A 142,540-nucleotide genomic window follows, 5' to 3' on the forward strand; every position below is an offset into this window, starting at 1 on the left:
CCGGCAGGGGGAGGAGGCGGAGGAGGAGGGGACAGACGGGGAGGGGAGCGGGGAGGAGGGGCTGGTGCCGCTGCCGGATGCAGTGAGGAGGCGCCGCGGCCCCCCTGCGCTGCTGGCCGCTCACCTGAGCGGGCAGGAGGGCGGAGGAGGAGGAGGAGCCGCCGCCGGCGCCCGAGCTGCGCGGAGCCCGGCGGTGAGGCGGGCGGAGGGTCGGCGGGGCGGGCGAGGCGATGGCGCCGGGCGCGTAGCGGGCAGGAGGCCCCGCGTCCCGCCGTGTGCGCCCGGCTGCCGGCGGGGGCGGCCGGCGGGCTCCGCCGCGGCCTAGGAGCGGCCTCTCCCCTCAGAGCGCCGGGCGCGGCGCCGCGGCGGCCCACACCATGTCCACCCGCACGCCGCTGCCCACCGTCAACGAGCGGGACACCGAGAACGTGAGTGCCGCGCCGGGACGCCCTCCCTCTCTCCCTCTCCACTTCCCTCCCGCCCTCCTCCTCTCCCCGGCACCCGCGGCGGCCCGGCCCGCCGTGCTGCCCCGGCCGGGTGCCCCAGGGGCGGGCGGGCCTTGGCCGGGCCGGCACCGCCGCCTGCCCGCGCCCCGGGCTCCTCCGTGCGGCGCTGCCGGGGCGGGTCCGGCCCGCCGCGCTCCACGTCGCCCCAGCGCCCCGCGGCCCTGGGCCTCCCGCAGGGAGCGCTCCCGCAGCCCCTTCCAGCGCGGCCGGGCCGGGCTGGGCCGGGCTGCCCTTATATGTCCTCGGCTGTCGGCGCACACGGGCCCCCGCCGGGCAGAGGCCTGTAGCCCCCGCGGGCGGCAGCCCCGCCTTAGGGCGTCCCCCGCACCGGGCACCTCCGCGCCTGGGCTGGGATATCCACTTGTGGGCTGTCAGACCGCCCGGCGCTCGGCCCCGTCTCGCTTTCTGGGGTTCAGCGGTACTTGCTCTTTGTTCAGTTTGCACCTCCAAGACGGTCCCTGGTGTTGCTGTATTCCTTCCTCTGTTTTGCTTTGTGTCGCCTCTCAGAGAGGCTGTGGTCGGGTCCTTGGTTCCTCCCGAGTTCGTTATATCTTCCTTTGTGCTCTGTTTAAACATCTTTGCGCTCTCCTCTGCTCCGCCCGGGCTCGGCGGAGCGGGAGCACGGTGGTGTTCTCTGCTGTGGTGGTCTTCCGTAGAAAACAACCAGTCTTGGCTACGATAGACGGTGTGCCTGAGGAATGCTGGACCCTGTCTGGTCCTGTCCATCAGTGGTGATTATTTAAATTGGTGGTAGTGTGGGAGGTGTGACGTTTTCCTCTTGGGTGAGGGGACCAATGTTAAAAGTGGTATGTTTACAATGTAGGTATTGTTAGTTGCCTTTGGGAAGGTGGCAGAAGGAGGGCAAAAGGAGCCATACCCACCTTCTACTTGGGTGGAAAGTGATTGGTAAGAAATGAAGAAAGATGACCTAATGGGCTGAAAGTGGTTGAAGAAGATGCTTGTTTGTATTGAATCAATCTACAGAGATTCTGGTCAACAGTAGGAGCTTATAAGGTTTGGTACTGTACAGGCCCAAGCAATAGTCTCTTCTGAATAGGTTACTGACTGATATAAAATGAAAAGTGAATATGAGAAGAGGATTTGGAAGACAGAGGTAACAGAAATGAGGTAATATAGCTAAAGAAGTGAAACTCTAGCTTGGTGAATTTTTATAACGAGCTTTTAATATCAGCTGCTCAGTGGAAATTTAATTGACACAGCGATATCAGCGTTATTACTGGTTAAAGCAAATAGATGTATTTGGTCTGTCCTTACTCTTCATGGACTGATGAGTTCTGTGTTATTGTCACAACGAAAGTAAGTTCTTGAGATGAAAACTTCGATTTAATTAAATGATAAAGCCCAGGTTTGTGTGATATGTGTTACTCATGAGTCTCCATTTCAAATGTATATGGGAATGTGGCTGAGAGACAGATGACAGGAAGGGACATATATAGGTATATATCCAGTAATATAGTGCATAAGACTTGCAAAATTTACACAAGGCAGATGGAAATATTCCCAAATGTCATCATCTTTTATAGAATGAAAACTTCAATTAAAATGTTAGTAGTTCATTTAAAAGATATGCTACTTTGAAGGGCTCAATTTTGACACTTAGGGAATAGTAAGTGTTATTTTTTATTGTTGTAATTTCAGGGAGTGCACTGGGTATCTAAAAACCCCATGTTTGTACAGGATATCAGAATACTGAAAATTGCACATTTGTTTCTGAAAACCTTGGTGTAAGTCTGCAACCTAATACTAATGAATATAATCCTCCAGCCAGATAAACAGCAAAGAGCTGTGCAGTAGTAAGTTCCTAAATCTGCACAAAGTAATTCTAGTGCTGTCATTAGTGTGGCGTCTGCTGGGTTTTGGAGCAGAGACCTCGAGGTCTGCCCATCAGGCAGCCTCAGGAAGCCGTCTCTGCTGCCCATGGTGTCCCTGACTTTTGCTAAAGTGGCAAAGGTAGGATGGAGGAGGTGGTCTGTTGCTGACTTCCTGATCAGCAGCATTCCTTGATTTAAAATGGATTCTGTGAGGGTGAGGTGAGACTCTTAATTTACTTTTAATGTGCTTCCTTCTGCTAATAAACACTAATGGACTGGGGAACTGTTTATGCTGATGGGTCTTGACTTACAGAGTGGAGCTAGTAAGCTCTGGGTAACTGAGGCAGTGAGAAGTTGCAAGAAAAGGGAGAAATAATTGGAAAGAGTGAGGAGTTAAGGAGCAGCTTTTGGCCTGGTAAAAAAATACATCTTTATAGTGCTTATTTCTAATCCTCGAGTATGTATATTAGCAAAGCTCTCCCAAGTTCTGCAGCTACTGGTGATCTTCAGGAGAGGCTCTTTTCTTCCCTCTCATGCGTGTGGCCATCTTGGCAGTGTGGCTCCATTGTGTGACTCCCAAGAGACAGACTGTAGCTCTGTATCCCAGAGAGAGCTGATTGATGGTTCTGACTACAAACCTACGTGCCCATCCAGCTGTGCTTTGCACATGGTGTGAGGTTGTTGCATGAAATCACAGGGAACTACCCTACCACCACCACTCTCTGTCTCTTGGCAGCTGCTTTCAGTACTTTAAAATAGAAAATAAATAAAACTTTAATGTGTCTTTCTCTCAGTGTGCAGGCATCTGTTACATCCTTTAAAAAATAGTATAATAATTGGGTATAGCACCTATCATAAGAATATACATTCCTTGAAGAATTACAGGAGTTCCTGATGGGATGGGTGACAAACTTACATATTTCCATAATTCTTTGTGCCTTTTATCCCACTGCATCCTTTGAAAATAGTCTAGAAGGGATAAGGTCATGCAGCATATTCCTTGATAAAGTCTTATCAGAAAGCTGGAGTGAGAAGTACAGGAACCATCAGCAACGGGCACACAACAGGTGGAGGGAGCCAGCGGTGGTGGGGCAGTGTGAGTGTGACTGATAGGTCTGCCTTGTGCAGATTCACAGCCTTTGTCTTCTCTTTGCCTTTTTGCTGTTCCTGACATCTCCCAGTGCTATGTTTAGCTTCTCCAGCAAATGTCCATAAATACTTTTCACTGGAAATGTTACTTCTCTTTCATGAAAGCTGTGTTTAAGGAAAATAAATAGATTATGATTGTCAAACACTTATTCTTAGTGAACAGTTTATTGGGAAACTTGGGGAAATTAATGGGTGGAGGCTGTACTGTATTTTCATGCCTATTACTGGATTTGTTTTTTCAAATGAGGGGTAGGAGTGGTATTCAAAATAATAATTTCCCCGTGTTTTGATTTTGTACATGTAACTATTTACAGCTTCCTCTTGATACATTTTACGTAGGCTGTGACGGGTAATGTGTCAGTGCATTGAAACACTTGCAGTTGGGGTTAGTTTGGGTGAACTGAACTTCCCTTCTCTGCTGTCACTGGAGAAGGAGAAGGACAGGAATCAAAAGCTTTGAGCTAGAATATCTTTTGTTTTCTTTGAGTTGGTATTAATTGAGGAGAGAGGAGCTCCTATATTTTTTCCCTTCATGGTGTGTTGTATTGTGTTTTTAAATTGGGGAATGGTTTTCCTGAATTAAGGCAAAAGAAAAGACATGCATCAGTAATATATTCTCCTAAATGTTTTTGGGGAGCTCTGTATAAGAAAATACTCATGGAGATTCAACAGTTGGCTCTGTAATACTTGCTGTATAGTACTTTTAGTAAAATTAATAAAAATGAGAATGCTGTAGTTTGCTTTTTTCTGACTTAAGACCCTGGTTAGTTTGGCATAAGAATACATTTTTTTTTCTCTATGGTAAGTGTAATTTAATCTTTCAAAGGTATTACTGTTACCTGTGAGGGTATTACTGTTTATCTGTGTTGTGGTCTCACCCATCCAGCTAAGTTTTAAGGTATTATTTTGTTTTGTACTTTTCAGAGGCATCAAAGTTGTTTAATTCTGCTGGGGCAATCTGGCATGTTTACAATGAAAGAAGGAACAAACAAGGCGGGAGTGCTGGATGATAACTCTGGCCAGGGTCAAGGAGGAATGTGGGAATTGTGGTTTGTCTTACCTAGCCAGTGCTACACGAGAATGATTGAGATGTCACATCAGGGGGAGTTTTAAAGAAGGATAAAGCAGTGACCTATGTGATTTGCTGCATTATCATATAAATAATTATGATTTTGACACATGCACACCTATTTGTGGGCTAGTGAGGGAAGGGTGATGTCTCAGATGCCAGCTAAAGTGGGTGTGGTTAAGGATGCCTTTCTGATAGGGGAGACTACTGGACAGCTGCATTTTAAAGAGGAAAAAATTGAACACGGCAAGAGATAAGAGGATAGAGTGAAATAGTCAAGTTGGGACGACAATGATTATACCATGTTTAATTTCTTTTTTTTTTTTCCTTCTCGATTTGCTTTTGCACAATAAGAACACATGGTTTTGATTTGGACAGAGGGGGCGTGGGAGAAAGTATCTGACAAGAATTCTTTCCTTCAGTGCCTTAAGCAGAAGAATGGCCTAGTTTCCAAGCCTTATGGGTTCAAGAGTACAGCTGTATCTCTCTTATCCACAGGAGATGGACTTGAGCAAAGTGAGGAATGCCTGTGTTTTTTCCTTGCAAGATTGTTTTTCTTGATCATAAATACACCATTAGGTTGTATGTTTGTTTGAACAGGGTATGTTCTAATCTTATTTTGAGGGTTTGTGTTTCCTCTATGCAGACTTTGGTTTTGATGTTTTGCTTCACATCTGGAGCAAGCTCCCGTGTTGTGAGGGGAAAACACACATTTAGCTAGAGCATTGTGCACAAAGAGAGCAAGGCTCAATTTGTTATAAAGTATGTTATCCATTTTGAAGTGAACCTTCTGTGTGGATCAGAGAGAGCAATTGGACAGGTGGTATAGATGTTTAGTTTCATTTTCCTTATGTAAAGAGAAATATTTTGGTACAAAGAAGTGAAAATGTAGCTTCATGCTTCGGTATTCTTTCTAGGCATTGTGAAAGTGTACAGAGTTAAAGTTCAGAAAGAGTTAATGCAGTTTGCTTGTAGTACTTGTTTCATTTCATACTTCATGGGGCTTTTGAGGTTCATAGGTAAACATAAAGTTAGATTGTTTGTGGTCTGAAAACTGTACTTCCATGGTCAGTGGAGTTAAACACTGAACTAGAACAAGGAGGTTATGTTCTAGGGAGACTTGTTGTCAGCGAGGTCTTTACTGGCATATTTTTCTTGATCATATGGACTTATTATTTATATTAATACAATCTCTTTTAAAGAAATTGACTCTACACTTAAAGTCTTTTAATCATCAGCAAAGGCATGATTTTTTCCCCGTAGCACCCAATTATATTTACGAATTAATGTTTCCACTATACGTGTGTTAAGTTTCTACCATCACAGTTGCTGGTGCTTAGCAGAGGAAGCTCCTGCTAACTTCTAATTGACCTCAATAGTTTAAACACAGAAAAAGGATTAATTTAATTTTTCTTTTAAGCACAGATACAGTGATTTCTGTGAAATTATGTTTTTGATCAGTGACTTGTATTCACACTTGCAGATCTTTTTTCTTGTTCTCAGAATTTATTATAGACCTGGCCTTTATATCTTACTGATGCTTGAGAGAACTTTAAACAATTTTCCAGTACAGCAGATTCACTGAGAAACTCTCCTGTTAAGAGGAGAGATGATTTTACTATTAATGTGGAGCTATGGTGCAACTAAATCCCTATGGTGCAACTAAAGCCCTAACACAGGTTTCTACATGTTGGCCTACTCACAAGTTTTAGAGTTTGAGCAAACTTTTCATATGTTGCAATATTGGAGAGAAAGCATTTTACCACTTCTGTTTAGTTCTTATTTTTTAGTAGCTTCAGCCTTTCCTTTATTTTAAAATACACATTTGCACACTGTACTGCCCTCCAGGTTAAACATACTACTTGTAAGCTGCTGCAGACAGTGACAAGTTTCAAACTTAGCTTATTTATGTTGTGGTCGTGACACCATCTATTTTGTTGTTGTTGTTATTAAAGGAATGCTTGCTTTTTGTGGTTTGGTTTGTTGTTGTGATTTTTTTTAATCTTTCTGGAATTTCAGAATAGCCAAAAAGAATTCTTTTTAAGGTTTGACAGTTTTTTCTGGGTCTTGATTATTGAATGTTTACTCTGCTCTAGATAGCGGTGAATTAAGAAGAAATGTTCTCCACAGTTGACTATTTGTGAAAAGAGCCATGAAAACAGGAAAGTTTCACCAAAACTTTCTCATTGTTCAGTGTAATGAATATAATGCAACTCAATCTGAGTTTTAATAAGAAGCTCTTTCTCCACGTCAGCTACCAAGCCTGTTTAATTGTTAGCATTTCTCTACTTCTTTCACATTCTAAATTAGCTCTTTTTGTGTGTGTGTTCTCTGTGCTCACTGCTAAACTGAGCTTTAAATTGGGCCAGCTGTATTTCATGTAAGAATGAATCATCTTTGTTTTTCTGTGAACAACTTAGTAAAATAGCAAAGTCAAAGGATTGATGAGATCTCTTGAGGTCAGTTTAAGACTTCATAGCTGTATGTTATGATGCAGCTTAGATAGTTTTCTTGAGCATCCTAGTGAATCTAAGGTTAAAAATTCCAAGAGGATAAGATGGCCCTTGTTTTTAAGATACATTTCCCTGTAACTGTTTCAACTTTTGTTTCCGAAGTAGTCACCAAACATACTATAGCTGTGGTGGTAAAATAGTTGAAGGCAAAAGCATTAGAAAGTAGCTCTCTGTTCTTATCATAATCCTGCTTTTTTTTGACCTGAGATGGCAATTGGAAAAAAAAAAAAAAAAAGGTTGGTTGATGGGGTTTTTTTTTTGGTTGGTTTGTTATTTTGGTGGTGGTTTGTTGTTCGGTTGTTTTGTTTTTTAAGGTAAGCATTTTTATCAGGGTTTTCTTTTTGTGTGCTTTCAAAGAAAACAGCAACCTATGCTGAAAGCCATATGTTCACAGTTGTAATAAGGTGCCTGCACAGTTAAATTCAGCTGGGCTACAATTAACCTTTAAGGCAGTGAACCAGACACGCTCATGGAGCAGTGCCACAGCTCAGTCTGTAACGATTGATCAATAGAGTGTATTTATGTGAAACCCAAAAGCACAGGTTTAGTGGGCATCTCTGTAGAATGAAACATCATTATGTTATTCTAAAATTCTCCATCTTATCAGGACAACTGAGGGACAGACACTTGACATGGCTTAAATCACTGGAAAGCGGCTCTCTTTTGCTGGAATGAATGTGTTGTCTGGGAGTTTTCAAGTTTTCCTGTTCTGCTGTTTGTTGTATATGGATTCAGGAAGGAGTAATTTTCCTTCTTTTATCTTGCTGTTCCTATGCTTGTGGGACACCTTAGGTGTAGATTGTGGTTGTCAAAATGAGAAGTGGCCTGCACTCCATTTGTTTGGTTAGCATGAGTGTGCCTTACAGTCAAGATGTCCTGCAGAGCTGTTCAAGATCTAAGTGCTCAGTACCAACAACTCCTGTCCCTTTCTGTGCAAATTATTTCAAGTTAGAAATGTTTTATAAAAATGTAAGATTCTTATAGAAACATACATTCAAAATGCAGCAATACAACATGTATTGGACAAAAAACGTTGTTTTTCTTCTCATTTGTTTTCTTCAAAAGCCTGACAATATAGCAGAAAGAGGACTCTTGGTTATAGTTAGCTTTAGCCAGAGTCATTGTTTTAATTTCCAAGATGTATACCGAATCTAAAAAAGCATTGAATGCCACACATTGATATGTGTGTTCGTAGGTGTAATGATTTCCAAGGTGAGGATTGTTACACATAGTGGAGTTATACTGAGGTCAGAATGAAACATGTTCACGACTTCAGATCAGCCTCTGCCTTGTTCACTGTGACCTTAGTGATGTGTTGGTAATAAGAAGAATAATAATCCAGGTTTGTGTTTAAACATCTGTAGAATTCACAAAAGTAGCAGAATGTTAATCAGATCAGAGAATGATGTCCAAACTTAATATATATTTTAATTGATTCTTGATGAGGAGCTTTGTCCAGCTGTGTTGCAAAACTGTATTTTAAACATATACAGCTGTGGGATGGGTAGCTTGAATAACAAGACAGAACCACCTCTGATGAAAGCACTTGTGTAGTACATTGATGTTCATGTAGCTAAACATAGAGAGTTACTGGATAGCCCATGGCAGTCTTTTGCAAGAGCAGATAATGATAATAATACTACTGGTGACAAAGTCTAATTGTTTCTACATTATAAAGTAATAGTAGTACATGATAACTTTTAAAATCTCAAGCAGAGACAGAATTAGGCAAGGTTGTTAGAGAGAAGTGATATGTTTCATTAGGCAGATGTGGTTGAAGAAAATAGATTAGATTTGGATAGATTAGGCTCTAACAGGGCTTGCTGTAAAGGCTTTGCCCAAGGCGAGCCTTGTGGTAAAACCTGTAGAGCCTCTGCTGTGCTCCTGTAGGAGAGCCCACACCTTACTCATGGTGCTGTAAAACACACACCTTCTTGTAAGCAGAGGCTCAGCCTTAGTCACTGTGGTACAGTGCTATTTTCAGCTCTCCTGGAAGCTTCCCTCCTGGCTTCCTCCTTTCCCCACTGTTAGTTCTTATCTTCCTCATCTCAACCCAATGCTCAAGAAGCAAGTAATAGAAAAGCAAAGTAAAACATCTTTTACTTGTCTACAAGGGGAAAAGGCCATTTATTTGTAATCTTAATGTTAAGGGTTATCACATAGATAATTTATCTTATTTAGTCCCTCAAATACTTGACCAATTTTGTTTTAAACCTGGTGCTAGTCTATAACCTGCCATCACAGCAGCTTTATCCATACACATTTCCCCAGTATCCATCTTTCTGAGTTTCTAATTGCCTATGTGGATTCGTTTGTGAGGGAGCTGGGACTGTTTAGGCTGTGCCAGGGGAGGTTTAGGTTAGACATTAGATAGAAATTCCTTACAGAGAGTGTGATCGGACATTGGAATGGGCTGCCCAGGGAGGTGATGGAGTCACCATCCCTGGAGGTATTTAAGAAGAGACTGGATGTGGCACTTAGTGCCATGGTCTAGTTGAGAGAGTGGTGTTGGGTCATGGGTTGGACTTGATCATCTCAGAGGTCTTTTCCAACCTGGTTGATTCTGTGATTCAGTGATTTGCTGGCCATTTAAAACCTGCAATTTGTTATATATCACGTTCTTGCTCCTCCCGCCTTGTTTTGTCCCCCATTTTGCTTAGTAATGTGTTTTTGTGCTTGAGCCTGGTGTACTCATTGCCAGCTTCCTTGTGCTTCTCGCTCGTTCTGGGACCTTTTCCAGTTTTGCTCATTTAATGACATAAGCAAACCCAATACAAAGCTTTGCAAAAGCTACGTAGTTGTAGCTCCTGTTTATCCTCCAAGTAATACCCTCCTGTATGAATCCTAAGGAGCATTTTAATATGGGAATAATCTGAATTGTAAAGCTAAAGGGAGTGAAGAAATGCTTTGCTGTGGGTTGGTTGGGAGGACTTTTCTGTTTTGGGGGCTCTTTTTGAAGTATTAGCTAAAAGGATTGTTACAACTTGAAATACTCATCAGTTAAACCATATTTTCCTCTCTCCACATTTCCTTCCTTCCACCCTACTAGAGTTACTGTGCTTTCTTCTCTCAGATAACATCAGAGAGTAATCAAAGCTTTATAATGATTACTTAGGAATTTTATAATATTTTTAGAGATTTTCTTGATACGTGCAGATACTCGAGGATTTTAATGGGTGAGAATTGCAGAGTTGAAGTGGAGTGTAGGATGTACTGCAGAACATGTAGCAGTAGTGTAAATTACTTGTGCTAAACAGTAAATATCTGAAATTCCTTTTGAGAGTGCATGCTTGGCTTCGGTTGTATGCAAGCATCTTTCTATTTCATAGATGTTTCTGTCGTTACTTAAAATAAGCAGAGACGTAGCTCAGAAATTCAGAGAATCTTGTGTTAAGAAGAGTCTTTACTTCTGCCTTAAAAATTACCTTAGCTTGTGAAATGCTACATTGAGCTCTTGCAGAGGATATGGTTGTTTTCCACAAATGGATTACATGTGTAATGTATTTACTCATATCTCTATTCCAGATAATACTATTGATTCAAGGTAATATAATTCTTTAAAGCATTTGGGGTTTTATGTACTAATTTTCTTCCCAGCAGTAATCAGATTTTGTCCCCCGGCCATTATTACAGTAAGGACAACCTACAAGTAGTTAAAAAAAAAAGAAATTAAAAAAAAAAAAAAACAACACAGGAATATATATCTTTACTTGCTGGAGGACTAAAAGAGTATTTTCTCCTTAAGATCAGACTCCAGTAGGAATAGCAATTTTAATCATTCAATACAAAGAAATGTGTACAGAAACTATTAATACTACTGTGCTGAGCAGTCTTTAGTAGGCATACCTATGTATAATATCTTTTCAAATTTGTATTTTTTTAATTTGATACTAAATGAACAAGACCGGCTGCTTTTAGAGTTCTTTCTTCCAGTTATGGGCATAAGATGCACATGAACAAAGAAAATTTATAAAAGCACTTCACAATGAAACTCTTGCTCCATCTACTGCATAGTCCAGAGAAATCTTATCCTCAGAAAGTTGGTATGAGCAATGAGGGTTGAGCTAAAATAGGTGCTGAAATTAGTCAATGGAAGACATAATTACTATTAGAGAATATATGACTACAGCAGTGTTCGTAGTCAGGCTAAGGGAAATCTAATCCCTCAACCTGTGCAAAGTAGACTGATAAAATTAAAACTGCATTTAAAGGTCCTTTTTAAGAAAGCTATTTTTGCTTACCCAATGATTGCAGAAGTATAGTGCTCATATAAAAATGAGAAACATAAGAATGTTTTCTAAATACTACAAGATAACATATTGATTATTGTTACTGATGCTGTTGTTACCATTACTAGTTTTGTTTTACCTTTTGTAAAACCTTGTATTTTGTTATTGTGTGCAGGCTTTTTCACTATTACTCATTAAATCCATTTCCTAGTGATGTGTAATATTAAGTTTCATTAGAATTGTTTTCAAAGTGAGTGATGTCAAGCCTTCTGGAGTAGCATAGAAGAGACAAACTGGACTCCTTTATCCATGTGTTTGTTGTCTTTACTGTCACATAATAATTACTAACCTGAAGAAGCCAAATTAAATATAACACTTGACTATTAACTAGAATTGTTATGATAAAGTGAAATGTTAATGGTACATGAGCCATTTTCCTAATATTATCTTGATTTAATTGAAGATATTTCTAAGACCAGCTCAGCTAGTGACAAACAGAGTAAAATAAAAAAGCAAGCTGGGAGACTGTCAGGTATGTTGGCAGGTAGCATTTATGTATATTTGAGTAAAGTATACCTCCACATAATTTTTGAGAAAGGGTAGGAAGCTATGCCTGATTCCAGGTCAGCTGTTGGGTCATAGGAAGGCAGTAGGAAATGAACAGCTGGTTTGTTAACTGCTTGGTGAAATGAGAAAGATATTTAACACGGCAGCTCTCATCCCCTGAGATTGGAAGCATTCTAGTTAGTCTGGTAAATTAAGGAAAAAAATTACCATGGAGTCTGTGATAATTTAGGAGTTGCAACATTGCACAAAGGATATGTGATCATCCTTCCTACAGTGCAGTGGCTTTCCTCATCTTTTAAAAGGCAAGGAGCATTTTAGGACCCTTGGTGGGTTGATGGTGGAAGAGAGAACAAAACATTGCTGACAGCTCATCCTAAGACTTGGAGTAATTCAGTGATGTCCGTTTGAAATCTGTGGAAGGATAACTTTCCTTTGAGATTTTGAGGGTGGATTCCCAGTTTCTGGTAGGGAGATTGGTAGTTCCTGTCACTTGCTGACATTGCCCTCAGGTTCCCATGACTTCTCTGCTTTCTCTTCCTTGAGACTGAATCAAATTAATCCAGCTACTCGAGCTGGAGATTTCCAGGCATGTTGTTTTAATGTTACCCAAGATGTTTTGATGTTCAGTTCATGACAGAACCAAGAGTTGTCCCTGGTAGTGGAGGGCTGGAGGTCACCATTGCTGCTACTGGTTATTTGTTGTGTCTCACCATCTAGATAAAGAAGTCTGGAAGTGTCCAATTTTGACAGTTTGCAGGCTGGGATATGTGTAAAGCCCATAGCTGAGGATCTGGGATTCCTCACCCACAGTATCAAGGACTCAAGAGAGAGTCATATGTCTTTTCTCTTACTGTTGGATTGGCTGCTAATTTTAATGACTGTATTCATTTTGAATATATACTAGATTTGTTCAAACCTCTAATCGTAGATTATTTGGCTTGTCTTAAGTTTTAACCATATATATGTGCATACATGTACATTAGTTCTTCCACATTTTCTTACCTTTTTCATTTTAATGGGCTGGGTAAATCCAGCATCTGTTGGTTTTAATTTTTTTATGCATTCTGGGATTTATATTTTTTCACTTCCTGTGACTTACATAACGTGGACTATTTTATTTATTCTTTTTCTTGTGCTTGGCTTTTATATCTCAGTTACACTCACACACGATTTCTGTTTATGATTTGAATTCAGGACGTTGACATGTATCTGGTGCCTATATGTGATATTGTCAGTATTTGTTATCTACTGTATTACTGTATCAGCCAGTTTAAAACATCTGAAGAAATGTGGGGGTTTTTTTTCTAGCTATGTTACATACTTTGCAAAATCTTTTAGGAATATTGCTACTTTTTTTTTAAAATTAGCTTTCTAGTTGCATGCATCTCTTAAGTGCAAAATTACAGTAGTTTCTGATTAATAAATAATTGAAGCCCAAAGGTTAAAATAGGTGGTTGCACAAGTTTAGAAACAAGGGGCTCCACGGAAATTGTAGTCTGAGCTCTGTGTAAAGCGCACTCTTTGATCATAAGACAGGAGCTGGTCCAAGGGCCAGACAGTGTTTGGACAGCTTAAAGTTAAGCATGAATCTGTTGGGAATATATTTACTAAGCTGAAATGTGGGGTAGCATTATCCACATAAAGGTAAATAGTTACTGCAGCCCAACCGAGGACATTTTATTTGATCTGTTAATTAACACTTACATGAAAAACAAGGTAGAGAGCACTCAGCAGAAGGCTGTCTTCATTTTTCTCTGTTTGTTTTCTTTGAGTTCACCAAGTTCCACTATACTGGTTGGCTTGGATACATCACCATAATCTTGCTCTGTATGTAAAGCATAGTTGGTCTTCTGAAAGTGTAAACTTAGTGGTGTCCTTATAACTATGTGCAGCTCCTACCCTCGGGTCAGGCTCTGCTAGACTGCTCTCAGTAGACAAAACCATTGTAACTGATTGCTGCTTGAGTGCAGGCTTGTTGGTAGGAATGTCCTATGCCATCTGAGGTGCTTCCTCCTCTTAGGAAGGTGTCTGCTTTTCCTGTGACAAAATGTGTTACTCCTCAAAGTCAACCTTTGTATCAATACTTATGAAAAAAAAATGTCTGCAGAATGCTGGGCCTGATGATATCCTGGCTTGAATATGAAAACCGTCTCTCCTTGGCAGGTGAGGCCCAGTAGGGACTCTGCACTTCACTCTGCTGAGGCAAGACTTGTTAATGACGTCAGAAGTCCTTGTTGCAGAGAGCTGGACCAGCACATAGTACTAAACCTTGAAGGTGGAGAAACTGAGCTCATATGCTCTGGTGCAAGAAGCCATGAAAGTTCTCTCCAGCTCAGGAAGGTTCCCTGCTGAGGGCTGCAGGTCCTGTGGAAGGGCATGAGATAGGCCTTGTTAATCTGCTATAAGTTCATGCTCCCCCCCCCCAATTGGGCAACAAGTTAATTTTGAGGATTACTTTGTTACATTTATTTTGTATGTACTGTATTGTATGAAGGGAGATATCACGATGAGTCTCTGTAACCTTTAGATTCCTAAAAGGGATATGTCAAGAAAATATTGGAAAACCCTTCTGAACATTGGGTAACTGCATTTGAAACACAGCTTGACATCATCCTCAAACACTGCAGAGTCCTGCACTGCTCTAGACAGTTTCTTTTCTAGGACATGTGTGCATCAATTAGTATGTATTGCTATCAAGTTGAATATTTTAATTGGTCATCTCATCACTTTTTAGAAGCTGGCTTTACTTCAGGAATTTAATAAGACCTTGAGGTAAAATAGTCTTCAAAATGAGATGGTGATCTGTCTTGATGAATTCATCATTGGATCCATTGGATGAATGCAGTAATGGGGATGTAAAGCCTTTAGAAATGCTGTCCAACTTTGTGTTGTGTAGCAGAAACGTTAGGGGTGCTTTGCCCATGCATGTCATCCCTAAAGGGGAGCTTCTTAGGCTCACATGGTGCACTCCTCTGTCTCGCACACACAGTGCAGGTAAACAACACAAATAAGCAAGTCTGTTTATTTGTTTGTGGGATTGGTTTTGATGGGTTTAGGAGTTTGTGTTTTGGGGGATTTTTGTTGTTGTGCTGGGGTTTTTTTCCCAGTCCTTCTGTGTTTTTTACGTTGTTGTGGAATGGGAATAAGTATCTCCTAGCTAAAGTTTCGCTACTGGTGTCAATTTGCCTCTGGATTATCAAGAAAAGTGGTGTGATCAATTTTCTTTTCCATGTTGTTCCTGTCCTGATAGTGTTCTTCTGTGAGAGCTTAATACAGAGCTGATGTGGTGCTGAATTCCTGGTGCTGGATGTTTCCCTTTCTCCATGGCCCTGTGCTTGGGGAACTATCTGGGGGTCCGTGTGCTCAGGGATCTGGAAGTTACCCCGGCAGAAGAATTGCCAGGGTTTGTCTGGCTTGGATGCCTGTGCTGGCTACCTATCCTGCTGCCCCATTGGTAGTGGGGTTGTAAGCAGGTGTAGACATGGGCAGTGTTGGGGTGGCTGCAGAAGCCGTCATGCCACATGGGGACTTATCCAGAGTTGTTTTAGGTATGCAGTGGATAAGGAAAACATTCTCGTTTCATAAACTTTGAGAGAAGGAATGAGTTGAGATTCAGAGCCTGGTCCCAGTTAACTGCATGTATGCTTTCATTCTGGCCCACAAGAGTGGTTGGTTGACCTTGTGTCAGACACACTTAAAACTCTAATCTGGTTGCTCTTTTGTGAGTAAACCTTGCATCGTACTTCTGTTTTCCTTGTCCGGAGGAAAGCCTCAGGTTTCCAGATTGTAGTCTCTAGACTCTAGAGACAGCCCTTTCCCCTCAGTTTTGAAGTTTGATATTAAAGCATTTTTCACTTCTTGTGCCCCTGAAAATGTCTGAGAAGCTCCATGTGCTTGACGTGATCCTGAACCATAAGTTGTTTCATGTCTCTTCTGTCTTTTATGAGGCCGGTTGAAAAATTACCTGGCTGCATCATTTGTAAGTGCAATAAAAACTCCTGCCAGTTTCCTTTGCCAGAAGTTTCGCTTTCTGGGTGTGTTCCTGTTCTTGTTTAGTTGGTTCAATTAATGATGAACATTAGCATGGAGTTTTCTTTCTGTTTCACTGAGGGTTTTGGAGCAAACTGTGGATGCTGTACATTCAGAATCTGTAGTGCCCTGTAGTTGCCTGTATCTCTGGGTGCTGGCAGGATGTTCTGGCTGAGCTGGGAATGCTCACTGGGAGCTCTGTGCTGGCAGGTTTGAAGATCCCATGTAATAAGTCAAAAAAGATTGATGAAGTTAAACTGATCACTTCCTGAGAAAAGAGCAATGGCTGGAAAGAAATGTGGAAAGAACTCTGTCTCTGAAGGACTGTGTTTAAATATGTCCAGGAGTCTTTCTCTTTCCTTCTCCCTTCCATAAGTGCTTTTCTTCAAAAAGATAGGTTTGTGTTAGGTTTCATGGGTGTGGGACCTTAGCCATTTTATTTTGACAAGGTAGGAAATGTTTTACTCTTTTGCTTGGTAGGGCTGACTGTAGCTTTTAGTATTGTACCAAATGACAAATAAAAATTAGTAAACAAGAGGATCTTAGGAAGAACTTTGGGGGTTTTTTCCCTCCCCTTGGCTCCACCTGTGGTTTAGTGCAGCAGCTTTTAGCTGACTTGTCACAGTTTTCACTGGGGCTACGGGGAGGGTTCAGTTTTGTCATAACAATTAATGGAGATGATATGGGCTGACTGTCCTGAATTAGCCCTGGAAAATCTTGTTTGTGTGTTTGGGATGAGTCAGGAAGGAAAGTGCCAGGTTGAAATAACTGTGCCAATTCTGAGTGAAATGGAACAAAGGCAGGAAGGTCCTGTTCTGCTGCACCTGCACGCCTGGCCGGGCTGAGGGCTTCGGGCCCAGGGGGAGGAGGAAACGTGTTAGTTGAGTTCAGGTTACAAGACCTGATTTAATGCTACGAAGGTATTTGTTTTTCTGAAATGTTTTCACTGACATCTCAGGGATGGAACTAGCACTTTTTTTTTATCCTTTGAATAAAAAGGATCTGTGATTCCATGTGATAATGAACTCCACCCTTCCACATGATGTTAGTGCTGTGTTTAAAAAAAAAAAAAAGGAGCGAGAGTAATATAACATGCACAGGATTAATACAGGTTGGTGCACCGTATGAAAATTAGAAGTATTCTGAAGATCCTTGTGTATGAAGTTCTGAAACTCTTACTAGCTCTGTCTGGTGCTGCACTGGCTGTTTTCTATCCTAGATTGCTTCGAGTATGGAGCTGTAAACATTGCAGCCTGTGTAGCTTGTGAGTAGAAAAACAATTCTGTCTTGAAGTGTGCAAGCTTGTTTTTGATATGTCTCACATATGTTGATCTATGTTGAGCACTTAAAAGACAAACAAACAACAAAAAATCTCAAACAAAACAAAAAAATCCACCAAAACTTTTAAGGGCTTTAGATTCCATAGTAACAAACACAGAATAAGATTTTACTCAGTGCTCAGCATGAGTTTACTTCTCGCCACTGTATATTATATGTCTGCTTTTAGAAAGGGAACTTTATTGTCTATTGGCATTAAGGGATTGTATTTCATCTTGCAATAGAAATGTTTTGCTATTAGCTTGGAAATTGTTTTCATGAAATACAGAATATTACAGCTGGGAACAAAAGGAAAAAGATGCAAAAAAAAAGAATAAGGAGAAAGTTATTTTGTTCAGTATCTCTCTTAATACCGTATATTGGACTTTTAATACTATATATTGCCTATAGATTGGATTTTTTTAGAAAGTTTTATAAAATGATTTTCAGAGTTGCAGCATCAGTTAATGAAATGTTTGCCTGTGCTTGACTGAGGCCAACTTTATTCAAAGTCCTTGTATCTTATTGCTGATAGCTTCAAGCTCTTTCAAAAGTTCATGCCTGGAATTTCTACGTATTATGTAAATCTGATCTAAACAGAAGGATGCACATGCATGTATTTGATTATTTTCTTCATGCATTTCTGGAAAGCATGCATGAGCAAGCATGGGGTATGCATACATGGTAAGTTTTGTCAGTTTTGTCTGCTTCATTTCTGTCTCTGCCATATATTGACCTTGGTATCTGATTTAAAATCTGTGTATATTTTTTTCTCACTCTGTGTGTTTGTTGCTCGAGTTCTTCTGAGCTTAGTCCTGCATGTTATCTGCTGTTTCAATGGAGAAGGTTGGTTGCTTTTCGTTTTGGAGGTTTTTTAATAGCAAAGTTTCTATCGTGCATTCCCAATCTAGTGTGCATTTAATTATTGATAAGAAAATATGAAAAAAATTGTGTGCATACATTCGGTCTTTTTAATTGCCCCTTCCAAAGCACTCCTTCATGTGTCTGAGAGATGGGAAAAATTAATGCTTTAATAATTGTGGTATGAAGTGATGTGTACATGTGGCAAGGGTAGGCTGTAGTTTTGTGCAGATGTGAGGTGTACCTGGAAGAGGAGTCAATCTCCTTTTTCTGATGCAATCTGAGGTGCTATAATCTCGTGCATTGCACCGTGCATCATACCTGTGTGCCTGGACCTCTGGATGCTCTTCGTGTGTATGCAGAACAATCCAGTGTGAACAGCTCTGTTGGTTTCTATGCTTAGGCTTACCCAGAGCTTTCAAAATATTTGACTCTTCCAGCTTAGTTTGATTGTTATTTCAGTAAAAGAAGAGGACTTGCTTTAGGTGGCTTGCTGGAAGCTCCTACGTCCTAAAGGAATAGTTACAGACAGCAAGCAGTTAAAACATGAAAAGAGCTGGACATCCAGGATGTTAATTCACACCTCTATCCCCTTCCCCTGTATTGTCTATCCAAGCTCTTACAGATCACAGCAATATAGAAGATGGTCTTCTCAACCCCTCAGACTCCCTCTGTCTGGGCTAGCTATTTTGAAAAATATTCACATATTTGCAAAATATGACATCTGTTACAAATGCTCATGTGTGTGGCACATGCTTGAAACTGTTACGAGTTATGAATATAAAAATTGGCTGCGATGTACTTAAGTCCAGAACAGGATATAATATTGAGAGAGGAAGTGTGATGATGTGCCTTTTCTAGCACTGCATGTGCATACTTTGCTTCCATGGGCTGACTCTACCAAGGAATTTGCCTTGTGATAGTTCGAGATGGGGAAAATTCAGCACTAAAAGGTTTGTTTAATCGAGTGAGGTGTGTTTGTCAGCAGATCGATGTGTGGAAATTACCCTCTTACTCTGAAGGACTATGGAGACCTTCAGTGTTGTTTGAGCAAGAAAGGCTGTGTGGATTGGTGGTCAGAATGGTTTTGGGGAATTCTCAAGACTAAGCTGTAGGAGTGGTTAATACAGGTTATGCTGTAAATTTAATTACAGTGTATAATCCATGAGAATACTACTCCAGTGGCTAGTAAGTGGATATGTTAAGTAGTGGAGCCCACACTTTGTACCTACTTGGTGGGGTTAGTTCTTCTGCACTTTCTCAAAGATAATGTGTCTGGCCATCGGGTCATCTTGCTTTGGCAGAGTTACCTTGGGTAAACAAAGAAAACGATAGCTTTAAGTCTTGGGGAAGCACTGGCTCAGGTTAACTCTCTTGTGATCTTAGTGCCATTGACTTTCTGTAGTAACTCTGGAACGTGTCAGAAACAAACCTAACTGGGAGTAATAAGTGTTAATCGCGCTCTCTTCAGTGACAATTTAAACTTGGATGCTAGAAGCACTTTTTTGAGATTTCTGAAAACACAGTGGATTTTGTTTTGCGTGAGTTTTTATGTTCTTATTTTTAAGTACTTGATTAGTGTGCAAAATACCTAAATGGCTGCTCTAATAGTTCCACCTCTAAACTTTTGTTACTGCTGCACCTTGTTTTTGTTTAAAACTGCATTTTATTTTAAGAAACGTCTAATTTTGTTTTTATTTCTAGACACATTATTTTACACTGACATAAACTGAATATATTGAGAGTCATATTCGTGATGTACTAGTAAGGCAGTGTTTCCCACTACATTATACATATATTGAGATATATGATCAGGGTATGTAGAGAAATAACATAATTCCGAGTTAAAATCCTGTGTGGGAAATTCAGGTTGTTAGCTAGAATTGTTTTTAGATGGCAGTAAACCTCAAGAGAGTTGGGTTTTGTTATCCCCTTGTTTTCAGCACCCTGAAAAATTTCTCAGAATTTAGAGATTGTTCTACTGAAATGGCATTTTAAATAGCCACATAGTAGCTGATGCATAATGAATGACTGTATTGTAATGGACCAGAAGGATCTTAAAACTATGTAGCCTGTCTTTCTAAACAGTGTGGATGTTGCATGCTTCTGTGAAATTCAGCTTCAGTATTCTTTGGAAATAGTCCCTGAGATACTGTTAGTTGACCTTGAATTTTTTTTTTTCTTTTTCAACTTCTTAAGCTTTTGTTGTAATTTTTTTGAATGCTAATTTCTAGAAGTTGATGAGATTCTACTTTAAATCCCTCTGTACTTTCCAACAGTAGCAAGCTGTTTATGTGCAAAAGAGAGGCCTATTACAAGACTTAAGAGTAATTTGAATTACATTCAGTGTTGTTCAAATTCAGAAATTGTATATATTTATTTACATGTGGCTCACAAACTATGAAACTTGACCTTCTTTATGCATGATTTCTATCATCATTGGGAATAGCTGGGGAGAATGGTTGACTCTGAAGATAATCTGTTTAAGAGGGAATAATTAGGAACCATGCAGGCTGGCTTAGTTTTTCTGTCAAAAAAAGACCAAAATCCAGAATCATCATGACCATGAACCTTGTTGCTTTTTTTCCCTCTCTTCAGATTTGATACTATGCTGTATTGCCATTATGATTAAATGATGCTTTCCCTGTTAAATCTGCATTAAAATCATCTGTCCTGTGAGGCCATCTTATTCTTTGTCCATGGCGCTGGTTTAGCTTGCCTATGCAACTGTTTATCTAAGACATCTCTCCAACTATCCACTGGGAGGAGGCTAATCCAGTGAAGCACAGGAGACTGGCAATTGATATTAGGGTTGCTAATGCTTCTGGTAGGCATTGGATTTCCTGTAGTGAAGATGTAATTCTGTGTGTGAACAGGCTCAAAAACTTTTAAAACTTGCTTGTGTGGCACAGTGCTGTAGCTCCAGATGGGGTTCTAGGTACAGCTAAAGTATTCATTATTAGCACCATACTGACACTGATGTATTTATACAGGGTGTATTTTTAGGGAAGACTTTTATTTGGACTGTGGCTTATCACATCTGAGACTAGTGTCCGATTTTGAAGGAATTTTTCCAAGCCTTCTTGCCTGAGGCTGTCCTTCTGATCTTCTCTTTCCAAGTCCACAGAAAATATTTTAATTATGTGCTTCTAAAGGGTAAATACTATTACTAGCATGTTATTTCATGGCTGAATAAATTTGTCTGATATACAGAATCTAAACATGCCTGGCTTGCTTGGTTCCCCAGTAATTTGGAGAACAGTTTAGCAGTGGGAGTACAGTAGTGTTTTGCAGAGAGACTCAGGTAATGAAAAGACAAACAAAATTATATTTAGGGCCATTCTCCTGGCCATAGTGAATAATTAATAATGCTGGAGATGATGTAAGCAGAGTTGTGCTACATTTGGGAAGAACATTCTGGTTGTGGTAAACTCCTTGTTTTTTCCGGTTGTGTTGCAGCTGTTTGCTAGTTTTCCCAATTCCACCAGTGCTTTTGTCCTGAAATAATCTCATTTGGTTCAGTGGGACTATCTGTAAGCCTGAGTGTTTACAGGATGGGTTTGACTTCAGTCTATAATAAATGCACACTGAAGCTGGAAGTACTGATTTAAATTCTATTTTGTATATGAAAATAATTAATTCCGTAAGGAATGATGGGTGAGATCAGCAGAGAACAATGTTAGGTTGAGTATTGGGAGAAACAGTGAAATCTCTGGCTGCCCTCAGTCTGCTTAAGGTCAAGGATCTAGAAACAGGCTCAGTTAGTGCTCTGTACACAGATATCCACTTTTTGATTGAGGCAGTCAGTAATGGGAAAATATTAAGGTGTCTCTTGAGCTTTGTTGTTGCTTTATGCTTAGCTGGGAGTAAGCATGCCTTTCTGTTATAAAATCTAAAAACTGGTCTGGGAAGACACTGTTTCTGCCTCCAGTATTTGCCAACCTTAAAAATCTGTAACTTGAAAGATTAGAAGCTAAATTATACCTGTTAAGCGTTTGTACCCATCTGCCACTGTTAGAAAGTATTTGAAATACTGAAACACTTACCACCCCTTTGATATTTTTCATTACTTGGATTTCTCCTTGGAACATTTCCAAGCCCCATCTGTATCTTGCCCCTTATATACTTGGAAGTTAGAGTACAGAAGTACTGCAGATTTCAGTGACTAACATCTAATGTGGGATGATGTGTTGGCATGCATTAAAAATAACTTCCTTTTAGTTCTTCAGACTTTTGAGACTTAAAATATTTTATGAGACATCACAGACTTTTAAAGAATAGGTATTTTTAAATAAAAATGTAGATTGTTACTCGAATGAGAACTTCTGTTACTTACAGAAAGATGCCAACATGTTTGGGGAGCAAAGCTTACTTGAAAAAAAAATTTTTTGGTAATGTTATTTGAGTGAAGAAAGTTAAGAAAAAAAAAGGAAGTAAAACCTTGTTTCCAAATATATCAAAGTACAAGTATATTTTGTACTGTGTATTTTTAAAAGACTAAATTTGATTATGATTAGACAGGCAACATAGTGCTATACTGTGTATTTGAGCATATTTTAAAAAGGTCTGTAACGGTTTGTTGATTACTGCCTAGATGTCTCTAGTTTTAGTTTGGAGCTGGTAAAATCTTTCTGCGTGCTTTTTTTCACAAGACACAGATCAAACTCTGCCCAAAGACAGCATGTTCCCCTTAGGCTGCTGTCCAAAATTATCAGTTATATTGTAAAAGTAAATAAATTACTCCCCTCTGCACCTTTTTATGCTTTTAGTCTATTCTGTTGCAGCTGCCTAAAACCCAAGTAGCTAAATTCCCAACTATGTTGTCTACCTTCCAGCATACCTCTGTGGATGGATACACTGAACCCCATGTCCAGCCTATCAAGTCAAGTAGCAGACAAAACATCCCCCGATGTAGAAACTCCATTACATCGACAAATGAAGAGCATCCTCACATTGGAAATTATCGCTTACTGAAAACAATAGGAAAAGGAAATTTTGCCAAAGTGAAACTGGCAAGGCATGTGCTTACTGGAAGAGAGGTAAGCCTTTAAAAAATAAAAGAAAAAAGTCTGACAGTCTGTTTTATGTTCCCTTTGACTATCTTTATAATTAGTATTTCTTCTAGAGGCTGTTTCAGGATATAGAAGAAGTTAACTGAGATGCTTTCTCCTAACCACCCACCTCCTTTTTTAAAATGTAACTTCCTGGGGAAAGGATCAAAAAGTTTGTTGGGCATCAGGGAGTATATTTTGGGTCTGGGAGGAGGTCTGTTCATTCCCAAACATTTCCAAAACTGAAGAGAAATATATTGGTGGGTAGATTACATTGATACTGATAATCTGTTGATAGATCCTGTGTTAGGAGAGCCTGGTTTTGCAGTGGACAAGATAACTTTGTTCTGTCCAAATACTGACAGAAGTATAAAACAAATTCCTTGCTTGCAAAATTCTGACATCCTAATAGGTTAGACAGTTTTGCTTGATGAAATGTATAGAAGTAGATGCATATGCATGTCTTAGAGGTGAATCTATGCATTTGCTCACAGAGGTGCAATATATTTTCGTTCAAACCTTTTTCTGAGTTTAGTAATTCATGTTTGTTTTTTTTTTAACCAAGGTTGCTGTGAAAATAATAGATAAAACCCAGCTAAATCCTACTAGTCTGCAAAAGGTAAGAATAGACCATAACATCTGAAATTCTGTAAACAGATGAACTGTGATCCTTTCATTTACTTGACAAAAACATTTGATCCCTTTGTCCTGTTAAACAACATCTTTCTGTACGTATGACCTTGGGAGAGGGTGATATCCTATTTTCTTTGCTATAATGTGCACATACCATTTGTCTGGGGGCAGTTACTCGATGTGGTTCCTGTATAAGCATTGCTGTTTTGCTCTTCCTTCCTCCTGCAACTTTGCTCTTTGCCAAGAGTAAAATTTTGTTTTAATTAGGTACATGAATACTTTGTCTACATACTAAATCAAGATGTAATGCTGTAAAGGATGGTATTTTTCTCGGATTTTTCTATAATGGAGTAATTGTTTTTTGTGGACTTAGAGTACTGGTGTTTATTGCTTTAATGGGTTTCTCTACCTTCGTCTCTATATTCTTTCAATTTTAATAAAATGTTTGCTAAACTCAAGGGACATGTGGCAATTACTGTTTGTGTATAGAATTGACAAAATGACTGAATATAATCAGAACGGTCTTGTGTGTTTATGCCTGTAGAAAGAAATTCAGAAGTCCTTTATAATCATGGTGATAATTGTTTTATCAAAACCCTGGGGGTTTTTGTTTGGTTTGGGGTTTTTTTTTACTATTTAACTCTGCATGTGTTTTGTGGCTGAAGGACAGAAATGTTGTATTGTCCTACTGGAGGATGCCCATTAAAAATATTTGGGATTTTGTTGTTTACAAATACTGGACTGCTGCTGTTGGTAGCTGTGGAAATGAGAGAAAGAGGCCAGAGCTTATTGCTGTTCTTTTATCTCTGGCTGCCATTACTTTTTTTTTTTAATTGTGTAACTTTGGTTACAGGGATTTATAAACAGCTTTGCTTTAATTTCTTTTTTCTTTTATTTCTTTTATACTCGATTCATTTGCTTTAATTTCTCTTTTGTAGTACTTTTGAGTGTGAGTTCTTCCGGATTTGGTTTTTTTAATTCAACCTGCTGTGCAGTCCATGCAAAAGCTTTGCTGTTGTTAAGTCCTATGTCTTATATTAAGCAAATCTCTTTGCTAATATTTGAGCTAGTGAAGAGGGACCCACAGAGGCAGTATGTGACAGAGGATATTGTGGAAATCCTGTGCTGCTCATGTAGCTTGTTTCCTACCTGTTCACTTTTGGAGAGGTAGGTGAGTTTGTCTCATTGTTCAGCAATAGGAGGGTAAAAAAATGTTAAAACTTTATGGAAAATTAAGCAAGAAAAACTTAGTTCTGGGACAGTTGTTTTTATGATAAATAAGTTACGTTTCACAAAATATATTCAATAATAATTCAACAAATTGTTCCAAGTATAAATAAAACTTTCAAGACCTACAAAAGATGCTGTCAAACTGCACAAATAGTACACAAAATACTCATACAGTAGAGCATTGCTGCTATTATTTGTCTTTCAAGTGCAAAGCTGGTAACAACATAAACAGTACCAGGTACAGTTAGAAGCAAGTGATAGCAGGCTAAGGAGAGAAGTTTTAAGTTTAATGATTTAAACACAATTTCATTCTTAATAGCTTCTAGAAATATTTATCCCATACATCTTCTGCCTACACTGGAAAGTGAGATCATTTGTTGATATGTAGTTTTCCTTTGTAGAATATTCATTATAACTTTTAGACAAAATAATCTTTGGTTTGAAACCCTGTATGTCTTCAGCTGTGACTGTGAGTAACCGAATACTGATTCCCTGAAAGCTTTTAAATGAGCTTAAGAACAGTTTTTGCACAGTCATTGAAGCAACTGTAAATAAAAAGCAAATAAGGGTGAGAGGGTGGTTCATTAGCATTCTCAGAACTTCTGCTAGTGTTTTGATGGGTCATTTGTGAACTGTGAATAAAACAACAGAAATTCTTGTTCTGTTCTATGAAATCAGTCATCCTTATTTTTCTTTCTGCACTGAACTATTGCGTAATGTTTGTGATTCTTTATGTACCATTTAGTAACACTGTAATGTGAATTTTTATAATTTTGTCATCAGGGTTATACTGTACATAGGGCTGTTAGTAGTCTATTTTTTTTGTCTAAAGGTAATGCTGGGAATGGGAAGTGGTGATAGTAGTGTTGTGTTAATAGGAACAGTCACTTCTCTAATAAAAGTTTACAGAGGAGCACTGGAGTATGTTACTGCCACAAAATACCACTCCTAAGTTTGAACCCATCTAAATTCACATGGTTGAGAGGAAAGTCTCTAGAACTTCAAAACTTATAAATTATATGCAGTTCAGCAAAACTTCTGGGCCTTCAGTCACTGCTGATTGTTATTAATCAAACAAGACAGATTTGTAGTGATCTTAGGCACAGGGTCATTGACAAAACCATCCCCTTTCCATTCACTGGATACTAAGTGCAAGTAGGTTTTGCCACAGTACTTGCTACTGACCTAATTAAGTGAAATGAGTCATCACAGCTTGGCATGCACCATTCTGTTTTGTAAACAGAAATATCTGAGCACATACTTCAGTTGCTGAAAGTGTCATGCAAGCTGGGTCTGTAGTTAGTCACGGGTATGAAAGCAAATAGCATTTAGGTTTTTTTGTAGGTGTTCTCTCCAATGGCATTCATGCCATGTAGTATGGAGAGGGTACTTCAGACATAGTTGTTTTAACTGGGGTGGTCTCCTGACATTTGGAGGTTTAAGTAAGCTGACCTTGGGAATTTTTAATTTTACTTTCTTGTGCATGCAATGCGATAGTCTTAAATTACGTTCTTTATCTCACTTCAGGACCTCTACCTCTTTAATTAGGAAATCAATGTTGGATTTGTTTTGGTTTTAGTTTGTTCAGTATATAGTTCCCACCTTACTCAGTGGCCACTTGTTTAGAAGACAGAGCTGGCTTTTTTTGTTGACTTTGTTACTATCTTGATAGTAACATATTGTACTGACTTAGCTTTTCCACTGTCATTATTGTAATTTGTTCCCAAATATAAGTATTTGGGTTTTGTCATAACTCAAATTTATATCAAAATAGCTGTTCTATTTTCTGCATGTCTGCTGCATTGGAAGTGTTGTCTTGTACTGGCTTTATCAGGGATGTTTCTGAAATACCATTCTGCTGCTCTTCTGCAAACTACTAGTGGAGCAGAAGGTGCTTTTTTCCCCCCCCTTAATAGGTTTAATTAGGAAATTATATTTCAGATTTTTCCCCTTTTAAGGATCAGCGAGCTTTTTATTCTTGAAACATATTTGAAGCCATGAACTTAGGTTCTTTCTGTTGTTAAGAAAAACAGAAGTAAAGAAGTAGTAGAAGATTTGAAACAATTTCAGTATGTTACCTTTTGAAAGCAATTTTTTTTTTTTTTGCAACATCCCTTCTCAAATGGTTTACAAACTAGAGAAGTGTTCAAGTACATCTTTCAAAGCAAGAAAAACCCTTGGTTAACTGAAGATCTTCAGTTTGATTGTAGTGACTTAAAATAGTAAATCTTAAACATAGCTGTCAATCTGGCAGCAAGTAGAAGTGTTATCAATGGTGTGACATAAGATCTTTGTACTTTCTGCAATCTGTGCCCTGAAAAATTAAGCTGGGAATGCAGGATTCGAATTTTTAAGTCTTGTGCCTTTTCCGTAAGTGCAAGTTTTAGGAATTCAGTATGGTGCTGACTGTTCTTTTCTGTAAGTGAAGCTATTAAGGCTACAGCCTCTTTACAACAAGGAGATGCTTGTTCAAGAGGGTTTTTTTTGGTTGTAGCACTTTTTAAGAATGAAGAGTAGTCCTATAAATGTGTGGTAGAGCTGGGGGAGAGAAGTCAGGGAGCACTTATACCTTCTGAGAGAGCAGTACACTGCTGCTCAAGAAAAACAGATATGCATGAATTCTGAAAATGCTATTTTTTATCAGTAAAATAGATTATAATCCTGCAGGTTGCCATGTCGTGAAAGGGGAAGCAATATCACTGTTATGTCCAGATTTTTATGAATTTAACAGACTTGACTTTGTAGGAAATAACTATAGTCTTTTTGTTTAAATACCTCTACATGCAAAGAAAGACATGTATCCTGGGTGTTCTTGAGGAGTGTAGCAGCTATTTTTTAAAGGTATCTATATTTGCAAATATATAATTAGTGATATAACAAGTGTTAATGACCAGGGGAGATATATTGCAGAGTTGCAATGTAAAATAATGTACTCTAATACTTGAATGTTGTTAACTCTTTTATTGAAGTGTTGTCCATCATTCAGAGATTTTCTGGATTGTTTCTCTCTTGTGAGAGAAAGTTGGGGTGCACATTGGCATTTCCTTAATTTTTAAGAGTATGCATTTATACTGGACCAAATGAAATCCTGAATGTGCACCAGGACTTCAGAGGACAGTTCATTTGTCCAAATTCCATCCTGTTCCCTTTCTGCTGTTTTGAACTATATTGAAATAAGGTTCCCTGTTCTGTCTGCACACTCTGCTGAGAGACACTTAGATATCTGGTTGGACCCTATGGGCCAGGAACTACACAAGGTGTAATGTGGCTGTGTTTGTGGTGTCCACACAGTGCTGCTCCATTGTTTCAGTTCTTCCAGCCTTTCAAACATTTCTTTCTTCACGGGTTGGAAGGTATGTGTCACATCAAGCAGCTTTGAAGCTGTTTGACTTCATAACGTAGGAGCATTACAGACTGTGTAAGTTACATCTGCCTAATTTGCAAGATGTCCTTTACCTGAGTTACTTCAGAAAAAGGTCTTGAAAATGTCGAGTTACAGGTAAACACTGCTGGCAACTTGTCAGAAGCTGGTAATGACTGCAGAGCACAAACTGAGAGGAATGTGGATCTCCCTGTGAAGAAGCCAACCTTGTTTACTGTAGTTTCAGTAGTGGGTGGCCTTTTGGGAAAGGAGTTTTATAGGAGTACAACCACTTAGGGTTTTTTAATCTTTTCTCAGAGCAAACCATTTAGTCAGCAGGTACCTGCAGGTAGATTCCAAGTTTTAAGCTATTCTTTCAATTCTTACTCTGCTGATTTCTCTCTTTCCCTGCTCTCATGAGTTTATAGGGAGACTGACACCACAGGATATGCAATATAAGATGTTGTAAAAAAATTATTCATTTTTGTAAATAAACTGCCCATACTTCCAGTCTTGGTGATGTAATCTATTCAGAACTGGACCAAAATGTTTCTTTCATATAACAAAATATCTGCATCAGACTGGAGGTCAGTAATGTTGTGTCTTGAAGAAAATAGACTTTGGTGTCTGTTTTCTAACAGGCTTTTCCTTTATGAAAATAAAAAATACACGTGGAACAAAATTTCATGATTTCATGTCACTGTAAAATCAATTTGAATCTTAAACTATGTGCTTTACTTGAAATGTAGAATTGTGAGATTTGAAATTACTTTTTATAGAAGTCTCATATTTGAATCCTGCTTATGAAGGTATGTGCTCATTGCTGTAACTTTTATACCAACATTAAGAGAGTTAAGTTATGAAATAGCTTTCTAATCTTTTGGCAGGAATTGCAGCTTTTCACATACCTGCTTAGAAGCTCTTCTGAAGGTGTACCATTTATTGGTTTAGATTTGTTAGCTTCTGACCAGCTGATACTGATTTAGCAGAGAAATTTATTCTTGTGCAACAAATTCAAATACTTGGAAAAACAAAAAAATGCACAAAGAATGTCCTGGTGTGATGTTCTTTTTCTTGGCAATAACTGACTTTATGAGTAAACAAGAATATTTGCTGAAGTTAATTCTGGTGCACAGTATTACATACCCATGTGTTAGATATTGTACACAAGCAAACTGCATCATACTGTTTACGTTTTCTCAGAGAAATGCTTTTAGTCTTTGGTTCCTTCTGAAATTGTTTTAATGGCAGTTATAGGGCAAATGCACAGTAATTAGTGTGAAATTCTTAAATAATTTAAGTACAGAACTGTATTATTATTTCTTAAGCTGTAGCAATAGTACTTTATCAAAAGCTGAATTTCAAGAAGATCTATAGTCTTAACTTGTAGAATAAATGCAGAATTTTAGGAACGTTATGATGAAGTTGCACAAATGGAGTGAAAAACCATTAATGTTGTCTAAGCAAAAGAATTTTAATTTCTCTAACTTGTAACCATAGCCATCATAAAATAGACACTAAAGTGCTACTCTTGAGGAGGTGTTTGGTCTCTGGCTTGCATAATTTTACCCTTTTGTGAGGGTTGGATCTGAACAAATGGGACTAATTTTGGAAATGGAGAGAGACACCAGACAGAGAAAACAGCAACAACGCACTTCTGCGTGGAGCCAAGTTTCTCTGTAAGGAGGGCTGTAGTGCTGAGATGTTTCCAAAATGTCTAAGCATTGTGCTGAAGCCACTGAGAATTTCTTCCTTCATTTCAGCATCCTACTTTAGCCCAGTAAGGGACTAAAGACTGTACAGCACTGAGTGGACTTGATGATGGGGATGTGTCGTTCACTTGAAGTAAACCAGTGCAAGCTTATCAGTATTATCAGCCTCAAGTGTACAGCACCAAACTATGTGGTCATTTTGGATTTCTTTCATTTGCCTTCTGTCCTTTGAGCACCTAGGTTAGTCTTGCTGCAGCTCTAATTAATAACCCATAAATTTAAGAATAGAAACTTAAAGAGCGATGATCTCTTGTTTCTGGTTTAAAAAAAAAATCCACTATTGTCTTAAGTATATAAGGCTTAGGGCTATAAGTTTGTCCAGTTATCTCTAGTTATGTGACTTGCAGGAATCATAATCCTTCAGACCTTGCTGGGGGGAGAGGAGGCATCACTGCTTGTGACCCAGTGTAGAATTTGGTAGTTGTGAGATGTTAACTTGCCCGCTTCAGCTCTGTGGAGCACCAGGACTGGAGGACATCAGGATTCCTGGTATCCAATTCCATCTGAACACCTGTTGGACTTGTCTGTAGTCCTGCACCTTGTATTTGCACCTGCAGTTCTGTCTGTATTCAGGGTAGTTGGCTGAGCTTGCCAGTCACCAAAGAAATAAGAGCAAAGAGACACTGAAAACTTGTGTTGAATAATCTGTCCATTTTGGTCAATGTGAAACTCCAGAAAGGGTTATAAAACTTAGTGTGTCTGTATAAAGCTTAAAAATTATTCTGGTTTTCATATGTAGTGGTTCTTTTTATATAATGCTTAAGATGTATATTGTTTTCTGGAGTTCACTGCATTATATTTTTCTGTATTTTACGCTAATGCTACTTTCTTTGGCCATTTCTGTCTCCTTTTTGATACTAAATTTACCTATCTTGTGTAACTTTCTCCAAATAAACATCCTCTAAGAAAATTGTCTTGCTTCCTTGACAGTTGTTTCGAGAAGTACGAATAATGAAGATACTGAATCATCCCAATATTGGTAGGAGCCCTACATTTCTGCAAACTTTTTTTTGTTGTAATGTTTACATTTTACTCTACTTGACTTTATTGGAATGTACTGCTATTAACTTTTTTTTTGAGATAATAGGACAGTAGGCATCCAGTAAATGCTTCATTGTCTCACCTTTCTTTGTTGACTCTGCTTGCAACAAGAATTTTGCTCTGAGGAGGTAAACTGCTCAGTCTAGGAAAACCTTACATAGAGTAGGAGATGTGGAGCGCTCCGGTCTGTCAAGAACCCTAACTCCCCTCTTCCACTGAAATTACTCTTGAGACCCAAAAGCATGAGTTTCTTAGGTGAGAGTAGCAAAACTCCATTAGTTCAGTCTAGGAAAGACTCCTGCTGACTGATATTTCCAGAAAATTAGAATTACCAAGTATGTAATTTTCCCTTTCTGCTTTAGTTCTTTCACCTACCCCACAGCTTCAGGGCCCTACTTTGTGATGACAATTCTTCTGGCTGAGGAGGGCTGGACAGTCTTGTTCCAGAGACAGTTAATGGTCCTGAATCGGCCAGAGGGCTTGTTGCATACAAGGTATGGACGAGGTGTACAAGTTATTACATGCTAGGCACTCCCTTCTCATCCCTTGAATTGTTTGTTGCTTTTTCAGCATTCATAGCTTCTGCTGTTTTTTGTTTTCTTGGGGTGGTGGTGGGGCTGTGTTTGTTTTAAATGAGTGGTTACTATTGCAATCTGAGGGAAGTCAGACTTAACATTTCTGGTATCCATTTGGTTCTTAGTTGGTCAGAATCTCAGATTTCTGACTGTGAGCAGTTTACTAGCAAAACAGGGGAGGTTTGTATGATCTTAAAGACATCTGTGTCAAATTAAACACTAATTTCAGCATGAACTCATTTGTACAGTGTGCATAAACTTCTGAGAAAATTATGAATTAATATGCTTTATTATCAACTGTGGTTTAGAAATTAATTTTGCTTTTTTCCCCCCTCAAAAGAATGCTAACCTAAAGGATATAAAGTTTCTGTATGATATAACGTTATCACTGGCCTTAAATTATACTCATTCCATGAGTATAATTGTTTGTTTGTGCTATGCTTTTACTCCCAGCTGCAATCTCTTTCTCATTCGTTTTTCTTGCAGTAAAATTATTTGAAGTTATTGAGACTGAAAAGACGTTGTATTTGGTAATGGAATATGCCAGTGGGGGTAAGTGGATTCTTGAATCTGTGTTAAACTGAAATGCCAGTTACATGCCTAGAAACGATTTAAGGATTTAGCGGTTAATGGGTTATTGCAATCTGGCCTTCACAACAGTCCTAGCAGATCTCCCAGGGCAGACTTTCTTCCTTGCATCACATTCCATAAAGTAACCTCTTAGGTTTGTGCTTAAGGGTAGTTCCCATTCTGAGGTTTCTGCTGTAGTATCAGGAGATAATCTGGTGCTGATTCTGGCAAAAACTCAACTCGGTATTTATCTGCTATATTTAGGCAAGCACTGGTGCCTTATTTTATCTTGAAATTGTGTGCCAAAGCAATTGGAGAGGCAGATCTGGGAAGGGAATAAGGAACATGGGAAAGGGGACCCACAGGATCATGTGAGAAGGGACAGTGAGTGCTTGCTTGAGAAGCTGCCTGGCACCTGAATGGGAGATGTTTGAATGTGGGAAGAGAATCCAGCACAGGGCTGGATTCACACAGCTAGGAAAAGCTGCTGTCAGACACTGCAAAGATGAGGTTCTGAAAAGCATTTGAGCAGCTTTATTAGAAAGAGTACAAGATGGAAAAAACAAAAGTAGTACAGATAATGTTAAGTGAAACCACTAGATATATGTGAAACAAATCTGGTACATAAGAAGTTGCCTGATTCCCACTGTGTCTTATATACAATATGAATATTTTTCATTATTTTGTTTGTTTCACAGTGGTTATTAAGTCAATTTATTTTAAAAATTGAAGAAACCTTAGTATAAAGTGTTCCATTTTTACACTTCTTGATTATTACGTGTCTGCAAAATTAAATCCAGTGCAAACAGTAAAAAAGAATTTTTATTGGCTGCTTCTATTTCCTTTCCATTCAAGAAAGGAGGGAGCATGGGGTGTGTGTTGTTTTCAAGCATGATTTGATTGTGCATGGCAATAAAAAAAAAATAGTACTGATGTTTTGTCCTTGTCATGATCAGGAGAAGTGTTTGACTACCTAGTTGCACATGGAAGAATGAAAGAGAAAGAGGCTCGTTCAAAATTCAGGCAGGTATGAAATTAACGTTCACTCTTCCTTTTGTTTCTATTTATGGTGTTTTCAGATAGACATGAAATATTTCTAATATTTAGAAAAATATTAATTGTTTTGATAATGTTTATTAAAGCTGCAGTGGAAAAAAATCCCTGAAGAGAAAAATATCTGCTTCCTACATGCTGTCTAAAAATAGTAAGATTGTTTTACATTCCTGTAGTCGATGTTCCTAAGAGTCACTTTTTTTTTTTTTGTGACTCACTTGAGGTTTAAATCCTTTTCTGAATATTTTAGAATTTAACAGATGTTCTATCTACAGATGTTGATATGATGACATGTACTGCTGTGTCATGTCACACCGTTTTGTATGAAGGCTATTCTGTAATAGGATTTTATATTCTTCTTACAAACTTTCTCATTTTAATCCTTTTATTACCTTGGTTGTAGTGAGTATTTTGGAAAAACTTTAATTAGATAAATATAACATGTTTGGTATTCTTCAGAATTAAGCTCTATAATTAACATGTAAAGAAACTGCTCCGAACTTGCTGTTTCAGACTTGTTTTTTGTTATATATGTGAAAGACACATATGAAAATGTTGAATGAATTGTTCTGTTGACGGTGAATTGCAGAGCTAGGCAATTGATATTTTAGAAGATAAAATCTGAGATGATACATATGACTATTGGATTGGAGGGTGGATTGATTTCCTTTTAATAGTTATTGCTATTGGGTGATTTGCATTTAAAATATATTTCTCCTATTACCTCGAAGAGTATGTATTAAACTTATTTTTAGAATATTTTAGAAAAATGAGCTACTTTTAGTGACCTTTTAGTATTTAAGCTTAATGAAAGAAACCTAGATGAATATTTTCTAAAATAAAAGCCTTATTTACTCATTTCTTACATTCTAATGAATCATATCAGGAACCAAAATTACTAAATAATATGCAAAAACTTATACTGAGGTTGAAATAAAATAATTCACTGTTCATCTTGGTGTTTCAGATTGTATCTGCTGTACAGTACTGTCATCAAAAATGCATAGTTCATCGTGATCTTAAGGTAGGTTGTTACTTATTTTACTTTTTACTGCCTGACAGTAAAGTCTTAATTTCATTCTATATATTTGTCCTTGCCACTGTCTGTGAATGCCTCAAACATGTGAATGAAAGAACTCACTTTTTTATTCTTAGTTTTCTGAAGCACAAAAATAACATAGCTTGCCTGTTGGAACAGGGAAGAGACAAGAATAGAACATATGTTACTTTCATTCCAATTTTGGCTTTAAGGAAAGGACATGCTCTCCAGAGAATTATACCTGCTGTCATGCTGATATCTACACTGTGAAGCTGCAGAAGTTCAATTGATACCAGTCAGCACTACTTAATTAAAATATTTTCAGTTAAAATATATCTCAAGGATATGTAAAAGGGTTTTTTCTTAGTGATTTTTAAGAAATATGTTAGATTTTTAATCCATTTGAACTTCTGGTTTATACTGTAGTGTCTAATTTGGGCAGAAAAATAAATTGAGGGTAAAGAGAAATTAGTTGAATTTGCTTTTCTTTATACCTTCTGGTAATCTATTTATGTAAACCACCAGACCATATAAAGAGTTCAGCAATTGCTGAACAACAATAGGTACAACCTAGCCCTTCAGCATGAAGTTGTCTTAGTGCCAAGTTTAGATATCATGAGACTTGGACACAAGTTCCACTTAAAAGCTGTCCTGTGCTCTTGCTTTGATGTCTTTGTACATTTACAAAGAAAACATTGGTGTAGGTTCTTTTCTACTAATGTATCTCAATACTTGTGAAAAGCTGAGGCTGAATAATTTTTTTTTTCCACCAGTGTCCTTTGTCTTAATTTTCTTATAATACACTACAGTGTTCTCTGAATTTCAATCTTAAAAATCTGTTCCCTCATATCTATCGATCTGCCAGCTCCTGCATGTGCTCATGGTCCTGGATAATACATCCTTTTCTGCTGAGTCGTCCCTGCCCCAGGATTGTTGTCATCTGATGGTGGAGGTGCCAGGCCAGCACTCTGAAGTCAGAATGCAAGGAAGGAAAGGGCTGGGATCTCACTGAAATCTTGATTTAAAAAAATTCCTCCACGTCTTGTGTGGTGGTTTGGAGCCTGTGAATGTTTTGTCAAACTCCCCTGAGCTTACTGCAGCCACTGTTGTTAGAGCTTTCCAGAAGGCTGCACCTAGGTACCTATTGGCTTGCCAGGACAAGCCACTTCTCCTGGTTCTCTCACTCCTACACTTGGCTGGAAATAGAATGCCAGCCATCTCCTCATGCTTATCTAGCACTGGCTTATTCAGCCCAGCTATACTACTGAGTCGTGCTGCATTAACCCCTGCAGTTACTCAGTATCTTGCTCTTTCTCCCAGAGCCTGTTACAGCCTCCACCACTCCATTTCTTAGTTCCATAGCACACACACAGCTCACTGCATTCCTCACAGGCCCGTCCAAAACTACTTTGCAGCGTTCACGCAGGAATTACCTGTCACAAGTAGTCTGCTGCTGATCTTTCTATTTGCAAGGCAGGCAGGCTCTAAAACAACTCTTTTATTTGATATTCTCTCTTCATCATCTCTTGGCTGGAGTTATGGTAGACTCATTTGTAAAGTTCAGTTAGGTGTAATTGAGAGCCAGCCAACCTAGCCAACAAAAAATACATTTCCCAAAGGAAAAAGGGCTAAATGTATGTATGGCTTTGAGGAGGTGTTCTTGCTTCGTCTCTTCTTTCCAAGTATTATGTCATCTGTCTCCTTTAAAACTATTCTCGTGGAGCTGCAGAGAAGGAAAAAGCAACTTTAAAGTTGTGTCTGCATTCTCATCTGCTTCTGTTAACTCTCCATGGTATCAGCTCATTGAGCAATTGACGTTGCAGCACCACAAGGCAGAGGTCTACCACCACTTTGGATATTTTTGATGAGACTTTTTGACTTTAATAACAGGTTAAACTCTATCAAATTTAAGTTACTTCAGACTAAACTGGGAAGTTGTTTAAGAAAATGTGCAAGTTTGTCCAGGCTATTCTGGCAGAAGAGGAGGAAGTGCAAGGCCCATGGGAACTTAAACTGTCTCCTTTTAACTTTCTCTGATTATAAACAGCTATAACCAATTTCAGCTTTGCTCATCCCTTGATGCACAAAACTTACCTTACCTTTTCTGTTTGTATTTTTTTGCCCTGAACATGTAACCAACAAGAGCATAGTCTTTCTATTTGGCTTATTAAAAATGTTTTTTGGTGCTTTTGTTCGAAGTGAGGAACCCAAAAGCATGGGGTACTCGGGTAGCAGAGTACTGTTGAACCAGGAGGACTATTGTAATCGCAGAGCAGCTGCACTGACAGTACTGTTTTCACCACAAGGAAAATGAAGTCTTTGTGCAGTAGTGTAAAAGGCTGTTAAATCTGGAAAATAGCTCTGTGAGTCTGTCTGCAGGCACATCAGCTGGAACCAGCTGGGATCACAGGTCCCATGAATTTCTCATGAATTGGGAAAATAAAATATTTTCCAGGATAGAGTTTTTACAAACAGGCTGTATTTTAGTCCTGATAAAGGCTGAGTTCTGTTGCGCAGCTATTAGCTTGATTTACTGATGGTTAATTGTCTCCTGTTCATTGAGTGTAAGTGAAATTATTAAAAATAAACCCAAACAAACAAGCAAACCCAAACAAAATCATATTTACTCTTTTAATCAAAGCAACTAACAATTAGTTAGCTGCTTCTCTGATGGTGAGCTAAGGCATTTTTATATTTTTCTGAGCTCCATTCTGGCACAGCATCTGAGACATGTCTGTTTGCTATAAAACTGATGTTTGGCAATTAGGTGAACCCTTTGCACTGACTGTTGTCTGTCCTGCTGTTGAAAGAGGATTGCTGCACAGCTCAGTGCTGCTCCTGTGTTGCTGATTATGCAGATCAGGAGCTGAGATGAGCTTCCTTGCATTTTGAGAAATGCAGGTTTTTTCCACGGTACTTATTAGTATTTCTGTAACTTCACCCTTTTAATCTTCTGACCTACCTGTGATAGTAAATATAAGATACTGTTTACTGACTTTCCAGGTACTTGTATACTTGCATCTATGTTTATGTGATGCATTGGTGCATGGGCATTAGTATTCTTAGATGTATGGAATACATACTTTGTGTATGAAAAAAATTAGGTACTTGAGTGTTAACACCTTGGTGTTATTGTTGCAGCAAATGCTAATAATAAAAGGGAGAGAATTTTCTGGTACAGAATGCTGAGATACAGCATGTAGCTTGAAGTGTTTCATCTTGTAAGCAGAAGGTCTTCTAAAGTCTTAAATCCATTCTAACATTTACTCCACAAAATGGTAGATGATGTCTGGGATTAGATTTACTCTCCTTGGCATCAGAAGTTGGCATGAACCTGTCAAAAGCTGCAGCTGCTATTCTGAGATGTCTAGATACTTGAGTCTAAAGCTGAACTAAGATATTTCTTCCAGAAAATAAAATCTTTGTAGTTGATTCACTAGCTGACTTTTAAATCTATTTAGCTGCTTTTAACAGTTTTATTTTCCTGAGTAAACATAGTCAGTTTTCAGTCCTTGTAATGTATTTGGGGATATTAGTTTCTTTTGTTCTGCAAGAAAGATGCAGATGGTCAATCATTTTAGAAAAAGAAACATTTTTTTATTGCTTGATGATACATTATACTATATATATATATGTACACTTATTTTGATACAAACCTTGTCTTTTTTCCCTTTTATTTTTCTCTTAGGCAGAAAACCTTCTCCTTGATGCAGATATGAACATTAAAATTGCAGACTTTGGCTTTAGTAATGAATTTACAGTTGGTAATAAACTGGACACGTTTTGTGGAAGCCCGCCTTACGCTGCTCCTGAACTTTTCCAAGGAAAGAAATATGATGGTCCTGAAGTGGATGTGTGGAGCCTTGGGGTGATTTTGTATACACTAGTAAGCGGATCATTGCCATTTGATGGACAGAACCTAAAGGTACAGTTACAGTCTGAAAGCTTGGCTTTTTACTGTCTTTAAATCTCCTGTGTCATGAGGAGCTCACCTTTTAAAACTCTATTTTAAAGGAACTGAGGGAGCGAGTACTGAGGGGGAAGTACCGCATTCCGTTCTATATGTCCACAGACTGTGAAAATCTACTTAAGAAGCTACTAGTACTGAATCCAATAAAACGAGGCAGCTTGGAAGTAAGTCATTTCATCTTGGAAAAAAGGTTTTTAGATTAAGAAAGCGTAACGTACAGTAATTTCTGAAGACTTGTTATTTTTCACAATAGATACTTCCTTTCTGTTTGAAGGGCCCCAAAGTTTTGTTAAAAAGAATTAGTGAGGAAATGTCCCAGAAACAGTATAGCTTGAAAATAGAAAGTGTTAATGAATGAAAGTCTAACCTTTTAAATTGCAGCTGACTATCACTGAAGAGCATTTCCAAGTGCAAGCTGCTCCCTGTTGTTTCAGTCAGCTAATAGAGATAGTTCAAAATTTGTGGAAAGCAGGACAAGATTGTAAATATTTTCTTTTTGGAGTTTTTCAGAAAAAAAAACCACCAACAACAACAACACACACAAAACCCCACAAAAACAAAATACAAAACAAAACAAAAAAAACCAACAAACAAACAAAACCCCAAGAACAAAAATACAAAAACAGCAGCAGGCAGGACCATAATTTTTTTAACTTACTGTTTTCAGCATGACTGAAAATATTTGTACAAGAACAATAAATGTGATGGAAAACTGGGATTTTTGCTAGTTTTAGTGCCATAATATGTGTAAACACTTAGGACTCTTTGAATGATAAACTAATAATTGCTAATTACTTCTGTTCAATCCTTTCTTTTCCCCCTCCTGGTAGTTTTGTTTCTGAATAGCTGAAAAATTAACATATATAATAATACCTGCTGTGTCCCTTAGCTAAAATCTATTTTGAGGATTTCTACTGAGTTATAATTTTTTTTTTTTTTAGTCAGTAAATTGGGTTTTCTTTTCATGGGATGTGGAGTATATTTGTGCATAACTTGTAAAGTGTCTAAAAGGTTCAGTGTTTTTTAAGGAGCTGTTTTGTTCAAGATTGCTGTATTGGCATGTAATTACTGAATAACTCCAGAGCTGGTATTTAACAAATATTTGGTGTAGAGTTCACTCTAAAAGCTGCTCTGTTCTATTTTGTGATTTCTTTAACAACAAGAGATTTTTTAAAAATAGCATCTACTTACCATAGAGATGAAAGTAGAGCAGAAGATAAACAGAATGCTTTTAAAATAGTATTTGCATGAGTTAATCACCAGTGACTTTTGTTTCATCTTTCTACACATACTTGTGCAGCAGTGGTTGGTGTCCCAGAGAATAATCCCATTTAAGCAGCTTTTTATTTGTAGTGGCATGAGTTATGCTCCCTGGCATGGATGCTACCTGTGCAAGGAAGCTTGCATTCACTGAGTTCTGTCTGCATGTTCCTCATCTCAAACTGATGCTGGTTTATGACTTGTTATAAATAGTTTTAACTTGAATAAAATCTGTGATGAAGAGAATAGTGAATGATGGGTTCTACTGCACTGATATTCATTAATTATGTGCAATTATTACTGTCTAGTGGACATAATGACAAGAGTGTAGTCACTCGAAGATGCTGAAAAATCGCTGTTTTCTTGTCTCATGTTTAAGTTTTAGGAAAATAGATTTTTCCTTTACTGAGTTTTCTTCTGGATTTTCAGCAGTTTCTCTTCAGATCTAATTTCACTCTCATTCTAGATATTGTAGTGTTATCCAGTTCTTCTAAAATTCCTTCCAGTCCCTGGAGAGAGGTGTTGAATAGCAGCCTCGCTGAAATGGCAAGGTTGTCAGATTGTGTGGAAGAGAGCAAGTGAATGTTGTGTGACAGAGGGTCTTGAGCCGGTACCAAGACCCTGATGATAACAGGCAATGATCAGTATGCTAATCTGAGAGAGAGAGAGACATCACAACCTTTTTTAAAAGGAATATTTCTGAAATCACATTTGTTGAATTAAAAAACTATGGTGTGTGGTTTGGAAAGAAATTACTGTTTCTTCTCTCTGAGCACTCCTAAAAATACATGTTTAGAATGAAAGTATATATTTATTACAAGTTTCTAAAAGTGGAAAGACAATGTCATCTTAGGTGGGGAAGATTTATTTGTGCATTGTCTTTTGATTATTTACTCAGTCCCAGCCATAGACCCTCTCAGTTCCCATGCATGTTTTTTGCAGACCCTCCCATGAGGATGTTTATCAGTGACATTAGCATCAAAGCTGAGATTCACACAGGGGCAGCACTGTATGGGTTAGGCTTAGCACTTGCCCTTCAGTAAGGACCACGTAAATTTTTATTAAAATGCTTCATCTAGACTTTTTTGTGGTTGCGGCAGAGAGAGAACATTTTAGAAGCAAGAGAATGTTGTTATAAACCAGTAAATCTTCCCAGGAAGAGATGGGAAAAATGCATTGTCATAAAATATGTGGATCTCTCTGTCAGGATTTCAACAGAATCCTCTTTCCCTCTCCTTCAGTCTTCAATTCTTTTGCGTAGTATTGCTTCGAAATTCCCACAGAGCAGATTTATGCTTATGAAGTGTAATAAAGCAAATAATTTTGACACAGACAGGTCTTGAGCCAGACTAGATTTTTATTAGATAGTTTTCTGAAAATTGAGGGAAAGTTTCTTCATCATACCTAGTTGGTTGAAATTTAGTTTGGGTTGGTGTTTAAGAGGTACAGTTTGGGTCAGATTTTTAAATACCCTGAGCAAGGCTGCTGCTCTTCAGTCAGCTGACTGGAAGCCCAGCTGAACTTGCACAAATGTAATATTGATCCTGGAATTGGATTGTTTGTGTCGCTTCAAAATGCTTGATTGTAAGAGCCTGTTTAAGAGTTGTACAATAACTCAGTGTGCCTCTGAGACTGTGTATTTGAAAGACAGAAGCTAGTTTAGATATTTAACAGATGGAAATCGAGAACAGATTACATTGAACTACAGATCCACCTACTGAAGAGACATGAAAAACTTTAAGTGGGCATTGTTGGGTTTGCCTGTTAATTCAAGAAGCATCAAGATTGGGAGTAGGATTTGAGCAGTGATTCCTGTCATCCACTTTATTGTGCTTAAACTTCAGATTTACTTAACTTCAGATTTATTTAATGGTATCTTTAAAAAAGATGCCTTAAAAAAGGACTGCAGATACTGCACAGTACTCTTTGGGGAGTTGCTTATGTTACTGCAAGACTGCAAATATGTAACCAAAGTCTACTGTCAAGTAGACTCATGCTCTGTGTGTCAGAAATACAATATAGCAATATGTGTTCACAATCCCTTCCCCTTTATCCCCCTCAAAAGCCAAAAAATCAATTCCATGGTAGAACAAATCTATAAGTCTTATTGTCAGCAAAATATAAACTGGCCCAAGTACAAAGTTCTGTATTGTTCTCGTAAGGATACAGCTATTGGGGTCTGTAATTTGGCAGCAGCACTACATACAAAGAATTTGGTTATATCAATGGAAAATTGAGTCTGTGGCTCTTTGTGAGAAATAACTTAATTCGGTGTTTGCAAGGCATATTTGGAGCCTGTGGGAAACTTAATTTGCTGGCATTTGTTTCATTCTTCTGTTTGTGTAGTGAGCAGTATTAGCATCTGTCCCTAAAGAGACGTGTGCCTGTTGCAGTAGGAGGGAAAATGGTGTTAGGTGTTTTAAAGATGAATATGCCCTTACAGAGAAATTGTGATGCTTAGGGATTCCAGATGATCAATCTTAAAGGCATATAAAAGATCTGGAATGCAGCAGAAGGAAATTTTCCAAAGAATGCAGAAGAAATTTTTGGAGTAAATAACTACCTGGCATAGAGAGAGTTAAGAGGCATTTCTCCCTCCAGCCAAACTGTGAACATATTTAGGTCAAGTGCAGTGAGAAGGTCCATAGGAAAAAATGACCAGTTGGCATCATGATCTTGAAACTAATGACTGTAGGAAGCATCAGCATGCTCCTGAAATATTCCTTAGTTTCTAAACACTTTCCTTTGCTATTATTTGAAGGAGTTATTTATCGTGGTAGAATTGGTATTGTAGTAGCATCTAGGGATCTTAACCAAGATTAGGGCATGAGTGTCAGACACTCTGCAAGATGAGATTAGGAGACAGTGGAAGTGAAGGGGACAAAATGAAAGATTTTTGTGTTGAAACTGCAGGGGTTTTTCTCTCAGTAGTTCTGCTGGTATTTCAGGCAGGGGATTTGTATTATAAAAGGTAAATTGTCGGGAAAATGAGCTAATGGAAACAAAAAGATGTGAAAAATGAAAATAAAGGTGTGAGGGGGAAAAAGGTGTAAGGGAAAGAGCAGCATTAAGATTATTATGAATTTAAAATTGTTTTTCAGCAGACCAGCTAGCACATGGGGTCTGGTAAATGGAATGTTGACCTAAAGCTTATTTCTCTTCTTAGCAAATTATGAAGGATCGGTGGATGAATGTTGGCCATGAAGAAGAAGAGCTAAAGCCATATACTGAACCTGAACCAGATTTTAATGACACCAAGAGAATAGGTGAGAGTTTTACAAAGGTGTTGCATCTGATGTACACAGACAATTTTTGTCTTGTAAGCCGAACTAAACCCTTACTGAATTTGACCTACAGTCTCATCATGCAAGTCAAATGCATTCTTTTTATTTAAATGAGGAATTCCATTACAATGCCCTCCTTATAACTACTGTTGTGACTTCACTGAGCTGACATGAATCTACAAACACAGTAGACAAATAAGACTACAATGGACTGAAGGGAACAGATTTTGTTATGAGGGCAACAATTTTTGCCTGCATGGTTAGACTAAGTTACTGTGTTGGCCCTGTATCTATTCATAGTTTCTATTTGCCAGTGCTTTATTTGTTTGTTGAATAACATTGAGTGTTGTATAAATTAGTTAAGAGTTGTATAATATAGCTGAGAGTTTTCAAGATGAAAATAACACTGAGAGAGAGGAGTTGCAGCATTTTTTATTTTTGCACAGCAAAAAAACTTCAGTGGGTTGCATTGAATCTTAGTTACCTGTAAATTATAAGATTTTTTTCTATTTTCACAGTTCTTAATTTGTCAGTAAACCCAAGCACTTATTCTGCTGATGCATCTGATTCATTTTACTTTTAGACATTATGGTCACAATGGGCTTTTCAAGAGAAGAGATTCATGAATCTTTAGTAAACCAAAAGTATGACGAAGTCATGGCTACTTACCTGCTTCTAGGTAGAAAACCACCTGAAGTAAGTGCTATCTAATTTACATTTTCTGTTTTAACCTTTATATATCGCTGGGTTGAATATTCTACTTGTTGATATTTGTATGCATTATTTTGTAATGTTTTTAAAAAATTGTAATTAGTCACTTATTAATGTCTTTCCCTTTTCATATCTCCTTGGATATCTTGTTAGATATCCCATATGAAGAAATAAGTTAAATTAAGTATCTTCATGTTTGCTTATAAATACATTGGATTGCTTTTTTAAAAAGCTGGCTGTTAGTCTGGCATAATTTCTAAATGCTGAGTCTTCTTCCTGTCATGTGTGTTTTGAGTTAAAATCTAAAATAGTAAATTTGACTGCAGCAATTATTTTTCTAACTACTCAGATATGACATCCTTTATTTTTCAGAAATGCTCGTCCTTTCTCGCTCATGTTTTGTTTATAGTATATTTTATTATTTAATAAATAATTGCATTGTAGTCATTAATAAATTGGCGGTAGAAAATCTTTCTACTATTTTGGAACTAGACGAATCTGTAAATCTTTTGGAATCACATGGATTTTTCAAGGAATCAGACTGAGAACAAGACTTTCTTTTTGAAGGAATTTTTCCTGCTGCGTCACTGGCCTTCCTTCAGTTCCAAGATAGTGTAGATCTGACACATGCATCCTTGAGTGCATTTTCTCACATCTCTGAACCTGAATTCCCTTGTGATGGCAGAGCATGGAGGGAATCTGTCTAAAATCATTTTGACTCAAATTGCTTGGAAGAGGATATTTGTCTTTTTCCACTGCTCTTACTTACAACTTCTGCTTCTTAGATATCAACAAACCGGTGGCTGAGTTACATACCAGTTACATAAAGATGTTTAGAAGGCCATAAAGAATCCTTTAATCAGTACTTGCATTTTTAGCCCTTCTGACTCAGTCTAATGCATTTTGAAATTGTTCTGAAGCTATGAATGCTTTTGGGCTTTAAAATAAAATAAAAAAAACCAGGGGGAACCATTCTGTGGCTTAGGTTTTAAAATAGCACACTTTTTCTTTCTGTCAAGATTCTTCTAATTTTATTTTGAGCATTCATTAACTTAGCTTTAGCTGTGTGTTTTTAAAGAACATTAAACATAGATGAAGTGATAAAATCCGTCTTGAAGAATATTCTACTCTGGATACAATTTTAAACTATAAAGAAAAAAAGCCTTCTATTGGGACTTTTTGCCTTATTATGCCATAAAAATACCAGCACTGTTGAATTTTGTTTATGCCTTGAAAAACTGTTTTTCTTGTAGTTTGAAGTAGGCGATTCCTTGTCCAGCAGCAACTTGGGTCAGAGATCTCGCCCCAGCAGCGACCTCAACAACAGCTCCGTGCAGTCTCCTGCTCACCTGAAGGTCCAGCGCAGTATATCGACCAACCAGAAACAGCGGCGGTTCAGCGATCATGGTGGGGATGACATTTCAACAAGTAAAGTAACATACACAGTCTGAGCCTGGATGTGCAGTGTTTTGTGAACCTGGCAGGTCCACCACTCTGTGCAATTTGTTGTGTATCTCATCGTGCTCTGCTGTGATGCTTCTATCTGTATGAACGCTTCTGGGTCAATAGAACGTGCAGATTTAATTCTTTGGACTTGATACTTGGTTGACTCACTAAATAAGACATTGTGGGTGCGTTCTGTTTAGGAACTAATGGCAAATATTGACCTGGATAATCCCAAGAGCAGCAAACCATTATTTTTATCAGTACATTTGGAGGTGTGGGCAAATTATTTGGTTCCAAGAGAAAACAATTTTACCAAGTATTCAGGAAACATTTTCAGCTGAATGTGCTTACATCACAAAGGAGTACATATTTAAAACACTAAATGGAAGATGATTTTTTCCTCAGAGAGCTATCAAATTGCTATAAATACTTCTAAAATGTTTGGCCCTCTTCTCTGCCTAATTCACATTGTTGTTTCCCCCCCCCCCTTTTTTTTGTCCAAAAAAGCAACCAATATTATAAAAATTGTTAGCTGATGTGCTTTTATTTTAAGGGAATATAGAAGTCAACTGACAAAGAAGTTTTTCCAAAGCATTTTAAAGAATGATGGGGGGGGAAACTATAAAACATGCTTTTGAATAAAACAGTCCTATGGTTTTCAGGGGAAAATAATCTTTCATAGTATTTAGAGGAAAAGGTATATGGCAAAAATTACTAAAGAAATACTTTGAAAAACATCCTCTAATTCCTTTTGTCATAATATCATACAAATTGTATGGGTTTAAAATGAGAACTAAAATACTCTTCTAGGTTTTACATACTGATATGAAATGGGAACTAATTCTGAACTGCAAATTGGTGGTGAAGAGAGAGTGGGTTAAAAGAAAACAGGCTGTCAAAGCTGAGTTTAGTAAGTTGGTGTATGTGCTGAGTTTGCCGTCATAGTTGTTCAGATGCTTTTTTTGGACTCAGGGAACTATATTTAGACTATTTTGGCCAAGAAAAATGCAGTGACTATTTTTAGGTATTTATTAATACTGTTTTTATTTGGCAGTTGGTCCCTCAATTCCTCCTGCTGTGTCATACACAAAAAGGTCTCAGGCAAATAGCGTGGAAAGCGAACAGAAAGAAGAGTGGGACAAGGATGTCTCACGCAAACTTGGCAGCACTACAGTGGGATCCAAAGGAGAGATGGCTGCAAGTCCACTTGTGGGTCCAGACAGAAAGAAATCAAGTGCAGTTACCAGTGTGAGTGTGTGTGCTTTTGGCTCGTTATATTTATTTTTCCCTATTTTAACAAAATCTACAGCACAGGGTTGCTATAGACATAATGGTTACTGACTAAGCCACTAAGTCTATTTCTGGTAACTTTTACTGGCAGACAGAAATAGGCTACGGTGGATCTTTTAAAATAAACCTTTCCCTTCCCCTCACCAACTTTACTTTTTGTAACACTAACATAACAGTAAGCATGAGAACGTTTGCACTTGAGCAAACTGAAGTTCTGTCAAGACAAATAGTGGATATTTAGGGAAAGAACATAAGAACAGAGCCAATATGGAGTGCTCTTTTTCTAGTTTCAAATGCTTGTGTATCTACAAGAAAGTCAAGGGACTTTCTGAATCAGAGATTTCATCTATTAATCCTATATAATATCCCTCATGAACCTTCTCCATAAATTTGGCAGTTTCTTTTTCTGCTTCATTTTGGACTTCAGGAATGGGGTGAGGTGAGGGGGAGCAACCCACTTGTTCCCTGGTGCGTGTGCCTGTTGACGTTATGATTTACAACCTGGTTCTTGTATTCAGAAATTGAACAAGCAAATTAATATTTTAAAAAAAAAATTTAAATTTTAAATATGATCATTGTCCCCCAATCCCTCCCCATGAGTCTTTGAAATTATGGCTGTGTATATTGCATGCAGGAACTTTTGAGTCTTCTAAGATTAGATTTCATATCTGAGCTTTCCCAAAACTATATTGCCCCAAAGCTGATTACAGTCATGTATGGTACAAGCTGATATGTCAAAAGCATTTCTCTGCTTTGTGAGAACTAATTAAATGGAGTATCTTTGCTATGAAGAATGAGAAATTGATTTACTTGCTAATGGCAACTTCAGTATTTGTACATTTTTAGCCCTGTTACTATTCCGGGACTTTGAAAGGCTTTGTGATGGGCACGATTAAGGAATATTAGTGTCTGATATTGCAACAGTAGTTCAAGGTTGAGCAGCTTACACAGAAAGTGAAACTGGTTTTTTTAAAAGTCAAACATTTAAAGTCAACAAAGCTAACTTGATGTGGGTAATTTTAAAATATTTTTGTGTAACTTTGGGGATAACATGATGTTAGGGAAGGCAGAATTTCTTGAAAACATTTATCATCTTCAATCATATTAGTCTAATTTATGAGAATTTAACTTCAGAAACAATTGCTGCAGTTGTTAATCTTCCGTACAAATTGACCTTGAAACAGTTTATTCAGTAATCTCTCTGGGGCATATTAATGCTGAAAAACTGTAGGTGAGAGGGACCTAAGCACAGTAAATCTTGCAGAGTTCATGATGTTCTACAGTACCCAAGTCTAGTGTATTTGAAATCTTTTGCCAGCATGTGTCAGTATGTAATCTTAGCATGTTGGAACCTCTCCTACTCTAAATTCGATATCTACTGCATTAAAAACTGAGAATTGTACATCATGTACTAAAAGTAAGCCTTCAGCTGATAACCTGTGTGTGATAGGGGTGGAGGAGAACATTTCTAGGTGTTTTGTGAAGTGTATGCAAAGTGAAATTAATAGAAAGAAATTTCTGTCAGTATTTGCTGATACAAAACCTATTTGCTATGTTCTGTGCATCATAATTTCTGGATTGACTGACACAGGTCGATAGTATTTTCATTTTCCTTTTGAAAGCTGTTTTGACAGGGGCAACAAACTGAAAGGCTGGAGCCCTTTTTGGCAAATTAATCTGTGCAGGGAAGCCTTTCAGCCACCCATAGGTGTGTTCTCTGGGATTCCAGTGTAGTTGATCTGAGGGACAAATAATTCTGTAACACAGGAATGGCATAATAATACTAAGTTTAGCAAGTGTCAGCAAAATTAAATTCCTGTGTTTTCTCTTAGGATAGTTGCAATGGTGAATGAGCTGTTGGATAAAATAGCTGATGGTATAAATGATTTGTGTCAACAGATTAATCTAGTACGTTTGAAGACTTCAAGAATACAAATAAACAGTTGAAATGCTGTTTTGATTTGCTTCTGATGTTTACATTTTTGTACAACATAATTACAGTAGAAGAAAGTATTTAATTTTAGTCTTATTTTTCTTCTAGAATAATGTGTTTTCTGGTAGTGGAATGACAAGGAGGAACACTTACGTTTGTGAACGTTCTTCAGATCGCTATTCTGCAATACAGAATGGGAAGGACAACAGGTATTGTTCAACTTTTCTTGCTTATTAATTTGGGTACAAGAACTGAGGCACAGAAGAAGCAGGTTATGCAATTAATCAATACCATTATGAAGCATGGTATGAAATACATAAAGTTTAAATGTATGTTTTCATCTTGTCTTCCACTGCTGTTTCTGTGTTTGTGGTGAACTTTTTAACTACATGTGTCAATCAGCCTTTGCTTCTTTGAGTGGAACCTCATTTATTACCAAGGGTTGCCTTCCAACACAGAATAAAATAACGGTGCTAACAACTAATTGCAAAGTGGGCAGATGTACTGTGGAGAACTTCACATGGATCGCTCTGACAGTGTAGCTTGATCCTTTTTCATTTCCCCCTGTAATAGCTCAAAAAACTGACATTGTTAAAACTTGTTAGTCATTTTCAATACAATTTTTTGGTCTAAATAATATATTTGTAGTGATGGGAACCAAATTGTGTCTTTATATGAGACGATAATTATGCTCAGTTTAGTATGTTTTGTTAAATAGTGTTGTATTTAACAATGCCACAGTTACTGGGGTTTTTAAATATGCCCTTTGTTCATCCTTGGTGTTAGTTAAGCCTTGTACCTGACTGAGAGGCAAAATATTGGCTTTAATGGAGAGTAATAAAATCTGGATTTTATTTTTTTTTTTTTAGATTCAAATAACAGCTCTTATTCTGATGTTTTTTAAGCTATTCAAATAAAATGGTTCATGTAAAATGAACAAAAAAATCCATAGCATGAGATAACATAATCTGGTAAACTAGTTTGGTTTTCTATCACAGAGCTTTAATTTTTTTAATGATGCATGTAATTTTGGAAATAAGAGAAGTATAGGGTTATTCATCTATCATAAAATGATGAGCTGTGGAACCTATAAAATACAGCTATTTAAAAAAGTTTTTAAAGTCCTTTAAGGAGGTGCATTAAAAAGCAGAAAACTAATTTTCAGTATTAGTTTCAAATTATTGGATGGGTGCTTTCAAAGTGTCTCCTCAAATTTTTGTGTAACGTTCAAAATATTTGAAACTAAGGTAGTAAGAATCCTTTTTTGAAAAGAAAGAAAATAACATTTTTTTTCAGATACAGTGTTAAAATATATGCTACAATATTTTTTTTCTGATCTCGCAAAGATAGGTAGTTTTTTCTTTCAAGAGATTTAGTACAAAAAACACTTTAAAAAGTAGGGATTTTATTTCAAAGTTTTTCATTTTACAGTTTAATTTTTTCTATATATAGAAAATATATATTTCTATATAAAGATTCCTAATCCCTGTTCCTTTTGTGAGTGCAATGAATATCATACTCAGTTCTTTGGGCATATTCTGAGAAATGAAGAATTTTTTTCTGAGTTTTATATGCCTTTCCCACAAGACATTGTGTTGTATTTGGATTTGGTGCAGATGAATGTCTTGTGTCATCGAACTATTAATCTGAAATCTTTACCTCTTTGCTACTGGTATTATTTAGCTTTGGGACTGTAGTTGCTAATATATTATTAATGCAATTTCACTTAGGCTTGTAGAAGCAAAGCTGTAGTTTGCCTTAAGTCATTTGACTTTTCTTTTAAAAATTAATAACACAATAGTTTTGCCACTACTTTCATCTTTCTTGCCACTTTAGGAAGGAGAAATAAAAGTACCAGTAGAAGAAACTGTACTTTGAAAGGGTTGACTCAGCCTAGCAGGGACTGGGATAGTCCAGAGGAGAAATACAAATTTGTCCTTTAAAAACACAGTCACTTCCAAGTGATAGTGCGACAGCAGTTCCAAATGTTTCAAGTTTTAGATGTTTGTTTTAACTGCAAATAGGACTGTCCACAAAAGGAGAGTCTATTTAATCAATCTCTTTAAGCCTTTTGCAAATTTATTTTTCAGTATTTTTTTCCTATATGTATGTATTCTTTGTGGTCTTTCTTCGTTACTTTTTGTGTGTAAGCTTTAACCTTGGGAGGAATGAAAAGGCCCTAACTTAGCATGTGTGAATTGATTTATGGTGAATTGATTTATGGATGAACATAATTTTCTCACAATTCTGTATTCTTTACTTTAGCTGACTAAGACAACCTGCTCACTCAGTCCTTCTGGCTACTTAAACAGCACTTGATGTGTTCTAAAAGAAGAAATCATTTAAAGGGTTTTACACTAACCTTTCTTTTCCCTTTCCCTTTGTCCTCCTCTCCTGCCTTGCTGCCACGACAAAAGCCTGACGGAAATGTCTGCGAGTAGCACATCTTCTGGAGGCTCTGCAGTAGCCTCCGTATCCACGCGCCCTCGACATCAAAAGTCTATGTCTGCCTCTGGTCATCCTATAAAAGTTACACTGCCAACCATCAAAGATGGTACTGAAGCTTACCGACCAAGGTAAGAAATGGGTGGTTATTTCTTTAGTGCTGTGCACTTCAAAAAGGCTGTTGTTCAGTTCACGATAGGCCTCAGTATGTTTGTAGTCTACTCGAAAGTGTCACATTGCGTTCTGTTTTGAAGCAGTAGCTTACTCCAGTACTGTGGGCATTACAGATGATTTAAGCCTGGTTTTGTTCATGACAAGCATGTTTGCATACAGTTAAAGAAGTTCCTTGACTGCCTCCCTCTGGAAACTTTTGGAAAACTCAAGTTAAAAATTTGACTGCTTTAGACAGGACCGTACCACGCAGGCCACCATAAATTCAGATGAAGTACTGAAATGTTAACCTCTCTGATTTGTAGTTTGCTAAACTCATTTGTGTCTAAAAGCACCATAGTATAGTTGTTCTTACCATTAACTGCCTGAATAGCTTTACACATTTATTTCTGTCAGACAATTACTTAAGAAATATCCATTAAGTTTTTTGGGAGTGCTTGTGTTAAAGATTTTGATGAACACATTTTTTCAGAAGAGGGCTGGGAACACTTCGAGATTTTGCTACAGATTTTTCTCCCTTTTTCCTTTGTCCTGTTCTCTGTGTATACTTTTTTAACTGCTCCTAATACTTGAGATAATTTGATTTTACAATGAAAATATCTCTTGATCGTTTCTAAGTATGAATCATAAAAGCGAATCAGTAGCAGATTCAGTTTTTAAAATAAAAAGAATCAAGAGTGGGGTTTCTTTCCTGTCTTCGAAGAACGGTCGTCATGTAGGAGGGTTTTTAGCACAGTCTTTCTCTTTATTCATGCTTCTGTTTTCCCAGCAGTGCAACTCAAAGAGTGCCTGCTGCTTCCCCGTCTGCTCATAGTATTAGCACTACCACTCCAGACCGAACCCGCTTTCCTCGGGGGAGTTCAAGTCGAAGCACTTTCCACGGGGAGCAGCTGAGGGAGCGGCGTAATGCCACTTACAATGGACCACCCGCCTCACCATCCCATGAAACCGGTGCTTTTGCACATGCTAGAAGAGGGACTTCGACTGGTATAATAAGCAAGATAACTTCCAAGTTTGTCCGCAGGTTAGTACCTCGATTTTTAAGAGAAAAAAATTTTAAAAAGCTCAGCCTGTAACCAGGGCTGTAATTGCGAAGTCTTTGAGAATTTACAGTTTAAGTCTGAAGTAAATATAAATTCAGTTAGAATGCTGCTTGTTTTGTGTGTTCCTTCCAGAGGTCTGCCTTGTTTTACTTCTCTGTATATATCGTAGCTGTTATGTTTGACCAGCTATCTGACTTCTTTATCTTAAAGGAGCACGAGAATGCTGCTCAAAAGGAGTTTTTGCTCCTGCTTTACAGCTAAAATAGAAAGATGATACAGTTAAAATCAAATTAATTTAAATACTGAAAACGGGGACTTCAAAATGAGTCATTATTTAATTTTAACTATTTTACTTTTTAACTGGATGCAGTTTGTTGCAAGGGCTGTATTTACAATGATTTTATTACTGTGCTTAGAAGGAATATGTATTACCAAATTATTTTGGGGAATTCTGAAATCTGTGAAGAAATGAGAAGCTTAGAAGCGGGCAGAAGTCTGGATGTCTGGAAGTAATAATATTTCAGTATCATACACCCTCTTCTATTATGTCACCAGCTTCTTGCAATTTAAGTTCAGGATTCTGAAAGAAGAAAACCCACACATCCTGGATCTGCATTCATTCCTGCAGTGATGCTAACAGTAATAATACTGTGAGAAGAGGTGCTGGGAAAGATTTTCAAATATACTGTTTAATATCAAGTAACTGCTGACTTAGCAGTCAAAAACCTTTCCCAAAAGGGGGCTTAATTTTCAGTTTGCCTCTTTCTAACAGTGATTTACCTGTAATTCTTAAGCCTGTTCATGGATGCATCCATACTGCATTATTGTCAGTTTTACAACAAACTTATATACTGGAAATTTGTCTTTTCCCTTACAGAATCATGCTGTTATACACTGAATTCTATCATTTGTGTGTAGGGGAAAAAAAAGATAAATTCAAGGCTACGTTAAGCTTGTAGTTGCAAATTTGTAAGGAAAATATCATTAATTGTGTAGGGTGGTACTACAAGAGGAAAGAAGAGAGAAAGTTAGAAATGCAGTGATGTTCCTCATAAAATTAATTTCACCTGATGCATCAGTGTGTGCCTAAGTAATAGCTCCTTTGATGACCTAAAAAAAAGGATATGAATTAATTTCTTTTTTCAGAAACCTGAAGATACAGGACTAAGATCCTCCATTATTGGTATCTCCAGCACTTACATAGGTGCAAGGAGAGAATTGTCCTCTGGTTTTAAAGAGGGGAAAAAAAAGTTACAGCAAATTAGTCAACTGTGGTGTCAGTGTAGGTCTCTAAATGGGAGGAAGGTATCTTCTGTTGAGTAACTAACCAATTTAAAGAGTTCAGGCTGGTTTTTTTGTGTAATAGCTCATTGTTATTTGCAAGGAATAGTTTCTTGCTGCCTTTTTTTTTTTTAAGAGATCAAAGAATTAATGTTTTCATTATGTTAAACCACAATATAAGAAGAGTATTGTAAAATGTGTTTAGAATTAACATATCTTAAATTGATCTATCCATAGTATAGAAGACTTGTATACAATTTCCTATTATGTTTTACAGTGTTAAAAGTATATTTTCCTATGGCGAAGGCCTTGTAGGGAATGTGTTTGTTTTGTTGCTGGTGATGGTGGGGTGTTTTGGTGTTGTTTTGTTGTGGTTTTTATTTTGTTAACATTTGTGTTGTTTGAGACTTAGTGGCTGGGATTACATGGGTGGAGGTTCAGGGGTTTATTTTTTGCTGTTCTTTGAGTTGGATCGCATAACTGCGTGCCTTTTAACTTCTATACTGTTCAGGAAATAATGCTTTAAAGCATACTTTGACTAGAAGGTGTCATGAAAGACTTTTTTTACTAACTTTTGGCAAAGGTAAATGCCTTTCCTGGTAAGTATATAAAATCATGCATAATGAAGAATGCTTAGTGAATAGGGTATTGAAGTAATTTGAATCAACGGTTTATGTCAAGCAATACTTCCCTGATGTTAATTAATAAAATATTGGTGTTTTGAAGGTATTAAATTAATTAGATAATTGAAATTGGGTGCTAAAATGTTTGTACAGCAGCACTAGGAACATACCTAGGTGGCTTATACAATGTGTGGATATATTTCAAGTTACCTCATACTAAAAAGACATAATATAAACCAGTTCCTTGTAAAGCACAACTTTAATTCAACAAGATAGAGATATGTTTAACCTCAAGCTTGCCAGCAATCTGACTAAAGTCAATGTAACAGCTGATTTGCTGAAGCAGATCTTGAAGTAACCTTTGTGAACTGGGCTCCAAACATTTGGTCTCACAAACTCTTAGGCACATCTTACTGTTATTTACTTGAGTGTGCTTAAGCATAGGCATGTCCTGAAGTGCTTTCAGGACTGACATGTAAAGGCCTGGCCCACAAGGGTGCAGAGTGGAGCCCCCCTGGACCACCTTGACTGACTGCTCCTCTGTGCTTGCTGGAATTACATGTGGCCATTGCTCTGTCTGCAGTAGGTTGAGAACAACGTGTTAATTTTGCCATCAGTTTGGGAAAAAAAAAAACAAACAAACAACAAACAAACAAAACCAAACAATTACATGTCAGAGTTGGAAGAAGTTAAGGTTTCATAAAGGGAAACTAAAATTACAGCTGTGAAAAAATACTATTAAACAATATTAGGCTTGACATTATTATACTGATCTTTTTTTTTTTCTTCAGTAGCTATTTAACATTGTTCTGGGTGTAGGTTTTCTTAACTTTTATTTTTCACCTTTATCATTGAATCTCAACCTTAACTTTGTTTTGAGGGATCCAAGTGAAGGCGAAGCCAGTGGCAGAACTGACACCTCAAGGTGAGGAGTCACTATTAATACTTCGCTCCTAGGTCTTTCGCATCAAGGTTTAAGTGATTTCTTAAAGACTTTTAATCAGGATGTAAAATAGAATAGTGCTTAAGTAATCTGTATTTCAAAAATGTTTTTTATTTGGGGGGAGGGGGTTTTGGTGAGATCCTCTATATCCCTCTTTATATCCCTTTATATCTGCTTTCTTGCGAAGTATTTAATATAAAATTTTATGTAAGCATATTTCTTTGAATAATAAAGCCCCTTGTAGGAGTTAACCAGTCATTTAGGCACTTCAAATCATGTTTTGGCTTATAAATATTTAATGGTGTTTACTTTTGGTTTCAGTGGAAAATGTAATATATTTTCTGTGTGTCTGTGTGTATATATGTATTTATTAAATTTTTACTGTAGTTACATACTGTGCTCATTACTAAAGCTGCTGTTTGCCAGAAGTAAACACCTTACAGTCCCTGAGGAATGAATGTCCCTTGCACTGAGAAATAAAACAAGTGACATTCAGACAAAAGGGGTGGTGACTGCCAAATATTGACTTTGTATGGCAACCACTGTACACAAATCTATAGGTGCTTTGTTAGTAATAAAACATTCCTTCATGTGCTCATTTTCCAGTATATCTGCTCTTTTGCCATGTTTCAGCATTTGGTTCTGCATTTTTGGTGTGCTTAAGCACAGTGCATAACTCTTTATTTTTCTGCTCTCTAATGAACAGGCATTGTAGTTTGCATTCTAAACTGGTCACTTACACGAAGTATCAACTTAGTTTTCAAAAAAGAAAGCCTCTATTTAAAACAAACAAACAAAAAAAAAACCCTAGCACATTTTTAACAGGATATACACTGTATAATACACAATGCATTTATCTAAGTTAGCCCTTTTCAATTCAAAGTCTATTAGCTGTCATTCTTGGATGTGGAAAGGGAAAAGAGATTAATCAAGTGTTCAAATGAAACAAAGTGTGAAGTTGCTTTCAGCTTTTGCTTTCATTCTCTAGCTTTCTCTGCTTTTTGTCATCCTACAGTGTCTGTTTTGGGCTAAAAAAGTCATTTGAGATCTTATCTCTGCCATGCTCTATCCCTTAATATCAATGTGGTTCTTTGGGGATCACACTGAAAGTTAAATTAAAAATGCTTGTTTTGACTCCTCTCTGAAAAATGACGGTTTGTAGACTTACCAAAATGAGAGCAGCACCTTTCCCCAGTGACAGATGGGGAGGCATCAGCATCATGGGTACCTGGGACAAGAACAGATGTAGCTAACTGTGGAGTGACTTTAAAATAATGAGTGCTGTTCCTCAAAATGCTTTCTACAGTGGAATAAGTAATCTACTTGGTAAGGAAGCATCAGACTAACAATGTTAATTGGAAATTATTCCATTGCAATTTTGTCCGAGTCATTGTATCAAATAAAATACTTTGTGTCTACATGTTGCTGTTTCTTCTGTGAAAAAGCTGCTGGCCCTATACTCAAATGGTGACCTCAAGCTCTTTACAACCAAATTACAGCACAAAATTCTGCTTCATCAGTTAAAATAAAACATGTTATTATAAGGTCTTTTGACACAGAGAGAGGTCAAAAATACATAATAAACGCAAAAGGGGGGAAAGGTGGAAAAGATGGGGAGGGAATTAACTGAAGACTTGTGAATCACAGGGTGGGTTTTCTTCCTCTGCTGCTTTTACAGTATGATTTATGCTTCAGGATTGTGTCCCTCAACTTCAGTTTTGTTGGTGTATGGCATGCTCCAGATCATGAAATCAGCAGAACTCCAGTCATGCTTTTACATAGATTCCACTTTCTTTGGAGCAGTATGGAGTAACGTGTGTCCGCTGCAGTTACCATTGCACATGTTGTCATCAGAACGTTGTAGAGCAGAGGTTTCCAAACTTGCTTTGCTTGTGTGCCACTACTGTGGCACAGTGCTGTGCTGAGGCACACGTGGGCAGGAGATGGGGCACGCCTGTTCCAGCAGTATCTATCTAACTCCTGGAATTCGCTTGCGTATGACTAGTGGCGGGTCAGTCGCAGTTTAGAAACCCCTGTTCAACAACTGTATTTCTCTTCTATCTCTTGGTTCTAGTGCTTTTGGTTTTGACTTTTCTGTATGTGACTTGTTCCAGGAGTGTTTCTGGGGAGCCAAAAGACAGAGAGAAGGAGGATAGTAAAGATTCAAAGCCACGCTCCTTGCGGTTCACGTGGAGTATGAAGACCACTAGTTCTATGGACCCGAACGATATGATGAGAGAGATTCGGAAAGTGTTAGATGCTAATAACTGTGATTATGAACAAAAGGAGAGGTTTTTGCTCTTCTGCGTTCACGGCGATGCGCGACAAGACAGCCTTGTTCAGTGGGAGATGGAGGTCTGCAAACTGCCACGATTGTCGCTCAATGGAGTTCGTTTCAAGAGAATATCTGGGACTTCTATCGCATTTAAGAACATTGCATCCAAGATAGCGAACGAGCTTAAGCTGTAAAGAGAACCTAAATTCTTTGGGATCAGGGAAGATTCATACGTGATCTACACTTTGAATGTACTGGTTACGCCTAATGTGATTGGCCTGTGAAACTCCCCATGTAGAAATTGCCCTTATTGCAATAAGGTTATACATAGTTATTCAGAATTGTAAAGTTAAATCCAGTATGACCTATATGAAATAACTGTAGCTAAAGAAGTTATGTTCACATGTACAGGTAAGTATATAGAGCATTCTGTTCATTTTATGTTCATAGAGTTGTATAATAAAAAGATGACTGCTTAAATTCAGATCTTGTATAGTTGTCTAGATTTCTGCACAGAAATGTATGTTTGATGCTTTGAGTTGGAAAAGTTCTTCCCTATAATTTACATTTTTGGTGTTTTTATAAGTCTTACCTCTACCATGCGTTTTTTAAAAAACTTGTGTCCTGAGTCAAATGCACAATTTCACAACTGTAGCATGACCATTTTTAATTATTTAAAGATTGTTCATGAATTGAACCAAAAGTCGAGGAATTGGCTTTTGTTCTACACGAGACTGTTCCTGCTTATCTTTGGCTCTTATCCTCGTTATTGGACAGTGTTTAGTTGAAAAAAGAGACAAACTTGTTTACAGTGTTGGCACTTACAGTTTAGAAACTTTGTTTTGCCTTGGGCCAGCTCAGAGCTGTGGGGGAACAGAAACCAGGCGTAAGTGGTGTTCTGTCTGCAAATTCCAGTCCTTACTCCCATGGCCCATTAACAAATGTAGCACCAAAACGGAGAACCGGAATTATTTCATTTGAATATCATGGTGTAAAATATCACTTGTTTGCTGCCTTCAGAATACTACAAATTCCATTTTATGGAAATATATTAACATTGGGACTGTTTAATAGCACAAGATAATCTGAAGTGTTGACCAATTGTATAAGTTAATAATACCACCTCAGGAATTAGCTTGGCTTTTGGAACATGTGCCCCCCCAAAGAGTACATGCAATTCCACGTAATATTTTACAGCTAAACATACATTGTTTATAATGATAAATTGTTGATTTATGCTTTTGTGGTTGTACAGTTTGTTCCCATGTAACCTGTTTGTGTTTAATATTTTACCAGATTTCTTGTATTTATTCCACATCATTATGCCTGTAATGTGCAGCTTTGCAATTAGGCACTTGCCTACAGAAAAGAAAAAAAAAAAAACAGCCCCACATTTTTTTCCTTCATAATTAATGATTATAAACTGTGTAAAACCACTAGTACTGGTACATTTTAATATTTGTTCTTTTGTACTGAATTAACCATAGAGGTTGGTTGTGCAATGTTATTTAATGTCGTAATTACTGTAATATCAACATATGGGCCCCATCTGCACACTCTTGTGAAGAATAGAAAGTTCATTAAGAAATTGTCACTTTAAAAAATAAAAAGTAAAAAAAAAGCTGTGGTAAACTCTGTAACCCTAAGTTAGAAGGCTGTAAGTGTAGTAAATGTGCCATTCTCTAATGGCTTCTTGACCGAGATGGACTTTACATACTGTACTGTGATGTAGCTTTCCTATGTAACAGTTATGTTCGGAAATGGACGTGTATTGTTGCCTTAGAAAAAGGGTGGTGTTTGGAAAGAAAGAATTGTAGCCCCTTTTCTTTTTTTTTTTTTTTTTATCTGATGTTCATGGAAACAAAATCTGATGCAAGTCATCTTGATTCACTGGTGCACTCTATTAAAACTTACTTGAACAGTTCTCATACTAAAATACTTGTTGTTTGCCCTTTATAAAAGTGCAGTAATTACCACGGGTAGCAAAATAGTTTAAAGGTGTGCAGGCTTCATCTTCAACATCGTGTGAATTCAGGATTAGCATTGCAGCGGTTCAGTGATCCTGTGCTGTCCAGAAACTGTCAGTGGTTTAGAACTTCTTAGAAATAGATGTCCAAGAGATTTTCAGAAATTCACCAAAAATCAGCCTTGCGAGGGGGTTGTGTGTCTGCTCGATTTACCCATAAATGTCCGTAAATGTTCAGTTATCCTTGAAAATACACAAATGGAACATAACCACAGTGCTAATGCAAGGTTGTGTATGAACTTAGTCATGAAACAAAACCCTTTGCCTTTTCAGAAGGTTCAGTGGAAAAAATATAGGTCATGCTGTGAGACAGTAGATTAAGTACTTAGGATAGCTTCCCGCTTTACAGGCGCTGTTTTTCCATGGCTAACTTTGCCCTAGATTGTCACTGCTTTTCAATGCTCCATATAACCAGAGATGTATTAATGTTCCAGTAAACACGGATTGTGTTTCCAGAGGAGAGAGCTTAAAAATTTTAGTTTAACTCTCCCATGGAACAAAGTGCCAATTTAATGTTTATATATAGGGGCAGTTTGCAAATGGCATTATTTCCAGTGACTGCCAGCAGTGGGAAATGCCCTGATTCTCAAACCCTGCTGTCCTCCTCCCTTTTGCCTTGCTGCAGTATGAGCCGTGAACCACCGAATGCTCTCCATTGCAAATATACCAGGTGCTTCAGCAAGGGCATAATCTGAGGGTGAAAGGCGTAGCTGCACCCAAATGCAGCATCTGGCTTTCCAAATCTCCTACCCCTGGCAGGAATAACATGGGAAGATTCAAGAAAGAGAGTTTTTTCAGAACTTCTTGTTTTTATTGGCAAGTAGAGTGTACTTAGTATGAAAATCATTGAGATGGTGCATACTGAATCCTCAATGCCTGGTTTTTGGGTCTTTGAACAGCTGCCATGTTATGGACCTGTTACATGTAAGTTACTCCTTTGATAAGAGTGGGATAAGCTGCATTTTGGATCCAAGTGTTCTTGGCTTCCATGTGGGAGGGGATCAGTGTGGTGTTTTATCAGCACAGCTTCAACTTGAGAAATTTGGAAGAGTTTTAAATGCTATGTCATGTTTCACAGGTCCAGGCAGGGATAGGGATGCCTCAGATCTTCAGAAGGCTTATATATTCAACTGTGATTTCATGGCAGCATTTCTGGGGGGTATTTGGGATGGGTGTAGGGTGAGCAGTTGGACTACTGCATAGTTTGGGTTGGGGTGGTTTTTTGAATTATTTCTTCAAGGTATACAGACACTTCCAAACTTAGTGCATCCCTTTCCACACAATCCAATTTAAAACATTAAAATGTATATAGGTCAGTGAAAGGAGTATAAATGTTCACTCCTGCTCCACTGAGTGAACAACACTGCTGGAGAAGCAAGTGGTGTCATTAATGCCATATAGTTAAGATGATGCTAAAATTCCATGAGTTAAGAGGTGAGATTTTGATGCCAAGTATACACCCAAGGGTACCTTGGACCTATTCATCTCAGAACAGGCTGAGTCCCCTGCTGCCACATAAATGGAGACAGTAAATCTCAGCTGAGAAGTGTATTCTCTGAGGTTTTGGTAGTTGAATTTGGAAAATGACGCACACTTGTGAATTACAAACCCAGTCTGGGGAAAGGCCTGTCCCTCCTGAGAAGACAGATAATCTTTTGCTATTTCTGCTTCTCATTTAGGGGCAAGTATACATTCACTAAGGGATCTATAAATAGAAAACCTATACATAAACACTTTCCAAAGCCCCAGAAAAATATTTAATGCATTTTTTTTTTCTTTAAGATTTTTCAAGGTAGCTTCCGGTTAACAAGATGAAAGATCCCCATTTTGCAGCTGCTAAACAGATTATTGATATTTTATTTCTTGATGCTACTTAATCAGCATCAAGCAATTACTTCAACTCTCAAACTGACTAAGAAAGTAGCTCATGAAAATCTGCAGCAGTGCAAAATTTACCTCCTATACCTCGCTGCTTCAGGCTCTGCACCGTGCATGGAGCTATGGTGCTACTATGTTTCAGTGTCTCTTCAGCGTTCAGGACACACCTGCAGCTCCAGGATGAAAGCTCAGCATCTGGCCCCAGGAGGTAGCTCAGAGACGGGCCTTGCAGGCGCTGCCACAGCCAGAGCCCAGGGGAAGGAGGAGCTCTGAGTGCCACGTGCGGTCTGTGGCAGGTGTTTGTTTGGGATGTACTCAGAGCACAAAACGTTGTCCCGAGTTTAGGTCTCCACCTCAACCTTCTGGAGACTTAAAAACATGATGATGGTAACAGGAGCGGTGACGCCATTGATATGAAACAGGGAAAGGGACAGAGCGCTTCTGTAGCGACAGACCTGAGACTTAGCTCATGCCTCCCACCCTTCAGTGGGACTGGCCCACTTGACCATCACAGCTTTCTGGCTGGAGCTGAGAAGGTGGTGAACCACCAACCTTGGGGCAGATGACAAAGCTAGGTGCAGGAGTTACTTACTGAGTGTTATGGGAGCATCTCGGGGAGACAGAGATTCAAGGCTTTGTTCCTTGGTAAGAAAAGTCCATAGTAAAGGATTAGTTTGTCCCTGTGTTGCATCTGCTTGTCCAAAGCGTTAGTATAAGTATCAAATATTGATAAATATACCAATTGTTTGGATAAATTACACTGCTCCTCCCTGTACAATTTTGCTTTTCTTGATCTACCCCAGCTTAGGAACACCGCTCAGGCAGCGCAGTTGTTGAACTGCAGCACGCCCAGCTGCAGAGGCACGCTGCTATCGGCCTCCGGCAGCACCTGGGAAGAAGCCGCTGAGAAACTCTGCCTTTCAACAAAGGCTTAGGCACTTTCCTCTTGGCCAGGGGGAGCCCAACGCAGCCCTGGACGCAGGAGAGGCTGTTCACCCGAGGCTTTGGTAGGAACACTGATAGCAGAGGGATGATTAGGGAGCTTGGCTTTTTACTCTGACGGGAAAAGAGCGTGACCTCCGAAAGCGGTGCTGCCGTCGGCCAGTGCGGTGCGTGCGGTGCCAGAGAAGGAGCTTCCAAGGGCTTCTTCCAGCCGTCGCGGCGCGGAGACCGAAGCAGCCCGGGGGCGATGCAGGGACTACACCCCGCGGCAGCGACCCCCCCGTCCCCTCTGAGCTGACGGGGTCGAATCCCGGGCTCCCCGCGGCAGGTCCCCACTTCTCCGGCAAGCTGAAACACAAGTTCCCCGCACCAGAGCGGCGGCGGGGCCGTGGTCCGGACCGGGGGCACCGCCAGCCCTCGCCCCCCGCCCCGGGCCGGTGTCCGCACGGCCGAGGGGGGCCGGGGCGCCTCTTTCCGCAGCCGTCCCGCCCCGGGGAGGGGGCAGCGGCCGCCTCCGGCCACACCTGTGGCGCAGCGGCGGAGGAAGTGCCCGGAGGTTGGCGCAGACGGGTCGGCGCCCGGCGGCACCATGACTGTGGGTGCGCGGCTGGGCGCCAAGGTGAGGGGCAGGTTCTCCCGCCGCGGGCCCGGCGACGACCAGGTCTGCATCCTGCCCGGAGAGGAGGAGGCGGCGGCGGCGGCGGCTCCTGGGGGCAGCGCGGGGGTCCCGCGGGCGGCGGCGCTGGAGGAGGAGGAGGAGGGCACCGGGTCCAGGAAGGTTCGCTTCGCCGTCCTGCCCGGCTCCTACGAGCCGCTGCGCCCGCCGCGGGCCCCCGCCAAGCGGCCCTACGGGAAGAGGCTGAAGAAGTACGGGAAGGTGAGGGCACAGCGCGCCCGGGGCGGCCGGAGCGGGGACCCTCGGCACAGGGACCTCTGGCACAGGGAACCCCAGCACAGGGACCCTCAGCACAGGGATCCCCGGCACAGGGATCCCCGGCACAGGGATCCTCGGCACAGGGATCCTCGGCCCGGGGACCCGCGGAGGGGGCGGGCGGCGGGGTCTCGGCACCGACTGTTTCGAGGGGCTCTGGGAAGTGCCCCTTGTCCCTCGGGCATTTCAGTGCCAGCGCCCAGCTCCGAGGCGGGGTCAGCCTTCGGGCTTGCTCTGGACCTTCCCGGGAATGAGCCGGTGCTGCTGGGGAGGGCCGGACACCGACCCTCACCCGGATCAAAGAGTACAAAATCTGCCTCTTCGGAGTGAAAATGACACTAAGCTGATCCATGTGACGAGTACTTTGCCTTGCTTGGTTCTGCGTTTCCCTCGGCTTCATTGTTTTAACACTATTCCTTAAAACTTCCAGTTAATTGGCCTGCATTTTTTTCCACTTCTACTGAAGTGACCGAAAGAAATGGTAAACATCCCTCCAGTACATTCCTTGGCCGAGTTTGCCTTCTAGGTGCCCCCTGAAAATCACTGCTGTGAGTTACAGAAAAAAGTGCAACATGTTCTTCATCTGTAACAGCTATTTTGGATCAAAACTGTTCTTTTGCTCTGTGTGGGAAGTCACCAGTCCTACAGTCTGGTGGTTTGATTTTCTTCCCACCAGAAGATGAGTGTCTTTGGTTACAGAAGTGCTATGTGGAAGAATTCGATTATTTATCTCTTGTTTATGTCACTTAAGTACATCTCAGGTATGTCTTGGATATTTGTAGCAAAAAATAGTTTCTGTATTAGCAAGAAAAGCCTCTCCATTGTCAGGAATTTTTTCCTACTGCAGAGATTGCAGATGTCAGTGTGAGCCATGACTTTCTACTGCATTCTTTTAAAAGTGGTGATTTTGGTAAAGCTATGCTTGCTATGTCTGACATGCAGAAAATACCAGTCAGCTCGGCAAAGTTACTTACTTTTGAAAATGGGTTTTGAAATTGATGTCAGCATAGTCAGGAACTCCCTCTCAAATCCTGCTGTTTCATAAAGGGTTGAATAGAATATTTAATTCTTTCATGATGCATTTGATACTTTGAGTTTCCAGCACTGTGACTTCCAGGTCACATGCAATGGGAAGCTGTCTCAAGCCAGCAAGCTCAATCTATACGGTGCAGTTTAGTGAGTGTGGTTACATCGCAGCAGGTCATAACTTTGCTTCTGGTCCTATTGCTGCATGTGCTGTTGGTATAGGAGCACTTATAACGATGTTCAGAGCACAGGCCAGTTCTTGGACACTGCGTATTCCCTTTCGTGTTGGTCAGACGACATTCCCACAGGGAAGGTTTGCCAGTTTGGCCCCGGCATAAAGAACATCTCCTGAAAGTGCAGGTAAGGTCCAGGTAGGTAAAGCTGCACACAAGGCAGGAAGGAGGAAAGAAGTGTGACACAGTCAGACCAGGGCAGATGTGGGAAGGGAAGGCCACGCGTCTCCTCCTCTGGCCTCAGGCTCTGCCCCCAGGATCGGTCTGCCTTTTTATTTTGGAATCTTAACTCCCTTCAAGTAAGTTTCCATAGGAATAAAACAAGCAAAATTCAGCTATATAGTAGTATCACAACAGCTGAAGGTCTTCATGTGACAGTACCACTGTAATCCAGATTTAAGAAAACCAAGAAATATAATATTGACTGGATTTCACTGATTTTAGAGTATTTACTCTGTTTAGTGTTTTCCATGTTACAAGAGATGCTTTTGATCTAGTTCCACACAACCATGAAGAGTTACTAACAATTAATTATGATATTCCCCCCCAACTGACCACACTATTTATTCCCCAGCCATAAGAGCAAAAAGCATCAGAAGTTAAATCAAAATTAGATTAACGTTTTCAATTAAATAGTCTGTAGCAAGTTATCTCTTATGCAGTACACAGATGAGTTCTTAAGCATGTACAGACATGAAAGTGGATTGACACGTTCTTATTTTGGCCAAAAAATCTTATTTTGACAAAAAGCAATAAAAGTTCCACAAATGTATTCTCAGCGATTACTGTCTTCTTGTTCAGCTCCAGTTTTAACACTTTATGTGCTTTTAGAGTTACTAACACAGCCAGAACCTGTGTGTGTGGGAAACATGCACCTCTACAAACTAGGGTGAATTTGAACTAATTTTATTCTTGAATAGGAGCCCACGTGAAAGCCTGGCTTCCTGTGGAGGCTGCATCCGTTCAGTTTAACTATACCCTGTGGGTGTGTATTTCTCTATAAAAATAGATGGTAAAATGTTTTTCCACGTTCAAGCCCTCATTAGCTGTGGGAGAAGTTCATCTTCTGGGACGGCGGCACTGGTCGTCGGAACGATTTTATGCGAAGGTGTTTTCTACGGCCTCTCATTTTTTTTATCCCCTTTCCCCATCTCTCTTCGCAGAACGTGGGCAAAGCTCTGCAGAAGGGATGTCGCTACTTGGTGGTCGGCTTGCAAGGATTAGCGGCGGCCTATTCCGCTCCCTTTGGGGTGGCAACACAGGTGGCAAACTTCGTCCACTAGAGCAGCTCCGCGCACCCCACAGAGGGGGATGTGAGGCCATTGCTGCTTTCTCCGGATTAAATTTGAGACCTGCATCAGAGAAACCTCTTGGACCAACAGTCCCAGCTCCACACCCCTGCGCCAGCCCCTTTCCCAAGACTGAGTGCTCTTCTCTGCAAAAACTTCCAGCGCTTTATAAAATCAGATCGGGTCAAGGAAATGCAAGAATGAGGGAAAATCTTTGATGATTGAGCAGAAGTTTGTTCTCAGGCATGAGTTTGTTTTCTAGAGCTTCGTGCTATGTGTGGAAGGAAGCCAAGGAAGGATGGAAAAGCAAGTAGATGAAGGAGAGAGAAATGAAAGAAAATAAAGGATGAGAGAGCAGCTGGGGAGGTGGAGATGAGTTTGGGTAGGGAGAGGAATTGTCGAAGCAGTGGAAGAAACAGATAACAAAGGATCAGGAAAAGATAGTATTTGGTTTTCTGAGGTATTTTTGTGGTTTGGTGGGGGGTTTTTTCCCTAAGAAGGTTAAGATTATGAGTGTACTTAAAAATATACTTGGATGTAAATGGACTGTGGCCTGAGACACAGATAGCTTTGTTGCATCATTTCAAATGCTTTGTTGCATTCATTTCAAACGCTGGACATAATGAGCCTTTAAATCTTAAGAATGATGTAAAAACCCAGAAAGAGAATGAAGTGTGTATGTCTTCTTATTTTGGGGCATTAAAGGTTCACTGTGATCAACATTTTAAGCTTTTCCTCTGCTACTATGAAATCTGCAGATTTTTTTTTACTGAGAACAGAGGTTTTTATCTGACATACCTGTTTCTGGAAGCTGGGGCATAAAAAAAAATAGTTTTGTTGTGTTCACCAGGGAAAAAGTGGATTGCCAGCTGCATCTGAAAAAAAAATACATACAACGTTTGGTGTAAGGATGTACAACTGTTGTGTATAAGAATGGGACCAAATAACCTGCCAGCTCCATCTTCATTTCTTTATCTGGGTTGTAGCCAGAGGATGTCAACATCAAATGGCTCAGCTCTGTAATGCAGGTGGAGCAGCTTCCATGTTGCACATCCAGGGATGTAAATCTTGTATTGATTCCACCACAGGAACAAGGTGGTTTATGGGCCTTCAAAATTCTGTGGATTTTGTTAGTTTGTTTCAGTCTTTTGTGGTAGCAGTAAAAGACTTCCCTGGTAGCACTTTCTGTGTATTATAGATCTTTCTAGTTTTGATAGTGTTTGTAATCAAGGAGTTGACTTCACTGGAAACTGCTTGCTTTACCTTCTCTGAACGAAGGGGTTTGTATGTCTTAGCAAACCACACTGTATTTGTTTTAAATGTAGCAAATGAATCAAAGGTGGGGGGTTTTTTTATCCTCTTTTCTGACTGGTCTGTAAATAAAAGTAATGAAATCCATGTCGTGTTTTTACCTACACACACAAGTAAGTGCACAGAGGAGGAGTCTCTCAGCAGTGGCCCAGCCACTGAGGGGAAGCTGCAGTGTAAACTTCCCCAGTTGTTTTGCCCGTGGCCTCAGTGCCCTTCCAGAAGGACAGGGCTGTAGCCCAGACTGCATAGACATGCTCAGGAAAGGCAAGGTGTGGAGATGGGGCTGCTGAGGATCTCAGGTTACATGAGCTGGGGTAGGAATAGCCACAATGGGATTTCACTCGTAGATGTTATGCCTCTAGTTGTTTGTCTTGAACTTCTTGGTGGGGACAGACACATTCCTCTGATTTGCCCCACCAGCAGGCCAGAGGGTTGTCAATACCAGCTGTCTCTTCTGCAGTAAGAACAGGGCCATCCTACCACCCACGTGCCACACCAGCCTGAAGAGTGTGGGATTAACTTCAGATTTTGTTACACTACTCTATCTTTTATAGTGCTTTTACAGCATGAATCATTAGACCTTTTTGTTTAAATTACTGAAGCCATGCAGGAGGGATTTGTGTCTCCATTTTTCTGTGTGAAGTGAGTGTCCATCTATTTCTCTGACTAGAAAGGCTGGTCACACATTGCAACATAAAGGGTCCAGCCCACTCAGTGCAGGGACTTTCCACTAAGGTAAACATGAACTTTAGCTCCTGAACTGCCAGCACACTGACTTTTGCCTGCTGACGTATGGTCTCTGCTCACCTGGTGCAACTTTAAGAGAATAACCTGCTTGCTATCCATACAGGACCCAAATGACATGTACGTGGTGTTCCTGTGTGAGCCTGAGAAAAGCAAAGCCTGATGCATGTTGGTGGGTCAGCTTCAGCTGAGTGGTGTTTCTAAAACAGACCAAAAACAAAGAAAGAGGAGGGAGAAAGAAAAAGTAAGCAAGTAACCTGTGCTGTTGCTATAAAACAGCTGGTGATTCATTCTCCTTCCTCAAAATGAAATGATGGTTCTCGCTGAGGCTACCAATTAGTGCTGCTTATCAGTTCTCTTTGAGCAGTGATTCACTCCTCAGCTGGTGGAGTGAATTTGTGAGGCTAAGCCTTGGCCTGGGGGTTTGCTACTCTCCTCAATAGCCCAGTTCACACAGCAGCACCCAGAAAATCTGAATCTGAAGCGTGAGGTTCATTTTTCAGAGAGGTAGATGGCAGAGTTCCTGTCAGTCACGGCAGCATCCCTGCTGGGCCAGATCTGGCTTAGCTCTGATGCAAACAGGTGGGACAGCACAGATCCTGCAGCACTGTTGCTAAATGTTGTCTCAGTGATAAAGGAAATATTCCCTGACTAACTCAGCATTGAGTGGCAGCTCAGCCCACTCAACCAACAAGAAATGGCAACCTCCATCTGAAATAGAGCTGTTGTGCTGGAAGTCTGCGAGTGACTCGGAGGAGGTTGGGCTCCCCAGGCAGCCCTGGGAGTGTGCCAAGCTGGGAGGGTAGTCCAGGATTGACTTGGCTTCTGCACAGGCATTTTGTGCTCTTAGCAAGGCTGTCTTCGGAGGAGCCACCCCAGCAGGCAGAGCTTTCAACCCAGAGGTTCACACAGGCTCTTTTATTAAAATAGGCTTGTCTGCAGCTTATCTCCTGGTGCCTTTGAGGAACAAAACAGACACTTGACTTGCTCGGAAAGGTGAGATGTGGTGGATGCTACGGTACAGTGCATACAGGGGGAAGATTTGATTTGACATTTGAGCTAGATGAAATGTGTTCCTCCCTCAGGCACTTGTGTGGAGTTGCTTCACTTGGCAGGTTTTTGTCACCAGTGGTGTGCTGCTGTACTGTCTGGTTCCCTTCAGATTTCTACGCACCTTTCACTATGCTTTATAACAAATGGCAGGATAAATAAGGTTGGGAAGGTAAATACATGCAAGAGTGGCAAGAAATAGATAATCAAGCTAGGAATGAACTCCATAACCTGACAACCTGGCAAGTCACTTTTCATCTAAATCCCTGACTATTCCTAATGACTGCTCAATGAGTCACAGAGCAGAATAAAGCATATTTTGGCTGTTTTTGCCAGAGTATTTGATTACTACTCTGGCTTACTGTAGGCTCTGAGGAAATGGCAAAGGACTCATAGCTATTGTCCTTTGTCCTGCAACATTAGCAGCAAGGAAACACTCTAGTACAGCTTGCTTTTGAAGTGCAGTGACTGAGGAGAGCTGTACCACACCATGGCACACCAGGTTCACTTCAGGGATGAACGACCTTTCTGACCTCTGGCTGTAAGACTGGGACAGGGGCAGGTTTTGTGCTGGGGTGCTGTAAAACCAGTTGTCTCTTTTTCTGTATCCTGAGTCCCTTGTTAATTCGACACTAGCCTCTTCTGAGACAAAACTGGTCCTAAAATGTGTATGAAGTTGCTGCAGTTAACTGTACAGTGTGCTTTGGAAATCCTTATTTCTTCAAGGAGCAGTAGAGAGTCTGAAGAGCTTGGAGAAGAATGGAGATAATTATATTAAAAAGAAGCAAAGGAATAAAATCCTTGCCTTCCTTCTTCTTGTAGGAAAGAGCATGAGGCTGCTAGGCTTTTTCTGGGATGAAGTCTAGCCTGAGCTCAGAGAGGGTGATGCACCTTCCTGAATCCTGCATTGCATATGAGGACAGGGGCAGGGCTTTTGACTTGTTTAGCTGGAGGAGGGAAGACTTATGAAAGCCTAGGCAGCAGCTTTTCAAGACCTAAGAAAGGGTTGCCAACAAGATAGATCCAGGCTCTTTACTGCGGTCTGCAGCCAGACAGCAAGAGGCCATGGTCATAAATTCAAACTGGGGAGTTTCCAGCCAGGGACAAGAGGACAGTAATATGATCAATAAGGATTGAAAGAAGAGGTTTCTTCAGGAGGCTGGGAAGTGTCTGTCCATGGAGGGTCTCAAGGCATGATGTTCAAAGTGGAAGACAACCCAGTGTGAATGCAGTGTTGACTCTGCTGTGAGCAGAGGCTGGAGGAGAAACCTCCCGGGATCCTTCCAGTCTGGATGAGGCTGTGACTGGAATCCTGCCAAGGTGAGTAGAAAGCTTATAAATTTACCTACCGTATAGAAATGTAAAAGACTGATACCCTCACCCTTGCTAGGAGCACCGACGCTAAGAATAAAGGTTTGCTTCTGGTTACAAGGAGCGACTGGCGAAGGTGGCAGCGCAGGTTGCCCGAGGAGCTGTTTGGCTCCCACCGAAGTTTCCACTTCACTGCGCTACGCCGGCTGTAAGGCAATTGTCCTTTACTGCCATCTCCTGGGAGAGAAACAGATTTCCAGCCTTGTCTGCCTGTCTCGTTGTTCTGCCTCATCTCCTGCAGGGATTTCCTGCCTTCCCCTAGGCTGGCCTCCGGGTTTGTCCAGATCCATCCTCAGGATGTTGGGTCCCAGAAGTGTAACGTGCGTCTCTGTATACCAGTGTTTCCCAGCCAGTGGAATCCTGAGCCTCCTGTGTGCGAGTGCTTCAAATGTGTAGCCAAAGGAACATTGGTTTTGTGTGGGTTTTTTTGTTTGGTTGGTTGGTTTTTTTCCTGTAACACCTCAAAATGCATTACACTTTGCCCTGAAGTTCTTGCTGTGCCTTAAAAAAAAAAATCATTAAGGATGCTTCACTGGAGGTGAGGGGATGAGCCATGGCCACTTCTTGTTTCTGAATCTCATCTTCTGCTGGAAAGATGACAGCTGCCTATGACGGGATGTGTGATTTTGAACGGAGGGCAGCAGACTGGAGTGCCACACTCCCCCCAGGAGTTGCCTTGGATTCCAGCTCCAGCAGGCCATGTATACTTGCCTCCTCATGCTTTCTGTTTCTGCTCATTCTTCTGTTTCTGCTCCCATAAAAAAAATCCTTGCTCCTTCCTTTCCCCAGACACTAAACTAGCATCAGATTGTTTTTTCAGCTGTGCCTGAGTTAGGGAGGAGACTTTCCTGTCCTTGGTGAATCCCATCCGTCCCTGTGATGGCTGCTAAACCCCAGCTGCAGAAGTATGTTAGTCCTTGTGCTGCAGAACAAATGCCCTGCTCCCCAGTAAAGCCTCTCCTCTGGTCCTTGCCTGCTCTCCCAGATGACATGCAGCTCTACCCTGACTATTCGGACCCCGAAAGCTGCCTGATAGATACTTTATTCCTGGACAATAGCATTTACAGAACATGGGGAGAAATTCAAATGTCATTAGCCTGTGCTAGTTAATACTGGGCCAAACATTTGCCTGGAACAACCTCTTCAGTATTGTCCTGGTGCATTCGGGCAGACTGAAGTTTAGCTTTTGACTGGAAGAAAAAGATGAATGTTCAATTCATCTTCCTATTGGCTGGACAGTAACCAAAGTAGCCTATCAACCTGTATGGGTTTTAGGTATATATGATTCTCTGTATAGGAAAAACCTCACCATAAAAAAAAGATCCTTTTATCTCACTGCTCTGTCTCCATTAAATGGCATTTATCATTAATGATTCTATTTATAACTCTATCATCGCTAATCACTCGCCTGAGGTTTTTTCCATACATGAATTTCACTGAGCTCATTTCTAGTGCATGACTCACTGAACTCTGATTTCCTTCAAGACTTTAAGAGGAAACAGCAATGCTTTTATCCCCCTCTCGTCTTTGTGAAGGAATCTTTTGAATTTATTGGGTTTTATAACTTTAGAAAAAGGATATAATTTGTCTGTGTGTGGGTGTAATCTGACTTTTATCATATCTTGCTGAAATCATCCTATGATTGCATACTTGGCATGTCATCCCCTCAACCCTGCCTTTTGCTGAATTATCAGAGAGTCACTGAAAAAATAACTGCCATATCCATGGCACAGGCATTTAATTCTTTCACCGAGACAAGTCCAGCCTACATTTAGCTCCATCCTAACACTCTGACACCTAATTGAGGCCAGCATTTTGGTTTTCTTATCACTGTGGATTTTTCCATAATGTCCATCCAAACCTATCCTTCAGTGCAGCACATTATGCCTTTCCAAAGTACAGCGCTGTGCACATATTGAAAACCTAGAAGATCCCCAGTCACTTGTCTTTTTTTTTAATGGAAACAAGTAAAATTCTTCACCTCTTTCCTCCTCATTCATCTTAGACATCTGATTGAGCCGCTGCTACAAGGGAGTCTAGGTTTGCCTGTGGAAGAATTATCTCAAATCACCCTTCAGGCAGATATGTCATTACTTTTTCTGTAAAATTTATTCCACCTGAAAATTTATTCTGTGCTTCTGAGTTAACACAATGCCTTTTCAAGATAGGTCATCATTGCTCATTTTCATGACTGAGAGAGCCTGGCCCCAGTTTGCTGCAAGACTGACACTGTGAATCCTTCATCTCATCAGACACCTTTCAAGGGAACCTAAGGCAAGAACTTGGTGCAGGGAATTTCAGCACAACTGTCCTGAAGTTTGATGAAGTTAGAGGGAATTGAAAACACAGTCATTTCCTTTTAAGTGCAGGAATACTGTGCCTGCTCTGGGTATGACAAATACAATTCCATCACACTAGATGCTGTATTTGGATTGCAACAAAACCAGTACCTACACTTTGTCAGAGTGGCTCAATTCACATTGCTTAACAGCAGAAGGAGCTGGTGGCTCCTAGGTAAGCACAGGAATGCCTGGGATGGAGGATTAAACAAACCTGCTGGTCAAGCTATTTACTGGGGGCTGTTGGAGAGGTGCCTGGTGCATGAGTGAAGAGGGCTTTTCTCAACGCCTGCAGTCTGAGACCTGAAATGTTTAGCCACAACCATGCTCTCTGGAGCTATTTCTGATTTTACATTCCCTGTATCACAGCAAGAAACAAGAGATTATACAGACACTGCTGCCTTCTGTTATTTCTTTAAGCTCCTCACCATATTCTCCAAGAATTAGGGCTGAATGCAACAGCAGCTACTTGGGGTTGGTCTGAACAAAATCTCCTCAGACTCCAGGTCAGTCAATCTAGGAAATGAAAGTTTAAGGTCCTTCATGGATTTAGAAATATTTTTTTCTTTTAAGTAATATCCATTTGTTGGCAAAGGTGAGTTATTTCTGAATTTAGTTAAGTCCTTCAAACTAAAAGAATCTGGTTTTGTACACCACTGTGCTGCCTCACTGCAGTCTTCAATATCCTCACAAGGGGAAGTGGAGGGGTAGGTACAGAGCTCTTCTTCACTCTCATGACCAGTGACAGGACTTGAGGAAACAGTATGAAGCTGTGTCAGGGGAGCTTTAGGTTATGCATCAGGAAAAGGTTTTTCACCCAAAGGGGGTTGGGCACTAGAACAGGCTCCCCAGGGAAGTGGTCACAGCACCAAGCCTGGCAGAGTTCAAGAAGCATTTGGACAATGCTCTCAGGCATCAAGTGTGATTCTTGGGGTGTCCTGTGCAGGACCAGGAGTTGGACTTGATGATCCTGATGGGTTACTTCCAACTCAGCATGTTCTATGATCCTATGGTAGTGTGTAACTACGGAGGAGCTGTAGCTTCTCATAACTCTGCAGGTCCCTACTTCTCCCTACCTATGCTGGTAAAGTATATATACACACCAGACCTGTTTTCTCTGGCACCCAGATAAAGCAAGCAAGTAGTGAATTATGACACCTAAAAGATACTACAAGGACACAGTGTAGCTCTGCTTTAGCTCCTCTAGCTGAATTCCGAAAAAAACTTTTATTACACGTGATTGCTACAATTTATCATACTTGGTGGAGGGATACACAGACTACAGGGTGAGGGGAATGCACGGAACTTTTTATCACGTAGCTACACATTTTTCAAACTATTCAAACTCCTCAAGAACCAAATTGCAACATACTTGTTGCCATCAGTTAACTGACCAATATGTAGTCCATAAATGGAACTACTATAAACAGTTTACAAACAGTCTTTTAGCCTCAGAATTGCTTCTTGTCTCAGGCATACGTGGCATGGTCTCACTTTGGTGGAGTTAGCAGTTCTTTTTCTCTCACTCAGGCTCCAAGGTCTCTTGCTGAATTCCATGGTTATCTCTGAGGCTTTTTGCTGAACACCTGCTCCTACAGTGAATCACCCAGTTTTTTTCCTCCTATCCCAAATTCTGTTGTTTTGATGCCTCATAGACAGAAGTTTGGAGAGCAGAATCTTTCTGCATTTTGTAATCTACACAGTGGAGAATACTGCCAGTGCTCAAGAAATCATAGGAGTTAGTGACTCACTTTTGCCTTAAGCTTATGAAAATAAGTATTAATGTTTGTCAAGAGTGACCAATTAATTTTGTTTTCATTTATTGCATTTGGTCCGTCACTTTTTTTGTTAGATTCTAAAACCAGTTTGTGGGGGTTTTTTATCTCTTTAGTACTTACCTTAATATGTTTTGATTCATGCTTGCAAGCACTGCTTACAAGACAGTCACTGCAGTTTTGTTGAACATTTGCTAATACGTTAGGTGCCTGGTTCCCCTTACAGTATTTTTCTGCTCCTGTAGGTGCATTTGCAGATTAAAGCTCTCTATGTGAATTCAATTAAGTTCAACAAAATATAGACTCCATGTTAAATGAGAAGATTAATGGTTACAAAGAGTGTTCGAGGGCTCTCAGTCTTCTCAGCACAGTTGTCTTCCTCTCATGTCTGTGATGGAAGTAATTAATCACAAGTAATTATTTTTGACTCAATGGGTCAATTATTTGAAGGTGGTGGGGCAGGTCTGGTCAAACCAGACCAAGAAGCACAGCACCTATGATTCACCTGAGCAATATGGGGGGTCTCAGGGGTATGGAGGACAGGGTGTCTCACCATGGTGAGTGCTCACAGCCTGTCTGTACTGCAGTGGGACAGCATGTGATGGATTCAGGCTTGCTGGTGGGCAGCTGCCACGGCTGCCAGGAGCAATGGAGCAAGGAAGGCCCATGTGTGTGGAGATCAGCCCTGCTGGACACAACCCTCAGGTCTTCCTGCATTGGTCCCATCTCAAGTGCACCAGTTCTGTCTCATTGCAGACTGTCCTTTTAGGAATACAAGAGGGAGCAGGAGGGGAAGGCTGTACTGGTGAATGGAGGGGGAAATCTGTGGTGTTTGACAGAACCCCACAACCTCCTGGGGGGCCCTGAGGAGCTTACAGGGACCTGTGATCTTGAGGCCAGGCAGTGTGACTGAGCAGGATAGAAAGGAAGCAACCCTCAGAAGATCCTCATGCCACAGATGGAAGACAGGTAACTTGTCTCATTAAAAAAAAAAAAAAGAAATTCTCTCAGTAAAGTAGCATAAGAAGGGGTTTCAAGTGATGTGGAAGGTAAGCAGGTGGCAGACTGTCTCTGCACATGTCCCCCATGCCCAGTCCAACAGCAGCACAAGGCTCTGCTGATCAATAGTTAATCTCCAGAATAAACCGGGCTTGCTCCAGAAGTAAACTCAAAATAAACACAAGTCTTGCTTATCCTTAATGTCATGGTCTACCTGAGAAGGAGAAAGGTCTCAAAACCCATGACTGGCATTAGGGCATGATTTAAACTGCAAATCAGTGAACAAGAGGATAAAGGGATTGCTCTCCCTCCTCCCTTTTCCCATAGCTGGTTACCAGAGACCTTCACACCAAAACCAGTCGGTAAAATGCAAAAAACAGGGAGCAACCATCCAAGATGGCTGGGAAATTTCTCAAGTAACACTGAGCATCCTGATGAGGAATGTACATGCTACTCTCTTCTGTACCACGGATGGTCAGGTGGGCTGTTAGTGTCCCAGCACTGCTGGCTGCCCAGCACCCCTCATCTGAAAGAAGCAGGCAAAGACATCTACAACAAAAGCAGATTGATTTCCCTTCTCTGTGCTTAGGCAGATGTCTGATTCTTTGGCACTATTTGTGTCATGCTTTCATGTCCACAGTCATATCCTGGTTCTTTTAATTGAGGACTCCTCTGTGAACTCCCTTCTTGCCCATAGGGAAGATCAGGGTTTTTGGGGGTCTTGCCAATAGATATGGATCTACTGTCACTCCCTTTGCTTCTGACATCCATCGCTTTGTCTTCATCCACCAGCAGGTCGTCACAAATCACTTTTTGCCAGCTACAGTGATTCCAGTCAGCAGGAATATTTTCTGATCCTGGTCTGTGATCAAGCCCACTTCTTGAGACAAGACAGCTATGAGGACCACTCCTGGCTTAGCTGCCCACACACCTCTGTTGCCAGAGAGGCCCACGACAGCCACATCTCCAAGATTCCTGTCCACCAAGATGCTCTTGACGTAGTACATAAAGTAATGCAGGATGGCTGAGCTGTCTGTGTCTTTCAGAAATGCCCAACACGAAGCTTCCCCACTTTCCACCTGCTGGGGCTTTAGTCTCAGCACACTGATTTCAATCTGGGAGTTTGGTCTCCAGATCCTGGCAAGCCTGATTGAGGGAGGTGGGGTAAAACAGCAGCCAAGGCTCTTGCTTTGCTTATGAGGAGAGGCACGTGGTGACAGCAGCGTTCTCCACTCCAGCCTGTATTTTATGTCATATTTGCCTTGTAGCTGGGTATCCCACAAAATCACTTCCCTGCGACCCTGCCAACGGGAGGGAAGTTCTTGGAGAGGGTCTCACGAGTTTAGTACCGAGCAGCTGGGGCAGTGGTGAATATATCCCAAATATATCCCAAAGCAGCAGAACGCCTCGGGACACCCCTCTCACATTAGGCTGCTCGTCGCACCAGTTCTTCGCCTCCATCCGTCCACCCGTTCCCCGCTTCTCCAAGTCAAACCAAACGCGCCAATTTGACGCGCTCGGTGCTTTTCCACACAGCCCGCACTTTTCCTGTGGCACTGCTTCTAATAAAAGCCCGGATATCGGAAGAAACGCATCCACTGCCGGCCCTTTGCCGAGCCGGACGCTCAGCCCTTTATTTTCCGCGCTGTGACCGCCCTCCTCCCCTCAGCGAAGGTCGCGGCCCCGCCGCCCCCTCAGCGCGGGGCCGGTGCCAGCCCCGTCACGCCGGGCGGGGCCGGGGGCGGCCGCAGGGGGCGGTGCGGGGCCGCTCCGGGGCCGCTCCGGGGCCGCTCCGCCCACGGCCCTTTCGGTGGCGGCGGGGCCGCGGCGAGGCCCAGTCGCCATGAGCGGCCTGCGGGGCTCCCTGGGGCCGGCCCGGCCGGGCTGGGTGTGGGGGGCGGCGGCGCTGCTGGCGCTGGGCGCCCTGCTCGGAGCCTGGCGCTGGGCCGGGCGGCGCCGCCGCCGCCGCCTGCAGCGGGTCGGGACGGTGCTGAGGCTCTTCGTGTACCCGGTGAAGTCGTGCAAGGGGGTGTCGGTGCGGCGGGCGCAGGTGACGCCCATGGGGCTGCGCAGCGGGGACATGCGGGACAGGTACGGCGGGACGGGCGCGGGGTTCCCTCTTTGTCGGGTGCTTTCCTCGGGACCTGGGGAGAGGCACCTGCTGCTCCGCGGGTGCTGCCGTGCCCACCATTAACGCCGTCGGACGCGTTTCTGTCCCCCGGGCCGCCGCAGGTTCTGGCTGGTGATCACCGAGGATGGGCACATGGTCACGGCTCGCCAGGAGCCGCGGCTCGTCCTCGTTTCTGTCGGCTGTGACAACGGGCACTTGACCTTCGAGGCCCCAGACATGGAGAAGCTGTGCTTGCCTGTGAATGTCCCCAGGAAAAACCCCGTCCACAACTGCAGGTACTGAAAAAGGTATTTTTGGCCCCCTCCCCTCTCTCTAAATACAGTCTTTCTCGTATACTTTGCTTTTCAAGATTGTGTGAGGCTTTGCATTTTCTAATGCAGAAATTGGAGGGTGAAAGTTGGGTGCTTTTGCATCTTTTCTGTGGGGGTGTGTCTCCCCATCTGGATACTGGAGAGAGATTTCAGACCGGGGCCTGTACCGACAAGATAAGGGGTAGTGGTGTTGAAATAAAAGAGAGTAGATTTAGATTAGATAAAAGGAAGATGTTTTTTGCAGTGAGGCTAGTGAGGCACTGGAACATGTTGTCCAGAGAAAATGTGGCTGCCCCATCCCTGGTAGTATTCAAGCCCAGGCTGGATGTGGCTCTGAGCAACCTGGTCTAGTGGGAGTTGTCCGTGCCCATGCCAAGGAGGTTGTCCTAGGTGATCTTCAAAGGTTCCTTCTGATCCAAACTGTTCTGTGATTCTGTGAAATTCTCTCTTGTGTGTTACACAGGAGAGCCAGGATTGATTTGGTTTTAATCTGCTAAACACTAGTGAAAACAAATCTTAGGAAATGATGACACAGTATCAAAGACCATGCATTATACATTAGCCAAATGAACTGTGAACTTGCCTCTTCATAGAATGTTATGTTTGCTCATTTGTTTTTACTTCTAGTGTTTTCACTTATGCTTAGGTGAGCAGTTGCATCTCAGAGCCTCAGTCATGCCCTTTGGTATTTCTTGATCACAGCTAAAATCTGCATCAGCATTTTTGGATGCACGCTGGCCATTCGGAGCTGGTGAGATGTCGGAGTTTAGATTCCCTCATCCCTGTTTGTAGGCATTTAACTGAGGTGTCTCTTTTAAAAACTTGCTTGCCCAAGGCTCACCCTGTGGTCACAGGAAAGACAGGCATCCCTGGAGACCAAGGCATTCCCTGTAGTTGCTACCTCAAAGGAGTTTCAGGTGGATGGGTTACAAAGAGTGATTTAGCTGTGTGCTTAGAGTTTTGTTGTATGATTCCAAGCCTAATTGTTTTATCTGTGTATTGAAATCCATGCTGGAAAACTACCAGGGGGAGCTGGAAAATCTTTTCTCTGCTGCAATGTCAATTAATATGTAAGAGTATTTAATAACTGTAAATGGTGTTACAAGTTACTGGTCAGTGTTTGTCCTTTGCATAGCAGAGATGGTAATGCACCAGCTGCTATAATTAAAACTAAAAGTGCTGACAAGGAGCTGCACTTGCTTGCTTTTAGCATAAATCTGTTGCTGTGGAAACCCTTGATCAGCAAAGCTCAGTATCTCTGTTTATACAAGGCAGGTGCAAGTTACAAATGGTAGAGAAATGGAACAGTCTTTTAAAAAGGTGTGTACATTGCCTGTATGTGCCAATGACGCATGCACTACAAAACCATGCAGTTTTCAAGGTGTTATTTTTCTAAACTTTGTTGTGCTGTTAGAAAAGTATTTAAATAGCCTAATAGATTTCAGTAATTAAAAATTATCTTGGATTTTCCAATTTTAGAGCTTGGTGATTTGTTCTTCTGATTTTTTTTCTTCTTTCTTTGCCTTAATAAACCTGCAGTCTCTGCCTTTAAAACTGCTAGAATTTAAGGATCCAAATGATCAAAAGTTAAATGCATGTAAACGGACTTTAAGAGTTACGAAGTTGTCTGGCGTTGTAGGTGGTGTCATAGGATGTGAAATTAGCAACACCCATAGCTGGAACATTGCCTTGTACTTCTCAGGAAGGATCCTAAGGGTTTGTATGACTCTTGCTGTGCTTAAACAATTTGCCATTTGTCAGCTCAAGGCTGACTCTTTCCGATACATCTGTAAGAACAAGGTTTGGGAGAAATACTGTGTTCAGAGAAATGAAGATTTGGGTTTTGCTCCCTGATTCTTTCCTTCCAGCATGTGAGTGTGAGTAGCTGTCTTGCTGCACAGTGTACTCTGCTGGCCCTGCACAGACTTGTGTGTATTCCACCTCTGGGCCAGCGCGATGCCTTCACATGGGTGCTGGCTCGTGCCCCATGGTTTGGAGCCAAGGCAGTGCAATAGTGCCCCTAGTTGCATAGGGCTGTGCAGATGCCAGTCTTGAAATCTGCTAACTCCAGTTGCAAGTTTCATGTGGATAATTAAAATGCTGTCTTTGGGAGAGTCAAATGAAAGACCGAAGCCAGTGCATAGGCACATCTTCTGTTTGTGCAAATGTTAGAGGGTTTCTATAGCACTCTGGTTAACAAACCTTGTGCTCTTCATTTGTGCCTAATGTCTCTAACACTTCAGTTGCATGATCCATTCCTATGGGATCCCTAAACCACTGAGTGCTTAGGATACATCTGCTTTGTGACTGGAAAACAGTAGTGTTGGAAGCTATAAGACCCTCATGTCTGTTGACCTACCAGTCAGAAGGCACACAGGGGCTGTGGAATGGAGAGAAGAAAAAGATTGCTGTCTGGGGCAATGGCATTTAATCCCAGCCTGTGTTGCGGAGTAGATACAGGAATCCCAACAAATGGAGCAGGGATATTGCTGCTGGCACCCTAATGGTTCATCTCTCCCCCAGTGAGTAGAGGAGGGCTCCTAGGGGCTAACTCTGGATTAACTGTATGGGCATCTCTGTTCTTTAAACTGTCCAGGGTATGATTGCTGAGGTATAGGAAACTGCAGTGTGTTTGGGTCAAAATGGCTACTTTGAAGAATGTAACAAAACTATTAATGACTGTTGTTGAAGTTTATTGAAAGGTTGAGTTGAGGTCTGCCTTTTCTTGCCAGGAAAGTGTTCCTTGTGTAAACTTGTTTGTATTCTGGTGCCATTGGCCTTTTGTGCGCCATGGACTTTGTTTCCATTATAAATTTTTAACCTCTCATAAGATACTGATCTTTTTTATATGTGAAGTTTTAGCTTAAGTTTTGCTCAACTCTAGCTACATTTTAACAGCACTAAAATCTGAAAGAAAGTTTCCATCACAATTAGGGACACTTACAATAAATAACACTTGTACGTCAGTTACGGCAACTAATCATGTCCTTTCAAACTATCATTTATTTTCTAAGTTAATTACCTTTCAGTTGATTTCTTGGTAGAAATCCTTTGGTGTTGCAGTCACATGGAAATGCAAGAGTAGACCTGGCAGACAGGTGGGTTTGTTACTGGTCATTGATGTGACAGTCAACTCTGGGCACCTTAAGGCTATTTCAAGGCTTATTTCACCAACTGGTATTGTCCAGCCATGTCCATGTTACTTAGCTTTCCAAAACGTGGTGGCCACAAGGAGATTGAACACTGGGATTGATCCTTGTGCCAGATTTTGAAGACAACCTCCAGCTTGCTATAATTCAGGGGATTTGTTTTCTGTATATTGCTTCTACTATTAAAACATGTTGTTTGCCTGCTAATAATAAGCATCATTGAGCCTTCATCTTTCCAACTAACTTGCTGATGTGTTGTTACTCTTCAGGGTGTTTGGACAGGATATCCAAGGCAGGGACTGTGGTGATGAGGTGGCTCAGTGGATCACCACTTTCCTGAAATCACAGCCCTATCGACTGGTGCACTTTGAGCCCTCCATGGTGCCAAGAAAGTCAAAGAATGCAATAAACCTTTTCCGAAGCACTGATGAGGTAAATAAATGTTCTTTTTCTCAGAAGTACTTCCTTTAACCACTTCCCACCCACCTACCAAAACTTGCCTGTTCCACCATTGGTGATTGAGCCCAGTTTAGCAAGGTGTGTAATCATGTACTTGAACCATGTGAGTATTCTCCTTTTCTGTGGTGAGGTGACTTGCTTAAATTTTACTTCTAAGCTGTTGACCATTTGCAGCTAAAGAGTCTGAAACTCATAATTGAAGAGGAACCTTTTGCGTCTCAGTGAATAGAAAAAAGTTACATTTTTAGAGAAGTTTCCATGGTGTAATCTATGTTGCATTGAAAGCCTCCATTACCTTGTTAGGTCTGAGAGTGTACTGATGCAAGTTGTTACTTCATATTTTGTTTAAAGGAATGATACTTAACCCAGGGCCTCATAGATGTGGGCCTAGGAGTTAAAATCCAAAGAAGGTCACAGAAGTTTCATCTCTTTCTGTGGGAAGAGGCTCGAAGGTGTGATATTAGAGAAATTTTAGCAGGTATGGGAAGGAGGTGTTGTGCTCAGATATCCTCATGTCATTTGAGTCACTGATGCCCTTCTTTTTGTTTGAACAACTCTCTCAAGTGAAGGTGGTTTGAACTGTCCCTGATGAGTGCAAGGTTTTTAAACAAATTAAAATTGTGAGTACCTTGTCTTACTGATGTTATTATTTGTATGGCATCAGTGTCTTGCTTCTTGTTGCACAAAGAGGAGAAGATATATTCAATTATGGATTTATAGATATGCTTTTATTATGTAAAGGCACTGAGATCAATACAGAAGACTAGGTTTCAGCAAAAGGGATGTGAGATTAGGAGGGGTGACATGCAGGAATCCTAGCATGAAAAAGGGCAGAATTTTTGGTATAATTATTTTAGCAGTTGTCATATGATGGTTGAAAGGTATGTACAAGGATAGGAGGAAGAATAATATAAAAGAAAGACAGGAGTGCTATACACTAGAATTCTTGCCAAAAATTATCTTTTGTTTGTTTGTTTTGTTTTGTTTTGTTTTCCTGTGGAAGTCCACTTTTAGGATTTTTGTGAGTTTTTTTGAATACTCTTCTTTGGCCTTATTTGCTAATATGGCAGCCCTTCCTGTCAAGCTAGTTTAGACTGACAAATGGAGAGTTGTAATTGAGTATTGCTGTTCTGGGTGTGGAACTCCCTCCTGAGGTTGTGATAAGGCAGATTCATTAGTTAGAAAAATCCAGTTAGTTCATTATAGTCAACTGGATCAGTTCAGCAGGTCTATAAATGTCTTGAGTATCTTTCATAACTCACCATAACATGTTTTACTGAAATGCTTGATTCTGTCTGTAACACCTGGAATAAGCATCTGGGACATGCATATGGTATTACTTTGTAAGGAGTTGTGGTAGCTTATATAATTTTGGTTTAATTCTGTAGGGAGAAGTTTAATTTTACAATTTGAGCAAATGAAACTCACCACGATTACTGAAATAGGAAAGAGCATGTTGTTTCCCTTGTTAACCTAATTCCAGGAAAATGAAAACCTGAATGGAACAGCCTAACAGGCTAATATGTGGCCACTGGTTCCAACACACCTGTCCTTTTGCTATTCCATAACTTTTCTCCTGTGCTTTTACAGCAACCTTAGGATTTGTTTGTATTTGTTTGTGTAGGTTGCCTATCCTGACTGCAGCCCAGTCTTGCTCCTCTCTGAAGCTTCAATGGATGATTTAAATACAAGGCTGGAAAAGAAAGCTAAGATACAGAACTTCAGGCCAAATATTCTTGTGGCAGATTGCAGTGCTTTTGAGGAGGTAAAATTACTGTCTTAAATGTCTTTTGAAGACTTGGTTATGTTTCTTTGTAGCTCAGTTTCCTTGTGTGGTGGTGCTCTGAAGGTGAAGAAAGCTGCTATTCTGTGACTTTTACAACTGAATTCCAGAGAGATAAAACTTCTGCTCACATCAGTGCACATGAAACATTGAGGGAGGAGGCAGGTCTGTGAACTATTATTTAGCTTAGCAAAGGATAAAATAAATGTGTTTAAATGACAGGCTTGCCACTGAGAGTTCATCTTTAGGTGTAAAGTAGGCAAAGCTCTGCATACTGTAATCGATCAATTAATGATACAAACGAACAATTTGTAAATTGTCAGTGTCATATTTTTTAAATAGCCTTTAACACAAGAGTAGAACTAACCCTTGCAATACTGCAGTCCATCACTACATCTCTGACAGTGTTCTGGTAGTTCAAAAAAACACTATTTAGGAAGGTATCAGGTGATGAAATGAACTAGTAAGGTGGTATTTATGTGTTTTTATGTCATGTTGCCATTTTTAAAAAAAATTTCCTCTGGATAGATCTGATAATTTCTCGAATCTAAAAAGTTCCTGAAGTGGGAATAGAGGGATTGCAATAGGAAGCTTGTGTAGATGAGAAGCGAAAAGTTACTTCCACTGAAAATTCCCTTTCTGCAAAAATGGTGATTTGCCAGAGGCCACAGATCAGATAATCACCCACACAGTAAGAATAAACTTGGTTTAGGTTCAGTGCTTCAGAGAAGGGCACATTGCAGAACGAGATTCATTATTTGTTTATCGTTCTTTTCAGATATAATTATTAGTTGGTCCTGAATTGGGATAAATACCCTGAAATGGGATAAATGCAGTGACCATAAAGTTTTCATTAAAATAGTTCTGTAATATAACTGCGTATTTTGAAGGTACAAGTAAAGGTGAGCATCTCAAATGACGCAGCTTTATGAATGATTGTGCTGCTCCTGGAAAAGTGATTGCATGTGGGCGTGTCTAACCTGTGCCCAATGTTTACCTTTCGTCAGGACACGTGGGAGGATATTCTTATTGGTGATGTGGAGATGAAAGGGACCGTGTGTTGTGGCAGGTAAATGTTTGAGACCTTTAGTTTATACAGATGCAAAGAGGTTTATGATAAGAAGCTGTTACTGATTTTGCACTGTGTGTCTTTGCAGGTGTATTTTAACAACTGTTAACCCAGACACTGGAGTCATAGACAGGAAGGAGCCTTTGGAGACATTGAAAAGGTTGTAAAAATAACAGCGTTTCTTAGGTTGTGGGAGAGGATTTAGGCTAGGTCCCAACATGTTAGACTAGAATTTTAGAACTGATTTGAAGTGTGTGTGGGACAGAATCATGTAGTGTAAGGGTCTGTGTATATTGGCTTCTAGTCTACTTTTTGCAGTATGCTAAGAAAATACAAGTTCTCTCTTCCTTCTTTCAAACTTTACATTTCATATCTCTTCCGTCTCTGCTAGGGTGAATGCTTGGGGTAACAGGTATTTAAGATATTTAAAGATCTAACTTTGCTACGTTGACTTTTATTTTTACAAAAATTTTTGTATATGTATTAGACATAGATGCACGAATACAGTCAAGCTTTTTTTTTCCTCCATTTGAACTGTTTGATTCTTGTAACTACAATATTTATTTAGTTTTTAGTCTAGTATGGTGACCAAAACAGGGCTTCATTATTCATATCCTCTCTTTCATCACTGATATTTTGATGTTTAGGTTTTGCTATCACTGATTCTAAAGAAGGGCTTTCTCTCTGCAGTTACCGCCTTTGTGATCCATCCGAGCGACACATCTACAAAACCAGCCCTCTCTTTGGGAAATACTTTGCTGTTGACAAAACTGGAACGATTCAAGTTGGAGACCCTGTGTACAAGATGATCTGGGAATGAAAGAGACTTTGATCAGAAGATGCTTTTTCACCTTTGTACACAAACTCTTTTCCCATGAACACAGTCACCAACGTAACCTTTTCTTATTCCTTGCAATATTTTTAGTGCCATGTCCCTTTGTAAGGTGCAGGGGGGTTTATGAGGCTATGAAATGCCAGTCATTTCAGATCATGTAATCTACTAGCATTCCTGTAGCAACCACATCTTTAGTTTTTCTGGAGGCTGTGAGAGAAGAAACTGATCCAAGACAGACTTCACAGCACTACTGTGAGCATCACACCTCCTAAAATTTCATGTCAACCTTAATATCGGAATCTGAAATTACGTACAAGGGTTTGCATCGTGTATTAGATACATTTAGTGCCTATAAAGAACCACAAAAACAGTCATGCCAAGCACAAAGTACGTTGGTCACAGAGCTGCCTTTACAAGTGAACATGGAGTGGAAATGGCAGGACTCTGTCTTGGATTCCACCCTTCTTTGGTCCTAATCATCTTACCCATCTGTAGGAATCTGATAATTATATTTTCTACTGCATAAAACAAATAGAGGAGGAAAGTATTTGGATTATGGCAGTATTATCTTTTCTTTAATTGTTAGGTGATTTTTTTTCTTTTAAAAAGGAACTCCAAGATAAAAACCAGCCATCTTTCAAATGCTTGTTACTTGTTTCAAAAGCTTGTTCCTTTGTTATGAATTACTAGATCTAGAAAGAGTGTTCCCCTAGCCAAAAGGAGGAATCTAATGAAGTGTGGAGAAGGGCAAATATGACCCAATTTGGTGTTTAGATTCTTTCTTTTCTGTTGTAAGTATGAACCTGAAATTTTGATGCATGTTCACAACTTAGACCTGAAAAATGAAGAGCCATCGGGCTTTGAACAAGTTCAATTGGATGTGTGTGACAAGCCTGAAGCAGAAATATAGGGAAGGTATTATTTGTGAACTCAAGAGTTGCTCTGAGTGTCATTTTTTTAGCAGAGTGCTGGGTAAGGATTTAGTTTTCCTGGGATAGACAAGTGCCCCATTTGGACTGCACATTGCATATTTGTGTAGTGTTATGCCTCATGCAGCAAACAGTGGGATATGAGAGAAAAAGCATCTTTTGAAAACAAAGAATTCTGAGGGTCACTTTTAAAAAGCACGCGTTGAAGGTTCTTAATGTTAGAAGCTGAAAACTTGTGGAATTCCTAATGGTATTATTAAGCACAGGCAGCCTGCTGGCCTGCCAAAGCAATTAGTTAAGTGTGTGTCTCTTCGTTAAGTCAAAGAAGAGGAAGGAAAGAGAGCTGATTTTTTGCCTCTAGCAAAACCTATTTTTTTTCACTGTTGTTTTAGCAGCACATCAGCATTTACATAACAAATTGTGTGATATAGATTCTGTTGCCTCTTGTTAGGCTGTTGTCAATTGGGCTAATTTGGAAATGGGGCTGTCTCTGCAATGAGAAACAGCCATCTGCTTTCTTACTAAGAAGAGGTCTTAGATCTAACCCCCTGATTTACTCCTGTAAAGCCTCTTAGAAGAATATTTCTAGAATCCTATAACAGATATGCACCTGAGTACAACACATTTCACAAATGACACTTAAATCAGTTATGTCATCACAGAGAGCTGTTTTGGGAAGTCAAGAGCATAACTTAGAACGTTATGCTATAAATATCTTCATGTAACTGTTGAATTGCTGCAACTGTATGAATTGTATTTGATTTTGTTAAAACTGTTTAGGAAATTGACTGAAAACATGTCAATCATAAACCACTGTTTTTAAATTGTGTACTTAAAAAGTTAGTTCTTTTTTTAACTCTAGAAGAAGAAAACAAAAGTATAAACTTTTGTTAAATCAAACTCTCCTAAGGTGTAGCATTTGTGAATCTTTCTTTCCTTTTCCTTTTTTCTCTCTTTTCTGTTTCCAGGTTCTCACATATAGTTAATACTGATTATTTGGGTTTTTTTAATCCTACCTCTAAGTTCAAGAATACATACAGTTAACCAGAGGATGTACATAAGAGAACAGAACCATCAGATAATAAGTTGGTATCAGACTCAGTTTTACAACCCTTATGACAAAGAAGATGTTTACAGACTAACTCATTTTTTACAAATATATGAATAGGAAAAAATGGGTTTGAAAGTAGGAAAGTTTAGTACACTGAAGTCAATGCAAGGTCATGCTTCCTATTTCATGTCTCGTAGGATAAAACCAAAACTTTTTTTTTACAGGACTTATTACACCAATAATTCTTGCAGAAGGCCATGTAAGAGAACGACAGTCATTGCAGGCAGAAATTTCTGGGTTGCTTAAGATTTAAGGTGGGTGTGTTTTCAGCCAAATCTGCCTGACCCCCACAAACCCAAGAAAGATCATGCTTCTGCTTCTTAAGGAGGAGAACAGCCTTCCAAAGGCATCACTCTGCTGCTCTATAAGAAGTAAAGAGATTCCTGGTCCTTGCCTCTACAAATGGCAAAAGTTTCAAAAAGGGCTGCCACAGGGTGTTAATTTCTGGTCTATCCCAGCACCTTAAATTGCCTTTTCCTCATTCAAGATCCATAAGAAATTCCCTGTGCTGGGTAGCTATGGGGCTGAGGTCTACACATATGAAGTCTTTGTTTCTTTTGGGCAGAAGATTCTTAATGCAGGCATAAAGCCCACATGTGTATCAGTCTTTGGTCAAAAGAGAGGCACCATTCATACTCAGAAAGGTTCATACTTTTAAATAATCTAAGTTGTGTTAATGCTAACAATCTCAACTTAGAGAGTCACGGTTACTAGTTACTATTTTTGCATTTTACCTGTGTGGCTGCATGTTCTCAAGCATTTCGGTGCAGACAGATTGAGAATGAGCCTTTAGTTGGAAGGGACCACAGTGGGTCATCTGGTCCAACCTGCCTGCTCAAGCAGTCTTCCAGAGCACATGGCACAGGATTGTGTCCCGATGTTTCTTGAATATCTCCAGTGAGACAGACTGCACAACCTCTCTGGGCAACATGTTTCAGTGCATGGTCACTTGCATAGTAAAGAAGTTATTGCTCATATTCAGGTGGAACTTCCTGTGTATCAGTTTCTGCCCATTGCCTCTTGTCCTATTGGTTGGTAACACCAAGAAGAGCCTGGCTCCATCCCCTTTTGGGGATACTTAGTGAAAGTATCAGGAGTACTTTCGGATACTTACTGATAAAATCAGCTTACAAGTAACTGTAGCCTGAGCTAAACAGCAGGTAGAGGTAGAGATTATCTTCCACCTGTGAAGACCAAAGACATGGAGTAGCTTGTGGTACATCACTGTGAAGAGTTTGGGTGGGAACCTCTCATTTTCTGGAACTATGTAAAGAAAAAGTATCTCCCCTTTGCCCCTGGACCATTATGCACAAAACGTCTAGCTGGCTGAAACTTCACTTTCCTCCAGGAGCAATATTGTAGAGAATTGTATCTTCTCTAGTGTACAAAATTGCTCTGACAGCTTATCACTGCTTGTTTAACAGCTGACTGTTCTCACTTTCTTTAGGCGCTAGATAATAAGCACAGTGAAACAATTATTGTGCTCCATTGATGCGCTAACCCTCACAGCCTCTTTGCTGTTGAGTTCCAAAAACCAGCTTCATTCGCTCTTAATTGAGGTTTGTCTTACAGAGCTTCTGAAGGATGATGATTCTTCAATCATAGCAGCCACAATTATATTCACTGAGTCATGGACAGTTATTTTCAAGAGACCTACCTATAATGCTTTGGCATAAGTTAAAGGTGATGGCTAAATCTCTTCATTTTATCAAAATTTTGTGCATAGAAGTGTAGGACTGGAAAAACCAAAACAAAACAGAGTGCAGTCTTCTCTAGCTGCAGAAAACAAAGCAATAGACATTAATTTCAGGATTGGAGAATACCTCCTTCATCTCTCTCCACATACCAAGGCCCACAGGGCCAACTTCCTGTCAAGCTTTGAAAACTTTAAAATTTTGGTAAAAGATGAAAAGCCACAGTGATAGTTGGACTACAAGAAGATCATAAGAGAGATCAAGAGTACCACCAGTGTCTTAGATACTTTCAAAGATAAAGACTGAACTCCTCGAAAAATAATCTTCCACTGTGTTTACAGTTGTGGACTTTGGTGGTCCATATTAATTCTCCATTCCTTGGGTTTATTTAAGGTAAAGCAGAATGTTAACCTCTTTTCAGTTACCTCAAGAAACAGATAACATGAAGTTTCATTTCCCTCAGGTCTCCTTTAATTCTGTTTGATAGACCTAAAGCTGTCCAACAATGGTTTGCCGTATCCTGGGCTGCATCATTTTTAGCAGAACTCTCTTCCAGCTCATGTTCATGAGCTCAAAAATGTAAGTCACAGACATCCTAAATGAGGATGCAGGTTTCTCTGTAATTAATCCTGGAAGGGGCACCAGGAAGCCAAATAGAATCCATCAATCTAAATTTAGTTGTTAAAAGTCTGGAAAAATACCTCATACTCTCAGAGTTCCATGAGAATTATCTGGTCAGCCCTGGAAGCAGTTTTAGGAAAAGGCTGAGTTTACTTGAAATGCAACTCAAACACACTTGAATCCTTCAACAGCCACTTCAAAATAGAGAAGGCTCTTGGCACTGTGTCTGATGGAGCAGAAGGTCTGTGCTGAACGTTGCTTGTAGGCAACCCTGTGTGCTACTGCTCTCTACTTGTGGGAACTGCACTCTGTTGTGCAACCAAAACACCTGCCCAAGTGGTCAGCTGGATCCTCCTCATTGCAAGACTCTTCTCTGCTACATAGGGGGACAGTGTTGGCTGTGCTTTCTGGGAGGACCTATTTTGGGAACAGCAATGCTCCAGGAAGCCGCTGGGACTTACCGGCCCCTGGGAGGATGCTGAGAGCAGATAAAATTGAAACAGCTTGCAAGGAGTTCTGTGGCACTGCTGAGAACCTGGCTCAGATTATCACCTGGACTCAGCTTGGCCTTGTGGAATCTATCTTTGGAAGCAGTGGCGGCAGTGCGGGAGTCAGTGTTGTGCAGCTACGAAGGGTAAGCAACGTGTGTGTTTATTTTAAGATTGCCAACAAGAGCAAAGTCCATCTGACTTCTTTAGTTGGAACATGCAGCTGGACCCAAGGGAAGTCAGGCACCGCAGCAGACAATGGAAAGCTGCTAGAGGAAAAAAAATCCCAAAACGTTAGGGTGCTTTTCCACTTTTTTTATTCTATTAGAATTATAGAATGGCTTGGGTTGGAAGGGACATTAAAGATTACAGTTCCAACCCCCCTGCCATGGGCAGGGACACCTTCACAGGTGTCCAGGTTGCTCAGAGCTCCATCCTGCCTGGCCTTGAACACTTCCAGGGCTGCAGCACCCACAACTTCTTTGGGCAACCTGTGCCTCACTCGCCTCAGTATTGTGCTTACCAACTGCAAACATGGATGGCATGGCTAGATAATCTTCTTACCTGGGAGCAGAAGAGGTTAACCTGGGGAGTTTAGAGGTAGCAGTGTGTCTGAAACCTTAGTTACATGGCTTGACTACTTAATCCATTGCTGTTAAAAGTTTTTTTGGTTAGTTTGTTTGCTTTTCAGCAGAAATTTATCACTTTATTTACACAGGTATGTTAAAATATTATTTTGTTTAATTTAAAACAAACAAACAAACCCAAAAATACTTCCCCTCGCAAAAAAAAAAAAAAACCTAAAAAAAAAAGGAACCTCCAAACCCTAAAACTAAAAATTCCTGGGTTTTTTTTCAGTTGCTTGTTATGAAAAAGATTCCCAACAGCACAGCTTCAAGCAGTAGAAAAGTCATATTGCCAATCAACAAGCAATACATGTAATCATTATGGAGCTATCTACCAGCATCTCTTTCCTAAAAAGCCCTGTCAAATTTAGCATTCTTACAAGAGCCTTGGAACACCAGTGCTTGTCTTGTGTTCTACTGACCTTTCTTCAATCCAAAAATAGCTGTTCTTACCCCACTGAACTTTCTACAAACAGAAAGACATTTGATGCCAGTTACATTTGAAGAAAATAAACTATATTTAAAGCTATTAGTCAGTATCACAGATAGTTCCTGCTGTCCCCCATACCCCTGGGATTGTTTGCCCTTTTTAAATGGAATAGGTTTGGATAGAGTATGTTTCTCTGGCATGGTTGTTCTGAAGGGGCCTCCCACGGATGCTATTTAACATATCCTCTGTTAATTCAAGGGGAGGTCAGTGTATTTTATCTGTTCATCTAGATGGAGCTGTCAAAGTGGATTTGGAGCTGGGTTTGAAGATCGGTTTAAATTTGTAAATTTAAAAGTGGAGAAGTATGCCCGCAGGTGAGTCTGAAAGCAACCACTCTTATACCAAGCTCGTTTATCCTTTTTTAAAAATAAAATTTGATTGTGCATTTTTTATAATAGACTTTAGATAATGCTTTTGGTTTTGTTTAGGGTTTATGTGTGGAGTGTCAATGTTTAGTCTGCATGTTCTCCCCAAAATTACAAAACCCTGAAATTCTCCACAAAAAATCATACAACACAAATGTGATTTTGAAAAGCAATTCAATTCCTTCTGTCCTCTCTCACTTTTTTTTATGGGGTAATGTAATATGGGCATTGTTTCCTTCCATCTTAAACCCTTAAAGTAGTCACTTGTTTGTAGCGTGTCTGTGTGTATATATGCATACTTACATATTTATAATAGAACGTGTAAGAAATCAACCTTGGGTTCAAAATGGTGTGCTTTGCATTTATACTCAAATACTTTGTTTTGTCAAGTTCCCCAAGGTTGCCCCAAACAAATGTCTGAGGGCATCTCAAAGTTGGCAAGATAATCAGCTCTGACCGGTTTATTTCCATTCCTGATTACTTACTTTTTCCCATGAGAAAATCCTTTTGGATAGCATGTTTAACTTGTGGAAGGGAATAGAAGCTCCGTTCCTGCAAAATGGGAAGGTTCCCTGACTTGCTATTCTTGTTTCATGCCCACTACAACCTATTATAGATGCATGTATGGGTTTTTTTTGTTTTCTTTCCTGGCAGGTTTCCAATAAAAAAAATGGAGACATCACTTTTGGTACATCCTCTGGACTAAAAGACTCTTGGCATCAGCGAAATAAATCTGAACGGTACATAGTGTCCCAGCACAGGATGAAGCTGTGATAATTAACTTTTAAAGCTTTAAAACTTCATTGGCTTGTGGGGTTTGTTCCTTTTTTCTTTCCTTTTTCTTTTTTTTTTGTTTAGTTTTCTTTCTCCTTTCTTTGTCCATCTTTAGTGACTGGGAAATGACCTGGCGTAAGGCACCTTAAAGTAAGTTTTTTCTAAGTTTCCAGCTTCGGTGCTTTCTGCTGCACTTTAAGTCCTTCTCTGACATACAAATGGTGCATCCCTCAGTGTATCTGAGTACTTAGTCCCTTTTTCTGCAAGTTGAACATCTTTCCTAGAGTGATTCTTAGTCCATTTGCTCATAGAGCCATTCAGGGTGTAGTGCAGCCAGACAGGATGGCATTGGGACTCTGTTCACCTTAGTGTGTAGTGAGGTCAGGGAAAGGAAAGGAGGAAGAACAACTATCACAATGCATTAAAATGGTAAATAGTTTGGGTTTTCTGTTTGCCAAAGCCCAATGAAAAATGTGTTTCTGCTGGATTAAGACAAGCTCTGTTGAGATCATAGGACCCTCACTGTTGCTCCCAAAGTTCTGTGTTTTACCCCAGCATGTCTGGCAGGTTCCTAGAGAGCATATGGCCATAAATGCAGGCCCATTCTAAAAATGCCAACACCTAATGCATGTTGGGGGTGCACCTGGCTGTGTGTATATGCACCTTTGAGAGTGTCTGTGTTGCTGGGGTGAGCCAGGGTTTCCCCCAGCCATCCCAGTGACATCTCTGGGGACACTGAGCACAATGATGGGGAACTGTCCCTGCAGCCTCCTCCCGTGCCGCAGAGCTGAGTGGCAGCTCCAATGTGTGCACATCTATAGAGCCTTGTAAAAGAAGACTTTATGTGCTGGATGGTGTCAGGTGGCATCTCCAGAGGTATCCAGTGGAACTGGAAAGTAGCCTTGTGTGTATTAATGACCAACTGCAGTGTGTAGTCTGCTTTAACTTTGGCTGTGACTGGATGTACTCTCTGCTGAGGGCTGCCTTCTCTGGAGAATGATGCTCATCTTGGTTTTGCAACTTCAGTAAATCTTTTGCTGTCTTTTGTACTATGTTGGGACATGTGGGGTTTTCCAGTGTGATACACTTTCCTACATGTTGGTTGTGCCTGTACTGTCACAGAAATTTTTGATTAATGTATCATGCATATGCCAAATATCTACCTCTTGAAGATGATATACTGAGAAGGAAAGATGCAAAATCAATTTGGGATATAGGATGTCCCAGGCTTATTTGCTTAGAGTGAATTTATTTATGTCTAATCCCACTGGTGTCAGAAGTTCTGCTTTCAGTCTTCACCCCATACTGAAATTAAAAGCCTTGGCACTCATCAGTGCCAAGAAATAAATAACTGACTGAGGTTCTCTCTTCAAACCTGTCCCAAGTGAAGTTTTTTGCATGATTATTTTTGTTTTATTTGCATCTGTGACTGGAACCAGTTCCTACCAGTGTCATGGCTGAATAGCAACCTGTGCTTTAGGGAGTCTCCCATAAATTGCATGGGACAAGTTCAAGCCAGGAGTCACAAGGGTAACAATAAACACATGAAGGTTTCACACAGATCAGCTTCTTGAAAATGCTGTACACACTATCGCTCTCTGAGAAGGAATGACTGTGTTAAGCACATCTTTCAATCTGCTTCTCTGCTTTAAGATGCCCTGGCAAATTCTGCAACAGGGGCTAAACAAGTGGGGAAAACAATCACCTGGAAAGGAAATCTCTGGGAACTCCTTTTGAGGCAGGCATAGGTGACATCACAGAAATGATGCTTCTTTCAACAAAGCAGTACTTTCAGGGAGTCTTTTCTAAAGTCAGGGCAGGATTCATCTCTGATAACCCACAATTGCTGAATTGGCGTGTGAATAGTTGAAATAACCAAGAAGCTCTCTGTGAACAACATGTGGGCATGTAATGTCTGGGTGGCACACCCTGAGTGAAGGTGCTGCATTCCTGGGCTGTGCATTACTGGAGAGAAGGGGAGAAATGGCTCCTTGTTTTCTGAGCATGGCTTCTTGGTAATGGTTTTCCTTCTCATAAAGCCTTCCTTTTGACTAGAAGTTGGATATTTTTAACATCATTCTTTTAATGTGTTTTTGATGGGTAAGAACGAAGGGAAGAAAACACTCTTCATGTGCTACAAAAAAACCAGGTGCATTTCCACTGCATTTTAGAAGAGCACCATGGAAGTTCCTCCTCAAAGCACTAGCGTGCTGTGGTTCAGCCCTTGCACCAGCCTGCTCCACATTGCTGTTCAGCAGTGTCCCGTCAGCTGTGTGCAACTCTCTTTCATTGGATGTTGCTTCTGCAGCCAACAGGAGGAGCAGGAAACTGCTTCTGAATTAGAGCCAGGAGTCACTTGTAAAATACTCCTTTGGCCACCTCATGAAGGGCTTGCAGCACCTCAGGGGTGTTAATTCAGCACCTGGCAAGCTTTGGACTTCTTACGAAACCGAAGGAGAATGGATAATCATCCTCTCTTTCTCCGAGAAGAGCAGAGTGAAACACAAGAGGTGAAATGTTCTGATAATGACAGTCAGGCCCTGCCAGCACTTCGCAGTTAGAAAGCAGTGGCTTCTGGAGGGCTGCCAGGCATTTCTCAGTGACAGGCAGGAGCCTGTGTGTGCTGTGTGGGGCATGCACAGTGAGCTGGCAGCATCCAGGAGCCTTTGGCATGCCAGCAGGCACACTGCACATAAACTGGGCCTGGAAGCCCCATGGTGGCACAGGCCAAGGAACTTCAAAGCAGCAGTGAGTGAAGGTTGCCAGCCAGGGGTTTGCTAGGTTGCACCCAGAATGCAGATAACACATGAATCCTGCTTGAGGACTGTCTCTGCTTGGTGCTCAACTGTGCTGTGAGGTGCTTGGGTTGATGTGGCAGAGAGTATTTTTCTTGTCTTTGGATTTGCAGGGTAGAGACACCTTTATCTCCTCCTTCCTCGAAGTATAGGTTGTAGTTGTCTCCCTTTCTGAAGCAGAGGCTGGTGATAATCATATGTTACCATCGTGGGTACTCAGCGTTGATCCACAGCTGCAGCAGAGGCAAAACTGTATTTTATTCTTTTGAGAGGAAGAGAAAAGGCTCAGGATTTGATGTTACCTACTAGGACAGGAATTGGAATGGCTTCCCTGTGAGGTATCCCATCTTAACTTTACTGCAGCCCAGTCTGCCCTCATAAACAGACAGGATTTAAGAGACATATATGAACAGTAGCCCTCAATTTGTGTATAGCTGAGCAGCAAGCTCATCCAGGTTAGGCATTGGAAGAACCTTTCTGAGTGGCCAAGAGGGGGAATCACAGAATCATTTAGGTTGGAAAAGACCTCTCAGATCAATGAGTCTGATCTTTGACTGATTACCACCTTGTCAACTAGACCATGGCACTAAGAGCCACATCCAGTCATTGCTTGAACACCTCCAGGGATGGTGACTCCACCACTTCCCTGGGCAGTCAATTCCAATGTTTAACGACCCTTTCAGTGAAGAAATTCCTCCTGATGTCCAACCTGAACATATCCTGGAGCAGTTTGAGGCTATGCCCTCTTGTCTTGTCATTAGTTGCCTGGGACAAGAGGACGATCTCCACCTGGCTACAACCTCCTTTCAGGTAGTTGTAGAGAATGATAAGGTCACATCTGAGCCTCCTTTTCAAGAAAAAGAGAATCCATACAGGGCTGTACAGGTACTGGGAGGGGCTTTGCTGTTGAAGATTTTCAAGGATGAGTTGGACAAACGTTGCCCAGAAAGTTGGGGGGGGGTTTGTTGTTGTTTGGGGTCTTTTGTCTGTTTTTGGGGGGGGTTTGTTGTGGTTTTTTTTGGTTGTTTGCTTTTTGAGTTTGGGGGTTTTTTGCACTGGATTGCTGCTTTAATCTGTAAATTCTCCCTAGAAGTGTAAGTGCAGAAAGGTGTTTAAAACATTGTAGCCCATAGGTTCAGACTCTTGCATAATTGATCTGGCGTTTTAAGTCATGAGCAACAAATGCTAATTTCTACCTATTGCTGTAATGGATAACTTTGGATAGAAAAGTCTGTACAAAGAATAGACAGGCTAAAAGAGATTTAAATTGCTATTAAACTCTCTTTGCATCTTCTGGAATAAACAAAGCAAACAAACAACCACAAAGAAAAAAACAATCTGGGACATCTGTAATCTGTGCACACAATGAAAAGCTGAATTGGGCTCACATATCCATAGAACACAACAAACTTGTGTTACTTCAGTTATCATTTATACTTTTCAAAATTCACAGTGCAATATGGTACATTTTCACCCTCAATTTCTACTGGAAATTGCTTTTAGAGTGACTTATTCCTTATTTGTTCTTTTTCGTGATTCCTGACACGTTCCACATTTCAGTAGCTCTTAATTTTAATATGCATAACCTTGATCACTGGCCTTTCTAGTCATCATGTCTGAACTGTTAAAGTTAAGGGTTTGTAAGCCCTAAGAAGCTATACATCCAGCATCTCTAAGAATAAGACCTGAAACTGAAGAATTGTTTCACCTGAATAAGGTGAGTAGGACTTGACTTGAGATCTCAGTGTGCTACAGATGATCTTCATCTTTCCCTTTCTTCAAGATGTTTTTATGAAGCAATACTTCAGGGATCTGTGCTGCATCCTTCAGAGCTCTGCTTTTCTTGTCTGAACTGATTAGCCTGATAAACTCACCACACAGGAGCGTCACTGTTTGTGTTGCCGTGTTAATTGTACACAAAAATGCAGCACTGGAAACATAGCACTTCTGCTGTGAGACCTGGTCCAGCTGAAGCCTGCATCCAAGAAGTCCTGATGTGGTCTGCTGCCATGTACATGATCACTAGGATGGCTGTGTGGGTGAATGAGAATTTGTCTATAAAGGACTTAGACGTAAATAAAATGAACTCTGCCTATTTTTTACCAACTTATAAAACTCATAAACAGATAAAAGAATTCAGCATGAGCTCTCTAGCCTGTCTTAGGACTGTAAGCTCCTGTAAATATAACAAAGCTCTTGTAAATATAACAAAGTGTAGGTATCTAGGAAAGGGAATCATTAATTTGAGAGACTAATGTCCTTCACATCCTGAAGGACAAATCCAGCTGAGGATCCTTCACTCGTGCCTGAAGGAGTTTTGCACTTGGCAATGCTGAGTCCTAAATCTGTCCTAGCTCTATACTTGTCAGCAAACTATTTTCTTACCTCTATCCTTTTCCAGATGTTCAAGAAGCAAAGATGTATTTTACTTCTACTGTCAGCTGCTTGACAGCGCTGCTGCTTTTTAAATAAACACAAAATTTTAGATCTTAAATTGTAGATAAAGCATAAATACACTTTGAAACCACATTTGAATAGAGTCACTATTGCTCACCTGTTAGGGCTCTGTTGCTATTACTGGAGCTCAGATCAGCCTTGGCTGAGTGTTTCAGGGAGCTTTGCTCCCCTTGCTATTTAGGTGGTTTGGTATTACTGGAAATGCAACTCTTTTGGCTGGGATCTTGGGAGAGATCTCTCTCTCCCATGTGCTGCTTGGGGCAGGTGTGCAAGTGCACCAATGGTTGTTCTACTGCTGAATTGCCTTGCTCTGTGTATCAGTGGAAGTTTTGCCATTGTTTTCAATAGAAAGAAAATCAGGCCTTTAACAGTTTAAGATTTTATGTGCTTTTCTTATTTTAGAGCATTTCAATTGACTTAGTGAATTCTAGGAAAAAATGTATAATAAAACTGATGAAAGAGGCCACTCACAACTGTGGTAACCTGTGGCCTTACAAATTCCCCCAGATACACCTCTGTGTCCCTTGCAGAGCCAGGAAGCACTGAATTCTTTTGGTACCAATTGAGAGGTTTCTAATGATGTGCTGGCAATAGCCATAAACAGAGACTGCAGACACATCATACTGGGATACATTTTACCCTCTTTTGTTGCTGGGGGAAGAAAAGTGCCAGTTCAAATCTGTGCTTTACAAACAGTGTTTCTGCTTTTCTGATGGTGAGTTTAACTTTTCGTGGTACTTGAAGCACAACTTAAATGATCCATATCTGAATCATCTTAACAAACTGTTTTCACTCTTAGTGAGGGTCTTTCTTAAAGTGCCAGCTGCTTGGAGATGCTTTTCAGCACGAACATGCCTTCCAGAAAACTTCCCATGTAGCTGCAGGGTCCAGCAGAGAAGTCTGTATTTAGCAGACTAGAGGGCCAAGCCACCCCGAAGAGATGGCTCTGTAATTCCCCTTATATGAAGAAAACAAAGACAATCTCATACACAGAGTTGGGTGGGTGGAATTCGGGCTCCCACAGAGAAACTGAGGAAGACAATATATTTTCTCTTGCAACTATCTGCTATTTTTTTTTATGAAACTATATTTCTGCAACAACCACCATATTCCTTTCTGAGTTGTGTTTTGCATCACATTGACCTCTAAAAAAATACTACCCATATACAGATCCTATGACTTGACAAACTTTATTTATTCTTTCCTCTCATACCACCAGATGATACATTTGGTCTTCAGGTTTTCTTTGCAACATAAGCTTACTCCTTCTAATAGAACAACAGTCTTGAACTGAATATGAATTATATTTTAGGCCATATGTTTTACCTTTTTGACAGAGTAATGAAGCAGAAGGAATATGACAGGGAATGCAGTTCTTGTTTACTGTACTTTTTCTAGCAGACCAGTGTGACTAGAACACAGGTTAGCTGAGATGGATGGGATGGTTTTGCTTTCTTTTCTGTGCAGTTACATCTTGGACAATGATCTGAAAAATTAATCTCAAGAAGAAAGAATGCTATAAGACAGCTGTGGCAAGTCACTTAGTCATGAGCATCAATATCTGTATTGAAATGGTCTTTATTCATTTGCTTTCCTCACCACCTATCTGCTCTCCCTGTGCTGATCTGTCCTTGTGGCTTTACTTTGTCTTTGCTCAATGGTGTTTATGTGCTTGCTCCTGGCTCTCTTTCCTAATAACACACATGAACCACATACCTGGTGATGGATAATCCCTCTTCAGGCTCCCACTGACTTGAACAAGGCCTTGTTTTCACCTGCTTTTCTTAAAGACCCGGATGGTGCAGCAGGTGCCAATGTGATGGAGAGCAAGTGCCACAGCACCGGGCCCTGCTGTCCTCTCAGCAGTGCTGAGCAGATCCTCAGACCCAGCAAACAGTGAGCTGGAGCTTGCTGCACCTCTGTGCAAGTGCCAAAAGGAGATGTGCCTCCTCATCACTGCCTGATTATAAAACCCTAAAGCAGCAAAGGTGAGCACAACTGTGTGCAGGAGAAAGGAGGGAAGAGGCAGTGTGATTTAGCAATAGGATTTTTAAACAAGCAATACTGCATCAGCATTTGAAATCTAATTATTCCGCTTCTGTGATTGTAGGATGTGCTTTTCTCAGAAAGGACCTGGAAACTGTTCTGAGAAGAAAATCCAAAATTAGGCTTTGCACCAAGGCCACAGATTTAAGATCTCCCAGAGTCAGGAACATGCACACAGCATGGCAGTGGGGGCAGTGACGCATCAGAGCTGGTTTCCAAAAGAAGAGTATGTCCAGGCAGCAGCTGTTTGCTGCTGTATCGCTGATGTGCCATGTACAGTTAACCCTTTCTCAAACTGGGCTGCTGGAAAAGGCAATCCGAGTACCACGGAAGTCTTAATCATCTGTGGCAAATAGGTATGGGAAGGTGAAAGAAATCAAAAGATGGGGATTTCATTTACATTAAGTTAGCTTGGAGCAAAGAAAGTGAAGGCATAACTCTACCTTCACACCAGTGTAGCTGCATTAGAGTAACATTGTTTTTTTCCATTAACCGATTAGAATTGTATAGAAATAATATTGTCCTGTCATTATTACTATTGAAAATTAATTAATATATGGGATCAGTTTTCCAACTAACTGCATAAAAGGGTATACTATTTGTTGTAGTAGGACTGCAACTCAGCTATTCAAATTCTCATTTTTCATATTCTCACATTTTATACTTTTTAATGACTGTTTCATTCTTTGATCTGAATAAGCAGCTCAGACCTTGTGCAAATGAATAGTGTATCCAGTAATTGTATATTTCCAATGTATTTTGGGTATAGGAGCTCAAATCAACTGAAATGCAAAGAAGTTTGTTTAAATTAGATTTTTTTTTTAATGGTATCTGCATATACATTACTTAATATTGTAGATTTTAATTTTGATCAGCTCCTGGCCTTTATGTTGTATGTGTTCTCTATAACTCCATCCCTCAATTCATGTGTGCAGCCACAGAAAAAGAACTCCAGACAAACCAAACCCCAATTCTCAGCCAACAGTCACACACCTTAAAAAAAAGAAATTTTTTTTTAAAGGTATGTCTATCAAAAGCAACATTAAGTAAATACCTTCTATACAGACTTTTATATTAAATGGTTAAGTATCTTGAGAAGAAGCCCATGGTGATAGAGATAAATGTATTGGAAGGGTGGTGATGTACATTTTATCCCCTATTTTCTTGCATTAGCAACATGATGGAAATCAGGATTTCCCTGTTCTCCTGAATTTCCTCTTCATAGTGACTAATGCAGAAAAGCCAGTACTCATTCGCTGTTTGTTTTGTTATTGGTTATCTCTTCATTTGTCTCTTAGTGAAAGTAGACAGATGGTATTTGGCCTACGGACAGCCTATAGCTCACAGGACTGGCTTAATAATTTAGAGGAGAGCAGTGGAGTGAAATGGGTGAGACTTTTGTTTAGACAGGGATTCTGTTCCTAGCTCTGTCTGAAGTGACCCTGCACAGCCTTTCTGAGCCTCCTGTATTTTATCTCTGACATGAGTGGACTGATACTTGCTTTCCTCGTAAAGTAGGAAGATGAAGATGTGCTTAGCAATAAACTATCTGAAGTGCCAGTATCATTAGGCATAATCAGGGGAAGAAGTAAAAGCAGGGCTCCTGGGTCTCCTCCAAGCTTTCCCTGGCTAGCGAGGCACTCCAGCAATCCCAGCTGTTTTTCCCGTAAGTGCTGGGGTTTGCCAGTTTTATTCAGTTGTTTTTATAAACAATGGAGGAGGGACAGTTCTGTTCAAGAAACATGCACAGGATGGGTAAGTAAATTCTCTCTGGAAATGGTAAAAAAGCATTTGAAAAGTGAGACCCTTCCTTCTTCAGCAAGTGGATCTCACAACCAGGGCACACCACGTCTCAAATCCTTCTTGCCAAAATCTGGATTCTTCCTACAACCCTAGACACATAACAGGCTTTCTAAAGAATCATAGAATCATTTAGGTTGGAAAAGATCTTTAAAATCGAGTCCAGCCATAAGTTATGCTGTTAAACAGTGTAGTTTTTACTGCCCCTATTTCTAGAAGTAGATGCAGGACAGTGTAAAGGGTGACATGTTTCCTAAAATATGCACACATTTTTTGTATTTAATCTGAAAAAGAACACAGAATTAAACTGAGGCTGACTTATCAGAGTGAATGTCAGAAGGTTGAGGTAGGGGGTTTGTTTTGCTAGCAATTTCAAATCGAAGTCTCCAACTCCATAGTCACCTCTTTTTTGGTATCACAGATGGTATCTTGAAAATTCAGCCTGAACACAATGGGAATGTCAGTATTAAAGATTTTACTATTTCAGGTTTTTCTCAGTTTTGTTTCATCTAAAATATTCATGGAGTTCAGATAAAATCCCGTGGACTCCCATGTATAAACATTTTTCTGCTGTCTACATTTATCCTAAGCTTTAGTGTTCCTTATCAGCTTTAATATATAGAAGAAACTGTGTAAACAAAAAAAAAATAAGTTTTACTTCCACTCACATCAGCTCTTTTTATGAGCTTGCTTTGCATTTCTTCACACTGTGACTATGTCCAGATTTTATGTCCAGATTTTCTCAGTTCCTTTTGTAGGGCAGTTTTCCCTGGTTTGGATGGGTCTTTCATACCAAAAAAGGCAAAAAGAACATAGATTAAAGAGAGTTGAAGGTGTGGTATTTAAACCTCTTTAAATCATATTCATTTGTGGCTGAAAACATTTCAACCTAAGAACTTTTTTAGGGTCTGGGGTAAACAATCACTAAGAAATGAGAAAAATGGAATTTAATCAGAGCAGATTAATTATGCGTATTAATGCAAAAAAAAAGTGTATATTTGTGTTCAATACTCCATGCACAGGAAAACTTAGTTGGGATTTCATGTACTGCATTTGGAGCAAGAGCTAGATTTTGGCTGCTTGAATATCCTCTCCTGCCCTGTTCTTCCATCTCATCATCAACCCAAGACTGTATCTTTGATATTTTGACACCTGCAGGGCCTCAGGTTGAACCCAGCTAATGAGTCCATATATTGTTGTTTATTTCAATAAAAATACCATATTACTTACAAAGAAATTAAGCAATCTCTTCAGCCTCTGAGCGCAACCTCATGGGACAGCCAAAGACAGCTGTAAAGTTCTTCTTTTTAAGAAGTTCTGGTTAATGTCGGCTGAGAAAGCTCTCAGTAAACAAATGAATAATTGATTGCTCAGCTTTCACATAGCTACTGCGTTTCTGGGCTCACATGACTCATTTGTGAACCATTCCTGTCGTCCTAATGCCATAACATTGGAGAAATGATGATTGTTTCTTGGAGGATTCTTCTGTGGACATAGTTGCCAAGACCAAAGCTGTAATGGTTTGTTATTATGACCTTTGTTATTCCATTAGGCTCAATAGCTTTAAAAAAATGATGTGTGCATACTTTAGGAAAGTTTTTACCCTTTACATTGACCTGACATCATAGTTTATGCTACAAAATGTATTAATGACAAAGTAGTGTTTTCATGTCAGGAGGACAAATTTTAACAACTATAATCTACCCTTAGTCATCATAAATACAAATGTATTGGTAAAACAGACCTTGTTAATGCAGCCAAGACAAATGCTAGGCCATATTTTAAATGAATTGAAGCACTAGTCTATACACTCCACGATTTTTTTTTGTAGCTTCAAATACATTATTGTCAAAGCGCTGTTAACATGCGTTTTCCAGGGGGTATTGTAGAACAATAATGGCCCAGCAGATTCAAACAACTTAGGCCATTTTTCCTGATTACTTGAAGATGTGTAAATGTCTTTGAGGGTATGGGAGGGCATAGGGAGCATTCAATTAATATTATTTTGATGGTTTTTTTAATACTTGAAAAATCAGCGAGCATGTCAGTACTTGGAAATTGCCTCGTACAGTAAACAGTTTAATTTGCAATAAATTCTGTACATTATAGTTAACTGAAGTACACCCTACCCAGTACCCACTGCTCACTGCAGTGATGATATAAAGTAGGCCTGCTATTTTCAATTGCTCTAGCACTTCAAGGCCAATATGCTGTCCACAAATGCTTCTTTCTGGCTCTGCTTCCATAAATTAATTAACTATATGCAAAAGGTTTGCTTTCTTCCGTGGCTTACACCCTTTCCTGGACACATGGGTCTCTCAGGGCAGAACGGGACTCTAGAAGACTCTGTGAAGCAGAAAGGCTCCCTGCTTTCTTCCAGCTCCTTTTCATATTTCCTAACTGGCATTTGAAGAGCTCTTGTTATGTGGATAGACCTGCCCTAAGAGCTCCTGAACAAATGTGTAAAAAACTCTTGGTCTTTGTTTTTCCAGTGCTTTTCTGGAGGGTAACCCCCTGTTCTCTGACACCAGCGTGCTACCAACATGACAGAATCTTTCCTTGTGGAGACTCTGCTGTGAGGCTTTCATGCAGGGTTAGGAAATAAAAAATTTTCAAAACTCCTTCATAGACTTACAAGGAAGCAGAATTGGATCAAATCTGGGTATTTGTGTGGACGGTTCAGGCAAAAGGAAGTTTTTTCACACTGCTTGTATTTACAGGAGAAATGCACCAGAAGGTCTCCCTCGCTGTTAACTCCTATTAATATTGGTACTGTAGAAATGTTTCTTTCACTTAAAATTACACTGCAGTAAGGCAAGTTTGCAAATACTTGTCCTATCCAGAATGTAAGCTGAGGAATAAGTATTTACTGCCTCAGAAAGTGATGAAGAATTCTTAATGTCAGGGAACAAGAAGAAACTTAACTCAGCATCTCTCTGCCGGGAGGAAACATCCATTGCATATTATCCCGTGCATATGGATAGGTACATATTTAAAGATTCATCTTTCTGGTTTTAGACCTAAATCCTTGTGGAAAACAATATGTAACTTAGGAATCCTGGATACAAAATTATCATGCTTCTGCTCAGTGCTGTTAAACTGCTGAATTAATCAAGTACAATTGCTTAAGCCCTGGAGGGAAGGATGTAATAAATCTTGGGAGTATTTGTTCTGGTTTATGGCTGGGAGAAACTGCGTAACACTAAATCAGATGTTATAAACATTTGCGATGGCACATTTTCCTTACTCGGGGCACTGTGGTATGAGTCTCGAGAAAATAAAGAGGGTATGTCCTGAAGGCTGGATGCGTTTATTCTTATGTTTTTTGTAGTTGACAGCGTTGCTTCGCAAGGGGTGGGAAAGGACCGACTGCTGAGCGAGCCGCACTTGTATATCGCACACTTTCGGGTAGAGGGCAGTCGGGTACCGCGGACGGTGCAGGGAGCCCAGCTCCGGGCTGAGCCTGCTGCCCTAGCCTGGGGGAAACAGCACTCCCCCCCCCCCCCCCCCCCAAAAAAAACCAAACCAAAACAAAACAACAAACTTCCACTGATCTGGAGAAAAAGAGAGATAGATTCGATAGATTCGTTGTACCTGGACTCTGATGTTCCCCTGGAGTTGGACAATTTACTGATGGTACATGGAGCTGGGAGTAGGAGCTGCACACACATGTGACAACCAGTCAAAAAAATTATCCTGCCCTAAATACGAATCTTCCCGAAGTTTAAATGGAGCTGCCCTGAGTTGTTTTCCTCCTTGCAGTGAGGGACAGTCCCAGCACGCTGTGCTGAGCAGAATGTGCGCTGTTCTCATGCACCGCACGTCCTGCCCTCTGGGACTTCCATCACTGGAAGCAAAGCAAGGAGGCAGATTCTCTTTCCCCAGAAAGGACACGTGCCTGCCAATCCAGTAAAGGGAGCTTTGTCTCCACTTTAGGGGACAATGTCCTGAGACAATTGTGGGATTTTTTTTCTCCTAATTTACAAGTACCTGAACAGGCCAGTTGCACTGTGCTTGTTCACTGCAAGCTTTGCTCTGAACCCTTCAAAGCTGCTTAGGACCTTTGGAAAGTCTAAATTATGTCAGCCTGGGTGAGAAGCCAAAGTGGTACACCTCTTTTTTGAGGGAGGGAAGGGTGAGCTGAAGTTTCTGGTCTGAGCCCTGGAGAAGAGCCAGCCATGCTCCTTGTTTCAGCCAGGGATGGGTGAGGAGCTGCTGCTTCTGGCCCCAGTGCCCTGGCCTTCCTCAGCAAGAGCTGCTTGCTGACATGCTGGGTGAAGCAGGCAGAAGGGCTGTGATTATTTCATGGGTCCAGTAGTCTGTGGCCCTAGACTGCAGACAAGAGCTGATGGTAGTTGGTGCTCCAATGTCTATACCAGAAGTGTGAAGGCCTGAGCTGTTCCTCAGGGAATAAAAAGCCCCTGTGGTACCAGGTCTTCTTCTTACTCAGTTATTTGGGAGTCTCTGGATAATGGGAGGATGCAGCTGCTTAAGTTGCTGAAAAGGGTCTCTTGGGAAATGGCTCCAGAAGCTGCAAGGCAGAATTTGAGCTTTTGTCATTCCACTGGTTTAAAGGAAGGCAAAAGACACAAGGCAAGTAGGCTCTCATGGTAGGGAAGAATGTTGTGATCCTAGTATAAATCAGTGTGTTGTCATAAGTCCAAGTCTGCAGCCAGACTGAAACAAGAAGTGAGCAGCCCTGTTTCCCTCAGGGCTGTTCAAAAACTGTCAGTGCTCTCTGTTGGCTTACTGCTGTTACTTCAAGTGTTTTAGTATTTCATGGCCACATGGTTGGCCAGTATTTGGATGGTGGACTGGGTGGCCAGGGACAAGTGTCTGCTGCCAAGGCCGAGCAGGTATCGTTCACTCATCTCCTTGGACTGTAAAAGCCCACCAGGGACCAGTAGGATCACCTTGCTTGCACCAATACTGAGTCTGGTCCCAGTGCTCCTATGTGTGCTGACCCATGTCACTCGGCTTCTGTGGGCTTCTCAGACCTTCCCAGTAGGAGCTGCACACTCACTGGGTGATGTCTCAACAGAGAAACCGGCCCTGCTTTAAAAATGCAGCTGAAAGCAAACATGATGCAGGATGGAACTGTGTCTAGGGAGGGAGCTGGGGATCTTCTGTTTCACGTTGTGCAGTAGCTGTAGCTGCACAGGGCAGGAGCCACCTGCCACAACAGCCTTGCAGACACCCTGGCCATCCGGCTGCTTCCCAGCTGTTGTTGGAAGTCTGCTGAAGGGCTTTTACCCATCACAGTGAGATTTTCCTTGCTTCCTGTTGGGTTGACGAAAGTTCAACTTGCAAGCAACAGAATATGCTTGAGTAGTGAGGGACCTTCTCCTCTTCAGTAATGGTGGTTGGGTGGGAGGTGCAATGATGAAATGTCTTAGGATTTGCCTGTCACAGCCTCACTCAAATCCAAAAATTCCCAGCTCAGGTTCTGGCAGTGTTGGAGATGTTGCTGCTACTGGTGCACATGGGCACAGCTTCAGCCAGTGCCTCCATTTCTCTGCTCCCCAGCACCTGCCCTCTGGGCTGCCAGGACCACATGTGGTGCCACTGTCCCAACAGCTCAACATCACACTGATTTTGTTTGCAACATCTGCAGAGAGCAGCAAGGCCACACCGTGAAGTATAATAATTATTTATTTGAACAATTTCCTGAGATGCTTTATTTAATTTTATTTTTTGGGAGGGAGGGTGGAAGGGGGGTGTTTTGTTTTGTTTTTCTCTTCTTCCTTTCACAATGTAACTTTAGGTTTTAAGAGGGAAAGGAAAATAAAAAAAAAATAGGGAAAACAGAGAAAACAGATTGGTGGGATCATGTCTTAAGACAAAGGGGCATTCAATGAAATTAGAAGGTGGTAAATTCAAAACAGATAAGAGGAAGTATTTTTATATGTGATAGGTCCCGACTAAGGAGCTTGTCACTGCAGGAGATGATGAAGGACAGCAATGTGGTGGGTATTGAAAGGGGCTGACATTTGGATGGGCAGTGGGAATGCTGAGAATTACCAAAGTCAGAAGAGGGCACATAGTATTAATTGGGTAGAAATACTAAGCTTTTGGGCAGAACATGACCTTTGTTTATTGGAAGCTAGGATCTGAAGTGGGACTGGTTACTTCAGCACTTGGTGGTACTCCAGGATTAGATTTGAACATCCCTGGAACAAACCAGTGATGCGGAGAAGATCATTCAGGGAGCCTGCAGCAGCGCCAAAATATGAGCACAGGTCCTGTGAGTGGCAGCCATGGGGCCATCCTTCCTCTCACAGCCAGGCTCGGGCTTCCAGGGCTGCTCCTCATGTGAACAAGGTGAGCAGGGCTTGGTCACAAACACTCTGGACTTGCCTCTAGTGAGAAATCATAACTGCAAATGTCAGGAAACTTGGGGTTTACTCCTCTGCATCAATGTTGTTATAAAAATAAATCTCTTTAGAGATATTCATAGAAGTTAATGGAAGGCTTGAATAGAGCTTTTTTCCCTCCTACCAACATAATAAAATGTACTGCTTTTTCTCCCAAGTATTTTTATACTAGCAGGCAGTGGCTGCTGCTGGAGGAGAACTGTTCTAATGCTGTAAAATGACTCCAGATGGAGACCCTCTCACTGTTCACTGACTTCAGGCTCAAGCAAAGCTGAAACGTAATGCTTGTCCTGATGGTCACCATCCTTGGCCAGGAAATACAGGAATGTGTTTGGCTCAGGGAACAGCAGTGATCTCCCCTTACGATGTTTGATTTATCAGATGTCTGTTAAAACAATAGTTTCGGAATGATTTTGAGATTTTCTTTCAGAAAAGGAAGAAAATGAAGATGAATTAAACGGGACTGGTGCTCTGGGCTTGACGGGCATAGCAAAGAAATGGGTCCCCACAGATTTGGCGTTAACAGTCATACTGAATGTCTGGATCCAGTGCTCATGACAGATCATTTTCCCATCTGCTTGGGAAAGTCACGGCCGCTCTCTCCCAACAGCTGAGGGAGATGCAGCCAAAGCTTCTTCCTGGCAGGCTGGGCTGGCAAGGGCTGTCGATGCCCACCACAATCAGGACCAAATGCCATCAAAAAAAAAAAAATATAAAACTTGTGTGGCGCCCACTGTGCAGGGGAGGAAAAGAAACCTTTTTCCAGTGTGCAGAGGCACATTACTGCTGTGCTGGCAGTGAGGTGAGGGGCTGAACATACCCAGGGTGAGCTTGGCCCTGCCTGGGACATCTCCACAGAGCATCTCCTGTCCAAATGTGCTGCTGTAGCCAGCACCAGGAGGGTGTCCAGGCTGGAAAAATGACACCACTGTCAGAATATGCAGCAGCAGTGGTGAAATAAGGACTTTATGTGCCTTAGTGCTGAAATTCTTCAGAATTTACCTATCAAGGTCTCAAATCCAAGCAAAGAAATCCTGGCTCTGGTGAACAGATGCTCCCTCTTGTTCCTTCTGGAGAAGACAAAGGAAGTTACCCACTAGCTCATCCAAGCTAAGGCTTATATTACAAAGAGTCTTAACTTCATCCCCCATTTTTGCTCTTGTAGAGAACCCACCCTTTCTCACCTACCAGATATTTTGTGCATATTGCATGTTTTCTTTGGAAATGACTTGCACTAAGCTAATGGGTTTTTTCTCTGTAGTCTGCCAGGTTTTCTGCTCTTTTCTAAGTGACCCACATTTAAACAGCTTGTCCTGGCTGCTGTGCTATTGTTCTGAACGCATGTGCTATCACCACTATTGCTGCTGGACTGTTTGTCTTTTGATTGCATGTGGCTTGAAGATTAAGCCTCAATGAGCCGGCACCATTAGGTTCTCATGAGTTTTCCTCTCCTCCAGCAGCTCAGCCTGGCAGGTGACTTTGGCATTGTTTTGCTGTGTGGGGCTACGTACGCACGTAGGAAGTTCACAGGGGAGATTTTTCAAGTTTTCCTTTCCTGGAGAGTGATCTGTAAACATGCTGTCAAAGCCAAGCATTTGATTTTTCTGTTGTCCTCACGGCAACACACTGAGGATCAGCTGTGCGCCATGGCCTTCCCCCCTTCAGAAAACTTGGAGATTTCAAGGAGGGAATTGTAATCCATTGTTGGATACCAGTTCTGTCGGGTTTCCTTCTCTGCTGAAAACAGCCGACAGGAAAGTAATTACAGAAGCAGATGTGACTTGTGACGTAAATGTTACTTCTGGCCATTTTTTGCCTTTTTTTTAACTAATCCAACGGAGTGATTCCAAAGCAAAAGTCAACTGGTACATGAGACATATGAGCCTATGGTGGTAATTTCAAGCTTTTCCTTGGCTCAGTCAGGTCCAGAGACAATTTGCAATACCTTACCAATCATTTTTTCAAATTAAATTAGTCAGTAAGAGAAATTTTCAGAGCAGCTTCAATATGTGCATCCCATGTAACTGCCTGCAATGAATCCCACCACTCTGTCCACTGACTTACTGATGTCTCTGTCCTGAGCAAGATATTGAAGTGTTCCTTGTAATCCCTTGGATTAATAAATCAGTAAGTATTTTCCATCTCATGTTTCTTTTCAAGACAAGTTGATTCCATAGCCTAAAGACTTAAAGCAAAGCTGAATTTAACTATTTAGGTCTTTTAAATCACTTCATTTTCAGGATATCATGTGATTTCTGCTGCATCAGATGGAGCTGTAGCAAAGTGTTTGTAAGCTCTCTAGATGCTCGCTTGTCTTGGTGTTTTGTAAGGATGAGCCCAGTGAGCCATCGAGTTTGATCTCCCTCTGTGTCCGTGTTGAGGCCAGCAGTCTGAATGACCACTGGTCCCTTGGCACAGCCCCTCGCCCGAGCAGTCTTGTATCAGTGAGTCACCTGGGGCTGTGAACTGTTCCCCCAGACAGCTGCAGCCCAAGACCTTGTATCTTCCTGCACCAACAACTGGATGTGTCCCTGAGCTTCCCTGATGCCAATGCAGCAGTTCTTTGATGCTGGCCTTCAGCTACACACCAGCCTTGGAGTCTCAGAGAGAGCAGTAAACACAACTGTTGGAACCCCAGTAGTCAGACCCTGAGGATGCTCACCTCTTCATGCACAAGACTTTAATTCTTCCCAAACTCACCTGGCAATGTCTGCCCAAAGCTCACGTGTCAGCTGGAAACTGGATGCACAGGCTACTACTGACTGACCGACCACCAGCCGGTGGCAGAGCCAGGTATGTGTCTGGTACAATAGGCACACACATCATGTGTGAGCTCGCAGCAGTGCATGTCCCACGGCTGCTGTTTGCCTTGCTGCTGCCCAGCACTGCAGGGTCCCTGTGTCTGCCCATGGCCCCGAGCACTGCAGCCATTCAGAGACAGCAGAGGGAGTAGTGGACATTATGCCTGCATGTGAATTAGGGCATGGCAAAGCTAAGTTTATTTCCTACCCTTCACTGGCAAAGGTTTTACCTCCATGTTCTGGAGGGGTGGCTGAGGAAAGGAGGTTGGCAACCAGAGCTGGCAAGAGCGGCCACCAGCATGCTGCAGCTCCGAGTGGCACCTGTTAATACGAGGGCTGACTTCGTCTCATGTAAAGTCATTCAAACACTCATATTTCTGACCAGAAAAAAATTTCTTCCAAAATGTACCCTGCCTCATTAACAGTCCCCACCCAGGGACCTCCTTTTAACTTCTCCAAGCTTCCCAGCACCTCACCACAGGGACCCGCCAGGGACACAATAGGTCCGGCCTGTTTATTTCATTTCACTTTTCCTCTCCTCTTGGCCGGCAGAGATGTTCTTTGCAAAGATAATAGTTTCAACTTAATCATTCACCTCTTATGTGTCTAAAAGGAGTTAAGGAGACTGGAAGTTTCCAAGAAAAATAAATGAACAGAACTCTTTCAAGGGGACCTCTTTAAGGCTGTTTTATTGATTTAAAAAAAAATAAAAAAAGCAAAAGCAGCAAGCTGTTCCCGCACATCACCCCTGCCCTATTTATTTTTTAAATGCATGTTTAAATTTGGAGGGACAGTCATGAATAGAAGGATTATGAAGTGTTTCTCTTTGTGAAGGGATTTGCAGCATGTTTAGAGAGATGATTCCAACATGATATTCTAGTTGTGTACATTCTGGGAGTTGTAAAGTTGGATCTGGACCTCAAGGGACTCCTTCCTAGGCCTGCATGTGGATGGACAGGGGAAAAACTCACCCATTTATTTGGGTTTGTTTGTTTGTTTGTTTTTAAGGGGATTGTGATTCTGTCTAGTTCCTTTTGGGGTTGTTAATTTTGTCATGCCCTGAAGGTCCAATGTTTCAGAAAGTCAGAGGACCCAGTCCCTTGATGATGGATCCCATTGGGTTGCCTCTAGTTAGGCAGCCACTATCACCAGCTCCTTTTGGAAATAAGACCTTTATTTAAGCCACAGAAAAAATATCTTCCTTCCACCTGGCCTGGCTGAGGGACAGCGATTAAAACCCGTATCTTTCTCACTCACATATCCTGTCTATGGAGCTATTGAGAAAACGTATGTCCTTGGGAGCTGTTGATAAAAATAAAAGGTTTGTCTTTCAATAGGATTTAACAAGGGCATTTTTGTTTTACTGAAAACCTGAAAAATTTGATGGTTTTGGTAAAGAAGCAAGAGAAATCCCTGTTCATGTGTAGATGAGTGTGGATTAAGCCACCATCAGTAAGCCTGAACCTGAAGAGTGAGCTCCTAAATCACAAAACTATGGAGGAATCCATGTTTTCATTTAACCATCAAACCAAAAGCAACATTATTGTGGATGCTAAACCATAGTCAGAAAAAAAATGCCATCTGGAGAGGCTGGAAGGACCTGGCAGGCTGCTCCGGGCTCAGCTCCCTGAAATGAGGTAGTTGGTGGTTTCTCCATACACCCAGAGAGGGGAAATTGCTCCTGTCATTGCTGTCATATCAGCCAGAGAGGGGAGAGACAGAGCCTTCTGCTGGCAGAGCAATGGCAAGAGAACAGCACACAATCCACAGCAGAGATCTACCAGAATCCAGTCGAACCAGCAACGCAGACAGATCCCTCCTCCCCTGCTGTGTCTCTCTGTGTTTTTCTCTACCTTCAAAGAAAGCTTCTTTGTGGAAAAAAGTGAAATATCTGAATCCACAGCAAAGTGACTGTGTGGTGCTCTGAGCTCTCTGTTGTGGCGCTGCCCTTTGCTCACGTTTGAGTATGTGTATATGAACGTATACGTACTTAGCACCTTCTCCCTGCAGGTAAGGAGGGTCTCTGCCTGATCCTGTCTTTAGAAAGCAGGATTTCTTATGGGTACAGATTGTAGGACTCATGTAAATATCCATGAAATAGTGGGAAAAGGAATAAAGTTGCAACTGTCATCTGCTATTCAGAAAAATTCCTGCAGTGCAGACACCCATTTTCCAGACTTTGACGGTTTGGGGGAAAATTATCTTGCTAGGTGGAGTGGGATTTCTAGTTCTTCTCTTCAGCAAACGCAGGGCTGAATTTAGCAAGTTTGGAGTGAGATGGAAGCAAAACATCCCTTCTTCTCCTCTCACTCTTTTTCCCTCTCTCCCTGGGCATGCAGCACCCCCCTTTTTAGAAAACACATCTTCACAGACCTGTTAATTTTCATAAGGCTGTGATGAAGCTCTGGTCTTGGCATGTGCTTCCCTTCCCCCTCCCTGTGCACTCCAGTAACCACACATAACCCAAGCCCAGCACTTTCTGCATGACTCAGATTTTTTTTTAAGAACTAGAATCCAATGGACGTTTTCTTCGTTGATACCACTGGGACTAGAGGTCTTTTTTTTCCCACCAACCTTAAAAACATGCTGATATACTGCAATTTTTTTTCCTTTCCAATATTTTGTTGTTATTAAAACAGCACCAAGTCCCACAGCACCAAAGGATGGGATCTCTCTTGCTCTTTTATCCCTTCCTCAACAGCTAATAAAAAAATGAAAAAGGGTAATTATCCATAAAAGAAAACATTGAAGGACACTTGTACTATCCCTGATGGCTGGACTGAACTAGGGGGCACTGGCAGTGCAGAATGGAAACATGGTATAGATTGCCTACAGCTGGACAACCCCCACCCTGGAGCACAAATGAGAGAAGGGGGAACAGCTGCCATCCTGACAACGGGTCATGCTGGAAAAAACCTGCAATTTTCTTAGACCTGAGGAGACATCCAGCTGAGGCTGGGCACATGTCAGCAGTGCCAGGCGAAGAGCAGAAAATGTCTTTGTGAAGGCAAAGTAGTCCCTCTATCATCCAGGACCTTGGTCCCAAATACAAACAAAAGTGCTTCAGGAAAGGTTAGGTTGAAGAGTAAGGCAGTGAGCTCCCACTCAGAACTGTCTGAAGACAAGGAAGTTTTGGAAGGGCTGTCACCAGCTTTGGTTGCAACGTAACGTGGCACATACAATCTGCATGATCTCCTGTGCTGGAAACGTAGTTCTACACTGGGTATCTAGGAGAGTGCATGCTCGTGCTGGCTTGACAGCAGGGATGGTCCAGCCCTGATCTTCCACTGAAACCACAAGCAACATGTGGAGTCAATGTGTGTTTTCTCATGTGAATCCTGATGAGTTCAAATGAACAGGTTTGAGGCCACGGTTCCCATCTGACGTTGCCTGCTTGACGTGATTATTCAACCCCGAATTCCTCCAGTTGACAGCCGTGCTATTTCCAGTCTCTTAGTCAGCATATACCACTCCATTTCCCAGTCTGATGAGACCTGGTTTTTCCCACACTCCTCCTTAAATGGAAACACATTGTTCATCTTCATTTTATTTATTTATTTGGTATAAAAAAACAAGATAATGCTATAACTTTGAAGTGCTGGCTCTACAATGGTTGGTTCCTTTTTGGAGCAATGGGTTTTCCTAAAAGCCACTCTCAGCAAGATCCTTATCAAACTTTCCTCAGCGGGAGACAATGAACATTTCACAGCATGAAGAGGAAAAAAATAAAAAGGTTAGTGAGAAGACAAATGCTCTATGTGAGGAGATAGCCAGGGTGTAGATGAGATCCCCCAGCCTTGTAGACAGATTATTTTCTGTCTAACAGTTTCTGAACATTTCACTCGTTGAGTCAGTTCCAGAGTTTATCGAGGGGTGAAATCAGGGACCTGGGCATTGTCTGGACACTTCTGTTTGGGACCTATAAACTTCACCCTGATCTGTCCAAATACCTCACTGCCAGTAGCTGCCAGAGGTGGCAACTAGAATGAGATCCAGAGAAGGGACATAGGTGCCTCTGCAAGCTGTCAGGGGTGACTTTCCACAATAGGTCTCACTGGGACCAGTCTGTTTCCTATTGGGCTGTGAAACCAGTGGCTGACCTGCATGGTGGCACTTGGGACTGTAGAGAGAGAAGCCTCCTGTGGGAGCCCAGCTGCCAAGCCTTGTGGTGAAGGGGCAACATCATCTCCTACAGCCTCCCCTAAACTTCTCACATGTTAAGTGGATGTCAAAGGATGCTCTGAACAGGGACAACCTGGGGTGCGTTTCCGACCTGACCTCTCCTAAAAATGCCGGTGCCACAGGACAGCAGATCTGGGAGATAAGCAAATACAGTAAGGGATCATCCTGGCCAGGGGAGCAGGCACTGGGGGTGGCCAATGCCCCCGATTGAGGTAGGGGCCTGGGTGTTGGTTTTGCTGGAGGCAATCACTGCTTTGCTCCAGCTGGGTCAAAAAAGTTCCATCCAGGCAGGTGGTAGCTTTGTGTGGAGGAAACATGTCGGCCGGCGTCTGCCATGGGATTTTTTTCCTTTTAGTCTAATTGTGTCTTTAAATATTTGGCGGATGGTTTAGAGCCAAGACTATGCAATCAGTCAATGTTTGTTGGTTAAAATAGAAGTAAATGCTAGGTTATATAAACAAAGGAGTGCTCTGGTTTATTGCCCAGGGATAACGCCGGCATTGTTGCGTGGATCCTCATCTGAAGGCTTTGAAGATTGCTTGTTCTATTTATTTTTCTAAATGTGGATAACTTTGTTCTATTTGCTCAGCTTCTTTAGGGCTTGAATAGACAAGAGGTAAAGGGCAGTAAAGGTGGGTCTGACTCCAAAGAGGCCTGGAGGGAAAATGTGGTTTTGGTTTCTGATCTCATCCAAAAAATGTCCTGTATTTCAATACCCTTAGATAGCTTACACATTGAAAATGCCAAGGAACCGGAAACTTTCACTCCAAAGTCAACTCTGCTTTCATTAATAATTATTTTAAGACAGCATTCAGAGAACAAAACCGTACTATATGGAGCAGAAAGAAACCCATGGGGAATTCGGGGCTGAGCAAGAGTTCAGTCCACCATCCCCATTCTCACAGTGGATGTCAAGTATTAGCATCCTGAGATGCAGGCAAGATGTTTGTGTGAGGTGATGGTGAAGGGACATGAGGAAGGGGAGAAAAGCAAACAATAGCGGCAATGGCAGAGCCCAGCCACTGCTGGGGAAAGGCAGGTGGTGGGATGGGCAGGGCTGTGCACCTGGGGCTGAAGAGGGGCTGAGTCTGCCTCAGATGACCTCCAGTGCCCACAAAAGCAACATCCAGGGAGCATGTGTCCTCTTAATTTCTTCATGTGATAGAGGTGAGTACTTGACCCCGTTTTAGAGATGGGAAAACTGAACCACAGAACATGAAGACACACATTTTCCTGCCAAACCTGGGACTTGAATTCTTGCTTTGGACCTGATCTGGTATCATCCCTACCCTCTTTTCTTGTCATAAAGTTGCCATCTGCGCCTGTGATCTGCTTCTACAAGTACTGGAGATAATTTCAAATAGTGTTAGATTTATCACTTCTGTACATAAAGTGCCAATCCAGCACGTTGTGAAAGCACAACAGCAACAAGAAGCATATGTTCTGAGAGTCAAGTTAGTGGGATTTTTTTTTCACTGCCAAGGACAATAATTTTTTTTCTCCTTTTTTTTTTTTTTCAAAATAAACATCATACTGGAATGTGCTGCAGCAAATGGCTTGGGCTCTATTATATTTCATGCAGCTTTCTAAACAATTTTCAACCCTGCTGGCCTGGTGTCAAACAGAAGGCAACCAACAATAGCAAAATCCCATTAAAGCTGAGAAGGTTCCTTCCTGAGGTGAACACGGCCAGAAATAGTAATCTTGGCTCTCTTTTCAATTTGGCATTGGGGACTAATAATGCCTGTTCTCCTAATGGAAATTATCTAATTTCATCCAAGTGCAGCTCCAGAGAGAGCTGGGCTGACGCACAAACAGTCAATATAACAACATTCTTCTTGAAGAGCTGAACAATGGAGCTTTGGTGGGACCGTGATTAACAACGTCAAACTAAGAACAAACAGAAGGTGTAAAAATAGGCATCTGAGGAGTTGACACAACAGACTATTTTTCATCTGTAAGGCCAGAGGAGAATAGCTTGTAAAATTGTATGCTTGGAGCACTTCATCAGATGTTGTGTGGAAGGACAAAAAAAAAAGTCCGTTTCCCATCAGGGTCTAAATGTACTGAGGAACTGCACATGCTTTATTAATATAAATCACACTAGGAGTATAACTCCCATTAGCATTAAAGAACCATTTTTCAATGAAATACTCTTGCACCAGGAACACCTAATGGGAAATAATGGTGTTTGCTTCATTTGAAGAGAATAGTAAAATACAGTGTGGAGACAGAGAAGGTAGAGAACCATTTCTTCCCTCCAATGCTACGGGTTTTTGTGTCTGCCATAAGATATTCCCCTCCCAGCCTAGCAGAGCTGTATCCAGCAGCAGTGCGGAGGCCCCCAGAGCTGGTAGGGAATGAGGGTGGGGGGAAAGAGCTGCTCCAGAAAACTGCAGCATTTCTTGGGCCAGGGTTTAAAGCTCTGCTTTCCTGTTTCCCGCAGGCCCCACCCAGGCTGGGTGAGAGAAGGGGTCCAGCCTCCCTCCATCCACCCCTGCTTCCTCCCCAGAGCATCCTCACATTTGGAGAGTGCTGGGATGGCTTCAGGCCACCTCCACCCCCTTACCCACATGGTTCAGCCTTGCTCTGGAACTCCTTGTCATCAATCTAAAAATAACACTCCCCCAAAACCAGATCACCATCCCGGACATTATTTATCACATCCAGAGAAAAAGCATCGGTTCCCACATTTCCCTTTAATGCTGAAGCCACAGCTGGACTCACAGTGTGCCCAGTACATTAAAAAGCAGAAGCATTAGAAGAAGGTGAAACAACCACACAACTCATAGGTCTGGTGTTTTGCCTGCTTTCCCCCGGGCTCTGGCTCAGGTATTTGCCCTGTAAGGAGCTGCATGTGCCTGGGGTGAAAGCCAACCCCTGTGTTTGTGCGGGCACACACACTGGCTCCCAAACATTAGCCTCACCTTGGTTTGACACTGAAGGATTTGCTCTCCCTCCTGGCTTAAGCGCTGCAGCTCTCTTCTAGCTCTTAATGAAAGAAAGGTGTAGCCTTGAAATGTTGGACAAAATTTCCAACTCTGGTTAAGCAGGTTTGGTTTCTTTTAATTTTTACAAAATCTCAAGTAGCCATTTACCCAGTGTTATTTTTAGAGTGTGAGAGGGGAGGTCTATGTTTTCATAAAATCCCCATATGTGTGCTCAGGCAACGGGATTTTGTGCGGGACACGACACAGTTAACTTGCCTCCGTGTTGTGGCCGATGGCATCCAGGAATGACCCCGCTCCCCCTCACTCACCCCGCAGGTCACCCCCTGCTCAGGGTCTGCCAAAATTGTGTCATTTTCTTGTTCTCCTTCCTCCTAACAACAATAAAACTGATGAAACGTATGGAAATTGCTAGTAATGAAAGAAAAGTGTACCAGAAGTAATACAACACCATGTTGCCCTCAGCCTCAGCTTTCACACCCGGTTAGTCTCCAGTTCTCCCAGAAACCAGTGACTTTCTCCATGTGAAAGTGCCGGTCCCCCCTCCACACCCAGCCCTGCTTCCCCAAGCCCAGCCTCAGGCTCAGCCCCCTCCCTGCACCAGTTGTCCCCTTTTCACCTTCCCTCTTGCCCCTGGTCCTTTCAAACCAGGTAGGATACCTCTCACGTCTCAAAACACTCACGATGTGAGTCACACTCCTGTCAAGGAATATTTCTTACCTCCACTTTGGTGGGCAGAAACATCCCATAGAAATGAAACTAGCATGGCACAATTGCCATCTGTGCCACCTGCCTGCAGGCAGTGCTGCCGCCTGGCTCTGCCAGAGTCCTGGGCAACACTCTGCATCCTACTGGTACCCGAAGCATCCATGGGGGGCCTAGGGAGAAAATCAGAAATTTTCAGAGACCAGAAGGGTAAAGTTTTGTGGCTGAGCCCATTCCCAGTGGTCCCAGTGGTGATGCACCGAGACTGAATTTGACCCAGAAAGATGGTTGTGATTGAGGATTTTATTGTCAGCTTGCACTAGAGGGTGCTGCTTCGTTAGGGTTTGGGAAAGATTGCAGTGATGAGACCATCTCCAATGTCTTTATTCCTTGCACAGTTAGCCTGAGACCTGAAACATGTTGAGATTCATATTACCATTCAGTGTGGCCTCAAAATGAAACAGATTGCTTAGCTGGGAAAAAGAGAATGTCTTGGCTTGGAAAAGAGTTTATACATCTGGGGGATCAGGGTAAACACTTGGGTTAGACATGGTGACAAATGAAAGGAAAAACTGGTCAGCATCGGCCTTTTTCTCTCCATTTCACAATTCCAGGATGAATGGATGCCTCGAGGAGCTGAGAAATTATGAAAAAAAATTAAGGACACGGGGGATAATGAGGCTTTGGAATTTACTGCTGCAGGACAGATAATCAAAATCTCATGATAAAGTTTTTTAGAAGAAGTAAAATCAAAATACATTTTATGACCACTGCAGTCTTTTGGCTAAGATAAAGGTAACCAGATCCCAGGCATCAAGATAAAAAATGATGTGTTAGAGGTATCAGCAGAAAATGACTTCCCCTCTGTGCTGCATTGCTCTGTTGACTGCGCCTCCTCTATTTTTGTTTCCATTTGCTGAAGGCATGGAGGAATGGCTATTGCTGTAGGAAGCATCCCAGATCCACAGCTGGGAAGGGGATACCTTACACCACCCTGTTTGGCTCTGAGAGCATCTTCCCATCCTCCTGGGTGTCTCACAGGGAGGGGACTTGGGTCTTTCAAGAGCTGGTGGAGCCTGGCACAGGGAATCTCTGAGCTGTCCAAGTCATGGCTGGATTTTATTAGGGCAGATTCTGTTCCAGGAGGGGAACTTCCAGGAGGCAAGCAGGTCTGGAGGGTACTACGTGAATCCTATACAGTCTGGCACACTTGTTTATGGGCCCATAAAATTCCCCTGGCTGGCACTCCCATTTGGCATACACCAGAAAGCATCTCCCTTGGGGAAAAAACGGTTAAAATAGGACTTTTTTGAAGGACTTTGATGACATTATTCTTCTGGGGTTTTATATGTGCTAGCAGCAAGGAAAGAGCTGGTTTTAAAGTTGGTCTGATGTGTACCTACTGCATTTAAATCCACTTTGAACATGAAAGGAGTGGTGGAAGAAAAACAATAACTATTTTCAAATCCAGATGAGTTTTACAGAGTAATTTGCTTCTAGAAACTTGACTTCCTTATGGGGTTGATTTTGCCTTTTATGTGTCTGCATTCTGATATCTTTATTTCCAGCTTCCCTACATTTTTGACCGCTGTTGGCAAGAAGGAGGAAACTGTTTCTTACTAAAACTTTTATTAGGCAGTTATTAGTATTTCCTTCTTCAATATTGAACGGCTTTTCTGTGTAGTGACTTTAATGTACTGCTGCTGGAGGGGCAAAGGGACTAAGGCATCAGCTAAGTTTTGTGGAAATTGATGGGATTGCTCTGACAAAATCATAGGGGTGATGATCTACTATGGGAATAAAAGACCCTCCATTCAATTTCCATCTGTACTTGCACCTAAATATGCAACTTAAACTGAGATATACCAACCCTGTCCTCAACAGCAGTAATTTGCCTCATTTAAGAAGCTGCTCCTTTGGCTCTCAGTTGAAAACAGGTGTAATTATACTCTCCCGTCACATTTAGGAAATACCTGTGGATGGCCTTTCTTCACTGAGAGTCGAATCACCTTCATTTTACACAATGATTCTTGTTTTCAGTCACTGTGCACAGTGGGCATGTTAATGCTTCTCTCATCGGCGGTTGCACATTAGAGCAGGGGGTCAGCACTTCTGCACGTCATGTCACCTTTAATCAGCTACCCGAGGGTTAATTGCAGACCAGCTCTCTGTGGACCTCTCTGTTGGGGTGGCCTGGAAAATCGCAACTAGCCCGTGATAAGTCTCTCTGCAAGCAGGTTATGGTCTGACCGCAGTGTAAAGGTGGAGTAACCTATGAAATCAGGATGATTGGATGGTAGATATGATATGATATATGATATGATGGAAATGAAAACAAACTCAGGGTCTTTCCATGCAAGAAGGACCCATTTTAAACTGCAGAAAGCAGTTCCAAGAAGCAGCACTTAAATTAATGTGTGACCTGATGAGAGTTTAGAGCAGACTTAGAAAGAGTGTCGTAGAGGTCCTGCCAGCCTGTCCCTCAAATGCACGTTTCCCCCTGCACCCTCGCCCTGGCTGGCCACATGATAAAGAAGCTAGTTTGGGGAACTACGATAGTAAAAAACTTTTCTTAGTGGCAGAGTTAATTTGACATCCTCAGGGATAGCAACAGGCAGACCAGGATGCAGCAAGAGTGGGAAACTGGCACTTGCAAGTTCAAGCAGCTTAAGCCTTTATGGCATTGCAGACTTACAGTGCCCAGCTCCAGGCACAACATCAGATGCCTTAAAGTGAGATTCACAACAACAATGACCACCAATACAATGGGCAGAACTTGCCTGCTCTAACTCATAGAAAACTCCAAGAAAGGGACTGTCATGGTCTTGCTGCTCCTCAGAATGCAGCCTCCTTTCCCAGGGGCTGTGGAGAGGCACTTCTCTCCAACTGCTATTTATTACCCTGACTCTTCTTTAAGATTTATGAATCTGCAGCTTTTCATGAAAAAAAAAAGGACGGGGGGAGGAGGAAGGAAAGGTAACCCCTTTCCCTGTATGCATGGCTGTGGAAAGATGTAGTGCCCTCCCACATCCCAGATCCGTGAGCCAGGCACTCAGGGGCTGAGGTGAATCAATATTTTCAGGTCCCCTCTCAGTCTGAAGAGACTTGAGGTACTACACAGCATTTGGAAGAATGCAAAAAGTCTCCATTTAAAATGCCTCATGTGTTCATCAGACCAGCAGCTGAAAGAAAGACACGGTGTGCAAACGTGCCAGTGTGTGAACAACTCAGTGGCCGGTGTGCTGTCCCTGGAGCTGGGAGCTTCCGGCTTTGATCTGCTTTCACATATGGACCCATTCAGTTGGACCTATTATGCTGGAACATATGGACAATTCTCACATGCAGAAAACCCCATGGAGTATTCAGACAACTACAATATAGACATTTCAGGGGAATTTTGCTTCAGAGCAATTTTAGCATGCCCTGTGGACTCAATTTCCATCAAGGATTCCTGTGCGTGCACCCCAAGATCTCTCCATGATGCAAAGCTGCAAGTGATGAGGATCAAGTGCTTCTCTCCAAAAGCATACTCTGACTCAAACTCAAACACTAGTGAAAATACACCTGCAGGAGGCTTGAAATCCTGCCCTACCTCATGGAAAGCCAGATTCCGCCTGCTTTCAGGCGCCTTCCACGTATGCTCAGCAGATGACATAACGTTAGTCGTGACTTACTGACACAGGTATTCAACTAAATAACGCGTAAAACAATGGAAAGGAAACGTCAAGGGTTTGACCAGCTCAGTCAACGGGTTCGCATGCGATCCCGGACAGTTCCTGCCCCACAGCGCCTGCGTTGCTGTTGAGTTTCCAGATAACGGGCTGTGCCCAGCTGAGGGAATCCCCACCGGCACCGCGCTCGGAGGGGCTCTGCCCGCGGTCATGGAGGGCAGTCCCGGTGCAGCGCTCCCCGTATCCCACGGCGGTGCCGGGGGAGCACCGGCAGCACCGCTGGGACCCGTCTGCCATCTGCAGCGCACTGCTGCCTGCCCTGCAGTCTGGGGCGGGTGCGGCGGGAGGAGGTCCCCAAACGTTGCTCGAACGGACCAGGGAGTGAGGGGGTTTTGGGAGTGGGAGGGTTTGGGAGGGTGAGGGGAGCCCCGTCCCGGGGGCTCGGCAGGTGGCGACAGAGCACGGGTTTAGAGGGGTGCTTGGCTCTGCTCAGCGCGGGCGGGGAGCGGGGGGCGACTCCGAGGGACCCCCGGGGCAGGGGGTGCAGCAGTCCCTCTAACGCCGCCCGAGTGAACCGTCTTCCTGGAGGACTCGTCATGAGGCTTAAACAATTATTTTTACAAGTACTCCTACAGAGAGATATAATAGGATTTAAAAAATATTTTTCTTTATTTTTAAATATATTGCACATGTACGTGTCTTCTATATAAAACCAGAGGAATAAACAGAGCACATATAGAAACCTAAAAGCCAATAGGCAAGGCGCAGGCCGCGAGAGGAGGAGGAGGAGGGCTGGAGGCCGCTCCGGCAGCATCCTGGGTCAGCTCCGAGGGGAAAACTCGGCTCACCATATTCCCCCCCATTCCGCCTCCGGAGAGCGCGGCTGGGCCGCCGAGCGCTGCCTGGGCTGACGGGAGCCCCGAACCCCCAGTGGGGTGAACAGTCTGCGCCGGGCTCAGGCACCGTCCGGGGCTCGGTGCCCGCCGGTCAGGCACTCGAGCTGCCAAAATCTCACAGGGGTCTGTGGGGTCTACCTGCCGCCCGCAACTCGCCCCGAAACTGGACGGGGCAGAGAAGGCCGAAAGAGCGGCCCGTCGTCCCCGCGGGGCGCTGGCAGGCAGCGCCCGGCCCTTTCCGGGATGCTCCCGGCCCCGTGCCTGCGAGTAGGGACGGGGAGCTGCAGCTCCTCGGGGTTAGCCCTTCTATTTCCCCTAGTAAGAACTCCAATAACTCTTTTTCCACCTCCTTTGTCGTCCTAGGGGAAATAAAAAAAAAAAAAAGTCCTTCGAGACTCCATTCCTTAAAAAAAAAAAAAAAAAAAGCCGCAGCATCGCTCCTGCCGCACAGTTCATTCGCCTCCTTCTCGAGTCCCTCGGAAAGCAAGATTAAAGGGGAAAGTCGCAGCTGTATATTTATGTTTTCATTGCTAGAAGGGAATTGATTTCCTTGCATTTATTTTTGTAGTTGCAATACACAAGGGCGGATTTGCGTCACCAAAGCAACTTGCTGGTCGAGATAAAGTTGCACAAATATTGAAAAGGGAAGTGCTCGCACTCATTATGAAGTTTTTCACCGGAAGAAATAAGGATTTCTGCTGTATCCTAAAATACTAAAGCCGCTTCTATTTTGGGACAAATCTCGCAGGCACATCCGCTCATTTAGTCGGAGTTGGAATCTCTCAAAAAACAGGAGATGACCTGGACTGCAGCGAGCTTCGGGTTTCCTGCAGCCTTCTCCCTCCTTGCGCGGGGAGGAGGGGCTGCCGCCTCCCCGGACTAGCGCGGCCGCGCAGCCCTGCGCGTCCCCGGCCGCCGGGTCAGAGGGTGCGCGGGCAGGAAGGCCTTCAGAGGGCTTTGGGGAGAGAGGACATCCTTGTCCCCGGGGAGAGGGAGCGGCCAGGGGGTGAGGCAGGTGCTTCTCCTTTCGCCTGCGGAGGGTGCGCGGGGGCGCAACGCGACCGAGCCCCGGGAAAGCACCTGCCCCCGCAGCCCGGACACCCCAGCTCCCTCGCCCTCCCGAGTCCCAGCCCGGGGGTGAAGAGCTTCAGTGCAAGGTGTTTAGAGTTTCCTTCGGGGTTATTTCAGTCCCCGCGGGATGACAGCGCTTCTCCGCGCGCGGGGCACCGGCAGCACCGCGGCCGTGCCCGGGCCGAGCCTGCCCGGGACTCCCGCGAACGGCGACGGGCGCTTCCCTCCCGTGAGGCTCATGGCCGGGCTCCGCTCGGCAGCGAGGCGAGGGCAGTTTTGAAATCAACTCTTAAAAAAAACCAACCCCCCCCAACCCCCAAAAACACAGAAAGAAAGAAAGAAAGAAAACCACCGTGTTGGGTTTTGTTTGTTGTTTTTTTTCCCCCCTGACTGAGTGGTGAGCAGCCACGAGCTGGTACAACGATACGGGGTATCAGTGGCAATTGCAGCAGTAATTTAACGAAGCGGTTTGCGGCCGGGATGCAGCGCTCAGGGCACACATCGTTGCCCGTCCCTCGGGCGGGCTGGCAGGGCGGCTCTGCCCGGCAATGGGGACGCCAGTGGAACTGGAGTCGTTCGATCCGGTTTGAGAGCAAGAGGCAGGCGCTGGTCAGCTGGCGGGGGGATAAAGGCGGGTGGGGGGCGCGAGTGGGAGATGCAAGGAAAAGGAGCTTTCCGCTGTTGAGTCAGGAAAAGTTCAAACCTAATCAACCTTTTCTTTCTCCGACTTCGGTTTTCGGACACATCTTGGCAAGCCAGCCCGTCTTCATTTTTCGGTTTTGCCTCGTTAATAAGAACCAAAGTAAAGCAAAGCGTTGCTTGGCTTTTCCCAGAGAACCAGCCTCACCTTTACCCGTGCACACGGTTATGGCTAAGGAACGCGTTCGCTCTTGCTCGCAGGTGGTTTCAATATTCACACAGAAGCTACATCTTCATACCTGGAGGAAGAAAAATAGTTTGCCTTTCTGGCGGTTCCCCGAAAATCTTCTGAATGTGGGAAACCCTTTGGAAAAAATAATATGATATTTTTGAAACAAAATCAAAGCAAACTTTCAATCGTCCGACCCAGCAACCTACTCAAAACGGCAGCGACTCCTTTATTTGTACGAAAACTAAAAATAAAGAAACAGTTGATTTTCAGAGTCAGGTCAGGACAAATGTGATTTTAGATGTGAGGGGGGGGGGGAAGCAACAAAGACGCTTTGATAAATCTGTCCCTAAATCATTGCAGCGAATACATCTTATGGTTGTGTTCCAGAAAAAAAACGGGGGTTATTCTGTTGTTAAGGGTTCGAGAAATTACAAAGTAGTTTTTAAGGTGTAATTGTTGTGGAAGTAGATGCTGCCACCGGGATGGAGAACATGATAAAAAAAATCTATAAAATTGCACTGTCGTCAAAATACGATTAGTTAATTAGTCGCTGCTAATGCAGGATGCAAAAGCCGTGGGCCCAGAATATCTGGGAGCTCTCATAAATACATTTGTTGTGTGCATCAGCAGAGACTCCTTCTCTTGCAGACTATCCCAGGCTCATTTATCCGGGAAGGAAGCACATTTCCTTGAGAATCGTTTCCAAGAGGACAGACTTGTCTCCAGTCTCCAAGAATTTTCCTGCGCGTTTCTTTCAAATGTTTGGAAATCGCAGAAGCAGCAAGCGATCTTGCGCTATGTTTTTTTTCCTTTTATTGGGGGGGGGGGGAGGGGAGAGTGTTTAAAGTCGAGGGTGGAATTCGGGGGAGAGGGGGGATAGGTGTGTGTTGGGGTGCACTTTGTGGGGCGAACCGCACCAGGTCGCGGGTAGGGGCCACGCAATTCGCGCTGTCGGCGCGGTGGCCCGTACCCGCGACGCGGCCCTGCGTGGGCGTGTCGGCGGGCGGTGCTGCCCGGCCCCGCGGACCGCGGATTGGGCGTGGGGAGGGAGCGAGAGCTGCTCGCTGCCAGAGAAAGTTTTGGGGAGGGGTGGATATTTTTTTCTTCCCCTAGAGCGAGGAAAGGGGGTTTGGTTTGGGTTTGTTTTGTTTGCGCCGCTCCGCTCCTCGCCCACTCGCTTTCTTCGTCTGGCCGCGGCTTTTGGGGACTTTTTAATTTTCGGGTTTATTTTTTTCTTTTTTTTCATCTTTTGGTGGTTGGCTCTCCCCCCTCGCCCCTCCGGGAAGTGCTCTGCCAGCCGCCTCTCGCCCCGCCATCCCTGCCCATGCGCCGCGGGCAGCGGGCAGCTCCGCGGCTCGCACCCGGGAGCTGAGCTGCGGAGCGGCGCGTCCCGTCCCCGGGCAGGATGTACACGGCCGGGCTGGCTCCTTTCTACGCCTCCAACTTCAGCTTGTGGTCAGCCGCGTATTGCTCTGCATCGGGGCCGGCAGCCGGCGGTTGCTTCCCTCTGGACGCCGCGGCGGCGAAGAAGCCGTCCTTCTGCATCGCCGACATCCTCCACGCCGGCGGCGAGGCGGCAGGAGGACCCGCCGACAGCCTGCCCGGAGGTCCCGGCACCGCGATGCCGGCGGCGCTAGGAGCCGTCCACCACGGAGGTCCCTTCCACGCTACCGCCTCGCCGCTCCGGCCCACGCCCGTCGTGGCCCCCGATGCCCCCGCCGCCACCTTCCCGCCGCGCCTCTCGCCTCTCTCCGCCGCCTACCACTCCCACCACCACCGCCCCCCGCAGCACCGGTCCCCCGCGGCGGCAGCGGCGGCGGCGGGCGGCGGAGGCGCCCCGGCCCCCGCCCGGCTGCCCGGCGGCCACACGCACGGCTCGGCACCGGCGCCCGCCAGCAAAGACCTGAAATTCGGTATCGACCGCATCTTATCGGCGGAGTTTGACCCCAAAGTTAAGGAAGGCAACACGCTGAGAGGTAGAGAAATTGGCTTGTCTGCTTTCCCTGCTAGCGCTCTCGATGCTCTGTTACTTGCTCTGTGATTGCTTTAGCGAGTTACACTCGCGATTTGAAAACTTTTCGACCTAGCCGAAAAAAGAGTTATTTAAAAAAAAAAAAGGGCGTTATAAATTCGGGTTTCTAATAGCGCTCACTAAACTAGCCCTCACCCCGACCCCCGCACGGCAGAGCCGCGGCACAGGGCTTGCACCCCTGGGAAAATAGAGATAGTATGAAAATAGCGAGCGGAGCGCTCCGCGCTACTCGGAGCGGCCGGGGATTTCTGTCTCCGAGGGCACAGCCCGTTTAAAAGCTTTCGCTGCAATCCATCTCCCCTCGCGGCCTGTAAACATCCTGACCAAAGAGAGTAAATAAATCGGAGGATGTCTGACCGCTGGGGCACGGCCGCCCCTCCCGAGGAGAGCCCCTGGGGGCGGGAGGCGGCTGCCTGGTGCCCCCTGAAGCCCCTCCGGCCGGGGACCCGCTCCGCCTGGCCCCGGCCTCGGCTCCGCTGTCCGGACCGTGCCGGGGTGTCGGTCTCGACCGCGGTATAACAGAGCTCTCCTTGTTCCTGTGCTCGCAGATCTGACCTCCTTATTAACTACCAGCCGCCAAACTGGGGTTCATCTCCCCAACTTGCAGCCTTCCGCCGGCCAGTTCTTCGCGTCTCTAGACCCCATTAACGAGGCCTCTGCTATCCTGGGTCCCTTAAACACAAACCCAAGGAGCTCAGTGCAGCACCAGTTTCAAGACACTTTTCCAGGTACATCTCGTCCCTCGTCGACCCTCCCGTGGCGCAGGGCCCTCCGTCCTGGAGCAGCCCCCTTCCTCCCGGAGGGACTCGCCAGGCACTTTTGAAAGGCCAGGCCGTGTGTTTTCTAGGGAGGTTCAGATTTTGGGCGAAAACCGGGCTGCGTTGGGGGGGAGGAAGAGCCGGCTAGGGCCTGATCTAGAGGACCATCCCATCGAGTACAGAAATAATACTTGAGCTGAGAGAGAAGATGCGGGGAGGGGGGAGAGGAAGAAATTCGTGTTCCAGACAACTTCACCCGCGCCCAAGGAAGCATAGGCTGACAGGACACGTACCCAGCTGGCAGGCAGGGCCACGCTGGCTCAGGCCCTCCCCGCACACCACAGTCCAACTCTTATTCTGATCGATTTAAGGCTCCCCTTCAGGCTGTGATATTAATAACGCTGTGTCCTTCTCCCTCCCTCTGCTTTTCTCTCTCCCTTCTCAGGTCCATATGCAGTTTTAACCAAGGACACGCTGCCCCAGACGTACAAGAGGAAACGCTCCTGGTCTAGGGCTGTTTTCTCCAACCTGCAGAGGAAAGGTTTAGAAAAACGGTTTGAAATCCAGAAGTATGTCACCAAACCGGACAGGAAGCAACTGGCGGCGATGCTGGGGCTGACAGATGCTCAAGTAAGAACGGCTTCGGTTTTATTTCAAATCTTACTTCCAGTTTAGATGAATACCAGAAGGTGGGGAGGTTTCAAAGTGATTTCCTTTCCTTCGTCTTTAGCGGGGCTGGCTGAGGAGCTGGACCTCACCCCGAGCATCTCTTGCGTGCAGATTCCGCGGAGTTTTTGTTTTGGCCACCGAGGAGCAGGCCGGGCAGAGAGGAAAGTGGGGCCAGGGCAGACCATCAGAGTGTGCTTTACTGGAGTGCAGTTCTCTGTAGGAGGTAGTTTAGGTCAAAGGAAGTAGAAGCAAACACACTATTTTTAATGTCCCCTTTTTTTCTCTCTCTCTTTTTTTTTTTTTTAATTTTAAATCTTTCCCCACATTGTGAAATCCATCGTTCTGAGGAAGTGAAAACACTTCTTCAAACGGAATCATTAAACGCCCCTCTGTAATGATTCCACTATTGAGGGCCCAGAGCGTGCAGAATTGTATAACGCTGTGGTTTCTTGAGCAAGATTTGGTTTCCTGGAAGAAGAAGCAGGAGGAGAGAGGAAACAAACAAACAACACAGAGGGGAGGGTGTGTGGTATTTAAACACACAAACTAGAAGCAGAAAAAAAAATAAAGCCCTTTAGTCGCGTCAGGGTGTGGGCAGTGGGAGGTGAGGACGGCTCCTTCTTCTCTTCCCGCGTTACCAGTGGAAGGCGTCGGGGCCGGGCGCTGCGCGGGGCGCGATGCGGGGCGCGCTGGGGCCGTGCCGCCCGTCTAAGGGCGGCGCGGCCGCAGGTGAAGGTGTGGTTCCAGAACCGGCGGATGAAGTGGCGGCACTCCAAGGAGGCGCAGGCCCAGAAGGACAAGGAACCGCCGCCGGAGCCGGAGCCGGCGGCCCAGAGAACCGGCGCAGCGCTCGCCGCCACCGGGGAGCCCGAGTGCAGCCCCAGCCGCTCCGACGGCGACAGCGACAGCAGCGACGCTGAGTCCCTCGACATGGCCCCCAGCGACACGGAACGGACTGAGGGCGCCGAGCGGAGCCTGCCCGCCGCCGGGCTCGGCAAATCCTCCGGCAGTACCGGCCTCCCGTCCCCGCCGCCGCCCGCCGCCGCCAGCCCCGAGCCGCGGAACGGGCTATAGATGGAGCGGCCCCGCCGCGCCCAGGACCTGTGCGCTAATTTATCTCCCTTTCCCCGCCCCGCGAGTGCGACAAGGCCGGCGCGGTCCGGCACAGCCCGCTCCCACCTGTGGTCAGTGCCCGGCCTGGCCTGGGGCGAGGGGCCGAGGATGCGGGCGGAGCGGGGACCCCGGGGCCGGGGCGGCTGTGCGTGAGGCAGCCGCCTCTCCCTCCACGCTGCTCGCAGGAGAGCGGGATTTGTCTATTTTTTTCCTTTTTTTTTTTTTTTTTTTTTTTTTTTAAATTTTATTTTAATTCCTGTCCAAGGAAAATCTGAAGAGGGACTCCAGATTTCAGAGAACGGTCTCTGAAAATCCCCACCTTTTCCCACCCCTGCCCACAAACAATTTAGAATGTGAAGTATTTTGCCAACGTCCTCATTGGTGCAACGTGTTGCTTCGAATAATCCGGCCAAGAAATACTGCACTGACAAAATATATAAATATATATATATATATATCTCCTGTAAATAAAATGTTTGCTATGGTTTGTAACCACGTCAGTCTGTTGACCAGGGGAGAGGGATGGCGAGGCTGCCCCAGCTTCCTTTGCCCCGCTCGGAGGCAGCCACAGTCTCTCCTCGCCTTGGAGCCCCTCCAGGCAGCCTTCTCCTTTTATTCCTTTCCTAATGAAGGCGGTGACAAGGACCGGATTTGCTGACGCAAAATTGTGCCCCCGATGAGAAAGTTACCGATTACGTTTGTAGCCCGGCGCGTGCCTACACGTGTGTATTTGTCGTGTAAGGTGGCTTTTGCTGTCGATGCCAGGCAGAACTGGGCTGTCTGACCCTCGCCGCTCTCGGGCCGCTGTCAAGCGCCGGCGGGGCAGTTTCGGCGTTCGGGGGGGACGCGACATATTTGTTTTGTTTTGCTTTGCTTTGCTTCGGTGTCGGTTCGGTTTGCCGCGCACCTCTCCGCAAGCCCCCGCGGAGGGGTGGGGAGGTAGTGCTCTGTGACGTCACTGCTCTCGGGTGGGGGGCGCTGTGACGTCACGCAGGCGCTGTGCGCGGCGCGGGGGCGGTGCGGAGGCCGGTCGCGGGATGGGGTTAGGGTTAGGGTTAGGGTTAGCACCGGGGGGACACACGGCGGACTGTCCCCCTGCCTCGGTGGGTGCCTATGGGGCAGAATGCCCTCCCTGGTGCGTGCGGCCGCCAGCTGTCCTTCGGGGCCGGTGGGGTTTGCCAGGGAGGACACGCTCCTGGGGACCATCCTTGCTAGAAGGGAGAATCCGTCAGGAGCAAACCCCCGAGGAAAGAGAAGGAAACACCGACAGTATTCCCTCGCCACAAGCAGTGGGGAAAAGGAGCTGGGACATATGGCAGGCAAAGAGATCGTCCTACCGGACGAAAAATGAACGGGTGAATTCGTAGAAAATGTCTAAGCGAACGGACACAGGTTTCTCCAGAGCCACGAAGGGCAGGGTAATCTCCAGGAGGGGCGCACATAAGGTTCTGATGCACTCCTGGATGCGCGCAGCGCTCGCGAAGGGCTGTGCTCCCAGGGCGCCATCCCTGTCCGACTCCTCTTGGGACAGGGAAGCGGGGTGGGGGAAGGAATGGTCTGAAAGGGGCTTGTAAATTAGTTCTGCCTTTAAAACACTGCCAGAGAGTGGTGTTTCGAGGGGGTATTTCGACTTTTCGGGGCACGGTATGGGCCCCGCAGTTCGCTTCCAGCCCCAGAAAGTGGCTGTGCCCATCAGCGCGGGATTTGCGTGGTGTTTTAAGTCCCCTGAGTGCAAGAGAAGCCGCGGGACAGATGTCCAGCGAAACACAACTGGTTTCTCCTCCGTGGTGCGGCTCACGGAACCGCAGGAATCTTGTTTGCCTCTTGAGTTTGCTTACTGAAAACTAATCCATGCAGGAGAGAGGGGTTTTGAGTGGCTCTTGTCAGATGAGAAGGGAAAAGCACGTCGGAAAGGAGTTTCTCTTTCCTTGGGTTAAAGAAATCTGCTTCTCCTCCAAGTACAGGGCTGTCTGCGAGAGGCCAGGCTCTCCCCACCTCGGTCTCCTCAAATAACGGGTGCAATGCCCGCCTGGACGCCGGGTCGGGGAGAGAGCAGGGGCAATGCCTTCATGGCACCACTCTAAGATAACGCGACAAAAGAGGGTGGGACTAGGGCTACGGAGAAAGATGCTCAGATCTGACTGGAAGAGTTGGGATAAAATTCCTTCGACCCGCGGCTGCTTTTCGAGTCCCGCGCACCTCGGGTGCTGTTCGGGCCGAGGGTCCAAGTGGCAGAGCCGAGAGGGTGGGCCTCTTCCTCTCTCTCTGTGACAGGGAAAATAAATAATATCTATTCCCAGTTTGCTCCCGCTGTGCACGGGCAGGTAGAGCAAAGCCAAGAAAACGATTCTGCGGAAAGATGCGTGGATGAAGGGATTTGTGCCTGTCTCGACAGGGAAGGGAGTTTTCCCGGTCCCGCGAGGCTGCAGTTACTGCTCAATTTCTGCAGAAAAAAAAATCCGGACAACGTCGTGACTTCGGGCAACTCGAGCGCCGTTCATCGGTGAAGTCGACACGTCCGTAGTGCAATGCAACACTCCCTCGCCACCGCCCCCCCCTCCAGAACAGGTCAAGAAAATCTTGGGGTTGCCTCTATTTTGTTTGCTTTAGTATGGCCTGGTAACGCGAAAGACTTTTGATGCTGGTTGTGTCTGAAACGCGAAACGCCCGAGCCCACTGTTTCTCCGCAGACACAAAAGACCTCGACGGTCTTTCAGCTGGGGGTCACAGCTTTCCTGGCGGTCTCTTCACCTCCCCTAGATCTGTTCTGACTCTTTTCAGACGAACGAAATCCCCTTGGCCTGCACCCACCCGCCGCAACGCGGCTGTGTGTCAGGGGGTGTCATAGCGCGGGCCGGGGTCCCCTCGGAGGGGCCGGGAGGAGCTTCCCGTCGCTGCCCTCGGTCTCCGCGGTCCCGGCCAGGCCAGGGGCTCCGCACACACTCGCTGCGCCTCCCCACCCGGGTGCCAGGCAGAGATTTTTCGGGCTGATTTCAGGTGAAAAGTTACACACGAGACCAAGAAGCTGGACCGATACACACTGCCGCAAGGAGAAAAGAGGTTTTCCTGTGTCCTCCTGCGTGGCATGTGTGGGAAATCGGATTAATAGTGAAGCGGGAGGCCTCGCCGTGCCGCTCCGATATCCCAGCCCCGTCTGCGAGCATCCACACCCGCAGAGATGCGCAGCCGGGCTAGATCAGAGTCAGGTCTTGCCGGCCTTCGTCCCGAGGAGAAGCTTACCAATAACCCCCGCCTTTCCTAGGCGCTGTGTTAGGAAGTCCAAAGAGATACTTTTATTTTCGCCTGATTTCTTACCAGAAACCTCCCATCTCCAGAGACTCAATTCAACCTCAGAAATAACAGTCACATTACAAGAAAAAAAACCAAAACAAACAACAAACCAATAATACAACAAAACAAAGGCAATATTTTTATCAAGCGAAATATGGTGCAAAAGGGCCGGGTAGGAGCTGGCATTGGGGTCCTCCGCTGCTCCGCCTGACGGGGAGGAGGCAGTTCGCCGCGGCCCCCCCGGCTCGGCACTGCTCCCCACAGAGCCCCGCGGGCGCGGAGCCGGCGGCAGCGAAACCTGAGTTCGCCTCCCTCGTTAGCTGAGCGAGACCGGCCCCCCTCCTTAGGAAAATATTTTTATTTTATTTTAATGTCGGGCTTAAGCTGATGTCTTAAAAAATAATTGTTTTCAGACCCCGGTTCGCTCGGCATCGCCGTTTCACACTCGCAGGCACACACATCTTTCTCTGCAGTTCATGCCTCGGGACTGCCTGGCGTCGGCAAGACAAACTGCAATCTCCGAAATGTCAACTTTTGCCACAATCTCGACTAAAAAAACCACCCCCTTCTTATTGCTGTTGAGCGCTCATCAGAAATAATGGCTGTTTACACAAAACCTTTATTCACTTTCTTAAATAAACACCAGTGAATTCAAATAAAGCAAAGCCTCAGCTATAATTCAGGCACAACGTTTTCTGTGTATATTCTCGGCTGCAGACCTGGAGAGACTCCTCGGAGAGAAATATGAAGTCTCTTTTCATAGTCCACCTCCATTAACTAAATATTCTAGCTCACCTCGGCCAGGTTTATACTACCTCGGCTTTCCTTTTTTCCTCTTTTTTATGTTTTGCCCCAGCTGGAGCAGAAATATTTCCTCCCTTCTCCCCAGTCCCTTTTTACAGAGGTGTGGTCCGGACGGTTTTCTTTTTAAATCAATTTGCAGAAGCCCCTTCCTCTCCCCTTTCACAGCCTTGGCTCGGGGGCGTGCTCGAGCGGGAAGCTCTATCGGGCGCCAAGGAAAGGCGCTGCGGCCACACCGCTACCCTCCGCAGCCCGCACGGCCGTGGATGCTCGTGGCTCGGCGGGCAGCGGTGGATAAGGGTAAGGGGATAGGATATGGGTTGGTGAGGTCGGCAGGGCGATAGCAAGGTCTCGTTTATTCGAAAGAACCGGCTAAAATGAAATTCACGCAAACACTCGAGCTCGGCCGGGCAGCGGAGAGAGCCGGGTACCCGCGTGGGGAGCGGTGGCCTCGCCATCCACCGCCCCACGGGGGAACGGGGCCCATCCCGGCGCGGGGCGCGCTGCCCCCCTCTCCCCTCATCTCCCCTGCTCCCAGCCTGGGACCCGCGGCCCCAGCCCTAATGAGATCCATTAAGCGTATTATTGATGTGGAGGTTTGCTGTGAGGTCCCGGCTGGAGGGAAGCGGGGCTCTGCTGCAGATACAAGCGCTCTGATCTGCACCACCTGGCTGAAACCAGAGAGCCGCCACTTCATTAATGGGTTTAGCCTTTGCTAATTGGTGTCTTTAGGAGCCTTGCCAAATTCTGCTCCGAGATCTTTGGAGGCAGATTTTGTTTTTCCTCCTGCCGGTGACATTCGTTGACGGCAATTAGAGCCAATACCACTCCTGCGCCGGGGGCCGCCAGGCAGTCCGAGAGCCCTCGACGGGACGGGCTGCGCGGCCGCTCCGGGCACCTCCTGCCCGCTGCTTCCTCCACCACACCACCACCATCGTCACCTTCACCAGAAGTGGAAACGCCGTAGGTAAACCTCGCGGTGAGGAGAGCCAAACCACCCTCCTCTCTCCTCGGTGACGGCTGCGGCAGGTGACACGAGTGGAAGTGGGGCGAAAGACGCCCTATGCCCCACGCCGCCCCTGCAGAAAGCGAGCGCAGGGGCTGGGGCGGCAGTGACCGGCCGTGCCAGCCCCGCGCCCGCAGCAGCCGCGGCTCTCTCCGGCCCGGAGAGCCGGCGCCACGGCCGAGCCCCCTTTGCCAGCCGCCCTCGGGGTCAGCTTTATCCCCAGACCCGCGGGCCTGACCAGCTTCTCCGAGACTCAAACGGCCGTAGCTAATGAAATCCGCTCACCGCAAATCACAGAGCTCTGCCGTATGCTATAATCAAATTTCTGCTTGCCTTAAAAAACCCGGGCCACCCTCCTCCACCCCCGTTCTCTGGGCAAACCCCAAATCAAAGGTTTCTAGCCATCACACCCCTCCAGCTATGCCTGGTCCCAGGCCATCTCTCCCGGCCTTCGTGCCACCGCCTGTTCTTCCCCCACGCCTGGTGATGAACGGTGCCTTTCCTCGGCCACCAAAAGAGGAGGCTGCCTGGGATCACCCACGTCCACCTGGCCGGATCCAGTGGGGTAACCCCGGCTGCCTGCATGCTCAGGTGGGGATGATGGAGGGGATGGGGATTCTGGAGGGGTTGAGGGTGATGGAGGGGATGAGGATGCTGGAAGGAACAGAGAGGTTGGACGGTTTCCTTGCCCAGCGGCAGAAAAGAGGGGCCAGTGAGCAAGACACGCTTTCACAGCCACACACACAAATCACACCAGCTTCATTTACGGGGTAATGTTGTCACCAGTCGTGTGACTCAAGTATTCAGGGGTCAGAGATGGCTGATAAATCACGCTGAGTGGGGATTTTATCCTCCTCACGGCACCATTGTCGGGCTTTGCTGGCCCACTCCATGGGCCGTGTCCCAGTACCAGCCTCGGCGAGATGTCAGAGCAGATGCCAGATGAACAGGCACTCCGCCACCCGCCCCGTCCCCATGTGTCTGCAGACTCGAGGGCAGCCCAAAGCCGTGTCCCCTGGACAAACGCCACCTGCCCTGGTCCTGCTGCCCCCCGGGGAGCGGGCGCTGCACGGTGCCCCGGGCAGGGAAGTTTATTGGGAAGGCGGGAGGAGAAGTCTGGGGCCGGGACTTTCCATTTCTCTTTTTCTTCCTTGGCTCAGATACTCTGTCCCTAATCCTTCTTTGGGCGGGCTGACTGTAGGCGGGGGAGCCCGCCTGTCCCTGCCCAATTTAAGCCGGGCTACAGAGGGCGCTGACCCGTGAGGGACAGAGACAGACCCCCCAGGTCCACCGGGATCCCCGAACCTCCAGCCTGTACCTCAATCCAGCCCCGGAAAGCAGGAAGAAGAAGGATGGGATGCGGCACGGAGCCGGCCTGCCTTCTCGAAAACATCTCGGCACAATTCTGAAATGTACGAGCTCCTAAGCTGGCCCGTGTGGCTGGAGTGCTCCACGCTGCCATAGACGAGCCCAAGACCTAGCCCACAGCCTTGTCATTTTCCTTTAACACTACATAAAGAAAATGTGTAGTTGCAGATGAAAAATAACTCAAGAGGATTACAGCCTGTGTTTTACAACCAATTCTTTTGAGCTTTCTATTATCGTTATTTTAATGACAGCAAAAGCAAGTCTGAAATCTCTTTCAGCACATTCATACAGATATCCATACATATCTATGATTTGAATATGTACATATACATACATATACACATATTTATATGTAAAAGCAGTCCACTGAAAATATAAGCCATTCTATAAATGACTAGGCTGTGCAAGAGTATAAACGTCTTTTAAAGAGCTTTTCAGTAAAAATGCCTGAATTATAGGCTTTTTTGAGTCCTGTCCATAATGAGATCTGGCTGGATGTCAACAGAGGCGCCTTTAGAGCAGAGACTATAAGATGACTTCTTGAAACAGCACAAGCTTAATCTACAAACAAGGGCTGCTGATGAAGAGAAACGGGGTGGCTGATAGAACAGCCCCTTCTCACTGCTACGGTCCCTGAGCCCTTGAACGTAGCTTGGGAGTGAGTATTTTTACGAGTGGTGTAACAGGGAGGATATGAAGCTCGTTTTTGTCTGGGGCTTGGCTCTGGACAGCTTCCTCTTTTGCTGTAGTTCTTCAATTCTCTTGAACTTAATACATTCAGTACAATTCGCTTCACAACACTGTATTTCCAAGGACAAATCCTAATGTGGACCGTTTGGCCCAAGTGGCCCTTCCCCAGCCCTGGAGAGTGCCTTCCCGCCCACTAGTGTCTGTGACTACAATCGTGGCGGATGAGGAGGGGTTCTCTACCGGTTCTCTACTTTAATCTCAAGCAAGCCTTTGGAGACGTCGCTCAAGGGAGGGTGGGAGCGGTCCTAATGGCCTTTCCCGATCCGGGGATTGCTTCGGCCCCAGCCGTTCCTCTCCCCTGCAACCCACGCAGGGCGGAGAGGGCCGGCAGGGGCGGCCCCACGGCCCCGTCCGGATCGGGCCCCTCTCTCAGGCTACAGTAGACGTGTTTATTTGTGCGCGCACCCCTCCCTATAAATCCCACCATCTATAATCATTATCTACATGGAAACTTTTGCCCCCTGCAGCCCCCAGGACCCCCCCTCCTTCCCCCCCCCCCCCTTTAGTTAGCGGTGATGATTTTAAAAGCATGCGATGATCTAAGCCCTAATACTAATATTATGCATCATTTGGACAGGATAACCATGCCACCTTGTCAAACGCTGCCTCTTTACACAACCCATTTGCTGCATCGCAGAGTCATAACGGCGGTGATGGATGGGCAGGGGACCCCCCCTGCGCCCCCCCGGCACGGAGAGGAATGCGGGCAGGCGGAGCCCCCGCGCCCGCGGCCGGCCCGCACCCCGCCGGCGACAATTTATGGTCTGTATATATTTGCTGGCTCCAGATATCGGCAGCGTAATGGATCGTTATATTTTATGAATCCGAGGCTCGGATCTAGGCACTCGGGAGTCCCTTCCATGTATGGTGCACTCCTGTCTCGCCCTTAATCCGCCCGGCAGGCAATAAACTTCTCCGCTAAATGCGCCGGGAGATAACAACCAACTTTTATTGATTACAAGAAAATGCTCGAAACTAAATAAAGGGTTTTTATGAGGATCCCTGCGAAGACCCTTTTCTCCGCAACCATTAAGCTCAATATCGACATTTTACTGTGTGTAAACTGTGAACTTGTTTAACCATAAACGTTAGGGCGGGGGTAGAAGCAGAATGAAAAACGGCGATGCTCGTCGAGAGGAGCCGTGCTCGGAGGTGTTGCCGGCCTGCTAACTCGGAAGGTGCCCGCTGGCCCTCCGGATTCCCTCTCGGTCCCTCTCTCTTCTCCCCTGGTGAAGACATGGGTGAGGGAACAGCTCCCAAACCTGAAAACAGGGAGCGCTGGGATGTAACACCGGAGATGCCGAGCAGGGGAAGGGCGAAAGGCACCTCACACGGACGTTTGGAACGGGACTCGGGAGAGTTATCTCCCGGGCGTACCCTGAGGGGCGGATGCGGAGGAGTTCACTCGCCTTTTAAAGTGGATGATCGTAGAAGGTTTCTCCACTTTTCCCCTGTTTCCACAGGCCGGGGAGGGGGGCGAAATGTGAGAAAAAAGATGAACTAATGTATTTTATTGTATTCCTACCGTCTTCTTTATAGCCTCAGAGTTGTAACGGGCGTTAAAGTCTCCGCCTGGAAGTGGGATGATATTGGCGGCGGGCGGGAAGGGGGAGGTCCGGCATCGAGCAGCCGGGCTCTGCTCAGGTGCAAGTCAGAGACTTACCCGTGGTGGCTTCGCTCCCTCTCGAGGTCTGCACCTCCCCTGCCCGCCCCAGCCAAGGGCAGGCACCACTTCGGGGAAACCGGTATAATTTATCCATAATACACGGCAGCAGCACACGGTAGACTGGGGACTGCCAAAGGCATCAGAAAAAATAAATCCCACCCGTGGCCCTGACTTTGAAACAGCAGCAATCGCGGGTTTCTCTCTCCCTCTTTTTTTTTCTTTTTTTTTTTTTTTGACCCAATCTTATAGTAAAGTGCTCAAGATGTCCCATGGCTTCATTACCGCTGGTATTCCTGACCGTAGGCGGCCGGCTTGGAAGTTACAAACGCATTATTTTCTCCTGAAACCTCACTGCCGGCCTTTGAGAACAAGGGGCGAATGGTGTTTTTTTTTTTTCTCGTTAGTTTTGGACTTTTTTCCTTCTTTTTGTTCTGTTTGCCACACTTTGAAAAGGTAACTGTAAAATCACTCAGTGTCTACGAGTTGTATTGCATTTTACTGGAAATACATAAACCTGTCTTATTCCCTGATGTTTTGCGATTAACTTATGAGCGTAAAGGAAATGCTTGACTAGCGTTTCCTCTGCAGTATTCTTTCGGTGAGGGGAAGCCAAGGGAAGATGCTAATATTGTCATCTTATTTCACAATTTATCCTGTCTGCCCAAAAAACATGTGTACACAAACGAAGGTGCGGTAGGGCTCACTTTTGAGATGCAGCCCACATATTTTGAAGATCACACTGGCCTTGATAGCCGGCCCAGTGAATTATTTAGCCTTCTCTGTATTGCTGTTAAAACGTTGGATTCCATTTAAATAAACAGAGCGATCCAGAGTAATTTATCAATTCTGCAGAAGTCCAGTTAACAGGATGTCCTGGCAGTGATGGTGGGTGCTTACACCCTCCCAGCAGACCCTCTGCACTGTCGCTGTTCACACCATACAGGATTCCCCCCTCACTAATAACCTGCACATGGGCCCTCACGTGGCTTCCTCACGCAAACACCGTCCCCTCCAGCTCACCATGTGCTTACACTTAACTTCAGTACATGTGAATCTCTACGCACACACATATAATATTATGTTGGAAACTCATGGCTGGCCTTTTTTTTTTAGTTAAGTATTTTTAATTTTTTTTTTTTTTTTTTGAAAATGCAGCTTTGTGAGGAATATTTAGCCCATTAGCTAAACTAACCAGCAAGAACCAAACCTAAACAGAAAGGACATGGGCATTGCTATTCACAGAACTGGAAAACATTTGGAGGGTTGCTATATACACTTCAAGTCATAAATTAATAGTTGGTTTATTTTTCGATCAGGAAAAAGCCATTAAGGTTTGCTCAGCTCCGGTCTGTGGGAAAATAATTTTTTTGATTGAGTTCCCCCTAAAGACCCCCAGAAGTTTTCTCTCCTCTGTCATGAGCAGCCTGCTCTTTCCTGTCTTCCGGATGGAGAAAAGGGTAGGACCTCAGAGAAAAGCAGCTTTTCAGCATCTTGAATTTCACTTTGCATCTGTCTTCCTACCTGCTGATTTAATTTCTCTTTGCATTCGGGACCTTTCTAAATCCATCAAGAGGAAACTATGGAATAATGAGAGTTGTGTATCATCCTTTATCAGCTTTTTCTTCCTTGCTGGTGGCCAATATTGCAGCTCTGAAGGAGAGAGATATTTGAGGGGGCGGGAAGGTGGAGAGGGGAGAACTGAGGGATGGGAAAGCACGGCGTGGAAAGAAATTCAAGTTGAGGATTGAGAGGAATGGATAAAAAAAAGGCAGGGCTGATGACTTTTTCATTACATAGATTTCCTACAGGAGCGGTGGTTACCAATCCCGAGTCTGCTTATTTATTTAGTGTGCTTCTAAAATGCATGAGCTTCTAAACTGGCCCATGTTGCTGGAGCACTCCATGCTTCCATGGACAAGCCCCAGGCCTAGCCTTCAGTCTCATTAGAAAGAAGCAGCTCTCCAGCCCATCCACCCACTGGCAGCAATGCTGGGTCACTAGGCACCATTTAGTGACTTGTCCCACCCCTTTTGGAGTCACATTGAACCTCAGAGAGAATCAGGCTGCTGCTATGAGGTTGGGAATTTGATAGCAAAGGGCCATTTGCCTTACAGGTAATCAGACTGTCTCTTTCCCTCTTCCCACTCAAATTTGCAAAGTGCTATATTAGGGATCCCCTTGGCTGATGTTGATGCAGGTGCAGGCCAGAAGACCCTGGCAGTGCATGGAAGGGAACCCATTGTGGTGGCTGTCAAACCCCATGAACAGTGGGGTAAGTGTGAGCTGGGTGGTCTCCACGTCAGGACCAGATGGGCTGCTGAAGCCTTGAGCCTCGTCTAGCTCTCCTTCAGTTAGTGTCCCATGGATTGCTCCAAACTCAACCCTCACTATCCCTCCTGGGCCAGATTTCAATATAGGCCCTGTTCCTAGTCTGTAGTTTTAGTCTAGTACTGGTGATGGTTGACAACAGGATGTGGTTGAGTGAGAATTGACCTGGGCAGTAGTACACCCTCGGGAAGTTCCCATTGTTAAAACTGGGTACATCAAGAGCTCTCCTGAGAAACACAGAGCACTTCTTCCTTCCACCCTTCCCCTTTGCAAAGGCTGAGGTAAAGCTACTGTCTAGATCCGTGCTTCGTATGGACCTCTGCCCTTGTGGTGAGACTCATCAGGGTCAGCAACCCAGGAACCCACAGTGATGAAAGCCCATGTCAAGATCTGTCCTGTGAAAGGAGGTAACTGAAGTCAGGGGTTTTCTGCTGGGGAAGTCTCAATGCTGGGCCTAAATTTCACTGAGATAATACATCATGAGAAAAGCTTACTTAGACCTAACTTTGTCCCACATTTTTTGCCAGTGCTACTATCTCTATAACCATGAGGAAGAAGAAGAAACAGGGCAAAAAGGAAAAGCAAAAGCACTAGGCCTTTAGGGAGAAAAAGACTGTGTTTATTTAATCAATTTTTGACCTTTTAAAAAACTTTTTTTAGCCTGATAAACTATTTTAAAGGCAGTTTACACAAAGCAAAGCAGGTAAGATTCCTTGAATTACATTGTTTAAAAAGGATGGTGTGGAACAGTAATCAGAAACATGAGTCAAATGAGAGCCTAGGCTCCTCCCTGTAGGAAAGAAATGCTAAGTGGGTATTTTTCATCCATAGTTGTCTTTTTTTTGAAGGCAGATGACTAAAATATTCCTAAAATGTTCCTGTGTACCAATAGTGGGCCTTGCAGGCATTTTCTTGAGCAATTATTTAATCCACTGTTGCACTGGAATGTTGAATTTTTTTCAGCTTTGGCTTTTCTAAGCCCATCTATAGTGCAGTGAAAGCCTTTGACTTGGTGTTATCTAGTTGTACGCAAGAACTGATTCGTAGGGGTTTTGTGTCCAAAGCTGCCAAATGTGAATTGGAGACCACGTCTGACAGAAGGCTGAACTGTTCCACTCAAAACAGCCTTGCTGAAAGGCTTCTGTAAACAAGTATTTCTGGGAACTATATTTTTCTCTCTTTCAGGTTCATTTTGTGCCTTGAAATGTGAGATTGATCTGAAATGCCTAAGAGGATATTGGAGAAGGTTTGTTTGGAGTAACCACCTTATCCTTGTGATCCTCAATAAGACAGTGTTAGCTGAGAGAGGTAGGGATGGTGAAGTGATAATACTTACTTTTTATTACTGATCTTGTGATTGATTTAATTTTCTCTTAATACCTAGGAACAGGATATGATATGCATAGGTATCCCATGCTTGATCAAGATAAAGCATTCCATTCCATGGCAGAGTGCAGAGTTCCTGAGAGACAATTCCTTGTAACTCCCCCTTGCTGACTGACAGATTCAGTTTGTTCTTACTCAGGCATGTGAAATGAATCCCACTTTCAGCTGCTATATTTGTTTTTTGTTTCCAGTGTGGATCCATTTGCTTGGTATAATTTTTTCAAAACTTTGACTTTGGGATTGCACTGTCAACGTTAATTTATGTGGGTTGAGCTTACTTTGCTCATGGAGGTGCCCAACTGCAAGAGCACAACAAAGACCTATACAACACATGGATCACATTACAGTGAGAAGCCACCTGTTGAAATAGTAGAGATCATGCAATTTTTTTACATAGGCACAGTAAAAAAATGAAGGATGGGCTGTTTGAGATATTTCCAAAGTTAGGCGTTGTTGAAATCTTGATGGAAGAACACGCTCCTTCACTTATGTGCTTCTGAAATACAAAATATCCATTAAAAGTGACAGACTTGAAGCCAAGGCAAACAATTTCATAAGCTAAACTTGAACACTCTTACTTGCAAATACTGATCTTGTGATGACAGATTCATTTTTCCAGCTCCGGCAAATTTGTTTCTACCGTAGCCTTGCTGGAAATTACTGTGCAAGTGTTTATAATCCTGTCCTACTGTGAAGGATTCCTTGTAGGATGCATTATTCAGGTGAAGGGAGGACCTCGTTGCTATCAACAAGGTGGGTCTATGTAAGTATCATAGAATGGTTTGGGTTGAAAGGGACCTTAAAGATCATCTAGTTCCAACCTCCCTATCATGGGCAGGGACACCTTCCACTAGACCAGGTTGCTCAAAGCCTCATCCAACCTGACCTTGAACACTGCTAGAGGGAGGGCATCCACAATTTCTCAATAAGTAGT

At 42.8% G+C, this 142,540-nt stretch overlaps 4 protein-coding genes and 2 long non-coding RNA genes across 12 annotated transcripts; all 6 read left to right on the top strand.

Moving 5' to 3' along the window:
• The first annotated feature begins 235 nt into the window (after positions 1–235).
• MARK1 (microtubule affinity regulating kinase 1) lies at positions 236–59,008 on the top strand. Of its 6 annotated transcripts, none has more exons than XM_051783550.1 (18): positions 236–428; positions 22,908–23,111; positions 23,689–23,742; positions 31,050–31,098; positions 32,222–32,287; positions 33,262–33,332; positions 34,326–34,382; positions 38,086–38,322; positions 38,412–38,531; positions 42,794–42,893; positions 43,495–43,607; positions 44,876–45,029; positions 46,123–46,316; positions 48,400–48,500; positions 50,709–50,867; positions 51,677–51,931; positions 54,735–54,779; positions 56,912–59,008. In XM_051783550.1, exons 1-18 carry the CDS (start codon positions 378–380, stop codon positions 57,264–57,266), a joined length of 2,385 nt encoding a protein of 794 aa, XP_051639510.1. In that variant the 5' UTR covers positions 236–377; the 3' UTR covers positions 57,267–59,008. The 6 variants fall into 6 exon arrangements, 5 of the variants coding, with proteins under 5 accessions (XP_051639510.1, XP_051639511.1, XP_051639512.1 ...); XM_051783551.1 differs by having other exon boundaries at positions 51,680–51,931; XM_051783552.1 differs by lacking the exon at positions 54,735–54,779.
• A 3,410-nt stretch (positions 59,009–62,418) lies between these two features.
• CUNH1orf115 (chromosome unknown C1orf115 homolog) lies at positions 62,419–66,795 on the top strand. Its single transcript, XM_051783570.1, has 2 exons — positions 62,419–62,795; positions 65,272–66,795. Exons 1-2 carry the CDS (start codon positions 62,508–62,510, stop codon positions 65,389–65,391), a joined length of 408 nt encoding a protein of 135 aa, XP_051639530.1. The 5' UTR covers positions 62,419–62,507; the 3' UTR covers positions 65,392–66,795.
• Positions 66,796–76,814: 10,019 nt separating this feature from the next.
• Positions 76,815–86,552, top strand: LOC127469374 (mitochondrial amidoxime reducing component 2-like). The gene is made up of 7 exons (XM_051783567.1): positions 76,815–77,077; positions 77,219–77,392; positions 80,847–81,009; positions 82,661–82,801; positions 83,827–83,888; positions 83,977–84,048; positions 84,579–86,552. The coding sequence occupies exons 1-7, from the start codon at positions 76,830–76,832 to the stop codon at positions 84,706–84,708; spliced, it is 990 nt and encodes a 329-aa protein (XP_051639527.1). The 5' UTR covers positions 76,815–76,829; the 3' UTR covers positions 84,709–86,552.
• Positions 86,553–87,560: 1,008 nt separating this feature from the next.
• On the top strand, positions 87,561–91,850 carry LOC127469378 (uncharacterized). The gene is made up of 2 exons (XR_007903962.1): positions 87,561–90,996; positions 91,702–91,850. It is a non-coding gene; the product is annotated as an uncharacterized LOC127469378 (long non-coding RNA).
• A 7,221-nt stretch (positions 91,851–99,071) lies between these two features.
• LOC127469380 (uncharacterized) lies at positions 99,072–104,463 on the top strand. Its single transcript, XR_007903964.1, has 2 exons — positions 99,072–99,475; positions 103,412–104,463. It is a non-coding gene; the product is annotated as an uncharacterized LOC127469380 (long non-coding RNA).
• Positions 104,464–125,510: 21,047 nt separating this feature from the next.
• Positions 125,511–129,505, top strand: HLX (H2.0 like homeobox). 2 transcript variants are annotated; one of them, XM_051783562.1, is made up of 4 exons: positions 125,511–126,414; positions 127,019–127,198; positions 127,674–127,858; positions 128,627–129,505. In XM_051783562.1, exons 1-4 carry the CDS (start codon positions 125,844–125,846, stop codon positions 128,969–128,971), a joined length of 1,281 nt encoding a protein of 426 aa, XP_051639522.1. In that variant the 5' UTR covers positions 125,511–125,843; the 3' UTR covers positions 128,972–129,505. The 2 variants fall into 2 exon arrangements, with proteins under 2 accessions (XP_051639522.1, XP_051639523.1); XM_051783563.1 differs by lacking the exon at positions 127,019–127,198.
• Positions 129,506–142,540: the final 13,035 nt, after the last annotated feature.

This window comes from Manacus candei, unplaced genomic scaffold (genome assembly GCF_025592945.1).
Source record: "Manacus candei isolate 608988 ecotype Guabito, Panama unplaced genomic scaffold, ASM2559294v1 h1tg000017l, whole genome shotgun sequence".
Lineage (NCBI taxonomy): Eukaryota > Metazoa > Chordata > Aves > Passeriformes > Pipridae > Manacus > Manacus candei.

Coding starts and splice junctions, on each gene's coding strand:
- MARK1 (XM_051783550.1), top strand. CDS start 378: ATGTCCACCCGCACGCCGCTGCCCACCGTCAACGAGCGGGACACCGAG. Junction 23,112..23,688: donor ATGTGCTTACTGGAAGAGAG/GTAAGCCTTTAA, acceptor TTTTTAACCAAG/GTTGCTGTGAAAATAATAGA. Junction 50,868..51,676: donor ACTGAAGCTTACCGACCAAG/GTAAGAAATGGG, acceptor CTGTTTTCCCAG/CAGTGCAACTCAAAGAGTGC.
- CUNH1orf115 (XM_051783570.1), top strand. CDS start 62,508: ATGACTGTGGGTGCGCGGCTGGGCGCCAAGGTGAGGGGCAGGTTCTCC. Junction 62,796..65,271: donor GGCTGAAGAAGTACGGGAAG/GTGAGGGCACAG, acceptor CTCTCTTCGCAG/AACGTGGGCAAAGCTCTGCA.
- LOC127469374 (XM_051783567.1), top strand. CDS start 76,830: ATGAGCGGCCTGCGGGGCTCCCTGGGGCCGGCCCGGCCGGGCTGGGTG. Junction 82,802..83,826: donor ATTGCAGTGCTTTTGAGGAG/GTAAAATTACTG, acceptor ACCTTTCGTCAG/GACACGTGGGAGGATATTCT. Junction 84,049..84,578: donor CCTTTGGAGACATTGAAAAG/GTTGTAAAAATA, acceptor TTCTCTCTGCAG/TTACCGCCTTTGTGATCCAT.
- HLX (XM_051783562.1), top strand. CDS start 125,844: ATGTACACGGCCGGGCTGGCTCCTTTCTACGCCTCCAACTTCAGCTTG. Junction 126,415..127,018: donor GGAAGGCAACACGCTGAGAG/GTAGAGAAATTG, acceptor CTGTGCTCGCAG/ATCTGACCTCCTTATTAACT. Junction 127,199..127,673: donor GTTTCAAGACACTTTTCCAG/GTACATCTCGTC, acceptor CTCCCTTCTCAG/GTCCATATGCAGTTTTAACC.